We start from the raw sequence: 144,179 nt of genomic DNA, 5'->3' as shown, positions 1-144,179 counted from the left end.
TTGGGTGGTGCTCATTTCTTCTGGTGCTCAATTTTATTGGCAAAATTGTCTTTGAAGACTATAAATGAACTACAACCTGGATATATGACATGCTTCATATTGCAGCTTTGCATTAATGGATTAGTCTACTTTTAACGTGGATTTCCTCTAAATTTAGTTTTCTTCACTACATTCAACCTCACAATATTTTCGTTCCTGAATCAATACAGAATTTAATGAAAGAAAAACATTAACAAACTTTCTTCTATCACTTAAAGTATTTTATTTTCTTCATACTTGTCCATAGGAATGCCATTCTTTTCTCACCCCTAAGTTTATAAACATCAACTACAGCAATATTGTACAACATAAGAAAAATGCAGATCTAGAATGAGTCACTTTTAAGAACAAACAATTTCAAGTGAGTTACTTATTGGAAAATAGTCTGTAAAATCTGGTCCTGGCATTTTTCTCAGGAACCATTTCAGGTCAGTGGTGCTTGACAGAGATCCTGTTTGCTGATAAATTTCCAAGTTTGGTTATTACTAGACTGTGTACTTCTACACCTGCCTTCCTCCAGTGAGGAAGTCAGTCTACTTAAAGAATTACTATCTAAGGCCATGGTTAATTAATTCTGTTTCTCCATGGACTTACAATGTGGTTTGGAATTGTACTAACTTAACAAATCCTACAGAACCAGGTCTTTCAGATCTAAGCTCTGGCTGGAGGTATCCAGCTCTGATAGAGATGAAAACATCTTCAGATGTTGTCTTTTGGCAGGGCTTATTTTGACAGAAACAGGTCTTTGATTATTGGGAACACTTCTTCCAGCACTAAAGTCTGGAGAAAAACAAAACAAAAAAAACACTTGAAAAAGTCCAAGATATTCCAAGACACAAAGAAAATGGGGAAATGAATAAATGCTACTTAAGCATTACTTTGTATTGGGAAGTATTCTGATTTGGGCTGGGATGCAACTACACTTTGGATTAGTCTTGGTGTTGGCAACAGGGATATTTCAGTTACTGCCAAGTATAGAATTGTGGAATCATAGAATTGTTAAGGTTGGAAGGGACCTCAAGGATCATCTAGCTCCAAGCCCCCTGCCATGGGCAGGGACACCTCACACTAGAGCAGGTTGCACAGAGCCACATCCAGCCTGGCCTTAACAACCTCCAGAGATGGGGCTTCCACCACCTCCCTGGGCAACCTGTTCCAGTGTCTCACCACCCTCATGGGGAAGAACTTCTTCCTAACATCCAATCTGAATCTACCCATTTCTGTTTTGTTTTTTTTTTGTATTCTATACACTATCTATCACTACCTGATACCCTAAGAAGTCCCTCACCAGCTTTCTTGTAGGCCCCCTTCAGATACTGGAAGGCCACACTAAGGTCTATGAGCCTTCCCTTCTCCAGACTGAATAGCCCCAACTCCCTCAGACTGTCCTCACATGAGAGGAGCTCCAGCTCTCTGATCATCATTGAGGCCCTTCTCTGGACACATTCCAGCACCTCCATATCTTTCTGGTAATAGAGGCTCCAGAACTGGACACAGTAGTGCTCGGGATTGCCCCAACCCTGATGCAGGACCTTGCACTTGGTCTTGTGGAACCTCATGATGTTGTCATGGGCCCACCTCTCCAGCCTGTCGAGATCCCTCTGGATGGCCTCCCTTCCCTCCAGCATGTCTGCTGCACCACACAGCTTGTTGTCGTCAGCAAACTTGCTGAGGGTGCACTCAATGCCACTGTCCCTGTCACCAACAAAGATATTAAACAAGACTGGACCCAGTACTGATCCCTGAGGTACTCCACTTGTCACTGGCCTCCACTTAGACAGGGACCAATTGACAGCCACCCTTTGGGTGAGCAGTGTTTGCACAGTCAAGAACTTTTCTGCTCCTCATCGTGCCAGTGAGTGGAATGTGGGTACACAAGAAGCTGGGAGGAGACATGACTGGGAAAGGTGACCTCAATTGACCAGAGGAATATTCCATACCATATGATATTGTGTTCAGCGTATAAAGCTGAAGGAAGAAAAAGGAAGGAGGGGACATTTGGAGTCATGAGGTTTGTCTTCCCAAATAACTGTTAAGCATGATGGAGTCTTAGTTCCCTAGAGATGGTTGACCACATGCCTGATAATGTCAAGTGGTGAATTAATTCCTTGTTTTGCTTTGTTTCGTATGCTGCTTTGGCTTTCTGTATTAAATCACTATCTGTACCTCAACCCACAAGTTTTCTCACTTTTTCTTTCCTGATTCTCTCCTCCATGCCATTAGGGAAGAATGAGTAAATGCCTGTGAAGCTTAACTATCAGGTAGGTTTAAACCAGAGCACAGAGTCACAGAAATTTTAGGTGATCTGGCCCAATGTGAGTATCATAGAATCATAGAATAAATAAGGTTGGAAAAGACCTCAAAGGACATCAAGTCCAATCTGTCACCCAAGACCTCATGACTACTAAACCTTGGCAGCAAGTGCCATGTCTAATTTCTTTTTGAATACCTCCAGGGACGGTGACTCCACCAGCACTCTGGGCAGCCCATTCCAATGGCTAACAACTCTCTGTGAAGAACTTTCTCCTCACCTTGAGCCCGGTGCAGCTTGAGACTGTGTCCTCTTGTTCTGGTGCTGGTTGCCTGGGAAAAGAGACCAACCCCTACCTGGCTACAACCTCCCTTCAGGTAGTTGTAGACAGCAATAAGGTCTTCTCTGAACCTCCTCTTCTCCAGGCTAAGCAACCTCAGCTCCCTCAGCCTCTCCTCATAGGGCTTGTGCTTGAGGCCCCTCACCAGCCTTGTTGCCCTTCTCTGGAGACGTTCAAGAGTCTCAGTGTACTTCTTAAATTGAGGGGCCCAGAACTGGACACAGTACTCGAGCTGTGGCCTAACCAGTGATGAGTACATGGCAGAATGACCTCCCTGCTCCTGCTGGCCACACTATTCCTGATACAGGCCAGGATGCCATTGACCTTCTTGGCCACCTGGGCACACTGCTGGCTCATGTTCAGCCAGCTGTCAACCAGTAGCCCCAGGTCCCTTTCTGCCTGGCTGCTCTCCAGCCACTCTGACCCCAGCCTGTAGTTCTGCATGGGGCTGTTGTGATCAAAGTGCAGCACCTGGCACTTGGACTTGTTGAATGCCATCATGTTCAACTCTGCCCATCTGTCCAGCTTGTCAAGGTTCCTCTGCAGAGCCCTTCTACCCTCTAACAGATCAACACCCACTCCCAACTTGGTGTCATCTGCAAATTTACTGATGACACACTCAATACCCTCATCCAGATTATTCAATAAAGATAGTGAACAGGATGTGGCGCAGCACTGATCCCTGGAGGACACTGCTAGTGACTGGCTCCAGCTAGATGTGGCACCATTCACCACCACTCTCTGGGCTTGGCCTTCCAGCCATTTCCTAACCCAGCACAGACTGCTTCTGTCCAAGCCACGAGCTGACAGCTTGGCCAGGATTTTGCTGTGGGGAGCAGTGTCAAAGGCCTTGCTGAAGTCCAGATAGACTACATCCACAGCCTTTCCCACATCCACCAGTCAGGTCACCTCATCATAGCATATCTAAAAATGCTGAAAGCTATAGTGGTAATACTGGTCTATTTAGCATCTATTGGCAAGAAATCTGAAAGAAACTCAGAGGAAGCAAAATAAATGGTAGCAAACTCTTTTCAAGAGAGTTAAGAATCCTGTCTGTTCTGTAAAAACAAATTTTATTCAGTGATGCTGAATAGTACCTGTAAAGTAAAAGACTTGCCAGCAGTGGAGGATGAATATTGCAGTTTCAAGAAGGTATTGATTACTGCAAATATGAGAGAGGTCATGCCAGTGAAACTGTGAAATGTTAATTTTTTTGAATCCAAATAATGAGATTGTGTGTCATGCCTTTGCAAGAGGAACTTGAGCACATGTAACATTCACTAATGGGTGTTTATCATCCTCAAACATGCATGGGATAGATAAATAGCTTCCCTATTCTGTGCATGTAGAATTTAAGAGTAGGCTAAATTAAGAGACTTGCCCAAGGGCGTAAAGGAAGACTAAATCCAACCATTTCTCTTGTCAACTGGCACACCATTTATCAGGTTGCTGATTAAGTGGAGGGTCCTACATTCTATTATTGGTAATGCTGGTCTGACAAGAAGAATGCATTAGTCCTGGTAACATGGCATACAAATGAACCATGTTAATTTAAGTACCATTAGAAACACAAGATAGAAAGAAGAAAATCAATGCTTTGTTTTATAGTAAAGAAAAAATCAATAAGGAAAAATATGGTATTTTCTAAGATCTCAGAAAATGTGTTGAACAATAGGGAATAGTTAGAGGGAATTTAAACTATCTAATATAAGTTTCTGGTGTCTTTTTAGAGTGCAATGGTCTAAAGCTTTCATTCTGTAATAAAAAAACCGAGTAAAATCCCAAAGTACAAAATTGTGAGAAGGAAATAAGACTAAGCAGAGGCTAGTTGTGGTTTTGTTTTTAAATTAAACTGGCAGTCAGTTGCAGCAAATCTGTGAAGATTGCAGAAAAGATGACAACAAATAAAACTTTAAAATAAATATGTACAGAAAATGAGAGGCTACATGTATTATCAAAAAGAACAACAAAAAAACCAAAACAACAAAAAACACAAGGCAGATTTACATAAGGAAACTGCTAGAGGTCCATTATAATGTCTAAAAATGTAGTCTGCATCACCTCTTCTTGTGAAATGTATCCAAATGCTTACCACTAGGAATGAGTTCTTCTATTATTGAGTTTTCTATACTTACAGAATATGTAGTATTTTTCAGCATTATGCTGTCTTTACCACAATCCTGGTTGGGTGGTCATTTACAGCTTACGTAACACATTCAATGTGTACTGATTGCATTTAGGTATGGAATTTAATAATATGTGGCCCAACACTGTAAGCAAACAAACAAACCTAAAGTCATAGAACATGTAAAATGTGACAAGACAGTATCCTGTAGAAAATTGGAGGTGAAGTACTGTTTTGTGCCCAAAGTTGCCTTGAAACTGAAAGTCTCCAACCCCTCTGAACATAAGATTAACTTCAAAGGCACTGTTGGGAAAGAAGTTCAGAACATGCAGAATTACTCCTGAACTAGCACTTCACAGGCCTCCTAGATGAGGTGGAGGATATATGATTCCTTGATAGTGCAGTAGAGGACACAAAATCAGTTGTGTGTTATATTAAAACTCCAAAGTTGAGCATTTTCTCTCTGCAAGGTGTGCTGGGTTACACCCATCCTGAGGTTGGGTTGTGAGAGTCCTGCTTCCCCCAAGGGACAAAAGAAACCTGATCCAGGTGGACGTGGCTTCCCCCTCACAGGAGGACCCCAGGTCTAAGTTGGTCTGTTCCGCTCCCCCTTCCTGTCCAGCAAGACTATAAAGGGGAGGCTGTGGCAGCCATCTTTTCTCTTTTCTCTTTGCTCCTGCCTCGCCTGTTGGAAAGGACCCACAGCTGTTGCTGGCCTCCTGGTTCTGCCACATGGTGGGGCCGGATCTTCTCCCTGCCGTACCCATGCTTCTCTAAAGGGCTGCAATCCACATACATTGAGGGAGATACAAGGCCATCCAAATTTGGTTTTGTGTATTTTCCTATTCATCCTTATTCCTTACCCTTGTAAACCCTTCCTGTTACTGTTATATATATATATATATATATATATATATATATATATATATATATATATATATATAGATATATATAGTTAAAAAATTTACTTCTCCTACTTCCAAACCTACTCCAGATCACTATTTGGTAGATTTACCTCCAGTCTTTTTGGGGGCAGGGGAAGGATTTCTCAGGCTTTTTGCTACCATCTGAGCTCTTAAACTCCAGTTGGGGCTCAAACTACTACACAAGGAAATAGCACTAAATTACAAGGGGAGAGTAGAGCTAGCACACTATATAGTTTTATATCTCTAAGTGAGTGTAACAGGTTAATGTACAGTAAACAGGTTAACCTGCCTGTTCTCCCCAACACAGAAGTAAGGGAAAAGTAACACAAAAAAACCCCTCCAGGCTGAGATACAGAAATGAGATAAGAGTTTATTAAGCAAATCAGATAATAATCATAGGAATGCAAAATTACCTTAGCCTTTTTGCTGAAAAAAACACAGGAGAAAGCAGCAGCAAGCAGAAGCAAGCAAACTAAAAGCTAAATGCCCCATCCCTCCCTGTCCTGCGCCATCTCAGCAGAAAAGAGCCAACACCCCAAAAAACCTGGAACCCAAAAGCAGCAGCCAGAACGAGAAGCCTCTCATGCTGCAATCCAAGCTTCAAGACCTGTAATACTTTGTTCCATCCAGCACTTTCATTTTGAAGCTGCCATGATGGCAGCAAGGTATGAATAACAGCAACAAATATTCAACTTATGACATAAGTCAGTTTCCTGAATGTTCTTCTGTTTGTGAACCCTTTTGACAATCAATTTCATGGAAGGTATGGTGAAAATATGTCTTTATTTGCTTTCTTCTAATTTTGGTACTATGAAAAAGGGTGAATCATCATTCTCTATCTAACTTCTTCCTGTCACTGATGACTATTATGTTTAGGCAGAACCATCTCTTTTTCATGTTGAGTCTTGGTATATGCAGTCATTCCTTGTTATTTGAGTACTTTGTGCTTCTCACATTTTTATGTTCCCATCCTCAGCCAGATGGATTCATTAGGAGATGATGGGGCTCAAAACTGCATGTATGGCAGTTCTCCATACTTTATAAAATAATGTCTAACATCCTAGCTCCTTTTTGATTAGCATCAAGCAGATACTTTCTTAGAGTTAGCATAACTCCAAAATCTCTTTCCTGAGTGGCAGCAGCTACTTCACAGTACATCATTATGGACTAGCTAGATTTTTTTTGTGTTTGTTTTAATGTTTTGCTTTTCTCTACTGATGCAGAATTTCCCCTGCCACTTTAGTGCTGTTTGTTTGTTTGTTTTTAACTATAAGACATCCTCTGCAGTGGCTCTCAGTCAGCTTCCTTTTCACCCTGCAGACCAATTTTTTCGTAGCCAGTCCCTTTTCTAGATTATTTATGAATACAGTAGATTTAGTAGGCCCCAGCAAAAAAAACATATATCCTTCCATTGTGAAGACTAATGCTTTATTCCCACTCTTTTGTCCTGTGCTTTAGTCCATTATTTGTTTTTAAAAATGCCTTCCCTTTTACTCATCTTAGTCAAACTCTTTTGGGAAAGACTTTTGAAAACTTTCTCCCCTACAGATTAATGTTATCAGTGGGATTACAGTCATCTGCACCCTTCCAGGTTTCCTCAAGAGAATGACAATAGAACTATGAGGCATAAATAACTTGCTTGCTTCTCCTATAGTTTATTATTATCCTTACATGGCTACAATTTCAATTGTTTAGCACTGTTTTAGCCAATACATGCCAGATTTTTTTCCCCACAGATTTTCCTATTATGTCAGGTTTTTCTGGTAAATGCGATGTCTGCAATCCCATGAAACTCTTAAACAAGTTCACATTACATTCGTCTGATCACAAGGCTGCAGTGAGAAATTGCATGTTGATGTGTTATGGTTCAGTATTAGGCTAGAACGCTTGTCTGAATCTTGAAAAATGGTTGCATACTTTATATCAACTTCATTCTGAAACCTGCAGTTTGAACTGCAACTTTGGATTGCACTCCTGTAAACAAAGATTCTCCCACAGTGAAAAGATACATAAAATTCATTTACCTTCTCTGTTACAGCCTTGTTTCCTCCAAGAGCTCCTGATGTAGTTTGTTTTAAAGAGATGTCTAGGTTTCTATTTCTTTTGCAAAACTAAAACATTTTATCCTCCCAGGGGAAAAACAATCAAGGAGTAGAATATTCTGGGTCATCTAGTTATGGTCAGTATTAAGAACATACACGTACTGACACCTACCTATACTCTTGGGTTGCACCTACAGTATGGATACTGAGGAGAGGGGTGTATGGCATAAAAGGGACAAGATGGGAATTTTCATTCTATTCTTATTTAACATTCACACAGCAGTAAATCTATTGAAGCAGCTGAATAAAAGTGTAACTAAGCCCAGACCCTCAAAGAAAAACGGTAGAGGAGAAAAGGTCTAATAGGTCTATTTTGAGCTAGCAGTCAAAGCAAGAAACAGAAGCAATTTGTTTCTACTGCAAATGAAAGGCTTACAATAGAGTTCTGCACTCTGCTAGGAGGAAACTTTTTAATGAGAAGTTATTGTCAAACAGTCCTGATTGATTGAATCAGATGGAATACAGCCATGGAAGTGTAGCTCCTTCACTGGGATTTTCATCAGGAGGTATTTGTGTGGCAGTAGAATAACTCTTACCGTTACTCTGGGGTTGGGAAAATTGCACAGGATGCAAGATGACTTAACATTTATGTTTTACTATCCTTGCAAGCTGCTAGTGAGACAGTCTCATGGGGTGCTCTTTGATGTAAGTATTTCTTTCTCCACACTTCTGTAAATAATCCCTGATTTGGAGAGAGATGTTGAGATCTATAAATCATAGATGCAGGGCTGGAAAAATATGAAGATGTAGTACTCAGAGTATTACTGAATTAATTGTGGCTTTTGAAAATGAAAATCAGATATTCTGGGATGTCATTCAGCTCTTCACCACCAAATACAATTTAATATGAATTACTTACTTTGCTCATAATCCAAATTTCTACTTCTTAAAAAAAAAAAAGGGAAAACAACTGATCCAGAAACACTGCATATATATTCTCCCTCCTGAACACATCCTTTCATAATCTGCCTTTCATGGTATGAAGACCTCAAAAAACAAACAAAAAAGCCAAAACATATGGAGACAGTAAAACAGAAGATTGGGCTAGTTTGGTAAACTTTCTAACCATACTTTCCTATGAATTTACATACCTATCAAAAATCAAAGACTTTTATAAATACAGTGTTGATACTGAAGTTCAGGCCAGTTCTTCAAATGAAACCTGGTTGCTGGCCCTCTGTATTGTTATCACTTTCCTGCCTTTCACCTAGGCAGGCCACTTGCTACAGTGGACATTACAGGCAGAGTGGACACATATTTTTCATTCTGGTGAAGTTTTATTGTATGTTGAAGATAAAACATTGAATGAGGAGGAATTTTTGCCTGGTTTGGTTTTGTATGTTTTTTAAATTGTTTTGTGGGGGTTTGTGGTGCTTTGTTTTAATGTTTAAAGTATGCAATTTTGGGATGACATTTTCAGGTCTATTTTCCAAATTCTTCTTAGATGGCTAGAGTTAAAATAATTTGTTATTTCTTTATGCTAGTTCTATTCTGAGCATGAAAAATCCAAGTTGTGATCATAGAATTATGGGATTGTTTTGGTTGGAAAAGGCTTTTAAGATCATCAAGTACAACTATTCTCAAACTCCATGTTCCTTAGCACCATATCTATGCATCTTTTAAGCACCTCCAGGGATGGTGATTCAACCATCACCCTGGAGAACCTGTTCCAGTGTTTGAGAACCCTTTCACTGAAGCGGTTTCTGCTGGTGAAACTTGAGGCCATTTCCTCTTGTCCTGTCACTCTGTTGCTACAGAGAAGAGACTGACACCCACCTCTCTACAACCTCCTTTCAGGTAGTTGCAGAGAGCAGCTAGGTCTCCATTGAGCCTCCTTTCCTCCAGATTAAACAACCCCAGTTCCCTCTGCTCCTCCTTGTAAGACCTCTTCTCCATAGCCTTCATCAGCTTTGTTGATGAAGACACACTCGAGGACCTCAATGTCTTTCTCGAAGTAAGGGCCCTGAAACTGAATACAGTACTGAAATTGTGGCCTCACCAGTGCTGAGTACAAGGGAATAGACACCTCCCTGGTCCTGCTGGCCACACTATACCTGATACAGGCCAGGATGGCTCTTGTCCTTCTTGGCCACCTGGGCATATTGCTGGCACAACAGCTCCATGTCTTTCTCTGATGGGAAGTTTTCTATTCACTTTGCCCTAAACCTGTACTATTGGTTGTTGTGACCAAAGTGCAGGACCCAGAACCTGGTCTTGTTGAACTTCATGCAGCTGGCCTCATCCCATCAATCCAGCCTGTCCAGCCTTCCTCCCCTCAAGCAGATCAACACTCCCTCTCATCTTGGTGTCATCTGGAAACATATTGAGGGTGAACTCAATCCCCATGTCCAGATCATTTCTAAAGATATTTATGTCCTGGGGAACACCACTTGTGACTGGCTGCTGACTAGAGTTAATGCTGTTCACCACCACTCTTTTGGTCTGGCCATCCAGTCAGTTTTTAACTCTGGAAAGCACCCACTTATCCAAACCACAAGCAGCCTGGAGAACTCTGTGGAACACTGTGAAATGCTTTACTAAAGTCAGGTAAATAACATCCACAGCCTTTCCCTCATCCACTAAGTGGGTCACCTTATCACAGAACAGATCAGGTTTGTAAAGCAGGACTTAAACTTCACAAACCCAAGCTGATTGGACCTGATCACCTGTCTGTCCTGCACATGCTTTGTAGAAGCAGTCAAGGTGATCGGCTCCATGACCTTCTCTGACATCAAGGCCACCTGAACATGAGCCAGCAATGTGCCCAGGTGGCCAAGAAGGCCAATGGCATCCTGGCCTGTATCAGGAATAGTATAGCCAGCAGGAGCAGGGAAATCATTGTGCCCCTGTACTCAGCACTGGTTAGGCCACACCTTGAGTACTGTGTCCAGTTCTGGGCCCATCAGTTTAGGAAAGATGTTGACTTGCTGGAACATGTCCAGAGAAGGGCAACAAAGCTGGGGAAGGGTCTGGAGCACAAGCCCTATGAGGAGAGGCTGAGGGAGCTGAGGTTGCTTAGCCTGGAGAAGAGGAGGTTCAGAGAAGACCTTATTGCTGTCTACAACTACCTGAAGGGAGGCTGTAGCCAGGTGGGGGTTGGTCTCTTCTCCCAGGCAACCAGCACCAGAACAAGAGGACACAGTCTCAAGCTGCACCAGGGGACATTTAGGCTGGATGTTAGGAAGAAATTCTTCACAGAAAGAGTGGTTGGCCTTTGGAATGGGCTGCCCAGGGAGGTGGTGGAGTCACCATCACCGGAAGTGTTTAAAATAAGACTGAGTGAGGAAATTAGTGCCATGGTTTAGCTGACCAGATGGTGTTGGGTGATAGGTTGGACTTGATGATCTTTGAGGTCTTTTTCAACCCAGTTAATTCTGTGATTCTGTGAAGGTCAGACTGACAAGTCTGTAGCTCCCCAGTAGCCCTTCTTGTAGATGGGCATCACATTTGCCAATCTCCATTCAGCTGGGACCGCCTCAGATAGCCAGGTCTGCTGGTAAGTGATGGAAAGTGCTCCAGCAAGCACTCCAGCATTACCCTGTGCTCTACTTAATCCTCTCTCTGATGCAGCAACAGTGCATCTGACAAAATATTGCATATATCTGTGCTTAGAAATTTGACCTGACAATTTTGTCATTGAGCACCTGCAGCCTTGATATAATTGGCTGGCTTTGACAGCCTTTTTCAGCAACTGCATCAATTTACCCTGAGGACTGAGGTCTCCTCACACCAGCACAATGCTAAATTTCTCTCCTCTAGACAAGAACTTACTGGATCATCAAAAGTAGATTTCTTCCTGAACCACATGCTGAAACCTTTGCTCAAGATGAGGAAGAACTGTGGGACCAATTTGCCAAACAACCAAATAATAAAACATTTCCAAAGTTTCCTTCAAGTAAAAGGAGTAACATATTTATCCATGCAGCTTTTTTTTTTTTAACCTATGATGTGTTTGGCAATCTTGAGTTGCTAAGAATAGGGGCAAAATGGTATTTTAAAATTTGAATCCTGGCAAATTAATCTCTGTCAAGAACACATCAAAACAGAGTCACTTTTTCTGGTGCAATCTTATCATTGCAACACAAAACAGCACAGAAACTAAATTTCAGTTATGTTTCATGCAATACAAAGAAACCTGTAACACCAAACCTGGAAAGCAAACATATGAACATATGCTGTAAATATATTCTCATTAAATCTTACTTGCATCAAAAACCTGAGTCAAGCTATCAAAGAAATCCCATTAGTACCATAGAAAGAGCCTAGATAACAGACCCTGTGAACTGCTACTGGATTTTTTATGCCTCTGCCTCAAGGATTTTTCTTCCATCTACAATTCACCATGGATTTGCTTAACAGCAGGAACTGTTTGTTTAAAACCTCAGGTGAGCTTGATATTTTCTTTTTCTGAAAGCAGTTATAACTCCTATTTTTCTAAAGAAATATGAATGCCAGCTAAGGTTTTGGGGTTTTTTTTAAAAAAAAAAAAGGCATTGAAAAGGAAGGAGAGTTCCCTGCCCCCCACCTCGATTTCATTCAATTCTATTTAATTGAAAAAGCAGAAAAGTTCTGAGAGCCTGTTTGTAAAAGTTTACTCCTTACTTAAGTCTTCACTAGGAAATTAAAAAAAAAAAAAAAAAAGTTTTAAAATTAACTCCAGGCAAAAAACTTTGACAAGGAGAGTTGGGAGTCTGTGCCATAATCAACCATCTTCTGTGAAAAGCACAGAAGTGTTTTTTCACTAGGTTTTTAGCCAAAGACAGGTAACTTGTATTAATAACATATTCGAAGTCTGGAAGAAATGCAGCCTAGGGGTCTGAGCTATAGAGGCACTGATCACCTGCAGCTCTGATCAACTTCAATGGGAAGCAGATGTCTCTGTAGATCAGAATTTACTGTAACAGAAATTCAGCCTCAAGATAAAATGAGACTTTTAAAAGAAAATGTGACTGCTGAGGGTGGTTGCAAGCTGCCATGTAGGGATCTCTCCTAAGGACATAACCAGTGTTTGATGAAAGAGAGGTAAGGGCATGTGCTATCATGGCTACTCCTCATATCAATTGTTAGTCTCCTCAATTAGGAAAAAAACAAACCCCACAACTGAAGTAACTGATTTCAAACAGATATGGAGGAAAATGAAACTCCAACAGAGTATCAGGAATGAAAGACTGAATAGCATTGTAGCTTTAGCACTAAGCAACAACTTAGGGGATCACCTAACACTTTGATAGAACTTCTAACACAGGTTACAAGTGTACACCTATGCAAGTAACTTAGGCTCCCAATTTTTTGAATGATTGTTATGTAAAAGTTTCTGGTATAAAACAAACCAATACATTATTGAATAGAAGTTTGATAATTCATCCCAACAGTCCACAAAAATGTGCAAATAAACACCTGTTCTATCAGGAAAAATGCATCTAAGTGGAGCCTTGTAATAAAAGGCAGGCAAAGGATAATATGAGGAAAAAAGAATTGTAATTGCCTAGGTTTCATAAATCAATCTGCCAATGAAACAAAGCTAATTTCAATGTCCACATTTAGATTGCATTCTTGACTGATAGCTGTTTTAGAGAAAATAATGATGAGGGCTGAACTGTGGTTAGGAACCATGACAATGAAGGGGACAGTGTTTTTAGGGTGTGCTAAGAGCTAAATTTTCAGAAGTCCTGGACATTTATTTCCACTGTGATACAAATCACCACATTTTTCACAGCAGTTCAGTGCCCAGCAGGCTGAGGTCCTTTGACAAACTGGCTGCTTGTTGCTGTAGTTACTTGCTTGCCTGGCTAGAACTGTGGAAAGGCTTCCTGAGTCTTGAAGGTACTAGATGTATTGATCTTCATTTTCTTCTTCTCTAATACTGCTGCTATTCTTAGGAAGAAGCTGAGGTATTGCTCTATATGATATTACCAGCAGTCTGGATCTGCTTTAGGAGTCAGTAATCATGTTGAAGCTACACTAATTTTAATAATAGTGGAAGGAAAGGAGGATATATTTTGAAAACATTTGAAGGCAGGAGTTTAACACTGCAAGGATTACAAAGTTAGGGCTGGTTGGTTCTGACAAACCAATTTATGGCTTATTCAGTTTAAAATGTCTCCAAAGAGCATTATATTTCTACAGCAAGATGAAATTTTGAAATCTTTTCAGACAGAGTTATTGGAAGTTCTTGGGTTATGACCTCTGTTTTAAAAGTAAGTTGAACAGGCTTTGCAGAAGTAGGGGTTGACACCTTAGAGCACAAGGTTCTGTTCACATGAAAATGTATTTGGGTCAAATTTATGGATTATTTTCCAGTGGGGTAACAGAAACAAGAGAAGAAAACTCATCTTGAATCCAGTCTGTTTCTAAGCTCTGAGCAGAGCTCTAGACCAGTGTTAAAAGAGGTTTGCTTACATTTTCCTGATGGAGTTGTTCTGTCTTGACTGTAGTGATGACTCAGACCTAGTCTCCTCTCCAATATTTTATATGTATGAAGCAGAACAATAAGTGAAAAATTAATTGCCAGTAGCCTGGTGGTTAGAGAAAGTAGGACTATAGGGTTAAATGTCCTCAGGCAGGGGAGGGAAGAAAATTGTAGCTCTCTATGGTGTTTGGTCCCTGATTTAGCAGTGTCACCAGTGTCACAGTGTCTTGCTGAGCATCTAAGCTGTTGCTTTCTTCATTGATTTTGCAAGTACCTAATCCAAAAAGTCAATTATTTATCAGGCCCTGCCTGTAATAACTGTCAAGCAGTACTGTGGGTAGCCAGGGACACTGTGTTTTTTCGTGGTATCTTCTTCCAACGAACAGTAAACTCAACCAGCATGACCAACTTGCATTTGTGCAGTGCCTGCATAGAGGGAACCCAGCTGCATCTGGGGCATATTTGCCTTGTGTGCAAATCCAGAAAAATAATTCTATTTCTCAACTCAAATTCTAGTCCAAAGACTGTTTACTCTGACTCTTTTTGTTCTGTTCTGACAGCTCATAAACTAAATAATGATTCTGAGCCACATTGTCTTTTTTTCACTAGAGAAACAACTGTATCACCAGCCTCTGTGATTGCAGTAAGTCCTGAATGTAATCATCTCCATTGATTAGATTTAAGACAAAACACTGGGGAATCCACAATTTACAAAACTTTCAATATGTTACAAACCATAATTTGCTCTTTTTTTTTTTTTTAATTATGACCTTACCAAATATGTATGAATTAATTGAAAGGCTTCATTGGGCCTTTAATTTAAAAAGAGCAACAAAATAATCCATTGCTAACCTGGTACCATATCAATTGCACTTGATAAGGGACACAGAGAATTCTACAGTAATATAGGGAAAGATAATCAGAGGAAAGCAAAAATGTTTAAACACCAGACTTATCAGAAGTTTGTTATAGATTGATGTCTTTAAATAAGTTAACTCCAGCTTCTAAGGTGTAAGCTCTACACATCTAGCCTAGCCTTGGCATTTGCACAAGTACTGTCTCACGTGGAGCTGCTGGTGTGTAACAAGGCATGAGGCACATCTCTGGTGACAACCAGTATAAAGTTGCTCTTCTCTACCAATCCACCTCTTTTTGTGAAGCTTTAAGAATTCACTTGCTTTGATAGTTTGGTTGAACTTAACCAGAAGGTTCAAAATGTAAGGATGGCAGCAGGATAAGATTTGTATGCATTATGCATGAATTGTCATTGCAAAAGCTTAGTTTTTTACAAACTGGATAGTAACAATGAGAGAAAAGCAAGGCAAAGAATAGGAAAAGTTTGGAGATACGTTCTGCAAAGCATATCATTGAAGGATTTGTACCTACAGCTTTACACTGAATAAGTTTTGGAGAATATCTCCTAAGAGGCATGATGGTTCTCTGAGTCTGCAGACAAGTTATATTGCAGGATAAGATCTTTGGAGAGAATACTTTAATTCTATAAGCCATGGAACAAATGCAGGCTTTTGCATACATACTCTAAATATTCTAAAATATTTTTCTCTCATGCATGTTCAGAATCAGTTTGGATAATGATAGCATTTATTTTTCCTTCTCCTCCTCTCTTCCTGTAAGGTATACAAGAATGTTTGTCTTCATTTCCATTTAGTCATTAAGTTTAGTTCAATGTTTAATACAATAGAATTCAAGAAATTCAGTAAGAATGCAAGAGAAAACAAAGCCAGGATTTAAAAAAAAAAAATTTAGGGGGATTTGTTTTTCCTCTAGAAATATTAAAGAGATGTGAAAGGATGAAATCTATTAACCTAAAATGTGGAATAACAAAGCAACAAATTTTAACGTTTTTAAAATAAACCTTATGATAGCTGATGTTGATTCTACTGAAGAAATCTACTGTGAACACAAATGTATCCAACTAATGTATCTAAACACAGATATGTGTAATATAAATAACAAAGGGAAAGTAATATGATCCATACTTTCATCTTAATTTCAGATTTTATCTAAAGAGAGCTAAACACGAGCTTAAATACTTCATTCAGTTTTCCAGTGCAATGGCAATGTAAAATCAAAAAAATATTCGTAGTGCATTTTCTGACTTTGCAAAAAGAAAGAGCAAGGTTTAGCATTTGTTTATATGAAAGACTGTGTATTCAAATACTTTGTGTTATTTGTACATATCAGTGTGTATGTATATGCAAAGCCATTGTTATCTCTTTTTGAGCAAAAAGGCACAAATATCAAATAACATTATTAGCCAAGATCAACATCCAGTTTCCTTAGGCTACAGAAATTGTGATGAAAATAGGTGCAGCAAAATCCACTTATAATCATTCTTGTGTCCTTTAACTACAAGCACAAAATACTGCACTTTGAATAGACATTTTTGTTCCCTAGAATAAGCCCACAGGCACATGTCCTGAGTTGAATCCTCCTCATTTTCCAGAGGTTTTGCTACACAAGTTTAGATAACCATAATGGTTAAATAACCATTGTGGTAATAACACTTTTCTGAAGTTTACATTGGCAAAACTTCCATTAAAAAAGCAGTAGAATTGTAGAAATCCTATAGAAACGGATCCCATTACAGAAAGAGCTTTTAAAAGTTGTTTTAAACAAAACCAGTCTTCTTTCCCACATTTTGGAACAAGTCTTGCTACGAATACTTTTAATTAGAATATTTTAAGTTTTACAAAATCTTCAATATTTTATTTCCATTTTTCATGGTTTAACCTCAGCCAGCAACTACAGCCACTCACAGCTGCTCACTTACTCCCCCTCAGTAGGATGGAAGAGAGAATTGGTAAAGTAAAAGTGAGAAAACTTGTGGGTTGAGATAAAGACAGTTTAATGGGTAAAGCAAAAACTTTGTACACAAAGCAAAACAAAGAATCTATTCTCCACTTGTCATCAGCAGGCAGGTGTTCAGACATCTCCAGGGAAGCTGGACTTCACCACACTAACACTAAGTTGTGAAGACAAACCTAACCACTCCAAACTTCCCCTGTTCCTCCTCCTCACCTCAGCTTTATAGGTTGAGCGTGGCATCATATGGTATGGAATATCCCTTTCATCAATTGAGGTCACCTGTCCCAGTTGTGCTCCCCCCCAATTTCTTATGCATCTCCAGCCCACTTGCTGGTGGGGTGGTGTGAGGAGCAGAAAAATTCTTGATTTTGTTCAAGCACTGCTCAAAGTAACTAAAAAAAATCCCTGTGCTATCAACACTGGCTTTAGCACAAATCAAAAGATAGCCGTACAACCTACTGTGAAGAAAAATAACTCTACCCTAGCCAACACCATTGTATTTACATTTTTCATAATAATGAGGGAAACTTTAAGCTAAAGGGGGAGTTCTTAAAACATCGACCAGTAGCAGCAAAACATATCTTGTAAAAGATGTTTCATAAACTTCTGACTTCTAAGTCTCAAATTTCACACTGTTCTAGAGAGATTTTTTTTTTTGGGGGGTGGGGGGAAGGGTATTACAAGTAATAAGCAAAATCTAAAACAAAAGAATTTTATTCCCAGCATGCAAATTGGGATTTACAGAAGTGTCAAGAGAGTCCTTGTATTGAAAATCCTCAACTCTAAATGATATAGGGTTTTTTAAAGTTTTATTTTCACCCAAGCGAAGCAGAATAAATAACATTGCAACATATCATAATCTGTGAAAAACTGAATACTTTAAATTGAATTAATGAAAGCAATTGTAAACAGAGCTTGTGTAATACTTCTTCAACAACTATTTACAAGTCAACTAAAGAGACAGACTAGTGAAAAAATGGAGAACTGGAACAGTATGCATTCAGTATCCCTTGACAAGTGGCATAAAGAAAACAGATGAAACAAAAATGAAAAGATAAAAGGTAACCTAGTTTAAAAAGTTATGGAAGATTGGGGTTGGGTTTGTTTTGTTTTGCTTTGTTTAAACAGTTGTTTAAACTGCTTATTTACAATCAAGCCTTTCAATTACAAATGATTTGTTAGAGTAATATGCACATGGGCTTTGTCTCTCCATCTTTGGACTGCTATTTGAGGGCCTTTCTTTATATGGCTGGACTAATACTGTTGCACAAATTGCTGCCTTTTGAAGGCTGTGGTGTGAACCTGCCTGAATACCTGCCACTTTAGCAACACAATAAAAAATACCTTTCATATAACAACTCTTCTCCTTTCTGAAGGAATAATGAAGTGAAGCAAAACAAAAAGACTTGACTATATGTTTTAGAATCATAGAATTGCTAGGGTTGGAAGGGACCTCAAGGATCATCTAGCTCCAACCCCCCTGCCATGGGCAGGGACACCTCACACTAGAGCAGGTTGCACAGAGCCACATCCAGCCTGGCCTTAAAAACCTCCAGGGATGGGGCTTCCACCACCTCCCTGGGCAACCTGTTCCAGTGTCTCACCACCCTGTTCCTAACATCCAGTCTGAATCTACCCATTTGTACATTTTTTTTTCCCATTCCTCCTAGTCCTATCACTACCTGACACCCTAAAATGTCCCTCGCCAACTTTCTTGTAGGCCCCCTTCAGATACTGGAAGGCCACAGTAAGCTCTCCTCCGAGCCCTCTATTGTCCAGACTGAATGGCCCCAAGTCCCTCAGACTGTCCTCACACGAGAGGAGCTCCAGCCTTCTGATCATCCTTGTGGCCCTTCTCTGGACACTCTGCAGCACCTCCGTATCTTTCTGGTAATAGGGGCTCCAGAACTGGACACAGTACTCCAGGTGGGGTCCCACCAGAGTGGAGTAGAGGGGGAGAATCACGTCCCTCGACCTGCTGACTATGCTTTTCTTGATGCAACCCCATATGTGATTTGCCTTCTGGGCTACAAGTGCACATTTGTGGCTGATGCTGAGCTTCTCATCTGCCAGCACCCCCAAGTCCTTTTCTTCAGGGCTGCTCGCAAGCCAGTCACTGCCCAGCCCATATCGTTGCTTGGGATTGCCCCAACCCAGACCTTGCACTTGATCTTGTTGAGCCTCATGAGGTTGTCATGAGCCCACCTCTCCAGCCTGTCGAGGTCCCTCTGGATGGCCTCTCTTCCCTCCAGCGTTTCTGCTGCACCACGCAGCTTGGTGTCATCAGCAAACTTGCTGAGGGTGCTCTCAATGCCACTGTCCATGTCACCAAGGACAGAGGAACTACACAGTGGGGACTTTTTCTCCCCTGTAAACTTGCAGTTTCAGAGCTGTGGAGCTGGGTGCACAAGGTACACAACTGCCGCACTGTTCCCCTGAAACATACCGTGTTCTCTCCAAGGGCCCAGCAAACAACCTTGTCACCAAAGCAAATCTTGCTATTGTGTGGGGTTTCCTAAAAACTACCCCTGCTCCCCAGTTGCACTGGGGCTCCTCTTCTGCCCTTCTACCCTGCCCACCCAGCTCTGGGGGCTATCATGGAGCTTCCTACTCTTTTCTCTCCCTATCTTCTTACTGAAGAAAAGTAAAAGCGGGACACTAGGGGACATTCCTTTTACTAAAATAGGAAAGATGGGGCACACTCCTGTAATGGTTTGAATCAGAACAAAAGGGGTCAAACTGAACCAGCAGGTTAACCTATTTTACCAGCACAGAAGTGAGGGAAAAGTAACACACAAAAACTCACAATTGAGACAAAAAAAAGGTGAGATAAGAAGAGTTTACTGATCCAAATCAAAAAAACATGGTACAAAATGCATAATTACCTTAGACTATTTGCAGAAAAAGCATGGTGCAAAGTAGCAGCAATCAGAAGCAAGCAGAAGCATGCAAGCCAAAAGCCCCAGCCCTCCTTGTCCTGCTGCCATCCCAGTGGAAAAGAATAATATCCAAAGAACCCAGAACCCAAAAGCTGCAATTGGAACAGGAAGCCTCCCATGTTGCTATCTGAATTTCAAGCCCCATAATACTTTGCTCCAGTCAGCACGTTCATTTTTAAAGCTGGCATGACTGCACTATGTTATGAATAACAGCAGCAGGTTCAACTCAATTCATGACAGCTCCCTACAAGATATCATGTGAAGGGATGCATGCCTATGCTGGTGTATTTGCATATCCCTGACTTCACTTTATCCATATATTAGGCTAAAAGTGTCTTTCTTCATTGATTAGATGTCCAGTGAAGTGTCAGCATAGCTGTGTAGATTTAATTTTTACATTGTTATTAACTGAGCAGCCAGCCTATTTTAACTTGGAAAAAATACATCCTATGGTTAGAGTCTTGTCATTCCTACAAAAGACACCCTTGACAAATATTTTTTTCAAAATTGCAGTCCCCCTAAAGTCATGGAGTACATTTTTTAATTATTTTCTTTTCTTGGATCCTAGTCTAATCAAGATGGTCATCACACCATTTTCATGTAAGTTATTCCTTGCCAGCACCATTTTTATTTCAGCTACTGAGTGGCTTTTTTGTTCTCCATCAGATGGCTTACTAGTAAAATTAAACTAAACCCGGTGTAGATCATTTTGTGCATGTGACAGCTCTGATATAGCTAAAGTTCTCATCATGCAGAGAAGACCCAGCGGAAGGGAGAGTGTCTTGATCAGCGTGCAGAATTAGACTGTCATCCAGAGACACAGTTGTCTTTCCCACTGTTGCCTAGGGGGGAAACACAGTGGAAAAAACTGGCCCTGTGGTTTTATGCCATGAGAATAAACAGAAAGGTTTCAATCCCCAGGGCTTTACATGTTATACCAGAAGTATAAAGTCTCACATTAAAGACATTGTTAAAAGTAGCCTTCCTCTACTTGGGAATTCGCACTAAAGAAAACACCAAACATTTCTTACATATCTGCTATTTGACCTTTTTGGGCTATAATATATTACAATTTGATGCTATGACATCAATGAAGCAGTAAAGTGTTGGTAATGCAAGGGTGCTAATGCTAGGTATAATCCATCACTTAATATACCCATGAATATGAACAAGCTGAGGTTGAAGGCAATGAGAAATATTTTAGAAAAAGAAAAGTGGGTATTTACTTCTTCTCCAAGAAGGCTAGAATGAGATGCAGTTTACTGCTACAAAAGTGCTGAGTCTTTGTCTTTCTTGTTACACAACTGCATCTTGCACTTTTAGCCCCAGCTGATGTGTGCCACATAACTAGGTCTGGGAGGGGAAGAGTTCCTACAGAGTGTTGGATACTGATAATCTCACATTTTGTAAAGTTCTACCTGGGAACGTGAAAATGTCAGAAGCATAAATTGTCTTCTTTCTCCTCTTTATCACAGACATTGCTGTCCCCTTTCTCAAAAAAAAACCACCCCAGCTGTTGCTTCCTTGACAGCAAAGCTTTCAGGCTTGTGAACACAATGGAAGGACAGATGCTCAACTTGTTTTTTAGATGCGCACTGGTTTCTCACCCCATGTCAGAGCTTAACCTATATAACGCATAAAGTACTGGGTTTAGAAAAGGCAAAGATTTAATTCTTTATTCAGAAGTAATAAAATTATAATTTAAAGGCAAATACTTCTTAATAGTTATTAGTCAGGTAATGAGCAAGGTCTAGTTTTTGTCTAGAAACCCTATTTTACTAGTGTGACCTATGGAAACATTTGACTTTTTCATATCATTCAAACCTTGAGTCTTGTATGTTAAAGATTCAGAAGATGAAACCATTATTTAGCTGGTGTATATGTGATCGAAGGATATGAAATGGTGTCAATAGAAATAATTTTGTAAACTAGATAGGACTCATATATGTTTATAGCAAGAAGCCAACAGTCAAAAGAGCACCTGCAGCTTCCTGTGAAGGAGTTTAACTGTCTGGGTTTTCACAAATAACAGGCACTCATGAAAGTACTTAGCAGTGAAATGTTGGTATTCAGCAGATTTTTATTGCTCTCCTGAGTACTGATATTGCAGTGCTACCATTTTAATGGGAAAAAAAAGTCTGAAAAATTTACCTAGCCTAAAAATGTGAGTTATAGTGCCAAGTACTTCAGGAAATCCAGCCCTAGCCATGACTGGAGGGTTAGTGCAGCTGGGAATGCTCTGGAACATCTGTAGAGCAAAATTCACAGAAGATTATACTGCCATGTTATCTAAGGCAGCTTAAAAATAAATAAATACACGAATAAATAACATTTGGGGTTCAAACGCTTCCTCAGCTCCAGAACAAAAGCACCTCTACCTTTGCTTTTGCATTTCTGTCCCAACAGATCCTGTTTCAGCCATCATCTTTATAAAAGTTTATAATGTCTCTTTAACAAAAAGCATAAACTAGGAAGATGTAGTTACATTTTGTAAGTACAAAAGCATCCTTTGGCCATTCAAAATACAAGTAAACAAGTTCTTCACAGAGAGAGTTGTTAGCCATTGGAATGGGCTGCCCAGGGAGGTGGTGGAGTCACTGTCCCTGGAGGTGTTCAAAAAGGAATCGGATGTGGCACTTGAAGCCATGGTTTAGTAGTCATGTCTTGTCTTGGGTGACAGGTTGGACTTGATGATCTTTGAGGTCTTCTCCAACCTTAATCATTCTATGATTCTATGATTTCAACTGGTACACCCATTTCAATGGTAGAAAAGGCAGGCTGGAGAGAGGTAATGCAGACTAACCTACTGCTGCTGCTGCATGGACAGAGTCCGTGCTGCCCCAATTAAACATTGCTTAACAGAGTATAGCGTGGGTTTGCAGCTGGGCCCGGCTGTTGAGTGGCACCTTACCCCTGGGACCTGCGCCCCTTTACGGAGCAGCCAGCCACGGTAGCGGTGCGGCGAGAACGCGCCTGACACAAAGAGGAGCGCGCCCATCCCCGCCGCATCGAGCCGCTGGCATTGCGCGGGCAGAGAACGAAACTCACGCTGCAAATTGACGCTCTTATCTCGGCAAAACTTTCAGCCTCTGGTGTGTGGGGCTGGGCCCAAAGGCCCGCTTTGCCCGGTTTTCCTCCTGACAGCCACTTGCACCTAGCTGCGCCAGGCTCCTTCAGCCCCGGCGAGGCCAAGAGAATGGCCCCCGTGGGGCCCGGCGACATTCGTGGGTCTGTCCCTTTCTTCCCACCCTGTACACCCCTACCGACGGCGGGAGGGGCGGTCAGGGGCGACGCACGGCCGCCCCAGGCACCGCCGCCCGCAGGCAACCGGCGACTAGCTGCGCTGTGCGCCCGGCCCGGCGCCGGAGCTACGGGAGGTGCCCAGTCCGCCCCACCGCTGCCGTCTCCGAGGACGGAGGCGTACGGCCGCAATGTGAGAGAAACGGGGGGCCGCGGCGGAGCCCGCCCCCGGGGCGGCGGGGCCAGATCCGCTGGCCGCCGCGCCGCGCTGCAGGCTTTCCCGGTCCGCGCAGGCGGCGGCGGCGGCGGGCGGGCAGCAACAAGCCGACGCCGGCTGCCCGTCCGCGGCCCCACCATGGAAGCCGTGCGGGGGGCGCGGCTGAGCCTGACTCCAGCGCAGGTAGGGAGGCGCCAGGCCGGGGCACGGGGAAGGCTACCCGGCTGAGGAAGGGGCTGGTCCCGGCACACCCTCGATCCCACAGGGAGGGTGTCGGGCGGCGCTGCACGGCCCCGCCGGAAAGTTTGGGCGGGCGGTACGGTGCCTCGGCTTTCCCGCGGCGGGCGGAGCGCACTGCCCCGCGGTGCCGCCGCTGTTGCGGGCCGGGGAAGCGGGCGGGAGGAGAGAGAGGCTTTTAAATGGCTTTGAGGAGCGGTGCCTCGGAGGTGGGCCGTGTGAGAGGCTGGAGCTCCTTCGCTTATGGTAGCCGGAGCAGTGTACGTATTTTGGTTTGCCGTTTGGTTGGTTGGTTTGTTGTTTGGTTTTTGGGGTTGCTTTTTATTTGTTTGTTTGGGGGTTTTTGGGTGGTGGTGTTCTTGTTTTGCTTTGGTTGTGTTTTGGTTTTTTTTGTGGTTTTTTTTAACCGATTTGGTGTGCCGCGTCTTAAGGACGGGAGCCGGGGATGTTGAACTCCTGAAGGATGTGGGTTAAATGACCCGCTGCAGCGGAAACTCTTAACGGTTCTGCTTTGCCTTTAAAACACGGGAGAAAGGCGGTGCGTGCTTGAGGTAGTTCGGAAGAGAAGTAGTTTGCCTCTGCTCGCTTTTACGTGCCTGTTTTTAGGTGCCTTTAACAGAAATGTGCTCACCAGTAGGTATTTTTCAGAGAAAAGAAAAAAACCCCCACACCTCAAAACAACAAGCACACACACACACAAAATCCCAAACAATTAAAGAGCCCCAACGACATATTAAATGAGAGGTTATTGAAAATAAAAGGTAGATGAAAATCAACGTGCATGCAGTCAGTGATTAGGACTCAATTGGGTGATGTCTGTTCCAGACTCTGCTGTGTTTTGGGGAGCTCCATTTAATTGAGTGTGTGCCTGTCCTCTTCACACGTTGTCATTTGATAGGAAACATAACCCCCAAACCTTCTGTGTTTTTTGCATGCATCTGTCTTGCAAATCCCAACTCCCCAGAGTTCTGTGTGGTGCTGTCACAGAGCTGAAGACGCCCAGTCTGTGTCCAGAGCTCTGCTATTTATAAGACTTGGCAGAGCGGGGGAGAAGGAGGAGGGATGCAGTGCCAGGCTGTTGTTTGCCTTTTGCATAAACTACCGAGGCAGGTTGCATATTGTTTGAGATGTTGCATCAGTGGAAGCAAGGGGTGGGGGTAGGGGGGAAGAAGTGCAGAAGCTGAAGTGTTCCTAATGCTTCTTTTCTTAGGAGACTGTGGATCTGTGAATGCAGTGTCCCCTGTGGGATGCAGTAGGGGATGCCCAGCTCTACTGCAATGGCAATTGGAGCTCTCTCTAGTTATCTTCTCGTAACCTGCTGCCTCATGGTTGCCCTCTGTAGTTCCACCATACCTGTGCAAAAACTGGCCAAGGCTCAAGACAAACAGGAGATAAAGGCAAGCCAGGAAAAGAGGGATCACACATCTACAAGGGACAGCCAGACAGGCCCAGGAAAAATGAATGAGATCGGCAGAAGTGGGAGGGAAGAGGGTAGCAGGGACTGGAAGAGCAAAGGAAACAGGAACTACTCGAACAAGGAGTCTTGGACTAAGCAAAAGCAGGCTTGGAACAGTCAGGGGACAAGCAGTAAATTTGGGAGCATTCAAGTGCAAGAGCAAAGGGATGCCACTCCCGAGGAACCTCAGGTGGCTGAAGATTCTCTCCCAGAAGCTGTTGCGAGTGTCACTCCTGAGCCGCCGGAGGAGTACGCCTATCCAGATTATCGTGGGAAAGGCTGCGTGGACGAGAGTGGCTTTGTATATGCCATCGGGGAGAAGTTTGCACCAGGCCCTTCTGCCTGCCCCTGCCTCTGCACAGAGGAGGGCCCGCTGTGCATACAACCCGAGTGCCCTAGGCTCCACCCTCGATGCATCCATGTGGACACCACGCAGTGCTGCCCACAGTGCAAGGAGAGGAAGAACTACTGCGAGTTTCGAGGGAAAACCTACCAGACCCTAGAGGAGTTCATGGTAAGGGCTGAAGCCAAAAGTAATTTTGTGGGTTCTTGTCGTGTTTCAAGTGGCACTGTATTCTTGGGGTGCTTTCTCAGTGGGCATTGTGGCCTCTCGATCCTGTTTTAATTTCTGTGTTAATACTAATTCTGCAGTGCTGTAAAATATTCCCCTTAAATATGACCTTTCTTGCTCTCTGATACTATAACATATTTAAATGAGAGGGTTGACCGTTATTAATTCCTTTGGTATTTACAGTATAACATGCTACTGGAAAAGATGCTACTCAGTGGTGATGTAAGGTTTATGAAAATGTTCAGCAATACATTTCCTTATTTAACTGTTAACTCTGAAATGTCCACTTTGCAGTGACTGAGCATGATTTTGTGGACTGAATTGTATTCCTCGTAATCAGTCTGTGATACTACCTTTTTTGTAACTGCCATTTATCTTTTGCTTTTAACTGCCAAGACTGCATTGCCAAGTCTGTGTAATGTTTGCTTTCTGAGAATTACTTTGGGCCTTCTTGTTAATAAAAGCATGGTTTGCAATCTATATTACAGTGATATCTAAACAGAGGACTTAAAAAGCTTTATGTTTAGGGAAGTCCTTCTAAACAAGGGCCTTTTAGCATCATTGTGCAAGGCCATTATCATTGGAAATGCAACTTATTACAGTTCACTGAAGAGTCTTGGAGTTGGGGGCAATTTCCTGACAGCAGGCTCAAAGCATTTACTTGCAAACGATTGTTAGATGCAGGGCTGATCCAAAACCCATTTCTGAACACACCAGAGATTTTTGAGCTGAATATGTTGAGGGTAGTACAAAATCAAGTTCAGGGTTCTGGAAGCTTGAGCCCCTCTCAGGATGTAGAAAAAAGAGGTATTAGTGAAGCCTGTAAATAAGTTTCCACTGCTGCTCTCTGATATTTACATATTCTTGGAAACAGCTTTGATTCATAGTATCTTTCCATTTTCTTCAACCTAATAAAATACATAAATAACTAAGCAGAATTCCTCTCTAGGGAATAAATCACAATCTCTTTTGGCATTAATGTGCAGAGCACTGGTAGATTTCAGAGTTTGGTGGAAAGCATCATATCATCCTTGCTTTTTACGTGTCACCTTCAAGGATTACATTCAGCTTTGGGGTGGCAGTTTTCTACTCTAAGAGGGAGAAGATATTTTTAACAGTGGCTAGTTGTTGTGTTATTTTCAGATCTGGATTGTGAGGTCCTTTCTTTTCCAGCAAAGTTAATTCTGAGAGAGCCAAAATAGTAGTGCTTCTGCACACATTCTCTGTAGGTCAGTTTTAAAAGCTCTTCACTCCTCATTCACATTCTTCCAGTGACTTGTATTTCTTTGACTTTTTATATAGTGGTGTCACAGTAATGGCTGTAAAGCAAGCCTAAAATATGTTGTTGTGTTAGATATGTAGTGAGAAAATAAAACCGTAGGGCTCCCTATTACATTGGAACATCGTTGGCAGCATTGGTAGAAAGGGAATGCTGAACAGTGACATTTACAGAAATGTTCTAAAAAGACTTTGTCATTCATCTTTCTTTTTAACCCCATTCGGCCTTCAGCCCTTGCATTGCTAAATTGTCTTAGCCGGCTTTGGAAGCACAAGTGAGATGGGACACCTGCTCAGGAAAACTGCCAACAGAATTAGACAGTGGAACTTTTTATTTTGCCATGTGGACCTTGGTTTTTCATTGAGCATTAGTGTTGGTGCCAATAGTGTGAGCACAAAACTGTAAATGCAGCTGTTTGCCCATGTCACTGCAATCACTGAAGATGTCTGTCAAGGTACAGATGTAGTTAGATTGCTGCATCTCAGTGGAAGCTATTACAAATCAAAGTAATTGGACATGGTTTCAAAGCACATTTTACAAGTTTAAAGTTGATGGTCTTGGAGAGACTACTAATATGCAATCTCTTGATTGAGGTCGGGAAGGGAGTTATAAATGGATAGTGATCTGATTTTTCTGTGTCTGCACCTGTAGTTTGTGGCAGAGTACCAGACATCACTAAAGGAATTAAAAAGTGTCCTCCTAACTTTTAAGTGGTATTATGTCCACACATGTTTATGTATAGATGTGTAAATATGCATGCAAGTTTGGGAGTTTGCATATATATAAAATTCCTATGTGGCTTGACATGGCAAAAAATTGCCCTAACAGGAGCCACTGCTAACTCAGAAGCTGAGTGTGCCAGGAAATGGGAGATATGATTCATTTCTTCTTTGATTCACAGTCTTTCCTGCAAGCTTTGCTGGGGTGTGTGTATGCATTTGTTTCTATTTTCAAAGAAGACGTGAATGTTGACACAAAACACAGCATAGGTGTGAGAGAAAGATGAGGTCCTCATAGAGCTCTTCAACACCAGTTTACTTTCCTGTGGGTTTGATGAGGCAGGATGGCAGAAGGATCACAGCATCCTTATGAGTGGAACAGGGAGCAAAAGCCTTAGTTGGTGAAATCCTGTGAGAATACAATTCTTCACTGGAGCTGGAGATTGCTGACTACATGGTCCTGTAGGGGATTTTCAATATTACAGTAATATTTGAAAGTGCAGGCTGACTTATAAATTCGTAACATTACAAGGACCATAAATTATCTTCAGAAGTGTGTAATGTCTGGGAAAGACCTAAATTTTTGAAGTCCTGCTTCGTGTGTCCTTTTTAGAAAAAAAACCAAACAACAACAACCTACCAAAACCTCTTATTTATTTGTGAGCAAGATACTTGGAAATATGGAAGTCAACAATTACAAATGAAATTTGCTACAACCTGATGATATATAAAACCCAACCAACAACCGTTTAGTCCAAAGATGAAGAGATGACATGTGGGTTTTCCCTGAGCGCATCAAGTGGTGTGTTGATCCCGGACCTGCTCATGTCAACAGGGAGAGTGGAAATACAACCGACAGACCAGCTCCGAGGAGGTGACCACTGCTGCGGGGCAGGCAAAGTGACCCAGACCCGTGGAGACAGTGGCTATTTATTGAGACGTGTGTGAAGTTCTGCTTTCCCACAGCCTGCCTTGTTAAACCCACTGATTTATTTTTACTTTCACAGGTGCCCTTCTCCCCAGTTGCCTTCCCATCCATTTCAAAGGTGCAACAATTTGTTATTTTTTACTCCCATCCTTTTCTCACACTGTTTGGAGGTATAACATCTCTTGTCACCTCCAGGGCCTCACAAACATGAAGGCCATCTAAACATTCCATTATTATTCTCTTTTTTGGGTTTCCACAGTTAATGTTGACATTAGTGCCATTATAGCAGCCACTGTGGTTCACTTATATCCCTGAAATGAGCTTTGTAGAAATATGGGTGGCTGCTTTAACTCTGCTTCCATTATTCATAGTGGTGGGCTGTGCAGATGACATTACTTATTAAAGATGTGCTGCATGTATTGAAATCCCATGATCTGTTATGCAGGAAAGGTATTAATGACTGCAATATCACATTACCAGTGTACTCCATTCATGAAAATTTTTGTCTTCAAGTGTATGTGCTGTATAGAATAGAAATGTGTTCTTCTAAATCACCATTATTAAAAATTAGATCAACTCTGTTTCTTATTCAGTAGTATTTTCATCACTTCATTAAATGGTTTCTTGTTCCAAGAATTTTAAGCTTCTGTCAAATTTGGAATTCTAGTAAACAACCTACTTAATTAGAATATGCTTAAATTTTACAGATGAGAGATGTTAGGCATAACATCTGTGTGCTGTCTTGTTTCCTGATTATCATCAGATACTCTAGTTTGCGCATTAGTTCTAGTATTGAAAGGCACAACTACAAAGCGGTGTCCTGGGAGAGGGAATGTCTGTTGTTGTTACTGGTCTCCTTGAGCTGCAATGATTGATTAATTTGTATCTTTTTCAAATCATGGCAAGAAATGTTAAAAGCAATTGAAAGCCATAGGCTTGCTGTGTTGAGCCCGATGCTTGGAATTGAGGTCTGGTAGCTTTGATAAAATAGGATTCCTTAAAAATAATTTTAAAAATAATCTATCCCCTTCAAAAAAACTTCTTTTCATAATTTAGTAAGAATTATTTTGGGATGTAACTCCAGAGGGAAAGGTACTTATTACTGACTTGCAGAGAGGTAGGAACTCAGGTTTGCTAACACTCAAAATGTCATATGTGTGGTTCAACTGGTTATCTAGAACACCTGACCCTCAATACTGAACACTAAATCAAAAACTTCTGTTGATACTCCAGCTCTGCAAGTGAACGTGGCACTTCGTAAACAATTACAGGGCAAAGTTCTTGTCTCAAAGCCTGCAATAAAAATCTTGAGTACTCAGCTGTCAGCGTCCTTGTAGTGTTTTATAAATGTGTAGTGTGGTGTTACCCTTTGTAGAGTGTAAAGCAAAGAAAAAACTGGTAGTAGCTAGCAAAGGAAGCCTAAAATAAACAATAGTAGTAAAATAAGAAAGCAACACAGCATAAGACTCTATTTAGGCTTTCTAAGCAGAGGGGAGAACATGAAAGATATGTGAGTGCATAAGCAAATAACAGACCTGGCAGGTGGGAAGAGAAGTAGCAAAGCATGAATGAGCATTTAGTTGGAGGTGATGCTGTGCAAGCATTGGCACGTTTGAACTTTGGAAGTGAGAAGGATGTGAAAGAGGCAAGCAAGCAAAGAATGGATTTGGCAAAAAAAAATGTGATGAACTGCCTAATAACTAAGGAAAAGAAACAGATGATCTGCAAGTTAGACATCTGGATGTTTCTTCACAGGTTTCTTTTTTTTTAATACATTTGAAGTTGCTCTACATTGGAGAAATGCAACACTTGACTGTTTGCATCATCTGGAAAATAGAATTGTCATGGATTGAGTTGAACCTGCTGCTGTGATTTATACCATGCTGCAGTCATGCCAGCTTCAAAAAATGAAAGTGCTAACTGGAGCAAAGTATTACGGGCTTGAAGTTAAAATTGCAACATGGGAGGCTTCCTGTTCCAGTTGCTGCTTCTGAGTTCTGGATTCTCACGTGTTGGCTCTTTTCTGCAGGCGTGGCGGTGGAACATGTGGGAGTTGGGCAGCACTGGTTTTGGCTTTCTGTTTTATGCTGTGTTTTTGCTGCCTCGGCAAATAGGCTAAGCTAAGGTAATCATGCATTGTATTATTAGATTAATTAGATTATTATCTAAGGTAATTCTGGGTTATGATACCTTCTGTTATTGTTTGCCCTACGAGGAGAGGCTGAGGGAGCTGGGGTTGCTTAGCCTGGAGAAGAGGAGACTGAGGGGTGACCTTATTACTCTCTACAACTACCTGAAAGGAGGTTGTAGACAGACGGATGTTGGTCTCTTCTCCCAGGCAGCCAGTACCAGAACAAGAGGACACAGTCTTAGGCTGCGCCAGGGGAGGTTCAGGCTAGATGTTAGGAAAAAGTTCTATACAGAAGGAGTGATTGCCCATTGGAATGGGCTGCCTGGGGAGGTGGTGGAGTCGCCATCACTGGAGGTTTTCAGGAGGAGACTTGATGGGGTGCTTGGTGCCGTGGGCTAGTTGTTTGGGTGGTGTTTGATTGGTTGATGGGTTGGACACGGTGATCTTGAAGGTCTCTTCCAACCTGGTTTATTCTATGTATTCTATATTAAACTCCTATCTCTTTATCTCAACCCTGAGTTTTGTGTGTTACCTTTCCCTGCACTTTCATGTTGGGGGAGCAGGCAGGTTAGCCCTTGCACCAAACCATTACAGAAATTCAAAAGGGTCCATAAAAAAAACAGCCTCGTCCTTAAGTAAACCAAGAATCTGTACAGATTATAGATTTAGAGGATTACCAATAATAACATTCAACTCTGTTTTCGTTCTGCACTCTGAGAACAGATGCCAGTGTGGTTTTCTGGAGTAGAGCACTGAGATTTACAGTATATCTTCTATTATTCTTCAGCACACTTGCTTCCATCTACCTCCAGTTCTTTGTATGGTATGAGAACAGCGTTGATGCTATGTGCAGTGCCTGATCAGGAATGCTGAAGAGGACAGATGGAATTGTTCACGTGGCAAATGCAGACATTTCAAAGTCCATTTTTTCCTGAATAGGAATTAATTTAAGTGAAGTAGGTCATTCAAGCAATCTTATGGTATGCCTGTTCTGTAGAGTTCTTCAAAACCAGTAACATTTCTCTAGGTAAAAAGGATAACCTGTATTTTGCTTCACTCCTTTCTTTGAATTGCTGTTTCTTTTCAGAAATTTTCAAGTATTACAAGAATAGTCCAAATAAAATTCACCTGTGGGAAATACCTGAATGCAAAAGATTTTTTTTTTCTTGAATGCTCTTTGAAAATTATTCTTTTTCTTCCTTAAGTACCGTATTTTTTGCTAAATTAATTTTCTACCCTCTAATAGAATTAGGATGTATTTAATCTAAATTATGAACTTGATTTACTTGAAGTTCGTTAGAGATGTCATAGGAAAATTTTCGCTTTATTTGTGGTAAGAGTCTAAAGTATTCTTGCTTCCAAGATCCCTTTGGCTTTCCCATTTGGTGCACAGATTCCGAACAGGATCTGTGGGTTTCTTCTGCCATAGTTCTGTACTTTTGCAGGATCCCAGCATCATTCTCTGCATTATTGAGACCCCAAATAGCATTTATTTTAAAGTGGGTAGGAAAAAGAGGTGAAGGAAAGAATAATGTGGGTGTAAAAGTAGGCATTGCACACTTAAGGAGGCCATTAAATAAAAGAGTTAAGAGGTGACTGGTTTTGTGTTTCAGGTATCTCCATGTGAGAAGTGTCGCTGTGAAGCCAATGGTGAAGTGCTGTGCACTGTCTCAGCTTGTCCCCAGACTGAGTGTGTGGATCCAGTGTATGAGCCTGATCAGTGCTGTCCTATCTGCAAGAATGGTAAGTGATGGCCGGCAGAGCTAGAAGGGGGCTTCTGTTGGAGAGATCCGTATTACTCTGCTCTCAGTTTGAAAAATAATTCCAATACTTTTTTTTTTTTTTTTTTTGGCCACATGGAGATTGAAAGGAGTTGTGCATGATTGGTGTCTCTCTCACATGAGGAGTCGGATCTTCCCTTGACTGGGAGGGACTTGGTTCTGACCTACAGGGATTTTTGTTACCCTGGAGACAATTTGGGTGTTAATACGAGATATTCCTGTGGTTCTGGATACAAATATTGCATGAACTCATTATGGGTAAGTTTTACATAGCACCCAAAATGGAACTCAGGCTCTTCATGTTACACACCTTTCAACTTCAAGAGGAAAAGGTGCTCTTATTCTCTTCTTGTTTGTTGCCCTTTCAGAGATTCTTCTCTCTCTTTTTTTTTTCCCTTTCCTAAGGCAAATCAAATGTACCTTATTGAGTTCATTTAATTTTCATAACTAAATGAATTAAACTCCCAAGTTTAATTGAATATTTTTCATAACTAAATTAGACAGAAAGTATCTCTACTCGCAGCAATGGCTTACATTAGATCAAAGTCTTGGTCTATTTAGAGGAAAAGATTACATGACACACTTGCTCATCACTTATAAAGGAAAATGATAACTTATTAATAGAAATGAAAGCTGCGAAATCTCAAATGAAATTATACTTAAAAAGAAAAAAAGTAATTAAAAAATATTCAGATAATTTACAGCCATTTATTATTTCTCTAGAATAGGTAGATTCCATTACATTAGTCAAAACAAACTGATTAAAATTGTGGGAAAGTTAGGGGAGGAGAGGGCCTACAGCATATGCTTTCTACAAGTTCAACAGTAGATGATAGGGGACAATTGATTGCCTTGGAGGAGTTTCATTTGTATGGGTGTAAAAGTAGTTGCTTCACATACCTTAATTGGTTGTTACAATCCTGAAAGAATGTTTCTCTGCTGTACAGCTTGAGGGCACTCTGCTTTTGGAGATTAGGGCAGGCAAAATTGCCTGAAGAGGCAGTTCCTGAGAAAGACTGAATCAGGGGACTAGTGATGTGATAGCGTCTGGAGGATCCTTTAGCGCACACTTAAAGGGAAGAGCCTTCCTGATGTGCTCACGAACTGTGTGTGTGCACCACACTGCTGCAGCTCCCCAGCTTGTAGTGACTCTTACATGTTAAGTGTAAGGCTTAAGTGCACGTTAAGTCTGTGTAGTCTTTCCCACTGAATTTTTCTCAGCAGTGTTAACACTCTTTGGAACTGGACTTACTTTCCATTCGTGCATGTTCAACATAATGCACTGTAGTAGCCATCTCCTCATGGTGGGTTGACTTTGGATTGAGGTGGTACAGCAGTGCAGGTCTTGACTTACCTGAATCCCCCTAGGCATTTGCCAGAAATGGGGCCTTTTTAAAAAACTGTACACAAAACACACCTTAATTCTGAGCAGGCTGAATTACTTGGATCTGCCTGCAAGAAAAGAGTGGTCTTGTCCTCATCATTTGAATCCCCAATATTACTTGGATGTTCCTTGGATACAGCCACAAGCTGGCATCCCTGACCCAGTTTCAGACCAAGGTGACCAGAGCTGTTTCCAGTGAGCTATACTGTCACTTTCTCTGCATGTCAGAGAACCAAGAGTGGCTTTCCTTGTTAGCTTTCAGAAGAGGAAAAAAGCTGTTAACAATAACAACAAAACCAAAGATAGTTCAGAAGCAGCTCAGCTTTTCTGGTTCAGCAGCTTTGGTACAATATCAAAAAGAAATGTCTGAGGAATCCTCTTCATCTGGGATGTGCATTTAGGAAAAAAACCAAACAGGCCATTTTCTTTCAGAGCTTATTTTAAAGCATAGAACACATTCATTTTGCAAGGAACTTTAGTGAATTGCTGAATATTTTTAATTAGATTGGAGTAGAAACCTACTGAGCAGGAAAACCTAGCCTGCTTCGTCCCCTGGTTCTCAAGCCTACTGGAACAAATGTGCTGTGAATGTGAGTCAAGGAAACAGTCATCGCCTTGTGCTTCAGGGTGGATCATTTCAGCAATGACATCAACAAAATCATGTTAGTGATCCGAAAGAGCCTGGGTGATGTACAGGGAGCTCACCTGCATATTCTGAGTGGTGGGACAGGTGGAACCATGGAAAGCACACAAGCAAGGTGGCCACTATCATAACCTGCATCCCACCCTTGGTAGAGCAATAAAGAGTGAGGAGTGAAGTTTGGTTTCTCTACATTTACTAACACTTGTGTGTCAAAAATGCACACAATCCAACGCTGATTTCCCTGCCTTTCCTTTCACTTCATAAACACTTTCCCAACTTGCCTTGCCTGCTGATTACTGGCAGTGAACCAGCAAAGTGAGAGCTGAGAAAATACATCTGTCACTGGGAAGACCACATACAAATGCCTGATTAAGAATTATGGAGGAGATCCAATGAAAGCCTGTGATTATTAGAAATGAATTAATTCAGTCTCTTGACAGATAATGAAACATTATGTTATCCTTTTTGGGAAGGAGGGGTATAGTTGACTTTCCCAACCTGATTCCACAAAAGTGCTGGCAGCACTTTGGATAAGGGACAGATGCGTAGCTGCGTACGAGGCTTAATCAGCTGCATGCATGTATACATACAGATTTACTTTGAATGTAAGAAGCAATGAATGGAGTGTACTTGCAGAGGGAAAAACAGTCTTATGTGTATGATTCCATAATGTTCTACAACTGTCAAGAAGGAGTATAGATGCTTTCATAGCTGAGGATTTTATTTTCTTCTTTGTGGTCAGGGACAGGGAGTACTTTAAAAAAGTGTCTGCTCTGAAAAGTAGCCTCTAAAAGGTGACATCTCACTCAGATAAACTTGGGATGAGGGAAATTTGCTTTGTGTGTTTCAAGTCACTACAGCTAAGGAGTCTGGTTTTGGCTTATCTTATGAACACTGCAAGGAAGCAAGGTGGGAACAGAGGGGAGTGGAACAGAGGCATTCTTCTTGTGCAGGCTTCATGCTTTTGGTAACCAACAGCAGCAGTAACAAAAAAAAAGAACCCAAAATAATCTAGAATGTGAAATCCCATTTCAGAGTTGCATTAAGTATTAGGTGCTCAGTTCATATCTCCTCCTGGTTTAGAGTAGTAGCAACATGCTTACTTCTGTGGAAGCCCTCCCTGTTCACAGATATATCAATAAGCTCAGAATTGGGTGCAGACATTTTTACAGTTCCTGTGGAGTGAAGGGTAAAGATAATAGGCATAAAATTCCCTTCCCATTAGAAAAAGGCTGGGCACTTGTCACTGATTCATTTGGGGCAGTGGGAGTGAATGGAGGGTTAATAGAGAAAGTGAATTATCCTGTTAGATTAAATTACCTTGGTTGTCTCTTCCACTTCTGTCTCCAGTATTAAAGTCCTAATAGGCGTACGCGGCTGAATGCTGCTTTGCATGAAGCCTGCAGCCATGGAGCAGTCAATGGAGTTAAGGGTGGCCCTGCTTGTGCTGGTGTCTTTGTAGGACAATGAGGTTAAACCTGCAGCCCACATGGAGCCCAGAGGGGAAGGCATGGATACTCAACCAAAAAGCAAAAGGTCCCCAAAATATATTTATTTCATTATATAGCTGAAAGATTTCTGTAGACAAGATGAAATTGATCCTAGTGCCTTCCTAGCATTTGTCTGTCTGTGTGTCAGTGTTGTTTCTCTGTCTGCAGCAAAGAGAGCTGCGCTTCGCCTGTCCGTGAAGGCTCATAGCTGCACTGTTGAAAATACAAGTGCTGATGCCCAGGCGTCATGTTCTCAGGGCTGTAACACACACAGGAGATGCCACGTCTGTCCCCCTTGGATGTGCAATAGAGAGGCTTTATTCTGGATGCAGGTGCCTTAGGTGGGGTGACTCAGGACCTAATTTCATATTTGGGCTCATAGTTATGGTTTAATTACATGTGTCATGCGGCTGAAATGGTTGCCTCTAGGAAGGTCGAGGTCTAACATAATGCAGCCAGATAGTGTGAATGGTCATGGGTTTATATACCCATATGGTTGAGTCTGACTCACTGAAACTTGCTATGGTACCTTTATGTACAATTATGATGTTAATACATGAGGTTGAGAATGCTTCAGAATGGCAAGTAGGGCAAAAACCTGATAAAGGCTGGCAAAGCTGCCATCCCTTTTTGTGATTCACCATGGGACTATTAAAAATGTTGCTGGTCAAAAGGTACCATAGCCCATGTAAGCTGTTATCCCTCTAAATTCCAGGTGAATAGAAGGTATGTTGGGCTGAGGGACCTGTTAGGCTTTAACAAGGGAAAGGATGTTTATTTTGGGAGGATAAAGGGAGAGCTACAGCTTGGCAGCTCTCATGTGAGCTGGCTGTTTGTTCTTCCTGTCTTTGCACAAGCACCATGGCAAATCAGACCAGTAAAAGTTAATGTCCTTCTGCAGTGTGTTTAAATAAAATATGATATGCCCTCAACCATATATGCCTTGATCTCAGTGATGAAGAATGTGTCTTAATGCTGTCCAGATAGATGTCAAGGCAGGACTATCACAAACATCAGGAATTTACTTTCTGTGAAATTTAAATAAACAGTGCCTTTTATTGTCATCTCTTCCTCTTTCAATTTTAGTGTTAAATACCTGTTTCAGTCATGCTTTGGCAGCTAATTAATATGTAGCAAAGAAGACCCAGCAGTTTTAAAGCCTGAGAGTGATTCTTCAGTCTACATTAGGTAAGGAATTAAATTAGCTGTTGGGGTCATGGTGGTCTCTTCTAGATGTGAAATGTAGGAATCATAGAATGATTCTAAAGTCTAGTTTATAAGATTGAAACAGTATTTCATTTATTAAAAACAGGATTTACATGAAAAAATAATAACAAATTACTTCAAACTAATACCAGTTCCACCCATACTGTATGTGCCAATGTGATTTTTTCCTTCTGATGTGTTTAATTCAGGCATTTGAATGCCTGTGTATGCAGGGTAGTATTTGTTCCTTGTGCATACAGGAGTCACTTAGCAAAACCTTCTGCGTAAACTTCCAGTTTTAGTAGGTTGCATTTCATAAAACTATTTGTAGTATGGGAGAGTTAACCAGATAATACTAATGTTTCAGGAGAAAAAAAACACCATTTCATGAACAGCTGTATGTGATTAAAATTGCCTAGTCAATATGCAGGTAGATTGAAAAACTGTAGCAGATATTTTGCCAGCTATTTATTGAAAAAAAAAAGAAGCATCAGACTTGCTTCTTATAGGCCACATTGGGTATTTAAAGTGGTTGGCAGGTGAAGCAAGCAAACTATCTGCAGTAGTTTTATTGTTAGTTTCTGCTGCTGATGAAGTTGAGAGGAAGTTTAGTCTGTCTTTCTAATTCAAAGAATTTGTTTAATTCCATTCACTTCTTTGCTCACCTCTTTCATTTTCTCTCTCTACTCTGGGAAGAGCAGTGGCTGCACAAGCTACACATGCTTCCTGTGCAGACATCACAGAATTTTGTTCTTGTGCCATTTTTTTCTACTTAGATCAGAACCTGTTTAAATGTACATGGATTACTGCTGCAAATTGTGCTGATCAAAAGCTTGTGATAAAACCACACAGGCACTGTGTTTTCCAACTCACATACATGTGCATGCATGCACACAGGTATGAGATTCAGTGTTGACTTGGTATTTTCACGTTGATCTGGCTATGAATGTTAGATATTGCTATTTCCTTTAAGAATATTTACTGCACAAGTTACATTGACTTCCAGGGATAGTTTTTTCTTCCCTAATGATAGAAAATTATCAGAGGATGAGAAAGATATTGCTGAAGACATGGCAAAAATATCCTGTTGTACTGCGACAAACTGGTTACCAGATCAAATCTATGTATATAGTGTATATGTATTGCATATAAATAGTGTGTGTATACATTTTTATTCCTTTTTTTTTTCACCAAGAAGCCAAAGTGCTTTCAGCTGGGAGTTCTGCCGTCAAAAGGCAGCAGTAAGTGTCCATGAATGTGTAGCATCCTGCCATTATACTCAGACATGTAAGGACAATCAAAAATTACACTAGTATTCGGTATTTAAAGTAGTACTTCAGTGAAAGGATATGGAAGAACCTAATAAAATTTTAAAGCAGTGTATCCTCTAAGCTTTCCAGAACTTACTTTGCAATATTTTCTCATTACAGGCTGCCACAGTGAGCCTGAGGATCATTTCTTCGGCAGTCATTTTTTATTCCTCTTACCTGATACTGCAGGCTTAACTTATATATCAGAGATAGATTCTGCTGTATCAGTCACTTTGATGACAGCTGCTTTCAGGGGGGGGTCATGTTACTGGGGGTAGAAGCGAAAGTCAGTGATGATGTGCTAAACAATTGCTTAGTGGTGATGATCCAAGGTCCTCATAGTGGAGTCAGAACTTCAGTGTGTTGCAGCTCCTGGGTTTTTAAAAGGCGTTTTGCTTCAGCTCCAGGAGCAGAAAAATGAAAATGCTTTCTGTGCTGATAGAAAAAACAGAAACCCTGAAATCTTTGGATTTGAGTCTGGCAACTTGCATATATTGAAAGAAAACCAAAATAAAACAAAAATCCAAACTAAACCAGGAGAGAATAGAGGTCTAATGTACTGATGCTCACCCTGGAAGTTTCACATACCTGTTGTCCTGGGTAGTCCTGGATGCTGGCTTTGGTTCAGACAGGAAAACACCTTCATGCTAATATCCAACCAGAGTACTGGAGTAAAGAGTCTGCTATTGCTTGATTTGTCTTCCCTGGCAGATTCTCTTTTACTTAGAGATGCAATTGGGGATTTGCATGTTTTCTAGTGAATCAGCTGACCTGTGCTGCTCAAAATGAAGTCATCAGTTGCTTTGTGTTTTTGTTAGCTTGTTCTGTTTTTTAAGTTCTTCATATAAGAATTTTCTGAGTTTGCACTGCTGTTCTATTTATACAAATATGTGAAAATAGGTAAGATGCTTAAAAAATTTCAATCCTGGAGTTCATACTCCTCCTATGGCCCCAGCATTTATTCTTTGCTGTTAAAAGAAAGTTCAGAAAACTAACTTTAAGGGAGCTAAAGTTTTTCTTACATTCAGTCTTATTCTTTATGCTCTTCATTGGAGAAAGTATTACCAGTGTTAATTTTGCTCCCTCAGTCTTCTATTGGATATCTATTTTAATTTTGTATGTGTCAGTAATTGAAATTGTGACAAAGATTTGGGGGCCATGTACTATTCCAAGGTCTGAAGCACTTGTGTGCATCTCACTAAATGCTATATACTTGTAATATTTTCTGTCACTTGAACATTTTACTGTTTGGCTAAATCAGGAGCTTTCTGATTTTTAAACTCTGTCTTGTTTCAGATACAGTTACCATAGGCTAATGCTAGCTGAGCCACTGTCACTGTCTATGTGAGCTCTCAGTTGCATTATATGCAGGAAATCCCATTTGTGTATAGAAACTATGTCCTATCTAGATATTACAGTAGTTAAACTACAGGGCTGATTATTCTTTCGAAGTATGATTAAAAGGAGCAGTGAAAAAAGATACATCACTTGGGTGTTTACTTTATATTCTTTTGGGGTTTTTTATTTTTATTTCATGGTGTTGAATGAGGCATCCAAGAGTGCTTTGCTTTACGAGGAGGCAGAGGTTTATATTAAGGTGTTGTGGTGTGTTAGTATATTGGCAGTGTATCACTCCAATGATAAATTATGTATTCAAAATCCCCTTTTACTTGTAAAATCAATATTTTTCACAGGAAGTTAAGGTTGAGATGTTAAAGAAGAACTGAAATAATCCAGGTAACTTAGTGATTGACAGAAGCAGGGAACTGGCTGATTTTGTTAAACTCCATTTCTTAACAGTTTGCTCTTCTGTGGTTTGTGCTTTGCAACCACAATGGCTTTTCCAGGCAGGATTTCTAATGCAAAGTCTGCCTTAACTCATCATAACTCCTTATTCTCCAGGATAGGTCTTGCATGAGTATAATAGCAATCTTGGAAGTTTTTTTTCCAGTCCTGTCTAAACTGTGTTTGTAAATGAAGTATTGGAAAGCTGACATCAGTTTGACCAGGGGCTGTTTTGTACACCTCTGCCTTTGTTTGGAAAAGGATTCTGAAGGCAGAGTTATGACATGTTCTTAAGGGAGAGGCTAAAAGCTTCTAATATTTATTATTAGTATTTGTAAAATTGAGGTGCTTGATTTTCTTGTTGCTCTAAATAATGTCTTACTGTTTCAAACTGTTGCACTGGGGAATTCCCCTACACCATGTGCTGTGAGAATCTTGAATTAAGTCCCTGACAATTACTTTTGCCCAGCAGGCCAACCATCTTTATCAGCTGGAGACACAAATACTTTCCTAATTTAAAACCTTGATCTTTAAGTTGGAAGCAGCTTTTACTTCATGAACCTTTGGATTGCTTCCATGGGGATAATTATCTGTGCAGTTTTTCTTTCTTGAGCATGTTCAGCTGTAAAGCAGTGATTTAAAGAAATAAAATAAAAAGAAGGAAAAAAAGAGTTTTAAAGTAAATTCTTACCTTCACTTCAGTTACTGTAATTATTAGCATCCCAAATATGATTTGCAACCAAAAACTTTGATTACTATTTTCATTTAGGAAAGCCCTCTAATTTTTTACTTTTTTTCCTGCCTATACTGGTGTTAGTTAAATTTTCAAGAGAAGAGTCACTTCCTATTAGAAAACATTGCTTTGTTCTAAATGCCCTGTTCTTTTGCTGATTCTTCAGCTACTTGTTCTGTTCTGGTAGCCCTTGGATGAGGGTGCCTATTAAGAAAGTTGCACACATAAATCCAATTTACCTCATGGCATCATAGATTATGCGTGTTTTTCTCCTGCATCATTCCTTCTCATGTTACAACACAGTGCTATTGCATGGTGATTGCTGACAACCTTTCTTGGAAGTTCTTGCAAGCAGCAAATCACACACTGTTTATTGCCTGCAGAAATTGTAACTGTACCTTCCAATGGAATTGATCAGATGTGGCAGAAGGAAAAAACAAACAGTGCATTGCAACAACTCTTTAAAAATACTATTTGGTCAATAGTACTGGATAAAGAAGATCTATATCCAAGCAATTACTTTTGGGTCTCCTGTGTTTGAAACATTTGTTCAAAATGTTAGCTCCTCTTTCTCAAAGATAGTTTCACAAGCATGTGATGTTAATTGCTATCTCCAGAAAAAGTGAAGTTGTAGTTTCTGTTCCTGTATGATAGCATGATCTTAAACCCTCTCCAAAATTTTGGAGAGGGTTTAACACTGGTTAAACTGAGTGATTTCTAGGGAGGCAGGCAGTTAATGAATTCTATTTGAAGGTAGAAGGAAGTAGGGACTGTTAATGGTATTGTATGAAGCCAAGTAACAAGACAGCACAATAGTAAATGAAATTCAGTAAATCATATGCCAGGTAGTAAAATAAATTGCTCGCATATATTTTGATGGCCTCTTGTTAAGTTATCTGCCAAGTATTTTTAGTTAAATAGCAATGAGAAATACTCTAAACATCTGCCAGACATCATTAAGAAAGGCTTGTATTTGTTGCAAGTATGCTCTTATATAAAGACTGGTTCCTCTGCACCTGAATTGTGTAATCTTCATGTTTGCTGAGCACTCAGCAAAAAGAGATTGCAGAAGTACAGAGCAGAGCAGCAAAAAAGCTGAATATTCCTCTCTGAGAGTAAATGAGATCTCTAGTAGTGATAGCATATGAATTTAAAATTGCATGACAAAACATGGTAACTCGGGAGATGGATAGTACCAATGGAAGTTTTTTTGTGCTCACAATGCAAAGTCAGGAGCGAAGCAAGAAAATCAAAAGATGTTGTATGTGGTAACATCTTTAATGCACCATGTCTTTAACCCATGAACACACTGCAGAAGATAGTGCTGGTGCTGTTTCCTAGGATTAACATAAAGATCATATCTTTGATAGAAGGAATAAAATACCTTAATCTAGCTACAGTGAAACTGCATGGGATGACATGCTGTGAAGCCTGGTAGAAACCTGCTTGCAGGAGTTCATTGTCATATGAGCCAAAATGTAACATTACTGTGTCCTACTGTCCACATCTTAAAATTACCTTTTTCAACTACCTCTTTTTAAAGAAGTTTGCAGAAAAACAGTTATACTATCTTGGCTTTAGCTCAGCCAAACCCATCCTGGAAGTACATGTACCTTCTCATTAAGGCATACCTAATTAAGAGCTCTTTAAAGCAGCAGCAATTCTTTTCCCACACAACCACTGTACAATCATTGTAGTGTGTGCTGGGACACGACAGCACGTTGCTCAGTAATGCAGGTGATGGAGAAGAGACCTAATGAGAATGCCTTTTGGCATAATCTGTTCTCAGCTATCCTATCCAGTTTTATTTAAATGACCTAAAGGTAGGTCACTCATAAATTGCTTGTGTAACAGCTATTCATACTAAGACTTCAGAGATTGGTTGAAGGACTCTCTGTAGTTTGTGTGTGTTTAATACAATCTGCTGACGGGCTAATTAAGAAAAAATAAAAGGCTCAGAAGCAAATAAATTATAGCAGTTTATGGAGTTATTTGTTATGTCAATGTAATAGAGATTGTGCCACACCACAATGGAAAGCTAATTATTTTCCTGCCTTGGCAGCTTGCTAGCCTGATATATTGCTAATGAACAGATTAGCTGGAGGTTTGGCAGCCACTAACATGAGCAAATTAATGTTTTTAAGACCAGTTCATACTGAGGTCCAAGCCAGGTAATGATTATGACAACTTAAAGGAAATTCTGCATCCATTATTTAGTGTGTATCTCTCTCTCTCTTTTTCCATAGATACTTGAATCTAATTATATGTGTACATCCCTGAGCACTCATAGCTGAAAGAAGTGAGGAAGTCTCATTATGCATTCTGTGATTCTGTGATCAGCTGGTTTGTAGCCTAAACATTAAATCTGCAGGCTCAGTTTTGATTTCAGTATGTTTAAATGAGGTATGTTCTTCCATGTTTGTTGTGTTTTGCTGTGATTGGTAAGCTGATAAAACATGAAAGAATCATCAGGTCTGAGCTTGGGGGAAGCAAGGTCCAGGTGTGTTGCCAAAGGCTGCCTGGTTTAATGGCAAGCAGTTGTTCATTGAGCACACTCTTTATATGCCTATGGTGCTGAAAAATAGCCAGTCCATGTTTTTTCTTGCTGGTAGCTTATTCAGCAGAGTAGTTTTGTCTGCTGCACAGTTTTCATGATAATGTATTTGTCAGTGTGAGAGGACTTCCTAATTTCACATGAATGGAGTGTTTAGTCTTCAGTCTTGGTTAAGTTTGTTCTGACAGCTGATTCTTTACAGTCAAAATGACTGGAGATTCAAGTCAATTATTTTGATATACATGGGTTTGTATTCGTGCATACATATGACTGATTAGGCTTTGACTCTGATGGTCTGTTTTGGTACATGCTCCTTCAGGACCCTGGTGCTCTCCCTGTGGTTCTGCTGCTGTCTGTGCAGTCACGTGGCTATGGCTGTGCATCAGAAGACACTTCCATGGAAATCCCTGTGGTATCACCTAAGTGGAAGAGCAGTCTCGGACCCTTTGCAGTCCTTGAAGCAAGTGTTGGGTAGGGCAGAAGTTTCTGGATTCTGGTTTTGAGGACTGCTAGCAGAAACAAATATTCAGGATGGATTGATAGAAAGTGAAAGTCTTCTCTGATACAAGTCATGTTAGTGTAAATGAAATACATTAATTACAACATCTGGACAGAAAGAGAAGTGCAAAAAGGAAATTTTCAAGATTCAGACAATGTAAAATGTACTCATATTTACCCCAAGCTAGGATAAGCCCCAAAGATAGTTCTCATCCTTTGAGATCCAGTTGTTAGATTTCTAGCCTTCTGACTAAGTGTATTCTTTATACCTGTGTATGCATAAGTATATGCTACAGAGGTCATCAGATACCTTGCTTAACGAACGCATATCCTACTTTTGAAACACCTTCTCAGAATGTTTCCCTGCATTGGGAAATGGCTGTACCCTCTTCACCTCCCAGACATTTGGGACAAACTTTTAGTTTTGAACAGGGCAAGGGATAATGGTTTTAAAGTAAAAGTGTAGATGGAGACTAGATCTAAGAAAGAAATTCTTTTACAATGAGGGTGGTAAAACATTGGAACAGGTTGCCTAGAGAAGTTGTGGATGCCCCACCACTGAAAATGTTGAAGGTCAAGGTCACAGAACCACAAAATTATTGAGGCTGGAATAGACCTCCAAGATCATCAAGTCCAGCCTATAACCTAACACCACCACATCACCCTGACCATGTTACTAAGTGCCACATCCAATCCTTCCTTAAACACCTCTAGGGTCTGCAACTCCACCACCTCCCTGGGCAGTCCATTCCCGTGTCTAATTACCTTTTCTATGAGGAGGTGCTTCCTAACATCCAACCTAAACCTCCCCTGGTGCAGCTTCAGACCATGCCCTCTGGTCTTGTCACAAGTTGCCTGGGAGAAAAGCCTGTTGCCCACCTTACTACAATTTCCCTTCAGGTAGATGTAAAGTGTGATAAAGTTCCCCCGAGTCTCCTCCAGGCTAAACAACCCCAGCTCCCTCAGCCTCTCCAGTCTCATTGCTCTCCTGTGGACCCACTCCAGCACCTCAATATCTTTCTTGAAGTGAGGGGCCCAGAGGTGAGGCCTTACCAGTGCTGAGTACAGGGGCAGAATTACATCCCTAGTCCTGCTGGCCACACTATTCCTGATACAAGCCAAGATGCCATTGGCTTTCCATGCCCTCTGGGCATGCTGTTGGCTCATGTTCAGCTGTTGGCACCCAGCACTCATAGATCCCTCTCCAGCCACTCATCCCCCAGTCTGTAGCGCTGCATGGTGTTACTGTGGCCACTGTAGGACTGTGCACTTGGCCTTGTTACCTCATACTGTTGGCCTCAGCCCATCGACCCAGCTTGTCCAGGTCTCTCTGAAGTGTATTCTTACCCTCCAGGAGATCAACACTCCCCACCAGCTTGGTGTCATCCATGAATGTACTAACAGTAGACTTGATCCCCTCATCCAAGTCATCAGTACAGATGCTGAATAGAACTGGGCCCAGTACTGATCCCTAGGGGACACCACTGGTCACTGGACACCAACTGGATGCTGCACCATTCACAACCACTCTCTGTACCTGGTCATCCAGACAGTTTTTAATCATAGAATTGTTAGGGTTGGAAGGGACCTCAAGGATCCTCTAGTTCATGCAAGAACATCCGGTGCATGGCAAAGTAGAACTGTGTGCCTGTGTTGGGATATGTAATGTATTTGCAGGCTGTGCTTATAGAAAGGTTCTGGAAAAATTACATTTTTGGCTTCCTAAGAAGCCAGGCCGGGGGGTATGGGAAAAGACACTGTCGGTCACTGCAGCTCACTAAGCCAGCCCTCATCTGCATGGAAGTGATGGGACTCTTGAGGAACTGCTGTTATCTTTCGCTTGTGAACTTCCAGAGTTTCTTGTCTTGGGGGTTGCAATAGCTGCTTTATTCATGACAGATTGCACTTTGCAGTAATTGGCACTGGGTGTAATCTTTCCTGGTTTAGTGCGTATTGGCATGGAAGAGAATTATGTGACATGACAATGCCTGGGAAATAACAGAGTAGCCTCATGTGAACGTGATTATTCATCAGTATGGATTTGAGCATTATGATACATATAAAGGAAGGAAAAACAAAGAAGGAAAACCAGACTTGACGGGGAAAGAAAGGAAGCCTTTCCCTGGTTTCAGGGAAAACATGGTATGTTATGTGGCCTTTGTAATTCTAAAATAATTAACTTATTTTCAAACATAAGATTATTTGGCTATATTTATAATTCTAGAAAAGCAATGTTATTGAAATGGGTGTCATACCATTTTATAGAAGGTGCAGTGACATTTCCATTTTATGCTGCCTCAAAGTCTTGACTTCCCCAATACTGTTATAGTATGACAAAGCAGCCCCAGTGATAATTAAACAATAGCTTAACATAAACACATATGTATGTACTTTCATCATTCTTATAGAAAGACAGCTGAATAGTTCCAGCAGTGAGCAATCAGTGCCCTTTTCCATAAGGAAAATTCAAGAAATGCCCAAACACCAATGATTTGATAACTCACAACATGTACCCACAGGAACATCAAGCTTCTGGATGAATCAGTACAGATGAATTGTTTCGGGGTTTGATAACATGACATAGATTTATTCAGTCAGCCTGTTTCTCGCGTATTTTTATGAGGAAGGTCAATGATCTGTCTAAGCCTAATTATTCCATCTGGCAAGGGTGCTTGAGGCACACAAGTTGCTGCAGTTCATGTACACAAAGAAATCTGTGGTTAGTACCTTATTTATTCAGCTTTGACTCCTCAGTTGAATGGAAGGGTATCTCTTGGCAGCTGCACTACCCAGGGTAGCCTTAATAGTCACTCTGGGAAAGGACTGAAGTTCACATCTGCACCTTAAAGGGGAGAACTTCCTCTGCTGCTCTAAGAACTCTTGATTTCATCCTGTTCTGTTTTTTAAATTATTTGACTGTCTTAAGGACAGTTAAAATCTGTGTATTGGTTCAGAATTTATTTTCAAATTTTAGACCTTTTTTCCATTCTACTGATACCAATTAAATGTTAGGTGGACTTTTCAGAAAGACCTCCAGGTCTTCAAGATGCAGCATCATACAGATTACATTGTCTTATTTTACGTCTTTATACAGACAAGCAAAGCCTAACCATCTCCAGTGCATTTCTGTCACATGCTGCCTCTATAATGTACACAAATATTGTGTACAAAGAGCACTAGTGGAGTAAGTACCATGCCAGAGAAGGGACATTACGTCTCTCCACAGCTACTTGGAAGGAGGTTGTAGTGAGGTGTTTGGTCTCTTTTCCCAGGAGATGGCATCAAGTTGCACCAGGGGAGGTTTAGATTGGATATTAAGAAAAATATCTTCACTGGAAGAGTGGTTAAGGATTGAAACAGGCTGCCTTGGCAACTGATGGAATCTCTGTCCCTGGAAGTGTTCAAAAAACATGTAGATGTGGCAGTTAGGGACATAGTTTAGTGGTGGTTTTGGCAGGGCGAGGTTAGTGGTTGCAATGTATGATCTTGGACGTCTTTCCCAGCCTTTTTGATTCTATAATTATATGTTCATAGTCATGCACACACAAGACATGAATAATAAAGGAAATTAACTTGTTTACTCATGGTTATATATTAGCATACAAACTCCTAAAATTCTCCATTCTCTCCTAGGTCATCCATTCACAATGCCAGCCAATATTAATATGGTTTACAGTCAGTGTATTTAAACATTCACCAAGACTGTGCAAAACCTAAATCTTCAGAGACATTGTTGTTAATGAAGCCACTCAGTCATATCCAATAATATAAATATATATTTTAAGGCATCCATGGCCATGCTTTGTAATCCTATTTCAGCTCTGAAAATAATGTAATATATTTCTTGCTACAAAATATCTTAGATAAATCTGTGAATTCAGTCAAAACTGTCTTTTATCTGCTACTAAGCTCTTTCATCAGTGGCTCAACAAAACAGTGCTATGTAAAAGATGATGGTCAGGCAGATAAAAATCCAATTCTCTTTGTTTAACCAGAAACAGGTGTGCAGTCTATGTATTTTCTCCGTGAGCTTTGAGACCACCAGTGGGATTGAAATAGGTCTGTAGATACCAGGTTTGCAGCTTGAATTCTGTCACTGGCCATTTTCCCGCAAGTATGAGCTATACCTGTGGAGGCACAGAGCAAAGCCGTGCTAAGCTGTGATAAAGCAAAATATTGTATTCCAGGATAGTCCTGATTAGCACATTAGCTGTTTAGAGCACCAGTTAGTTAGAGGTTTTGAAAAACTATGATAAAGGAGTGGAAACTCAAAGGAAAAGCTTGCTTTTAGTTGTTTGGTTGTTGGGTTCTTCCCCTGTCTCTGTCTAGAAAAGTTTCATAAATGGGTAAAACAGCATATGCTAGCCCTTGTCATGTCTGTGTTTGTAAACATGCAGACTTGTGGAGAGAATAAACCCATCTCTTCTGGTGATGCAATGAAAATGTGGGTGATTTTTCTAGTGTAACCATTGAAATGTGAAATGTTTCAGCAAAGAGCTTATCGTTCCTTTGTTTGGAAAATAACTCAGAGAAGGGCTGGCATACCTTGGCTATATGAAACAAAGTAACATTGCTTCCTTTCTGTAAAAATTGCAGCTATTTCTTGATCATCTAAGCTGGTCTTTAATTCTACAACATCTTGGTTCAAATAGTGCTTAAGTGATTTAAGGAAAGGAGATGGGAAAGAGTTAAAAATGAGAGAGAAACATGAAGAGAAAGAAGGGTTGGAGAAGAAGTAAAGGAACGTGGGAGAGGGGGAATTAGACCATGGCACACTGAAGAAAAAAGTTGTGTAGCCATAGGGAGGTAGAAAAGAGCTGCTTTTATTTGCAGTCTGATGTATGTTCTTAATTGTGTTTGGGGGACAAGAATGTATGTGGCCACAGGATCACTTTCAAGTGTTTGCAAGTTAAGAACTGGGGAGTGTGAGGCATGGAAAACATAGCCATGGTGACCATATATTCTGCACAAACCCTGCATCTGCTTATCTGGCTATAACTCCGCAAGGCAGAGAGGAGAAAATTGTGTCTTCTCTTGAGTCTTTCCTACACTCCAACGAGCATCAGATTTATTTCATTGTTTTAATCATCCTCAACAAAGTCATCCATCAGCATCTTAAAACTTTCCTCTTAAAGACAGGAGCTAAGCAGCCATTTTATTGATGAGCTTATTGAAATTTTACATGCATCTGACAGTGACTTTCATCACAGCACAGTTCTGTTGCTTTGGCAGGAGATTTTATTTCAAATGTGTGAAACAAAGGAGGGGTTTGGCACAGCTAAATGTGTATTTTAAAAAAAAAGTGATGGTAGTGATATGCAGACAGTAAAGGCGTTCAGGTGTTTGAGAAATAGAACTATTATCTGAAAATTCATAGTTTGGGGGGGCGTTTCTTCTAAGTTTGCTTGGGTTTTTTTAAATTAGATATTGCCTTTAGTCACAATAGATTTTTCATGACCTTGGAATTAATTGTGAACAGCAGAGGAACTTAAGGAAAGATTGAATGGTTTCATTTCTGAGTTGTTTTTGCTAAACAGACATGATATTTTTGATGATGGTAAAAGGTTTCACTGCTGCAGATTGTAAAGATACCATTTTGTCTTTTGCAAGCATGGAAATTGGTTTGGGGTTTTTTTAGACTGGTGGAGTAAAGAGGAGAAGCTGTAAAATGCAGCAGCCCTACATGCAAAGTATCTTTTAAGTTCAACATCTGTGTGATGTACTTGATGGACTCCCAGATTTTCAGTGTCTAGGGCAAGCATCTGGAGTGTGAGAAACTTAGGGAATGGGGATCTGAGGGTGTCTTAACCAGCGTGGTGTTCCTACACCCTGTTGTTTGAGGGAAGACGTGATGCTGAGTTCTCTTTGTCACCATTGGAGCTGATGTTGGCTGAAAAAAAATCGTTGTTAGAGGAATGATTTGCTTTTCCATACTCTTTCATTTTCAGGAGATGTCATCCATTTCAAGGGGGACGTGCTGAAACATGTGGGTCTGATCTGTCTGGTGACACTTGTAGCTCATGCAAAGTTTTTAGCAGTGATAATGGATTTATTGCTTGGATGAAATGACTCATGATTTTGCATAATTTTATGTTTCCTTGTGTAAGTAGCTCAAAAAGAATTTCCAGCATAGACTTCTTGACCAGATCAAGCAGTGTATTGTGGCATCTCAATGCTACCTTCCACAAACCACATGGTCAAAACTGCCTCTTGCTTAGGCTTCCAGTTCTGGGGCAGCTTTCATGACATTTGCGCTTGCCTTGTCCATGTTGGCAATAGAACTCTGAATCCATGAATCAGGACTAGATTAACTAGTAAGTATTATATGAGTGAAAAATAAAACCCAAATCCCTGCTTTAACAAGTTTACAGTCTAAATGCGTATTCGTCATAAGTAGTATGTTGTTATTTTTGTAAATACAATTCTTAGTGCCACAATCCACAAACCATTAAGTCCAAGACTTATAAATTGTCTGTCCTGTACGTGCAGTAGTTTTATCATCCTGACACATCACCCTTTATAGACACAAAACAGGGCATTTGGCTAGCACTGAAGGCTGGGTATCAAGTATGGAAGGACAAATTCTGATCGCTATTATTATTCATGAATGGGATGATTCAGTACAATACATTGGTTACCCTGTGCCAGCATGAAGTTTGAAAGTACTAAAAAAAGTAAAGTGTCAACCATTTATCTGGATGCTTGGCCAGCAGATGAAGCAAGGAACCTTCAGGACAGCTTTAAAAGCAGTTATTCATTGACATGTAGTGTTAGTTTAATGGTTTGACTCAGTCCTAAAGGTCTTTTCCAGCCTAAGCAATTCTATGATTCTACATTTATTCCAGTTTAATAAGCTTGCTTACTTGACCCTGACTTTAGTTTCTGTAATTACTTTCATTAAGACACAAAGAAGGTGTAAATATTTAAGTAAATGAGGAACTTTCCACTTGTTTGTCCAATCTGTTTATCATGTGAACATAGGAATTTATTAGTGCCATCAATATTTCCTTGCTGCCTGGTTTATTCACCAAAAAAATACAAACATGCATTCTTAGATAAGAATTTACATCCAAATGAAGGTGCGCTGTCTCTGAGTTTTTTGTTGTTTAGTATAATTTTAATTGCCTACCTTCTAACTCACTGGTTTGGACTGTAGTCTTCTCAAGACTAAAGAGCCCCAGGGATCTCAGTCACTCTTCATAGGGAGATGCTAAAGTGCCCTAATCATCCTCGTGGCTCTTTGTTGGATTCTTTCTAGCAGTTCTCTGTCTTTCTTGAACTGGGGAGTCCAAAACTGGAGACAGTATTCCAGGTGTGGTCTCACCAGGGCAGAGTAGAGAGGTAGAAGAACTTCCCTAGACCTGCTGGACACACTTTTCTTGATGCACCCCAGGATACCATTGGCTCTCATGGCTGCAAGGGCACATTGCTGTTCCATGGAGAACTTGCTGTCCACCAGCACTCCAAGGTCTTTCTCCATGGAGCTGCTTTACAGCTGGACAGCTCCTAACCTGTACTGGTGCATATTGTTACTGCTCCCCAGATGCAGGACCCTGTACCTGTCCTTATTGAACTTCATGAGATTTGCCTGCACCCAGCTCTCCAGCCTGTCCAGATCTCACTGGGCACTGCACAGCCTGATGGGGTGTCAGCCAACCCCCACAGTTTTATATCATCAGCAAACTTGCTGAGGGTACTCTCAATCCCCTCATCCAGGTCATTGATAAAGATATTGAATAAAATTGAACCCAATACTGATCCCTGGGGACCACCACTGGCCACAGGCCTCCAAGTTGACTCTGTGCCACCAGTCACAACCCTCTGAACTCTGTTGTCGAGCCAGTTTGCAATCCACCTCACCAACCAGCCATCTATGCCACATCTCCTGAGCTTTTCTATGATCTGCAACTGCAGTCTCAGTCTCAGCTTTGATCTGCATACCAAGGCAGGACCAGCACGGATCAGCACACCATGTGGAGTGACAGATCCCCCCTGCCCTGAGCCAGCCTCTCTCGGGAGGGGCAGGCACGGTGTGGGCTGCTGCGGCAGCTAATGCCAACCCCAGCAAGACAAGCCAGGGTAGATCTGCAACTGAGATCTCAGCCTTAGCTTTGTTCTGTGCAGTCAGTGACCTGGATGAGGGCAGAGTGCACTGTCAGCAAGTTTGCTGATGACGCAAAACTGGGTGGAGTGTCTGACACACAAGAGGGTTGTGCTGGCACTCAGTGAGACATAGGCTGGAGAGCAGGGCAGGGAGAAATTTAATGAAATTCAACAAGGGCAAATGTAGAGTCTTGCACCTGGGAAAGAACAACCCCATGTATCAGTATAGACTGGGGACTGAGCTGTTGGAGAGCAGTGAAGGCAAAGGGACCTGGGGGTCCTAATGGATGTAAGGTTGACCATGAGCCAGCAATGTGCGCTTGTGGCCAAGAAGGCCAATGCCATTCTGGGATGGATTAGACGGGGTGTGGCTAGTAGGTTGAGAGGTTCTCCTCCCCCTCTGCTCTGCCCTGGTGAGGCCACATCTGCAATACTGTGTCTTCATGATGCTCATTTCTGTTTTCAGATTGGTTCAGGGTGATTAGGCACTGGAATGGAAAAACTGGAGGCTTCTTTTTTACAAGGATTCACATGGAAAATAAGAGAGGTAACAGGCACAAGTTCCTCCTATGGAGATTCCAGCTGGACACAAGGGGAATATTGTTAAATGACGATCAGCCATTGGAATAATTTCCCCAGGGAAGCGACGAATTCTACAGGCACCTACTGGAGAGAGTCCAGTGGAAAGCTACAAGGATGATGAAGGGACTTGAACATCTCTCCTGTGAAGAAAGACTGAGAGCCCAGTGGCTGTTTAGTCTGGAGAAGAGAAGGCTGAGAGGGGAGCTTATGAATGTCTCAACAGGGGTCTAGACAACCTGATGTAGTGGAAGATGTCCCTGCTGGTTGGACTGGATGAGCTTTGGAGGTCCCTTCCAACCCAGATCTTTCTATGTGTCTATACGCTGCAGGAAAGAAAGACACAAGGAGTGCTAAGCATGGACCTTAACTTCTCATGGACCTGATTAATCTATGAAGGAGAATGCTTAACCAGACCTTCAAAGGGAATTGCAGCCATGGCCTTGCACTGCTCTTATGGCCTAATTGATGAGAAGGAGAGCTGCTATCTGTGCCCTGCAGCAGAGTATTTATTCATGTTGTAATCATGCAGCAAGGTGAGCATCCCTGCTTCACTAGGCTCCCCAAGGGAGAAAATTCACTCCTAGAGAACTTTTTGGGTTTTTGTTAAAACTTCTTTTTTTGATCTGAAATGATCTGGCAAGCAAAATGATAATTGTGGAAAGATTTCATTGTGATAGCCACCATTGTGCTTTCTTTTATGAAGTATTGATGGGTTTGTTCTTTTTGCATGGAGGCAAAGCAAACCATGAACTGCAGTTGTGCATTAGGAAAGATTTATGGAAAACAAAGTAATTTTAAAATCCCCTTCTTTCACCACCACCTCCCCTTTCCCACCATAACTGCCCCTTTACCACTCCACCCGCCCCATTTTCCCCCATTTTTTCCTCAAATCCCAGAGCACCTGGGCTCTGTTGGAGTCTCCTCCCACCCCAGGTGTTGCCACTTTGTCCTCCCCACCCACTCCCCTTTTTAAATCCCCTCAGGAAAGGCAGGAGCCCTAAGCTGAGCCCATTATGGGCTGAGGATCCTCCTCTCATCACTGGTGAGTCCCTATGGTGCACACTGGGTGATGGTGGTGGTGACTACAAAGGCCGGGGGGCCTGGTGGCCCCCCGGCTGTTAGGAATAGGGTTGATGACTACTCCAATATCATCCATGGCTGCTGCCTGGGCCTTCTTACTGGGGCTGAGCTCTTCTGTGTGGTATCTTGGCTGGTTAAGGGTCTTGCCTCTGGTTCTGGGATGGGTACAAAAATGGTGGTGGTGGAGCAGGAGCTGTTGAGGCAGGGTGGAGGATGGTGTAGAAGGAACAGGAGCTGCTTTGGGAAAATGAAAGGGGGGGGGGGGGGAAGCAGGAACTACCTTGGGAAGATGAAGTCTGGTGGTGGTGGAGGCAGGGGGGTGTTAAACTAGATAACCTTTAGATGCTACTTCCAACTCTGGTGATTCTATGGTCTAGTTCCAACCCCCTTGCCATAGGCAGGGATACCTTCCAGTAGACCTAGTCAGCATCTTTAAGGGCATACTTTTTTTTTACTGTACATAGAAATCAAAACCTAATATGATAGGTATGATGAACTGATGGATTTGGGGATTTTAAGCCACCTTATTTTGAAAATAAGGTCATCTGTATATTGATATAAGAAAAGAGTGAATGAAAATTACTGGCATAAGAACCATTTAAAATCGCACAGAACTTGTGGAAAGGGTTTGGCTATTTCAATACTATTGCTCACCAAAAGTTAGCCTTTGTCTGAAGTATAGGTAGTGGAAACACTGAAGTGAACCCATAACTGAAAGACAAGTTGTCTTGAGGTATTAAATTATGTCATTCCAGAAAGAAAATTCTGTAATCCATGCCTAATTTTGCATCCTGACTCAATAAATTTTGATTCAGAAAAAAAGTAGGAAGAATACTCTAGGAGAGTTGGGCTAGATGATCTTCAGAGGTCCTTTCCAACCCTTACCACACCCTGATTCTGTGACAGGCTGTTGTTAATAGCTGGCTTTGCTTCCAAACAAACTGAAATATATGGAAATAAATACTCTTGTGTCTACTGATGTAATTTTTTTCTCCAGAAATATGTTAATTTAAAGGTGATTATGTCAGCAACTAACCTTAATTTTCAGACTTCCTTTACAAGCCTTCATAGTACCTCAAAAATCAAGTTTGGCTTCTGAGCTGGAAAAATGGTAACTGCCTTTGTAAATGAACAACTTGTTGGAATTCTGCTGTGCCTTTGTAAGAAATAAAGGTGAATGTGTAAAAAGGAACAATTACTTAACTTGCCTCCTTTTTAGCAGCTCTTCTCGGTGAGGTCACAATGAAACATGCATTGTGATATAATAAGAACTATTTTATCGCTATAAATTTGTGTTTCAGGCCTTTCTGCAGCTGCAGTTCAGAGTTTGTACCCATGTGGAGGGGTTGGGGGGTTGTATTCTAGCATCTCTTCAAAGTGACAGCTGAGGTTTTCAGTCACAAGTCTCCTTGCAGAGCCCAAGCTGCTCTCTTTTTATTTCAAACATTTTATCAATGCTTCCTGCACAGCTTGGAGATGGATAATTTGGGATGGAACAGTTTGAGTTATGGATATGAACTACAGGACAGGAAGTTCCATCTTAACATGAAAAAGAACTCCTTTACTGTAAGGATCATAGAGCACTGGGACAGGCTCCCCAGAGGGGTTGTGGAATCTCCTTCTCTGGAGACTTTCAAGACTCCTGGATGTATTCCTGTGTGACCTGCACTAGATTCTATGCTCCTGCTCTGGCAGGGAGGTTGGACTCTATCTCCAGAGGTCCCTTCCAACCCCTAACATCCTGTGATCCTGTGGTGAGACAAGAATTAGTTTGGACTTGTTATTATAGAATCATATAATTTGTTTCAGTTGGAAATCTGGCACTTAACTACCAAGTCTGGGGTTGGAGGAGTTACTGGAAATTCAATACTACAAGCAAAAGTAATTTTTTCTATTGTACACCTACTGCTTGTATAAATATTTTTCTTTCTGTTTCAAATAGAATTTGAAATATTCTGTAATGATGGAATTATTGAGGCTGGAAAATACCTCCGAGATCATCAAGTCCAGCCTATGACCTAACACCACAACATCAGCTAAACCATGCCACCAAGTACCACATCCAATCTTTTCTTAAAGACCTCCAGGAACACTGACTCCACCACCTGCCTGGGCAGTCCATTCCAGTGCCTAATCACCTTTACTGTGAGGAAGTGCTTCCTAATATGTAACCTCCAGCAGATTAATGCCTGGCTGCAGGACTGGTGCCAATTGCAGGCTTATCTTGATTTCAGTAAGGCATTTGACATGGTCTTCCACAACATCCTTGCAATTAAACTGAGGCAGTGTGGTCTGGATAATCAGGTAGTGAGGTGGATTGGGAACTGGTTGAAGGAAAGAAATCAGAGTTGTGGTCAATGGGCTGGAGTCTAGTTGGAGGCTTGTGTCTAGTGGACTCCCTCAGGGGTCAGTACTGGTACCGTTAAATATATTTATCAGTGACCTGGCTGAGGGTGCAGAGTGCACTGTCAGCAAGCTTCCTGGTGACACAAAGCTAGGTGGAGCCTCTGACCCACCAGAGGGCTGTGCTGCCATTCAGCGAGATTTGGACAGGCTGGGGTGGGCAGGGAGCAATTTGAAGTTCAACAAGGGTAAGTGCGCCTGAAGTTCAACAAGTGCAAGTCCTGCACCTGGGAAGGAACAACTCCATGCACCAGTATAGATTGGGAACTGATGTGCTGGAGAACAGTCAAGGGGAAAGGGACGTGGGGGTCCTGGTGGATGGATGGATGAATGACCATGAGCCAGCAATGTGCTCTTGTGTCCAAGAAGGCCAATGCCATTCTGGGGTGGATTAGAAGGGTTGTGACTGGTAGGTTGAGAGAGGTCCTCCTCCCCCTCTACTCTGCCCTGGTGAGGCTGCATCTGGAATATTGTGTCCCATTCTAAGCCCCTCTGTTCAGGAAAGACTTGAAAGAGTCTAGCACAGAGCCACAAGGATGATTAAGGGAATGGAGCATCTTCTGTACAAGAGACTGAGGGAGCTGGGGCTTGGACAAGGGGAGACTGAAAGGTGACGTCATTAGTGTTTATAAATATGTGAAGGATGAGCCCCAAGAGGATGGAGCCAGCCGCCTCTTGGTGGTGCCCAGTGACAGGACAAGGGGCAATGGGTGGAAGTTGAGGCATAGGAAGTTTCATGTAAATAGGAGGTAATTTTTTATTTTTTTTTTCACTGTGAGGGTGATGGAACACTGGAACAGGCTGCCCAGGGAGGTTGTGGAGTCTCACTCTGTGGAGATATTCAAAACTCTCCTGGGTGTGTTCCTGTGTAATCTGGTGTAGGTGATCCTGCTCTGGCAGGAGGGTTGGACTAGAAGATCTTTCAGGGTCCCTTCCAGCCCCTGAAATTCTGTGATTCTGTGACTTTAAGCTCCAGTGGAAATGAAGACAAAACCAGCAGCAGAGAGTGGACATGTCAGAGTTTTCATTTGTTTTCTCTGGAATTCATCTTTGGAATACTGCTGACTCGTTTGCCTGTGCTTTGAAGCTAATGATTATTTGAAAAGGAAATAAAAGTCATTCACCCAGCCATAGGTTTAGGACTGCATGTCTTTATTTGCTGCAAGTTTATGGAAATTAAAATAAATCTGAATACTGAAGGATTTGGGACATAACAGGAAAGTGCAATGGAAAACTAGGTGTCACTAAACTGGGAAACCCTCTGTTAGAATGTGTGCAGTCTTTGATGCCTTGGTGGTTTAGATCACAGAGTGTTAAAAATGATGTAAAATATGAATGTTTTACATTTCATCTCCAACATTGAATGCACTTCAAGTTGCAGTCAGGTTAAAGTTTTAATGATAATGACCAATTATTTTAAAGACATGATAGTAAACATGATGTTGATACTTTAAGGGTTTAATGATTTCAGTATTACGACTTCATAAAAGCTACTGTAAGAAAGAAGCCATATGAAGTTCCACTGGCCAGGTACTCTTTAATCACACCCTATTTTTATCATCACAGGAAGCATTAATTAAATACTCATGGGCTTTCAATTTTATTTCCTTACAGTTTTGTTCAAATGGCATTATATTGAAGTCCTGCATGAAGTTTGTGGTTAAGGTGATTACACATCAGTAAATAGTTTTCAGTCTTTCAGAAGCGGGGAACCACAAACTCATATTTCTCTGCACAAGATGCTGTCACAGTTTTGCTATATTTTCTTCAATTTGATTATTAGAGTTTCCTCAAAAGGGGAGGACAGAATTAAAGTGGATGTTTTATAATTAGTATGGGATGATCACAGACTCTGCTAATAGTCTTTTGGGGATGACAACAATTCTGAACAGGTGGTTTTACAGATACCATCTCTGTTATAATTGCTCATAAGCATATGCCAAATAATATTAATATTCTGACATAGTTTGGCTCCTGGCATGGCAGCCCAACAAAGTCTTGAGCCTCAGTGAGACCTGAAAGATACTGCTTTGAACCAGGTAGACTTGCTGCTCCTTGAAAAAGCGGTGGTTTCTCTTTTAGGCAAAGGTTCAAGAGCAGGAACTAAAGAGCTGAGAGCTAATTCATCTAAATTGTTCTCCTGTGTGTGGTTGGTTTTGCTCCGCTGCAACAATGAAGGTACCCAATGTGCTGCAAGTGTGAGGGTGCTGTGCTGGCTACGTGGGGAAACAACTCTGTGTGTGTGTTCATTTATTTTGTGACAGAGGCTGAACTCTTGTTTGAGTATTTCTGGATAGCCTAGTGTTTTTTGAAAAACAAAACTCCCAACTTGCAACTCAAATAATGACAAAGCCTTAAACTTTAAATTTTGGTTTGCAGAAGAAAAGCTTTGTCAGTTGTTTTCTGCCTTCCTTTGCTTTGAGTTTGCATGCCAGATGAACAAAGCCTGTTTACTCACAGAATCAACTATTCAGCTTGCACCGTGGACTGGAGAACACTTAGAGATGAACGCTCTTGCAGTAAGTGCTTTAAAGTGAACCAGGCAGAGAGAACGTCCTTAATGCCCTCCCATGGACTTTGATGTTCCTTTTCTCAGGATGGTTAGCAGACAGCTAGAGCATGTGTATATCCTTGCAACTGGTACACTGCTTTAATGTTAGAAAAAAAAAGGAGAAAAAAAAAAACAAAACCAAACACACACAGTTGTTTCTAGTGGATCATAGCACAGCAAACCCAGATCTTGACAAGTATATAAAAGAAACTACTGTCATTGGCAGCCTTCTGTTTACTATTGTGTTTTAATATTGGAACCATATACATAAAATTTATTCCTGATTAAGAATATTAAGAAAAATACTATTTTTCCTTTTACACTGTCATGTAATGTATAATAATTATCTGTACAATGCATTCTATAACAATATACTACAATACGTACAGTTGTGTGTGTGTGAATACACATACTGCTAATTTTTGAAAACCCTGCTCTTGCAGTGAGTATTGGTGTAATTTCAATATCTCATTGACAAGGATGGGATATAATTTGTGTATAAAATCACCTACTTTTAACAAGCTAATGGCAGGATCACAGCTTAGTCCCATTAGTAATGTTCCCTTATTAGTATTCTGTAATGGCTTTAATTGCTCTGGCTCCTGGCTTTCCTGAGCAGAAAATGCCACTGAAAGGCTGCCATAATACATGGTAAGCATATTTCAATCTATGCTTCTAGATAGGTAGATGTCCTGAGTCTAAGTCATTGAGCTGTAATCAGTAATACAAAGTTGTTACAGCCTGAGGTGGCAAACTTTTGGGTTGCGCCTATTTGTTTCTGGTTTGCCCTTGATGACCGTCTCATGGTAGTACACTAGGAGTGATGAGTACATTCTTAATGATGCCACCCATCAATATATGTGTATGCTTAAGCTTTTTTGTTGTTGTGGGTTATTTTTAATAAAAGTTGTAGGTATCCATAGATTACAGGTTTGAAATATCAGAGGGGAAATAAATAATTCTGTAACTGATTTGGCAAGAAAGATTGCAAATTCACTTCAAAAGCTCTGGGCTGCTTTGGGATCCACTGAATTGCCAGTCTTCCTGTTAGTATTGAATATCCATCCATACTGATTGGTCCTGGCAGTAGGCACTTTCACTGAAGGAGCTGTCTCCAAGTGATAATTTCTTTCTCCAATATTGTCAATGAGTAAAGAGTAAATCAGGTTTTGTTTTGACAAGTGAGAGTTTCTGGCAGTGTTAATTGATAACAGTTGTTGTGCTTTTAGGGATGTCTGGGTGGCACATGAGTTACTGAAATTTCTGCAAGAGATCAGTGAGAGCACTGTGTGCATTCACACAGTGAGAGTATATTCCCCAATAAACATTTGTCCAAATGTGCTGCTGAAATCAGGAGGGGATAAAACTAAGAAATAAATACTGTTGATGTTTTTGGAATAGGCCGAGATGGAAAGATTACAGGTGAAGGCAAATGCTTAAAATGAGAACTTGGAGCTCTTTGTTTACAATAACTTTATGTTATGGAATTGAGGTATTAAAATGTAGAAAAATTGCCCACAAATTTGTCCTTCTTGAAGGTGGGGACTTGGTAAGAAAAATGTACCAAGGCTGGCACTGGGCACCACAATGCACGTAGTTTTGGCAATAGAGTAGATCTGAGAAAACATGTTTAGGTGGGAGGTGCTTATCCTGTGAGAGGTGGAGCAAGAAAGGATGCTCTTAAGTTTGATTTATACTACATGAGCTTTTTTGAAGGCTTTCTGAGGCCTTAGGCCCTGTTTCTTGAACATGCAGACATGCACATTGGTTTATGGGAACCTTACTTGTTTAATTTCTTTACTGTTTTTCCAATTTATTTTACCATTCCCATTCCTCCTCTATTGCTCTTTGGCCTATTTGCTCTATTCTCTAAGTCTCCATTGTTGAACGCCCTGCACAATCTTCCTGCAGTCTTTTCCGAGAGCCCATATTTTAAAACTGGACATGGAGCAGAGTAGCATCTTGAGGGTTAAAAGTAAATGTGGCAAGGGTGGAAGCTTTTGTTAAAATCTTTATTTTAATAGAAAGGAAACAAGCCATAGGAAGTCTGTCCATATTGTAGTCAAGCATGACCTAGCAGGCTAACTCTCTTCTTTAGACTTTTTTTCTGGCTTTAACTAGAAAATTATGTTAGAAATGGTCTTTTAAAAGCAATGTCAAGCGCAGGAAGAACTTGTGATAGATTAAGTATTGGGAAGAATAAGAGACTGAGAGTGGCTCTTAAAAGCTCCACTTCGAAAAGAAGACTGAGAGGAAGTTCCAAAGATAAAAAAAGCATATATATTTGCTACCTTCCATTATATCTGACTCTTTATAGTATTTTAAGAGTTTGCTTCTTTCTGACTCATCAATACCTGTGTTCAATCATTACCTGTCATCATTTTTATGTAATATGAATAATTATGACATAATTAGCTAAAATATGAGTTTCAGAATCACAAGTGTAGAGTTTATTTGCTAAGACTTTGTACCCAGGAAAAATGACATAATATGCCAAGGCTTAAAATCTGAAATATAAATTTATCAGTGTAGCTATTGAACCATGATTAGTTCCAGTATCCTTTGACAGTTCTGGTGTTTGCAGTGTTGTTTACAGTAGTTTTTCTTGCTGGCATTTTCAAGAGCCATTGCTTCTGTTTGCATATGATTCCCTCAGGGAATCTGATCTTTGCAGCTAGATTATTTCACCCTGGTACTGGGATGTTTTTTTACCTGGAGCACTGTTCCTAATACGATAGAAATCAATAGATGCTCATTCTGAGGGAAGGAACGCCTTGATTTATTTTGTTCTTTGGTGTACTTTGCCTGGAATCATACAAATTCTATATACAAGTTCTATTCCAAAGTGCTTTAGTCATTTTAAAGCATTTAAGTGATCTTACTCACAGCATTATGATCAAGATTTCCCTTTAAAATTATTAGGGGGGCATGAATTAATTGCAATTTAGAAATAAAATTCTCTTGTTAGCCCATAAATAGTCATAGTGGAAACATTATTCCTATGTGAATTTTAGAAAGCAAGAGTATTTTAGTGGTTGTTACAAATTGGATAGTGTCTCTGTACTGCAATTTTAGGAAAAAATATCACTTATTTAAATAATTTAGGTGATTTTCCCTTTTTCAAAATATAAATGGGAAAATGTATTAAAAATCATCACTATTACTGTGCTTAAGAAAGTGAACAGAACCTCAAAACATAAATTTGTAGACCTCTGGCTAATCTTATATAAAAGTCCCAAGATGTGGTTTGAAATCCTTGACTGGAAGGCATCATAAAGGAGAAAAATCCTTAGTATCAAGAACTAAAGCTGTTTGTCCTCTGAATAACAGCTCTGCTGTGTCTCACATTAAAAGATCTGGTTTAGCTCAATGAAATTACTAGGTGAAGGCTCAAAGCAAGCAGAGTGATGTAGGTTTGTTTTTTTGTGCACCGCAGAGTGTGGTTCTGGAAGTCATTGCTGCAGTTTCTCCTGTCTGTCAATAGATTGTATGGGTTTGAAAAATGGTTAGATGCACTGAAAGAAAGTCCAATAAAACAAAATGCAAGGAGCATGATGGCCAGGGTGTGCTTGTGTTGATTCCTGTAGGATTCAACAGCTTAATCAGTGAACTGGCAATATGGAGTGTGCACTTGTTTTGGATGGTATAAAGCTCTTTTGGATAGTTCGATGCTGTACCAGAAGCAAATGCCACCAAGAGCTGCTCATGAAATGGAGTGGGTAAAAAGATGAAAGACAAGGGTCAGTGTATGGTGATGCCCACAGGGTAATCTAAATGTTAGGAGGCAGCAGTTGCAGTTTAGGAGTGATCCCTGAGAGGCCTCCAAAATCACCAATTCTTAAAGTATGGTGGCAGGCAACAAATCCAATGAAATATTGCCCATAATCAGGAATGTTGTCTATAATCAAGAGGAATAACGAGAATAAGGTATAGTGCCATTTTACCCATTGTTGGACCCACACATGAGAATGTATGCAGTCCAGGTCGCTAAATCTGAGGAAGGCTGCAGCAAACATAGAAAATGTGAAAAGAACACGAAGTTGGTGAGGGGTTTGGAACACAAGCCCTATGAGGAGAGGCTGAGGGAGCTGGGGTTGCTTAGCCTGGAGAAGAGGAGACTCAGGGGTGACCTTATTACTCTCTACAACTACCTGAAGGGAGGTTGTAGACAGGCAGATGTTGGTCTCTTCTCCCAGGCAGCCAGTACCAGAACAAGTGGACACAGTCTCAGGCTGTGCCAGGGGAGGTTTAGGTTGGATGTTAGGAAGAAGTTCTATACAGAGAGAGTGATTGCCCATTGGAATGGGCTGCCGGGGGAGGTGGTGGAGTCGCCATCATTGAAGGTGTTCAGGAGGAGACTTGATAGGGTGCTTGGTGCCATGGGTTAGTTGTTTAGGTGGGTTGGATTGGTTGATGGGTTGGACGCGATGATCTTGAAGGTCTCTTCCAACCTGGTGTATTCTATATGAAGAGCATCTAGCACAGTGGAGGGAATAGGGCTGACTGCTGAGAAGACACTGAAAAAGCTACCGCTCTTTCTTTTGTCAAGAAGAGGGAGGAGGGACACATAGGCAAGGCTTATGAAGCCACCGAGTCTGTGAAGAAACAAGTATTTGCCAGCTCATACAGCACTACAAGTGGCTTTTTAGTATTTGGTGGATAAAGATATGCGTGCAACTCAAATCACTGCAGAACCACCGTGTTAATTATTGAGCATTAATATGCATGGGTATCTTTGTGTTACTAATGTTAGAGCCTTGAGAGCTCTTCTCACTGTGGTCATTGTTGCTCTCATCTTGTGAGAGAATTTCAGTGGCACATGTGTAAATGACACATTAAGCCTGATGGGATGACAGGAATTAATGACACCTAACTAAAGGGAATGAGTCAGAGATATTTATGGTTTCTTCCTCTTGGGCTGATACTCCTTCTTCATTGATTCTTCTCCAGGATATGTCCTCTTTCCACATCTCTGAATCCCACATATTTTACAACATTTTCATCTATTCTATAATTCAGAGCTCCTCCTTTTAAGTTAGTTTAGTCTTCTAGAGCATGTTTGTAAACTAACATACTCCACACCAGCTTCCTTATGCTTATTCTGTGGCAGGTGAGCAGTTATTGCCATAAAGTGGAAGAATACCCCAAAGAAAAATGAAGCAGGTAACACTGCAATAGTAAATCAAGCACTTACTTGTTGGTTGTAAGATATTTTGTAGTAATAACTTCATTGGAAAAGTAAAATGTAATTTTTTTTTTTTTTATTTTGCTGCTTTCATTTTATTTACTAATCTTTTTCTGTTGCACTGATCCAAGATTTATAAAAGTCAGTTCCAAGTGTCTTGGGAATCATTTACAATTTCATAAGCCTCTGGTTTCGCCTAGGAGAAAACAAACAAAGCTTCAGATAAACATAAAAGCACTAGCTGATTTTCCCCTGGAATTTTTATTTCCATAATGGTTGCCTTTGGAGGTAATTTTACAAGAAGCAGCATATAATATGTGGAAATATTTGTGAGTAGATTTACAATAATTCTATTAATGTAAATACATAGACTGCGTTTCATGCCTCAGTAACTGCTTCAGGGACTTGATTAGTTGCGGGGGTGGGGGGGGGAAGACATCTAGGAAGCAGCACAGCCTCTTAATTCCAGCCATTTTGGGGTCTATTGCCTGGAAACTAGTTTGATTTTTGTTAGGACAGTTTTCTGTGCTGTTAATTGAATGAAAGGCCTGATCTGATTTCTAATTTTTCCCAGAGTATTGTAGCTGGAGCTTGATGGCTTCTGTGAGCAGGAGCTTCAATAATGCTGGTAGTGCCTGCATCCTCATACGCTTTTAGCTTGGAGGTAGGACATTTAAGTAGTTTAGTCGCTGACTGGAAATACCTTGTCTGTCATCTTAGAGGAGCAGACATCTTTGTAACTGCCTTTATGTAAATTTTGGCTGCTTACATTGTGAGCTTGCATTGGCTAAACATACTGGACTCTAAATGAGACCTATTTGTTTTGAAGGTGTCTCTGTATCCTACTGTCCGAGACAAACTGTTGCTTCCTGGCCAAAACAGCCAGCCCTCTGACTTTATGGTTGATGGCTGAAAATGCAAACCAGATCCACTGGTACCTCTTAGAAAGTTTCTGTGGGAATGTTGAAGAAATCATTCAGCTTGTCATCAGCACCTACTGTTTCTTTCTCTAGACTTTGACCCAGCTAACATACATGCACATACATACAAATCTGTCTGCTTTAAGGCTATTGATTCCTTTGCTGTACTCTTCTGAATTTTGCATGCCTGTTTAATAGAAAAAGTGTGATGATGACACCCCAGGAGAAAAGCATTGCAGTATCAAATGATGATCTTAACTTTGCGTCACATGGAAAAATAAATGTAGGAGTCAGACACCAGAAAAGAAAAATGAGTGATATTGTGTGGAAGATTTCTTCTGGAGCATGTATGTCCTTTTATGTCTGCCCCTGTGAGTGACATGCCATGTCTGTGCTGCTGCAGTTGTCTGAGATGAAAGGATTTGAGTCTTACAGAGACAATCTTTGCATTTAACATAATGGTTCTTGTATCTTTCATAATTCTTGTCTCCCACTTCAGATCACCTGTCTTTTTATCTCCATAAAGATGATCCTGTAGAATCATTTTGCCTGTTGCTCTGCTTGTTTTCCTGCCCTTTTCCTTCCTTCTTGCAATCCCTGTAACTTGTTTTTTCCAACACCCTTCTCTCATCTGGTTTCCAAAAGCGTCTCTGCAAGTTAGTTGTTGATTTGTTAGTTGTGTAAGGGTGATGCATATGTAAGCAAGAGGGAATTAGCTTCTCTTAGCCAGCAATTTCCATGTTGCAACTTATATTTAGATTTAATTAGTTCCTGGTTGCATTTCTAAATAGCTGTCTTTAGACATGGTCCCAAGTTGAATATAGGAAGTGTCCTCAGGAATGGGGTCTTAAATTTGCGGCTCTGACTTGTTGACAGATTCTGATCAACAGAATAAAAGCTATTATTTGACACATCCTTTCCTACTCCTATGTCATTTTAGCACCTCTGTGCAGGATCTGGATGAGGTAATAAATCAATATGAGCCCATGTCAGAAACTGTCTGAAAGATGATGGAGTATGTGCTGATGAAAGGGACAACTTGTTATGAATAAAGAGGGATAAGGTGGGGAATTAATAAAAATTACTTATTAATATGGCTCCACCTTCCACGTAACTATGTACAGATGTTATAAAATATAGTACAGGTTTGGTATGTTCAGTGGAGAATGTCTTCAGAATATGGGAGTGGTTACAAATAGTTTGAGAACACTACTGGGAAAAGATAAATCCAAAATCAGTATATTACTCCTACTAACAAAAGGTAAGAATTTTCTAAAAGTGTTCAGGAATATATCAATTTACTGCCTGCCGATTGTGGGAATTTCTCTGGTGTCTTTTTATCAGAAAATCCTCCTGAAACTGCTGCTGCTTATAATCTCTGTGTGTGGTGGGGAAAACCCAAGAGAAAAGAACCTTGTGCTCTGCAGCCCACAGATTTTATACAACTAGCTAATTTTTGTCAAAATTGTCACCACACAAAGGCTAGAACTGATAACCATCAGTTCTCTGCTTAAACATGCCCAGATGTAACCCTGTGCAGGATCTGTGCCTGACAGGATGCATGGCTTGGGGGAAAGGCCCATGTGAAATCTACTGGTCTAAAAGCCTGGGAAGGGGAGGTATCTCTACCTTGGCTCCCTTCATCCCAGTCTCAGTGTTTCCTCTCCATTCCATCTTTGTGGGAGAGGGGGTTTTGGATGTACTGCTACATTTGTACATCAGGCTCCTGACCCATCCTGGCAGCATGTGTCTGAAGGAGTTGTGATGACTTCCCCATGGAGATGACTCCTCCTTTCTCTTCATTTGCAGGGGCTGCAGATAACTGGCTTATACCAGATCCCACTGGTTTAGGTGGCAAGGTTGAGTGCTGAGTGACTTATCCCCAGGGCTGTGACTGTCCAGGAGAGGAGTGTGCTGGAGTAGGGATTGATACCAGACTTTCCCTGAGTCGTATCCTGACCTACCATAGGAGCAGAGCTGCTCAGGGTACCAGGGACAGGAAGGGTTGTAACCAAAAGGAAAAAACCCTGAAGTTATGATAAAAAAAGTCCATAATAACATAAAAGCCAAACCAAGTCATCATAAAAATTTGATAAGGGGACTGTTTAATTGGGAGAGTTGTTACTGCCTGATGTGACGGTCTTTCTGGAATTGAATGAAGCTATGCTAAGTGTGCTGATATAAATCATTTTCAGTAAGAAAGATAACTCCTGATTTAAGTGTTCAGTTTATTCTAAAATTGCGTGGAAAAAAACAACCAAACAGCTGATGCTTGACTGATGTTTTGTTGCTTTGACTGAATAATTCCTTGTATACTATATTCTCACTACCTAGTATTTTATGATGACTGGGAAAATACACTGATTTAGATTCCACTCCATTGTCAAAGCAGCATTGTACTGTACATTAGTATTACTTTAGCTTTCAATTTAGCTAAAGTATTTAGGGATATTTTTTTCATAATAATTCTCTGTGGCAGTTTAGGCTGGGTGCCTCCTGTTACTACCACATAAGTCACACCTCTGGTGTCCCAAGTGCCCAGTCTTGTAGGGTGGACAGAGGAAACAGAGTATTTGATACCTATAAATCCCTCACCCTATAAATCCAGCTGCAAAGTCATTATCTTCCTCTTTCTTCCCTCTCTGCTCCTGTGGGAGATGCTCCCTATCAGGTAACAGTGGGGAGGTATCTCAAGGCCTCTCAGGCCTGGCTAGACCTAATGCCAGGAGAAGTGGAGGGGCCAGTCTCAGACCTGGACAGCCTGAGACTAGCCTAGCAGGTGGGGGGGTGGGGGGGTGGGGGTAGGGGTAGAGGGAAAGAGCCCTGGAGGTTTTGGGCATACCCTCAGGTGGGGAGAATGGAAGCGTTGGGAGGCTTTTGGCTGTGCTATAGGGGACACTGTAGGCTTTGGGGCATCTTTGTCACTATGCTTGTAGCTTCTGTAAAACACTGCTTTTCCATTTAAACTTTCCATCACTCCTGCAATCCATCCATGTGAGTGTCATTCTTTTGCCCTTCTCAGGGGCAAAAGAGGATCTGCCTGGCCTCAAACCAGGACATTCTCAAAATCTTTTCCTTCATTGGCATCCTCCAATTAATATGTTTTGCAGGACATACACAGTCTGTGCATTACTGCAGGAGTTACTGTATGCTTCTCAGCAACCTTACTAACCAACCTGATCAACACTGCAGCCCACTAGTGGTACAGTGTTTTGGCTAATTGAAATGTGCTTTGAGTTCCAGTGTTTGCAGCAGGTCTCTGATGCATTAAATTACTGTCCTGTATCGCATGCTTTTGGAAGTGCAGTGTCTATTTAAATTTGCATTTCACACAGCTTGCTTAGTCTGAAGCTTGTGTTTCCTAGTGCAAAGAATATGACTTGGAGCTGAGCAGGTCTTTCACCAGGCCTCCAGTAGCTCCCCTGAGCCCTGCAAGGTCACAGTTTAAGAAGGGAAAGGATTAGCCCTGTTAATCTTGGCGGCAGAGCTCTTAAGGCCCCATGCTGCAAGTGCTGGGGTGGGCAGCAGCTTATCCCACTGTAACCCACATGGCATCCGACCTCTGTCAGTCCATTTGCCCTGTAGTGCCTGACTGCTTCTGCAGTTTCCGTATCTATCTGAGTGAAAATTTAGTGATGCATTGGTTTTTCTGTGCCTTCTCTGGGCACAAGCAAGCAGTCAGTGCTTTTGCTGGGTGTCTCTGCCCCCATTCAGCTTCTGGGCTCTGCTCTACCACCGTGCTGTGGTGAAGGGCATTTCATAGACTGAAACCACCCTCACCTCTTGTAGGCTAGCTTTAGCCCTGGCTGGTTCATGTCTGGCCTGTCTGGTACATAGGGGAGCAGAGTACTGGGGGAGCCCAGGCAGACAGCTTTGTATGAGAGTCATATCAGTGAAAACCTGATCTCAGCAGGCAGAGGTGGCAGTCAGCTGGGCAGCAGGTGAGAAGTGCCAGCCCCTGAGGGGTTCTCTTGTAGGAGACATCAGATGTGAGTTCTTCCTGATGCGTTCAAGCCTTGTGTCTCAGATTCTCTAATCACTGGGGTGGTGACAGCTGCAAGAAAGATGAGTGCAAAATTGATGCATGGCCTGCTGGCTTCTAAGTGTTTATATAATTTTCTGTAAGATGTACAAAATGTTCAGCTTACTTATAATTGGTGCTGTTTCTGGATGGAACAGAGTATCCTTTTACAAGTCACTTGTAGGACTTCTGAAAATCACTTTAAGCAGAGTATTCAAGCCTTTCTATATTTTCTTCTGTAAAGGAAGTTGTTCGATTTAGTTTATTTTTATGGTGCTCAAGCCTCCTATTTAATTGGGCCCTTTTATGTTCTGAGACTTTCTGTTTGGTTCAAGTGCTATTGGATTGTGTAGTGTTCAATATTCCTTCGGGGTTTTTTTTGTTCAGTACACAAAATGCAGATATCTAAACCTGTGCTCTCTCAACACATAGGAAAATCCCAGGGGACAGTGGCTGTGGCACAATTACGGACTGTTCCCTTCCCCTGCAAGCAGTTTTTATCTGTATGGAAGTAACCATGCAGCCCTGGTTTCAACAGCATTTGGTGTTGTCACTCCAGGGATGCTAACGTCGCCACAAAGTACAAGGCAGTGGAGTTGGGAAGAAGCAGTGGTGGAAGGGATCGGTTCAGTGCCTGTGGTAGCTTTGTTTTGTGTTCTGTGGAAATTTGGACATTCCTCCAATTTCTAGGACTGGGGCTGAAACATTAATCAATAGTGCTGTCACACATGCTAAGTAAAAAAGTAAAACAACAGAACTTAATCATAAACAGGGCTTGAGAGTCACATAAGCAGCCTATTAAAACCGAAGTACGCTTATAGCTTGTTTTATCTTCCAGATTAAAGCATGTGCATACATACCTGCACACATACAGAGTCACTCAAACTACAGCAAATGCTGAAGGTTTGAAACGCACTTTGTCACAGCAGTGCCACTGCAGACATGATCATTCCAGGAGAACTTAACTGAGATTTCTTCTGTCTGTTCACTCATGGCAGATGCTGTTATACCCGTCCTTCTAAATTAGGTGGCAAAATGATATTTTTTTAATTGTTTTGCCCTTGGCAGATTTTCTTCCAATCTGTCAGTTCCCTGTGCATCTAACCAAACTTGATCCTAACAGAGGGAGGGGTTTTGTTATTCCTAAAAGCTCCAAGGCATTATCTGGCATGAACAAAATGTGGCTTTATTGAAAGGTAGCACATTGCACACACTGGGGTTTTTGTCACTTCCTATAGCATCTAGGTAAAATTGAAGAATGGATAAATACCTGGGTTTTGTGTATGTGTATATACACAATTACTGTAAGTCTGCTAGGATATTTGGCATGGTTCTCTGCCTGCCAGTATCTTCATGTATTGCTAAACCAGAGAAATAGTACATGGTCGATTCTTCAGAGTACCAAATTGCTTTTAAAATTGAGTCTACCTGAATCCTCCTTCTATAATCGAAAACTCTCTTTTGGATTTGGTTCAGTAACATCCAAAGGTACTGAGGCACGTAAAAGGTTGTACTGGATTGGGAGCGGTCAGAATTGTGACAGCAGCAGGGGTGATGAACTTATTTTTTGTGAGAGAATGAGAGTCTGCTGTAATCCTACTAACAGAATACTTTTGACAGCTGCTTTTTGTGCTTTATCTTCTGAGCCAACATTTCACAGGAGATAGACATATTATATATGGCCACAAGAGAGGGAAGCAAAATTCAGGGAGATACAGGCCCTTTAGAAGAGATTAGAGATTGGAAGGGCACAAATTAGGTACCAATACTATCTCTGCAGTAAGTGATGAGATTTGAGAGGGATGAGGAAGGTGATGCCTGCATCACAATAATCTTGCTTACAGTGCTCCATGGCAGAGCAGCCTTATTTTGTCTTGCCATGCTATGTTAGCACACTTCAAAGCCCATCTGAAATATATCAGCAGGTGTGTAAGGGACTTTGTGTCCCAGTGTGCTGGGAGGCAGGTGCTGCCACCCTTTATCTGTGTTTTGGTCCTTGGCTGTCCTAGCTCCCCAGTGTAGATTCCAGTTAGGGGTCAGAAGAGACCTTGGGTTTATGTTGTGGCATCTCCAGTCATCTGCAGTGGCAGACAGCTTGAGATGCAGTCAGGGAGCTTGTCTACATCTCTTCTCCTAGATCCATATTTTGTTAGTTTCTCTGGCATCTGCAGTAGTTCCTGGAGGAAGTCCTGAAACATCAGAAAGAACAAAGATCTGAAAGGTGGGAGGGAAGGCTTCACTTTCTCTGGCATGTTGCAGAAATTACTGAACAACAGTTAACACTTGCAGTACATGGAAGACTGTCAGGTAGTATTGCTGTGAAGTGAAACCTTTCCATAACGCAGAAAGGCAGCAGCAGATTTTACTTGAAATGTTTGTTCTACAAACATTTCAAGTAAATGTTTGTGTAGTGAAATGTTTGTTTCTACAAGGTTTCTATCTACTATAAAATTCCTGATGTCATAAAAATGTCAGCTCAACTTTTTCGTCAGTAGTCACAAAAGTAAGGCAAATGTTAGGAAGTATGGGGGAAATAGAAAACAAAACAGGGAATATCACTGTGTACACGGTGGTTCTACAACTTGAGTGTCATGCACAGGTCTGGTCCTTGCATTTCAAAAAGAAGGTAGCAGACCTAGGTCTAGGGAGGTCAGCAGGGGTGGTGGGGGTCCAGAACTGGCCTCATAAGCCTGCAGGTGAGGTGATGAGAGGGAAGGGAAGCATGATACAGGAGACATTTACAAAGTTTCTGATTCAGAAAGTGCTGTAAGCTGGATACATGTACTTGCTCTGTCCTCATGTATTTCCCCATGGCTGATGAAGGTGCACCCAAGATCTCAGGCAGCACAGCTGTTTGTATAATGTCATGATTCTCAAGGCTTCCAGGACAAACTGTAGTATCAGTCTTTTATATTGTAACCATTAGAAATGGCTCCATGGGATTTGGATTTAAAAAAAAGGGTGGGGGGCTAAGCTAAATGCTGAGGTTATGTCATTTACAAGGTGCTCTAATATCACAATGATGAATGCCAACAAATGTTTGGTTAAATAGGACTGATGTCGGGTAGCTTGGAAGTGACCCATTTGACTGCTGCAAGGAGCTATTAAAAGGACAGCAATTAGGGAGTTCAGTGTAAACCTGAGCCCAAAGCAGTTTTACATCAAAGTGGTGCATTACAGAGGTGGTCGCTGCAGTTTTAATTGGCAAAAATTTGCTATGACTTATTCTCCAGGCAGGCACATTAATTTGCTGTTGAACAAATTTTTTGTCCATAATTTGATTTAACACATGATGAAAGCAGTTCTTTAAAACACAGCTTGACAAATGACTCCATCTTAGATTTTTGGACTGATGGGAACACATGCCCATGCAAAAGCAGGGGCAGGCTGACAGGGAAGTAGGTACAACTGTAGTGTACAGTTGTGGTGTTGCAAGAGGAGGAAGAGGAGGAGAAGGTTCAGAAAATCGCTTCAAGATTTTCAGGGTTACAGGTGATATTGCTTCTGTAGGTGAGTGGCTTGGGCATTCTCTGCTGATAATTGGTACTGGCTGTTTTCTTCCAAAATAACAAAATTTGCACTTTAATGAGGTTGTTGTATTTGAAAACACTGAAGCATAACTTAAAAGTCATTTGAAACTTTCCGCAGGATCAGCACAAGAACTTTGAAAAACACCATGATAGCAACACTTACCCCAATGCTATTTTTAAACATTTAAGATGTGAGGATGCAGTTATAAAAGCTCAGTGAATTAACTATGAAATGTTCCTGGTTGCTAACATCCCACTATAAATGTTGCTTTTGGAAGCTAAGATCTACTGTTTCAGATGAAGGGAAGCTAAGAGCTGCATGGCAGTCTGGTGCTCAGTGTGAGAGTGGAGGATTTGCACTGAATTTACTGCTTCAAGACATCACTGAGATGGCAGTAACTGTGCCTCAGCCTTAGGAAAGAAGTCTCTGCTGATACCAGCATGGGGTGGCTCAAGAGGAGTCTGACAGCACTGGTATATACTTGAGGAAAACAAATGATGTCATGGTAGATTTCAGGCTGCACTTGGTATGACATATTGTATGAATTCTAAGCATTCTGCTGGGTTTAAGAGTTCTGTGTCAGTGTCTTCATCTGTCATGAACCTGCACAGCTCTGCTGACTTCGTTAGAGCTCTGTATGTGTATGCAGTCAGGGATGGGACCTAGGAGGTTCATACTATACATCAAACAAACACAAACAAGCCACTGCTTCACTGTACAATTATTTGGTACTAACATCAGCCTAAGTAATGGTGTTACCAAGCAGGAAGGAGCTTGGAAAGCATGTGGCCTGCTTTGTAGACCAAGGAGAAGAAATTCACTTGTCCTTCAACAGCAATATCTGTTCAGAAAGCCCACCACTGCCTTGGGGTTTGAACAACCCCTTTTTACTCGGAAATACTTTCCACGTGCTGAAAACCTTGTTAAATCAATATAAACTGCCCAATTTTAAGTAAAGTAGTAGTTCCAGTAAATGCCATATCTGTGGGGCAGCTTATTCACTCTCAATGTGGAGGACACACTGACTTCTGCCTCTCTGTGAAGGGAGAGTGAGGAAAATGGCACTCTGGAGGCTAACAGCCTTTCTGTGCCTGTCCTTCCTTCTTTCCTTGCTGTGCTTTGGATCTTCAATTCCTCAGTTTCCTCACTGTCCTTTTAGGCAAACAAATAATCAGGATACTAACTGCTTCATCAGCACTGTCTATCCAACTGTCAAGAGCTGAGGAAGGGCTGCCAGATGTGCAGGTGCAGCTGAGGCAGCCCTGCACCAAGCATCCCATAGCTGCCACCCCTCATTCCATCAGCCTCTGGCCAGTCCAGCCATGTAAGTCTGGTTTCTGTGTCTGCTCATCAGGGGAGAAGGAAAGAGACGAGCATTGCCTGTTGGTGGGAAAGGAGCCACAGGACACCAGTAGCAGGACCAGCTCATACAGCTGCAAAGTTGAATGAGGTTTAGGCTGAAGCTTAGGGTTTTTTTCCTCTAGAAGAGGTCTGAAGGTTTGGAGAAATGATAAAAGGAGAGCTGTGGAATTAATTTCCCATGTTTGGACACTGTACTATATTGACATTTAAGTGCATGGTGCTGCAGTAATACAGTCAGTTCAGCCTTTTCATCTATGACCTTTTCTGTGACATTAACCACAATATTGTGGGCATGCAATATTACAAAGAAAAAGATGAGGCAAGGATGCCAGTTGACTAGTGCTAGTCTAAGTACTCTGTAGGATTTGCAGTTGCAGTAATGAGTGCAAATGCAGAAACAGAAGATAGCCAATTTTCTGTAGAAAAGTTGCATGATAAAATATTTTTTTGCTGCCATTTCTTTTGTAGGGTCTCTCTCTCAAGTAGATGATTATTGCTCATCTCTAGATTTACCAATATTCACCTATATTAAACAATCTAAATGTAAAGACACAGCAAGATAGTCTTAACTGATGTAAGAAGGACTTGTCACACATGGTATTAAGGTGCTGCTAATTGTGGATGGAAGCATTTATATTCTGAGTCCTAGTGAATTATTTTACCTGCATGGCACCATTTTAATCTCACTCCCTGGTTGTTTTTTATAACCAAGTACAGCCTGTAACATTTACTTTACCAGAATGAAATAAATCCTGAACAGTGGACTGACATCACTTTTGTTTTTCTTGTGCCTTTTACACAGTATTTAAATTTCAAGTGGTCTTGCAGGTTTCTTACAAATTCTCCATGGAAAGTCAGTTCAGTTTTTACTATATTAAATCTTTGTCATATAGCTTTATGAATCATGGGGCTATCGCAGGCCAACATGCAAAACATTCAGGTATCTTTACCTAATGTGTGCATGAATCCATCTTGGAATAGAAGTTTATTAGGTGCAAGAAATAGTGTATTTAATTGAAACAGAATTATGTAGATGAGAGATGAAATCTTTCAAAGTTCCACCAAAGACAGCCTAGTTAATAATGCTGCTTTATCTCAGTTAAAAGCTAGGTGCCGCACCTGCCAGTGTGCAGTGGGACCCTGGAACATGTCTTCCACCCCAAGTCCTCCTTCCTGTGTTGTCCAGCCCAGTGATACTTTTCATGGACGGACTGAGGGGGCTGCAAACACAAAAGTTTCACAGTTAACATTAGGTTAGTAAAGCAGGTAATTTTACATAAGATGTCCTGTATTTTGCTATCCGTTCTGCATCCAAAGCCTTCAATGGGCAAGAAGCCACACAGTACTATGGAAGAAGCCATGTATTAGTGACACTTGATAACAGTCAGTGCTAAACCAAAGTTCTGGCTTAAGTATTCTGAAGATTGAGTACAGTTTGGTGAAGGAAACTTCTGCAAGTCTTACAAGTCTTTTGTAGAGGTAGCTCTTCATTGAGGAAAGTCTTTCATAATTGTCAGTTTGGCATCTAATTCTCGGGCTGCTCTGTCATTGCACAGACACAACCTGATCCAAAGAGATGACTATTAAAATTGTTTTGTGAACCATTTGATTTATGCATTAAAATGTGCAACATGCCCCTACTTTTGGTTTTCAGAGGAAGCACTTAAACATAAATGCATTTCTTTAGAAGAAGAAGCCATACTGTTTGGCTTAGGTCTTAGAGTAGTTCTTTGGCAGTGAAAGACTGAGCCTCATCTGTGATTTTATGTATATATATATTTATTTTTTTTTGGTGGGGGGTGGCAAAAAGGTTGGCAGTGGAGAAGCATTTGGCATACTCATCTTCTTTCAAGAGTTTCAGCCGTATCAGATCAATATATGGTGGCCCCTACTGTACATCCTACCCTGATGGATAGTGATATCAAAGCACTGTTGAGTGGCCAGGCCCTGCCTGAACAGCTGTTATGTGTGTTTAGTGAATGGAAGGGCCAAGTTCCCCTGAAGACACAACAGTATATAGATAGGAGATGTTTAGTGGGGTTTAGTTCTGCTTTACAAATGCATGTGGATTTGCAACAAAGAAGGAGACCTTATATTTTAAAAGAAATGTAAATAAGACAACACTCACAGCCTTCTCTGGCACAGCCTTTTAAAGAACCAGATTTGTCTTGTTAGCTTTGTGATGGTGAATTGTTGCCTCATCCTTGGAAATGGAGATTTCTTTTGGTGTACAATGAAAGTATGTGTTTATAGACTTGCTGACTGACATAAAATGAAATATTTGATTTTATACATTAAAACAAGGTCTTAATTCAGAAGAGGCTGGAGCTATTCCATTCTATTGGAAAAGGACTATTTTCTTATTAAATGAAAAAACCCCACTTAATCCAATCCTTTAATTGCTCCACAAAATACAATGCTTATTTCCAACAGGGGGAAAAAAAGTACTAATGTTTATGATCAGCTTTCTAGTAACCTGCAGTAGCGCTACTGCATTATCAGTAGCTGACTTTAGCTTAAGTCTGTGTTAATCTGTATTGTCAGTTTGTGCCCAAGTCTCTGTCACAGTTGCATGTTTCACAGAAAGGCTTTATTGCACCTTCCCTTGCGGAGGGCAAGACAGTCCGTACTGAACACTCAGCCACATTGGAGAGCAGGGTCCTTGCTCTCTTGGCTGACTATGCCTTGTGTGTGATGCTCATGTTTGTTTAATGTGCATAGTGTTACTTTGTGTTAGGTTTTCTGTGCTGGACACTAAAGCTGAACTATGCTGGATTACAGTGTGCTATGAGTATCACATAATAAACTTTTTCCTCTTTTTAGGCCCAAACTGCTTTGCAGAAACCACTGTCATTCCAGCAGGCCGGGAGGTGAAAACTGATGAATGCACTATATGTCACTGTACTTACGAAGAAGGCACTTGGAGAATTGAACGGCAAGCTATGTGCACTAGACATGAGTGCAAACAAATATAGGAAATCCAGAAACCTAAGTACTCTTCGTGGTTTTTATAAAATATCTCACAGCAGTGAGCACCCTAGATGACCCAGGGAAATCTGAATGAGAAGATTCTGGTGAGGAGCAAAGAATAAAACACCGATATTTTCTTTTTTAAGTAACATTAAACTGCAAGGCAAAGAAGTGCATATATTTAAAACATTTAGACATAAGAATACCTGTCTTAAATGTGTTATTTTCACAGTGAGTACACTAAAATACACTCTATAAAATATTCTATGTATTTCTATAATACTATTATAGAGCTTAAAAATAAATGTTTTATATAGACAATACAAATTAAAGTACTGTATCATTGCCTGTCCTGTTGTATACATGCATCATGGCTAAAATATTATATTTCTGTTCTAGTTTAATCATGTGAGGGTTTTCTTAGCCTTTTTTGTTTGTTTACTTCCACTTTATTTGGGCCAGAAAAGAGCCAGCATATGAAAAAAGAACTTTGACATTCTTACTTTTGAAAAAAAAGGTGCAGAATATGCTTTCAGAGAACATGCACTCATTAATATTTCTGTACTGTAGAAGTGGGTCAGCTCCTTCTCTTGGTTGGTGCTTATGTAGTGGTTGATGGCCAACATAAATTAGGACAGTGGGTAATACAAAACGGGTCTCTCATAGCTGTTATAAAATTATAATCAGACTAAATTCATTTCTGATACTCAGTTCAAACATAACACATTTCATCAAGACCTGTTCTCTGTGATGTAAACAATATCATATCACCTATCTGGTGGAAATGATGGTAAGGAAACACATGGTGTTGTTAATGTAATACATAACAGATGTAGAGACATGCTGCTTGGAAGAAAGAGCTGGAGTAGCCAAACAAGGCTTCACTGATTTAGTTCTATGTTGTTAATCCAGGGGTAGGAGAGCTGGTTTGTAGCTGTGCTATTCCCTAGGCCATGTTCTTGCTGGTTAGAGATTTTGGTTCTTTCTGGCGGTCTCTGCAGGGTTTGTGACATTGTGTCAAGGAAAAGTGTTTTGAACCAGCTCTTTGAATCAAAGGATTTCTAGCACAGAATCTGGCTTTGACTACATGTGAGGTAAATCGCATCTCCCTGGTTCAGCCACTGACAGCCTTTGCTTAGATTCATTTTGCTTGGATATCCTCAACTACTACTTTATTCCTGGTCTGAATACCTGTTAAAGCAATGACTCAAGAAAACATTTTAAACATAGGCTTACCTTTAAGCTTTTGCTAGAGGGAAGACAATGTGTCAAAATCCAAAATCAGAAGGCAATTGCTTGAATTCTTACCTACCCTTTGCCACTTACTCTGGTGTTGTAACCTAATTACCATCTACAAGATTTTCTGGTACTTCTGAATACTATGGGACTTTTGACAGTGACTTCAGTGGATCCCAGTTATCACCTGACATCTCTATTTTAAGCATGTGTCTGTCTATCACTAGGCATTATTTTTCCCTGTGATGGTACAGAAGAGAAATCACAGAATCAGAAATCTTGCACAGGCAGTCTTGTGGCAGTGCCATGCATAGTATTAGTCTAGTCACAAAAATGGGAGAAACACAGATTACTGAATTCAAATAATTATCAATCATAGAAATATCAACTGAATAACTTTCCCTGAAGTGAGTGTGCACACTTGTAAACATTTTAGTAGAAATACTGATTCACAGTTGCTGCAATTCCTAGCAGAGATACAGGAAACACCTGGGCTGTCATTCACTCTGCTGATGGCAGTGAAGGTTGACATAGAGTATAGGTATTTCTTTGTCTTGAGAGAGAGGAAGACGTGTTTCACATCTGGTTGTGTACCTAGACCATAAGTACACTTCCAGATACAAACATAAGAACTTAATTGAACACTTGAATGTAAAAACAGTACCTTATTCACCTATTATTAACACATAAGGATGGTGCTTATTTGGGAGTAAAGAAGGTATTATTTGGCTAAAAATGGTATTTTTTAACTATCCCTATCCATTTCACAAGATTCAGTATTCACGTGACAGAAAGCTAGTTCCTAAATCAGCAGGACCCATGCCTCATGGCTGTGTAGGCTTCTGCTTATTGAAATTAATTATCTGCACAGCTCTGAGAGAGTGCTATGAGTGCCAATGGTCTTCTGTGTATGTCGTCTTGAGACAAGTGGAAGTATTAACGTAGGAAGCTGCTGGGTAGCACAATTAAAAGGAAAAAAAAAGGTGGACTTGCAACATAGTGTGGAATTGCCTTTCCAGTTCAGCTGCTTAGTGTCTCATTAAGAGATACATGTTTTCAGCAACATTATGAGACTCAGAATTTGTGTCTTTCAATGTCTGGCTGTAATGTTTGAGTTTTTGGAAATCTCATTTTAGACTAGTCACCCTTTGCTTTTCCTTCACTGGAGGTTCTTGTGAAGCCTCACACTGTTTCCCAAAGCTTGAATTTCTGCTCTTTTGGGAAGTTCTGTCTTTATTGAAGTAGTGAGTGCAAAGTTAAGGATATTTTAGTGTGTGTTTCTAGTGTAGCTTTTATAAATACTTTCTGTTGAACATTTTTTCAAAAATGTTTTCTTGTCTTTCAGTCTTGGCACCAACATATTAATGTCATTTTTACTGTAGTAATAAATTGGTCCTTTCCTATTTACATAGAATTTCTTTGGATAACTCATCTTTACACTCAGCTCTGTGTCATTTCTTAAAATTACTATATTTGGAGACATAATTATCTTCTGAGAAAATATATATATATAGAGTGAATGAAGTCAAAATGAACTCTTTTATACTGAGATGTAGCCACATCTAGCTTTGACTTGTAGTATTATTAACCACAAGAGAGCAATTTGTTTACCCTTGAGATGGAGAAATGGGCTGCATGACTCTTCTTGGGCAGGTCTCACTGGCCTTGCCCAATTGTTGAACCATAGTTGGCACACAGCATGCCGTGGGCTTACCCTGGAAAGTAGCTGAGCACCATGCACCTGCTCAATTACTCCCCCACTGCCCACCCTTAGTGGGGCTGGGGAAAAGAAAGGAAGAGTGAAAACAAGAAAACTCAGGGGTCAAGATGATTATAATTCAATAAGCAGAGAAATTGAAGCAAAACCAAAAGAACTGATGCAATGGCAATCAGTCGCCATCTCCCATGGGCAGACCAGTGGATAACCGGTTCCCAAGCAAAAGATAGGCAATGTTCACTGATCACAGAAACAAACCTTGCTTCTCTTCAGTTTACTCTGGAGCAGAACATTATATACCATGGAATTTTTTTTTTTTGGTTAGTTTGGGAGGGTGACCAGGCACAGTGACCCAAGTTGTTGTGCATCCCTGGTCTTTTTGTTGGGGATGGAAGACCCTGAGCATATGCACTCACTGTTCAGCAATAGCCAAAGTATTGTAGTAGGTGGTGATGCTGTCAGCAGCTGAGGCAACAGAGGCAAACATACCAAAAGACTCTGAACGCCAAATGCCCAACTGGTGACTGCACCAAGCAGCATGCGAGCCCTCAGCAATAAAGCTGGGGAGCCAAGATTGAAGCCTGCTGTATAATGTAGCTTTACACAGACAGAGGCTTAAAAGAGTAGTTTTCCTTTCCTTAAACATTAGGCATTATGAAATGCGGTAAGAAGCCATTCACCTTTAAACTGATTTCAGTTAAAAAAAAAAAACCAAACACAAAAAAACAACAAACAAACAAACAAAAACCCAGAAACACTGGGGTAGCCACATGTAGTTACCTAACTGTTATGATTTGGTCAAGTAATATACCTGTTCATGTTTACTATTAAAAATAAGATAAAACGCGTCTGCATCATTTCCAGTGAACCAAACTCCAGCGAATATTGGCTTTCATACTGAAGTCTAGGTACTCAGCTGGGTTTTGCTTCAGTGTAAACAGTATTACGCATCCTGCATATGAGATCTTCAGCCTTGCAGGTGGGTTGTGTCTTATTTCTGGACTCAGTGATGGCTCATGAATAATTTTGTATTTAAAGGTTTGTTGTTTGGATAATTAATATTCTTCTTGGATGATCATATGCAGCTGCTTCTAATTCACTTGCTTCTGCTTATTTCTGAGTTGAAATGAAGACAAATTAATTCTTGGTTTGGCCTCATCCGTTTTTGTAGGAGTGCACTATGCAGTCAGTAATTTGGCTTCAAATCTGTTTAAGTAGGTGCCTGAAGAGATGATGGCTTCAGGTAATTATCAAATTGTACAGTTAATATGCAATAGGATTCTTTATGCTACTCAAAGCACAAAAAATGGAAGTGCTGATACTCATTGAAATACTTAACTTGAGATTTAGGAGGGAAAAGGGGGAAAAAATGAAAGGTATGAGAGAGAGGAATGTTCAAAAAAAAGAGCATAGCTCAATATCATGTGGGTATTTCATAGGGAGATTTTGAAAGAGTATCATACAAAAGTAAATGAGAAATGTATTTAGGCACAAATTGAGATACAGGAAATTCTGGTTGGAGATGGGGAGGAAAAAAAAAATAATGCTGTAAAGGTGATTGAATACTGGAGGATGATGACCAGAGATGTTGTGGAGTCTCTGTCCTTCAGGAAGGAGATGAGAGCAGCCTGTAACAGCTGAAACTATATTCAGCAATGTATTGATGATAGTAAAGGTTATGTCCAGTGGTTTAAAATTTAAAGCCACTTTTAAATTACATTGAATTAAAGACTTAGTAGAATTCAACAATAAAGAAAAGCTGTGATGAAAGATTCCCTCCCTTGGAAAACAATCTTTTATTCTCATGTGGTGTAACTATACTATCATTGAATCATCAAATCATACAATTGTTTTGGTTGGAAAAGGCCAAAGATCAACAAATCCAACCATTATCTAACTCTACCAAGTCTGGTGCCAAACTGTGTCCCTTAGCAGCATATCTATGTGTTTTAAGCTCCTCCAGGGATGGTTATTCAACCATGTCCCTGGGGAGCCTATATCAGTTAAGAAGTTTCTTCTAACATTCAATCTACACTGCCCATGATGCAACTTGAGGCCATTTCCTCTCGTCCTGTTGCTTGTTACTGGGAGAAGAAACCACCTTGCTCCAACTTCTGTATAGAGTCATAAGGTCTCCCCTCAGCCTGCAGACTAATAACTCCAGTCTCAGCTTCTCTTCATAAGACCTGCTCTTCAGGCCTTTCACCAGCTTTGTTGCCATTCTCTAGACCTGTTTCAGCACCTCAATGGCTTTCTTGTAGTGAGAGCCCCAAAACTGAACACAGTACTCAAGGTATGGCCTCAACAGTACTGAGTACAGGGGGACAATCACTTCCCTGTTGGTCATGCTATACCTGATACAGGCTAAGATGCTGTTGGCTGCTTTACCCATCTGGTCACACTGCTGGCTCATGTGCAGCCATCTATCAGTCAACACCCCCAGGCCTTTCTCTGTCTGGCAGCTTTCCAACCACTCTGGCCTATGCCTGTAGCTTTGCATGGTGTCATTGTGGTCCAGATGCAGGACTCTGTACTTATCCTTGTTGCATCTCCTTGTTGAGCCTTCCTAATCTCTAGCAGATCAATGTTGCCTCCCGTCTTGGTGTCATCTGCAAACTTACTGAGGATGCATTCAATCCCCTTGTCCAGACCATTGATAAAGATAATGAAGAGAATAGGTAAAGTATTTGATTATACTTTTGATGGTAGCTGTAATACCTAAGGGCATGTATTATTTAAGAATCTAATGCAACTCAACACTCCATTTATTCCCCTTATCAGGCAATGAATTTTCTTCACAGCCCGTGTTTTCTGTCTGCAAAAGTACACCTTCTGCTCTGTATTCCTGCTGCATTAAAAACAAAAATACAAACCAAGGGGACAGTATTTATGTATCAAGTTTTTCTGGCTATCCAAGAATTCAAAAGTTTCATCAGTTTTTGATAAAAGTAAGTACTACTTCAGAAAATTTGTAACTTTTTGAGTTTTGAGAAGAGAGCCATGCCATCCCACAATCCTCTTTCATCTTAAAAAATACTTCTGCTCAACCACACTGAAAATGTAAATTTTCAGTCCTTTGAAATGTCATATTAAACAACTCCCAAAGCAGAGCAAAAATAAATGTAGTATGTTTTTCCTGTTACTCATATATAATATGTGCCTTATTCATTGTATACACTTTTAATGCAATTACAGGAAAACTCAAAAATGTTATATCAATTATCAGTTACAGGAAGTATAAAAATTTATTGTTTACCTGTTCACACACAATGTGGAAAAACAGCAAACGCCCAGCAGATGTAACATCAAGAAATGAAAACAAGTTCAACGTGTAATTATTTGGGGGAAGAGATAAACAAGCGAAACCTATTTCCATGGTTTTTTTATGCAAGTCAATGTGTTTCTTCTTGCTCCAGCCACTCAAGAAAGCAAACCTAAAATACTTTAGCAATGGGAGAAGTATATTTGTATATATGTACAGCGTGTATGCATTGACAAATGAGAATTCTTTTCTTGGATAAACCAGCATAAACCGAGAGCAATTTGGAAGCCCAAATTCATAATGTTAACTGAGGTCAGGATTTCTTCCACAGATTGAACCTATAATAAAGCATCTGTTTTTTACTGCAATCAGTGAGTATGAGAAGCTATTCACAAATATATGTGCTTGTGTTCATAGCAGGCGGAATTAAAGACAAGCCTTCTTAACCACTTACTTTACTTTTTTTCAGTAAGCCTTACAGGGCATGCGAACTTTGTGAATTAAGGTGAATTTCACCTATCAGGAGGACCAAAACATGTCATTTCTAAATTCTGATAGAATCCATGGATGTATGGATGGAGAAGAAAGTCTGTGCTAGTGTTTATAATACCTCAGTGAACACTACATCAGTTTTTTTATTCTCCCACAAAGTATAGATACAATTCTGTAAATGCCTTGAATTGCTGAAATGTTCTGCCAAACAGCTTTCTGTTTCTGATGTATGAGAGGAATTTAAATATATTACAGTGCCATAATGCTGCTTAATGTATGTTGCTGTTGCCTTGAAAAGGCTGCATTTCAGAGAGCAATTCCAAAATTAATTTGAAAACTATACTGTAAGAATTTCCATGTGCTGATATCACTTAGTATGGTGGGGTTTTTTAACAAAGTCTGTATGTTCACAAAGACAATACTGCACACTATGCTCTCTCTTTACCCGTTAATAATTCAAACTCATGCTAACTACTGTAGTGCTGTTGTAAAGGGGAAATTGGGGAGTTAACGTGTGGATGAGCAGTGCCTCGGCCTAATGTAACGACACAGTGGTTTGTTAATGTCTAATTGCCACACAAAAATAAGGAATAGGGTGCCTTTAGTAAGTCTATGAATTAAAGAGTTTAATTTCTTAACTGCAAAGCATTTTTTTCACGTGCTGTTTCCCAACTATTTTCAAATAATATTTGATAAAAAGAGCTACTTTATATATTCTGCTAGTTTTGCTGTTTATATTAGTGCTTGAGCAATAAACAGTGTCACTCTGTAGAATCTTAATAATGCTTGTTTTCCTTTTTTTTCCAATCGCCTTAGTTGCATATGTTTTATTAAAGCTACTTTAGTTCATTCAAACCAGAAAAATGAATCATGCAGTCTTGCTAGTTACTTTTGATTGTACTGCTTCCATTTCTTATGTCCTGCACATCAAAATATAATATATTTGGAGCTTCAGGCTCTGTCACATAAACAATATATTAGTGGGATGCTTATAATATAGTACTGTAGGATAATTCATCATGCTGACAAAAAATTCTTTGATGTGGCATAGTATTCATTCCTTTTTCTCAGAGTACAGTTCCTAAAGACATGCAGATTTAAACCTGTAGTTCTTTTTTGTGTTTGACAAAACACACAGCTTCAAATCCCATTTTCCAGATACAACAGAACTAAAAATGGCCTTCATATCTAGCTCACTTTTATATAAGACCTAGACAGGAAAAAGGGCTAAGGGTAAACAGAGTATAAACTCTATAATGGTCTGATCCACAAATACAAAACCAATAGGATTTTAAACAACATTCTGTTGCTGAATACAACTTAAATGAGGCTGTTATTGAATGACAACAAAAAAGAATGCATTGAACCAACCATTTGGTAATTGTCAACAGTCTTAGAAAGGTAAAGAAATTAATATCATAAAAAGTACCTTGGTTATTTTATGTTACTGTTTGTTTTCTTCAGGTAGGAACAAAAATATTATGTTCAACATGGACTCTTTAAAGATGGAACAGATGACTGACCCAAGTGGAATTTTAAATTCTTTGGAAAGAAGTTACTAACTGATCAGTAGTGAGACTATAATTCATCATGAAAGAAAGTTTTTAGGATGCTTTTGCAGTTGAGGCTACATTGCACCTTTCAGTACTGGATATACACCATGAGCTGTCCACTGTTAATCCTGTTAATGAGCAACTGGATGGACAGGTAGATGAAAACTACAAAGTGGACTTCTTACACCAGTCCGTGTCAAGAAGTGCTGAGGTCTATCAGCAAAGGACAAAGTATGCAAAATACCTCTATTTTTCGTATTTTCTTCTTCTAATTGAAATAGTTCGCTATCTCTATTGGTATTAACCTATGAGATGTTCTAAAGACCTTAGACATGTAGTTTTAAGTGGTATGACCTAAAACATTTTAGCAGTATGATGATGAATCATTATTTGTTAAAACCAAGTAAATTGTATTGAATAACCAAACCAATGTATACACATCTAGAAGGTAATTGTTAATATTACAATGTTAAAATACATAAGAGCTACTGCAAGGGTGAAATCCCTCAGGCATTGGCACGTTGTTGCTTTGTCACATGGAAGACAATTCTGTTACTAGGAGTGTATGATCCTGGGATGCCTATGGACAAAAATGCATGGAATTTCATAGGATCATAGAATGCATTAGGTTGGAAAGGAAATTAAAGATCATCTAGTTCCAACCTCCCTGTCATGGTTGGCAAGACCTTTCACTAGACCAGGTTTCTCAAGGCTCTGTCCACCCAGCCTTGAACACTCCCAATGATGGGGCACCCACACCTTCCCTGGGCAACCTGTTGCAGTGTCTCACCACCCTCACTGTAAATTTAATCAATATTAATGGAAAAAAAAAATCATTATATTTTAAATATTTAAAATGTGTCTGTATCTATTTGAAGAAAGATCAGATTATTTTTTGCCAGCATTCTGCTAGCTGATACTGAAAACATTGTATGTATTTTATACATCATCTATTTACTACGTTGTATTTTTCTCTGTGACTTTTCACACCATCTGCTTTCAGGGAGTGCGTCCATCAATTACATTTCAATATGGCCTATATCCAATAATGTTTTTAAATGGCTATAAATGCTTGTATATGTAATAGAGTACAAAGCTGAAATCTAAGTTTTGAGAATTATTTTTAAATAGTGTAAAAATAATACATCAAATCAGTGTATGATGCAGAATGTTCCAAATGAAACCTTTTTTTTTCCTATTTTATCTTGTCATTTGATGAGTTCTTCACAGTCTGTCTGCAGAATGGCTTCATCACAAATGACTAACTTAGAATTATGCTCTTTGCAGAAAAAAGGCAGAATCTGAGCTATTCAATTATGACTATCCTGAATCATACTCAAATTTGGCAATGCTAGCCCTTCTCTTAGGATAGATCTTTAATTAACAGCATTAGTATTCCATATGCAGAGGTAATTAAGACTGACCTTCCTTTTGCAGAGTTGGTGGTTTTACCTCACTTAATAATAACTTCTTAGCCACTGCTGCACAAAACTTCTGCAGGATTTTAAGTACTTGGTTTGCTTTATCTTCATTTGTTGAAGCTGGCAAGATTCACTTGAATCCCCAGTGCCTGTTACTAGCTTGCCACTTCTATTGACTGAAGAGAGTTTTAGAGGTCGTAATGAAATGTAAGAGTTACAGAAGTCTCTCAGATGATGTCAAAACCTTGCCTATTTTGTACATTTTAGGCAGACAAAGATAGCTTTATGGGAAAGAGAAAACTTTGCAAATACATGTAACTAAAGGGATTTTCCAGTCTTTCTGTCTGGAAGTCTAATCATCTTGTATACCCAAGGAGTAATTCTACTCTTTTATTGAAGAATACAGGCACACTTCTACTTAATCCTTCAGAATTTTCAATTTATTTAACTGGAGCAAGTTAGACTTCTTTTACAATGGGATAAAAAAATTTAGTTCTCAGAAGTGCCATCTGTTTGCAGTCCATCAGAAAGCATGAAAGTGAAAAAGGAACCTGAAGCAGGGACCTGCAGCTTATTTAGCCAGCTGCTGGAAAGTTTATTTAACCAGTAAACTTGATAATCTTTTTACTAATGGAAAACTGCTATTGGTATACTTTCACAATGAAAGAATAAACATCTTAACGAAATACTCTCTTTAGAGCCTATTTTGTGTACTTGCTACTTCACACCTTACAAACTGAAGACATGCAACATCTTAATTTTTTCCTATACCCTATAAGCAAACTAGTATTTTGCATTCCTCTGATTTTTAGGACTATATCAGTATTCTCTTGAATAATGTATTTCTGTTGAACTTTCAACTTACTATATTTCAGCAATACAAATAATCACCATACTGTTGAAAGAACTGAAGAAAACCATATTAGAACTGGCTAATCATGATCTAGTTATTAAAAATACCACAAGCTCTACAGAATAATTGTACAGGACACATAAAAAAAATCCATAAAGCCAGTGTAGCATATGATACCAAATTGTCTCTCCAGAGAAGCCCTAAGACACAGGATATTTTGTACTGTATTAGCCTCACAGCTCCATCTGATCTTAAGAAAAAACAAACTCAAACAAAAAAAAAAGTTCATAAATCAGGAAAAATATATTTAGAATTTTTGATGACATGAAAGCAACTCAATTGCCTATATCAAGTAAAATGTAGATGTAGTGGTGGATCATACCGCATGTAGCTATTATCAAAGTATTTAATCAATTTATCTTGGAATAACATGCTTTATTTAACATAAAATGGCACCTTAAAACAGAAAAACATTAGCATTAAGACTAAATAATTTGTGATAATTTCTAAAATGTTGGTACTCATCAATTCTGTTTATTCAAGATTGCTTTACAGAGGCATAAGACTAAGTGGAGTTATTAATCACTAGTAACTCCATGTCTTTAAGTCATTGCCACACTCAGTAAAGGCTTCTGCCTGAGGCTTATCTAGTAACTGATGTAATTTTCACATGTCTTAATATGTTTTCCCACCAGTATTTTCTACCAAAAAGATTTCTCTATAGATAGATAGATCACAGAGTGACTAGTCAGATTAGCATGTTTAATTGAAAGAGAATTAAAACAAAATGGAGTAGGGGTGTGAATACGTCAATGCCATTTTAATATAAAAGCAGAGGTGGGCAAAAACAAATGAGCATATATTATGTTATAAAAGAGCATGAGACTGAAGTATGAGGATGAAAATGAATGCAAGTTCTAATACAGGGAATTTAGATTAGTAGATGTTGCAGTGAGTGAAAGTGTTGCAGCCACTGTTCTGAGGGCAGCTGCTGGACACATGCAGAGTGCATGATTCCTTAGCTGACCAATTCCTTAGCATGCTGCGTAGAGCAAAGCAGTGACTCCATGTGTGCCAAGAATGACATCCTCACATTGGCACCCCTTGATTGGAACATGCTGCAGAAGCCACCTCCTTGACACCTCTTATTAAGAAAAAGTTTTATCTTGCATATGTGGTTGGATTTTACTGGTTAAGGGATTGCTAACAAAGAGTATACAAACAGCCACTCTGAGCAATAGTTACTTTGGTTAAGGACTTGAGCTAGGGACTTAGGTTAGGAATGGCTTGCAGGGTTAGGACTGCTAGGGACTTCTGTTAGCTGCTACTTTTGGCAAGGGCTTTGGTGGAGGGCTGCTGCTAGGGATATACTCAGGACTTCTGTTAACTGCTTCATCTGTTAAGGGCTTCCTGGAGTTCTGCTGTTAAGGACACTATGAGACTCTCTAATGTAAGGGATTCTACAATACAGCAATAAAGGACTTCTGGGAGGACTTCTGAGATTCTCCGCCTTCTGCATTTCTGGAATCTTATTGCTGAAGGGGTTTGTGCCTTCGTTGGTCACTCAATGGCTCCCAGATCAGGGGAAGAACAACATGAAAGGGTTATGCTTAGTGCACAAATTGTATGATGTCAGTGTGAAATAAATGATGCACTGGTCGCAGAGCAATGGACAACACCAAGAAGGAACCAGAACTACTAGAACCCTACATGAAACTACATATTCTAAAAATTATAATAGAGGAAAGAGAACAGGTGTGACTGAGCATCCAGCTGTGTTGCTGGATGAGGAGTAGGTTTGTTTATGAAACCCATATGGGATATGCATTGGGTTTGGGTTTTGTTTGTTTGTTTCTCCATGTTCTTGGCCCTACTCCATAACCTTTTCCATTCTGTCATATCCTTATCAAGACCTAAAGACTAGGAACATTCTCTCTATTCAAAGTTTAATGTACTTAAATTAGAAAGTCTGATTACTGTCTGTTTCCATGTTCTAAAATAGAACTGGTCCATGAAAGGGTAACAGATGGTAATCTGTTTACAGTGCTTTACAGTGTATCTTTACAGTGTATTTTGCAGTGATACCCTGTGACTGATGCTAACATATGACTGGACATTTTTCAGAAAAGGGGGGAAAAATAACATCCAAGAAATCACAAAACAACAAATTTCATGAATGAATGCTGAAATACATGCAGATAAGCAGAAAGTAGTACAATTTAATGTTGGTTTATCAACAAGGTAAAGAACCTACTCAATTTGTAGCAGTTCTAGGGATTTTAGCAAATCACAACTAATTCTGCCATGTTAGCATGGTCTCCCAAGAACTACTGCATGAAGTTTGAGGCATGGAAAACAAATGTAAAGAACTTATAGTAGACAGTTGAACAGAGGTCTATTAAATGTGACCAAAAAAGACTGAATTTGAGGTGGTTTAGTTCAGTGAAGCCAATATTAGAGTGAGAGAATGGTCAGTCTCCTAGGATATACAAAAGGTATTTCACAGATAAAAGTTAACAGAATCATTTCCAGATTCAGTGAGACAGAACAAGAAGTAGCAGATGCAAACTAGATCCAGTGGTGAGCATGTGCAGTGCTTGAGACTCTATGTAGTCTTCTGAGATTTTAAAGATTATGCAGGATACATCAGTCAGGAATAACTGAAACTCATATCTTGAGGTAAAATGATAAGTAGAGCACCCTTTTAGTTTTAATGGTGTTGTGGATACTGAGAAAGGAAATTACTAATTTTACCAACAGGTCAACTAAAGAAAAAAGTGTGTTTGAGAATGCTGATAGAACACATTCTCAACAATATAGGAAGTTTCAGAATGGATTGTTTCAGATTCTTGGGTACCTCAAATATGAAAGACTGCCCTTGTCTCTGCCAAAGAGGTCTCTGTTATGATCCCAGCTGAACAGGGATCAGTTTCTTGCATTGACACTGGTGTAGAGCTACATAGTGTTTGTCTGGTGCAGGTAATAAAGGAGTATGGCATCTAGGAAAATACTATTGGTTTTTACTTGAAATGCTAAAACTGCCACCAGAGCGAAGATGAAAGTTGTGTTTTGAAGAGAAAGGGAATATAAATTATTTTAGAACGGAGTAAGATATCTTGGGAGAAAGGCCAGATCAAAACTCCTGTCTGTATCAAATGAATAATCCTAAAGGAGACATGCTTTTCTAAACAGCAATATTCTGTATTGTAATCATTTTGCTATTTCTGTATATCCCTTCCAGAAATTTGTTATTTTTTGATGGAAGACATGTACTAAAATAAATAAGTTCTTTCTGATGAAGACAACAAATTTGAAAAAACTATCACATATGGAAACATTTAACATGCTGTCTCTATTTTCTTCCATATTATTTCTTTTAGAAGTGTATTCCATTCTGCAAACTGTCATTCAATATACAATCCAGTGTTTTCTTTAACCTTTTCTATGTCTGCAGGGAATCATCTCTGTCAAAGATTGCCTACAGATTTTTTTTTCTCTCTGTCTTTTCCATTGCTCCCTCAAGACTTCAGACTCAATATTTGGCAATCAAAAGAACCTTTTCCTGGGCAAAATGCAATCTAGAAAAGCCACTCTTTAAAACATGGACCCACTCCATAGCATCTAAGGGGTGTAATATCACTCGTTTTAATATGAGAATTGACAAAATACCATAATTTGTTCCTCACACCCCACTCCCCCTTCCTTATTCTTCCAAATGGGTCACAGATATTTACAAATTCAACTTAATTTTGCAAAGCTGTACAGAGGGATCGCTTTATCTGTTATCCATGCTTTACTCAGATCTAGAAGGTAGAATTTAAGTTTGTAATAGCCCAAAACAGTAGAGCATAACAATTTTAGAAGTTAAATAGCAGAGTAATTAGTTCAATCAGAGCAAAGAAACTTGCACCAGTATGTTATACTTCATAGAACAAATGAATTTAATACATAGCATAACACTTCGTACAGCCTGGATGTTTCAGAGTATGTATTCTGTACCCTGGATAGCAGTGATCCCCCCATACATTTGTAGAGTACTTTCAACGCAGCATGTACAAAGCAGTGGCTCTGAACTTTCCTGCTAACTTTCAGTTTGTGCTTGAAAATATCTCTACGTTGCTTTGCCTAGATGGAAACAATATTTTTTCAGAATCTCTCATGGAAAGATGTCAGAATACAAGAAAAGTCAAAAGAATAGGAGTTAGGTCTAAGATACAAAGGATGAACCACTAAATCTCTTGGTTGCAACTGAATGGAAACAGGACAGTCCGATAATTGCTGGGTATGTTGGTTTTGATGTAGGTAAACCTTCATGAGTTTATGCAGTGCCTTTGAAAGTGTTGAGGATTATACAAATAGAACTTTTAAAGTTAATCCTTGGCAATTTGCTTGAATTACATCTGCAGCCCAACATCAATAGAACTGCAGCTTTTCCATCTACATACTATTATTTAGGTCCACTTAAATTTCAGACATACTTTCCATCTTTATTAGCTATTCCTGTTAGATCAAATAAAATTACAAACATGTCCTGAAACCAAGTTCAATAAGGGGATGGGGATGATGATGATGATGATTTTAATATCAATAAAATACAGACTTGGAAGACCTCTTACTTAAAAAGATTTGCACAAATACAATCCTAGATAGGAAGAGCATTCCTTTCAATCAATGCATAACTAGGAGCACAGAATTGCTGATATGTTAAGGCACAAGGGAGCTCTATTCCATTTAATCTACTACATTTTGTTAGCCAAAGGCAATGTTTATTTTTTAAATCTGGAATTTTGGATCCTTTTTTACAAAGTGTCTTCCACTGGAATATACTAAAGATTTTAAGCCATAGAAGTTAAAATTTAAAATGTGACTTTTAAATGGCTAAAATATGTTAAATATGTAACCATGAAGTCTAACAGTAGAAAGTGTCCTCATTTCATATCCAGACAGTGCTTTGTTTATATACAGGGACTAATTATATGCATACAAAGCTAAAAAGGAAACAAAACCAAGGTCCTGTGCCCACCCATATTAGCAAACCCAAATTCATTCATGGTCTGGTAATGTGATCTTCCTGTCTATAATAAAAAGATGAACTTTGATCATGAGCTTTCCCCACAAATTTATGGGGTTTTTCAGTGGACATAATGGAATCTGCTTAATGCATGCAATGTTACTTTAGACTTCCTCAGCCCTCTGCTGGAATCCCAAAACATACCTATTACTTCTTGGTACTCCTCCCGTGTTTCCAATCTGCTGTCTCATTTCTCCTTTAAGAACCTCTGAATTAACAGTTAACCTAGTAAGCAATACTCCAGCTTCTGCTTCTCTCCTGTAAAAGCCAAACATGTTCAAGCAGCTAAAATTGTGGTGAATTGGTAATAAAATCACTTTGAAGTAATGGAAAGGCACTCCTATTACAAAGCAGCATGTTTGGTATTTATAAGATAGCACATGTTCAGAATTTCCCGATTGTCTTTCCACTTTACATACTCAATATACTGTCTTTAAGTTAGACTAGTAGTGTCATCAAGTGATTCAACAAGATTAAGTGTCAAGTGCTGCACTTCAGCCACAACAACTCCATGCAACATTACAGACTGGGGAATAGTAGGTGGAGAGTTGCCCGTCAGAGAAGGACCTGAGGATGTTGGTGAACGCCCAGCTGAATATGAGTCCACGTGCAACAAGTGACAGGACAAGAATAAACAGCCTCAAGTTTTTCCAGAGGAGGTTCAGGTTCAATATTAGGAAGAATTTCTTCACAGAAGGGGTTATCAAGCATTGGAAAAGGCTGCCCAGGGAAGCAGTACCATCCCTGGAGGTATTTAAAAGATGCATGGATGTGGCAGTTAGGGACATGGTTTAGTAATAGTGTCTTAGCAGTAGTTAAGGGATTGTGAGCTCTAAGTGAGCAGTTGGACTTTATAATCCCAAAGATATCTTCCAGCATCAACAGTTCCATGGTTCTATCTGCTTTATCCATAAAGGCAACAGAATATTATGAATTTTAAGTGATACAAATTTGATATCCACTAAAATGTATGTATTGATTTATTCATTTGCTAAAGTATGTTTGGTTTATGTTGTTATACTTCATTGTGAAAAGAGCTCATTATGCTAGTTGCCTTTTTCTTCTTCCTTCTTGTTTAGTCCACAAGATGCATCACAAGCACTTTGCTGATACAGTCTGTTGTGTTCTCCAAGGAAGCAGCTAAAACAAACCCCAGTCTGTTTATAGAAGAAGAGTCAGTGAAATTTTATTTTTTTTCTTATATTCTGTTTTAAGATTCTAGTCAGTTCTGATGCAAGTATTTAGGACTTCTTACCATATTTTGGGTGTCTATCTTGCAATGTTTTTAGGAAATCACAGAGCTTGTTCTCTTACAGGTACCACACGTCTGTGTCTACATTTTAGTATAAAATATTTTATGAGAACTGTCATTTATTTGTAAATTCTAATGGTGTTAAGGAGAAAGCCTGCAATATATTTTAATAAGCTTCTGGACTGCTTCCAGGACTGACATTAGAGTAAGCTGCCATATTAAGAATAAAATTATCTGTTAACATGTGACTTTAAATTATAGGCTTCACTTAAATTCCTTAAATTATAAGATTTACTTACCTTTGTCACATAAGCAATTCTGAAACACTAAATGCTACTTAGAAAACAAAGAGTACAAGGACTTCAAGACACTTGAGAACATGGAGGTCCTATCAAAGTTTACATCCACCTAAATCTGTAACTGGAAAATTTATTCTCCTAGTGCTCAAATATTCTGTATAGCCTGCACACTGGATAAATCTCAGTAACTTCAACAAACTACAACATCAGTAAGGAGACTCTTCAGATACATCAGTGCCATCCACTACAAATACAGTTTTCAGAGAAACACATCTAATAGTATTTTAATTGGTTTTACAAGCAACTGTATTTAATGTAATTAATTGATGCATAGCTGATATAAAAACAAGATATGTCTCACATGTTTTCTAGGATATTTCTTTATCAAAGACAGACAATTATTGATAATGAGTTCTTTACTTAATAATTTTGACAACTTTAAGGAAGGTCATCTTGCCCTAAACATATGATGTCCATATTTGTCTCTTCCTTTATATGTGCTAATAGCTATCAGACAAATTAATTAAATTCGTAAGCAGTATTTCACACATCTTTAACACTTTCTTTGTTTGCCTTAGTTGATAATACCATCTAATTATTTGTTTTAAAACATGCCAACTCAATTTTTTTGGCAACTGAGTTTTATACAGTTCTCCTTTAGAGTCCTTTTGTTTTAAAGAAATGGAGAATTATGACATCTCCCTGTGGTGGTGAGAGAAAGTTCAGTTCTCCCACATACACAAAGAAACCACAGCTAACTCAGTTGGAGAAGCAAAAAGAAAATGGATAAGCTATATTTACAAGCAGGATGAGATGCAGTGAATATATAAACAATATACAGTATTTACAATATATACAGAAATATACAGCAAAGAATGTAACACAGAAAACCTTTCCCTCCTCCAAGGAGAGGGGTCCCCCCCACAACTATACCCCCTTCTATTCCTTCCTCCCTTTTTTCCCAAAAAGGGTTAGAGAGAGAAAAGGTAATTATTAAGGAGGAAATTCTGTTAGCTCAAAGCGTATGCAAGAATTAGTTTCTTATCTGGTTAGCTCGGTTAGTTCAAGGTCAACTCCATCCAGCACAGAGGAAAGACAGCAGTTGCTCAAATAGACTGAAAAAGACAGACTGGACTGAACTGAGAGTCAAACTGAACTAAAGCTAAAATTTAAAGTTGCATTCTACCAATCTACCAATGAAATTCATTTAGACTTATCTTTGTTTTCATTTTCACACCAAAACATTCAGCCAGAGTGTTCCAGTAACTGTCCCTTTCTTAAAGGCACAGCCTAAAGTGGTCACACTCCCTCTTTTACTGTTGACACTTAAGGAAGGAAAAGTATTGAGATTCACCTAATTTTATCTTTAGTTCTTAAAAATGAGACATCCAGCCTTAGTCTGTCATTTGGAAGCTGTTTTTAAAGACTAACGACACATCCGTGGGATGATTTATACATCTAAGTGGCTAGATGAAGGTCATCTGGGGAGTTACAGAATGCACTATATTACATTTCATCCTATATTAGTGTGCAACAATGACACAATAATGTTTTATGATACAAAATTAAAAATTTATTTACCTGTCCACAGCTATAGAATGTCCTAAAGCTCTTCTGAAATAATGTAAAATACTCACTTTTTTGTAGATCAGCTATCTTTTTGCTATGACATGAATTTCATATGCAATACTTTGAAGCATTTTTACAATCAAGAAACTATTATTAAAACATTACAATACTTTCTGCATATAAACAGTAAATATACTCCATTAACTATAAAAATACTAATGATTCTTTAAAAGCAAGTTGCACCATCCCTTGAAGAGCTGATCCTTTCTGGTTTGTATCAGCAGGGAACCAGAATAGCAGCCAGGAAAGCCAAGGGGCCTGACTGAGATGAGAGGAGGAACTTGCAGTCAGATTCACAGTTGAGCATGGGCTTGTTATTACAGAAGTGGCAAAGCAACACTTCCTCTCTGCAGCCCTCATGGTAGGTGACAGATGGTAGCCCTTTCCTCCATTGTTTTTGCACCACCAAACTGCAGTCACACAGCTGAGGAGGAAAACTAAGTGAAAGCTGATGTCTCAGCTTTCCTATTTGAGATAGAGGCCTTTCAAAAGTGGACCAGTCCTTCATGTTTTCTTGTAAGAAGAGGCACTCTGAAGATGAGAGAGAAAACTTGGGGGGACAGGTGGGGAAGATGTACTTTCCATGTGTATAAAAACCTGGGAGGGAATGAAGATGAAGGAGCCAGGTTCTTCTTGAGAGTGTACACTTAGAGGACTAAAATTAACAAGCACAAATTAAAGCACATGATAATCCTGTTTGTCAATGATTGGGGCTGGGCTGGCCCCTAGACAAATAACAGACACTCTTTATTCACTCTTCTCCCTTCCCAAAGGGGAAGAAAAAGGGCATAAGGGAGAGAGACTTATGAATTGATAAAGAAAATTAAACCAGCTTTAATGAAAATAGTAACAACAATGAAAGGAAACGTTCATATGTATATAAAACATACCAAACTTGACCCCCCAAAAACAGTTATGTCACTGTCACCACTAATGCTGTGGGCAGGCATTGGGGAAGTCCCAGATTAGACTCAGCAGCAGACAAGCATCAGATTCAAAAACTGGATTCAGGAATGCACAGCTCAGGATGGAAGGCGGAACAGAGACTCTGACAGTGGTCACTGAAGAAGCTTGACCCTCAAACTTTATATTGAATACAGCCCTCAGGCTTTACATTGAATACAATGTATACACAATGGAACACTTTGTTAGTAAGTTTAGGATCACGTATAATGTCTGCTCTTCCCCACAGGTGTGGCCTCTAACCTTCTGCACCCACAATGTGATTGGCAAGATTTAGCAGTGACCTTGGTCTCCATAGGAGCAAGTATAAGCAAGAACCCTTCTGCACACCAATCCTTAGTAATAAGTATAAACATGAAGCATTATCCCTTCTAGAAGCAGACACTGCATGCAAAATGTCGTTAACTTCACAAAGTGCAGTTACTTAGAAGAGGCTTAGCTGGGAAGTAAAATCACTGAACAGAAATAGTTATGTTGTAACTCAAAGCAGGACACAACTAAGAGCAAACAAATTCTTACTGTTGAGGGGGAAAAAAGCTGACACAGTCTCCATACTCTTCAAAACCCAAAAAGACAGAGTCCTGGACAACCAGCTCTAAGTGAGCCTGCTTGAGCAGAGGGGTTGGACAAGTCAACCTCCACAGATACCTCCCAGTCTCAGCTGTTTTGTGTGTTTCTGTGCTTTGGATTCACTCCTAAAGCCTCTGAACTCTGCCCTGATGCTTGCTGGAAAGGACTGTGGGACAAGGAATGATCTCAATCTCTTCCAGTATGATTGATCACAAAACAACATCTACTTAGGCCAGAATATCATGCAGCAGACAGAGTCAGAAGAGAGAAAATATCCATGTATTTTGGACATTAAGTGTGACAGCCTGGAAGTCAGTGTTTCTGTTTTCCTAAATCTTTGGTTTGTTACATGGTTTCAGGGACCAACTCACAGACTCAGTCACAATATCAGCTTTATTCCAGTTCTGCACAGAAAAAGGTGCTGGGCGCTAACTCACAAAGCTAGCATCCCACTTGAAAGTTGCAGCAAATATTTATACCACAAAGTATGTTAGCTACACCTTATGGTAACACCTATTAACTAGCCACTGGTTATTTTCCTTCTTGCTTCATCATAAAGATACAGCTCCTTTTAAATTTACTACACAGGGCCTTATATGGGTCAGGGGTTTCTCTGCTAGGAGGTGTGGGCTTTCATATGAATAATGATACTATATTCAGCTTAAGGCAACTGAAAGTTGTTTGGTTTTATAATCTATCAGTATGTCTGTGATCACTCTTGCATCGTTACAGTTTCTACCCAGACCTCTTAAGAACAATGCCCACAGTTGATGCCACCAGTAGTTCAGTCTAATTACAGTACTCTGTTCTCAGGGACCCTGCATCCTGGTTGTCTTGATTTCAGAACAGATTAGGGAGCCAGGCTGTTCACAAGAATGTGTACCTGAAAATTTAAAGATCTCTTTCTGTAGGCCTTCCTGGCATTTTTACATGATGACATTCTGAATCAGTGTAACTTTGCAAGAGGCTTCAGCAACAACTTTCCTTAGTATATGAAGCAATGCCTTCACAAAAGAAGTGTTAGGAGACCTCTTGCAGGCAGAGTCCTGTGTAATACTGAGCTGTGAACTCTGAGTAATTTTTAGGATCAGAATAAGCTACAGGAAAAAGAAGGAAAAAAAACGTGGAAGAGTATGAGGAAGAAAAGTAATTTGTGTATTTGGAATTAAAATTGCCAGCTTAAATCCTTAATTTGTGAACAAAACCTATTTTGCACCCCCAGAGAATTTTTAACAATAAAATAGTCTATGATGGGACAGTTGCTTAATTTTTAACCCAACATATTTGAATAAAAGGATGAGGAATACAAATGCTAAGGTTAAGAAGCACACAAAATGCTCTTTAGTATGTGGCACAATATTTTGTCTCGCATATTATGGCCATTTATAGTAGTATGTTACATATATTTTAGTCATCTATCACAAAAGTATTTTAAAGGGCTTGAAAACTGAATCCTCTTCCCCAGAGATCAGTAGAAGATGAACCAGTAAGATGAACAGGAATTCCTTCTCTGTGAGCAGAAATAACTGGAAGAGCTTCCATACAGGTATGATATTTACTTTTGTTGACAGATCAACTTTTTTACCTGCGAAGCTAAATGCACACATAGGCATCTTTTACAAATAAGCAAATGTACCCTGACATGCCTGTTTCCAATTATTTCACAATAACTGCTCTACTTACTTAAAGCTGAAGATCAACCAAGGGCAACATTAAATAGTAAATAGAAATAAAAGAATGAAGAAGAGGGGTCATGGTGTGGGTATAATCACTGAAAGGAGAAGGGGGGAGCAGGAAAGAATGAACAAAGGAATAGACACTAGTAGCCCAACTGAAAGAAGAAGCAGAGCATAAAGATTATGACATCCAATTAGGACAGCTCTTCAGAGCCTCTCCCTTGCTTTTGCCTCCCCTGTTTCCTTTCCCTTGCTACTGGATGTTCCAGGGTTTTTTTGTTTATATGTGTGAAATGTGAATTTTCTATGCTAACATTCAGATGCAATCCTTACTGAAGGATGTAAGTTTGCATTACTGAAAACTGTAACTTTGTCCATCAAAACTGTTTCACAGAATCTTCTTGCTTTCCAGTTCTGTCAAGCAAGCTAGCTGTTAAAAACCATGGCTATTCCGAAGCCTATTGTGCCAAAGTAAGGTTAATTTACATCAGAAGTTAATTTAGGTTATTGTCTGTACCATGTTTCTAAATGAGCATCAGTGCACATTTTGAATTCAAAGATTAGACATAGTTCCTGCTGAAGGCAATACAATCTCTTGCCTACATCTCCACAAGAATGTAAAGAAGAAGAGGAGAGGTAGTAATGAATAAATGGCATTGCCTTTACAATCTTTCACTTTATCAGACTTTTTACCTGCTTACAGAAGGAAATGTAAACAGAAGAGGAAAGAATAAGCTACAAACATTACATCATTAAATGGCATGTACTTACAATCAGGTAATAATTAAGGCATGAATATATGAAATAAATCTGTATGTTTGTGTTAAAATTAATCTCATAAATAATATTTTGCTTTAAAATATGCTAATTTCATGTTACTAAGCATTAGTGCCTATTGATTTTGTTACAGTATAGTTTATTTCTTTAAAAAGGACCGTATTCATAAGTTTCTGGGTGAGCTCAATTTAAGGTTCTGTAAATTACATTAAATGCACTCCCTGGTAGTAACTATTATTAAAAACAATTTCCCAGAGAAACACAATGAAATTCTAAATAAGCTACTTATTTAAAAAATTAAACTTTTTCAAGGCAACAGCACACCTGAATTGATAACTTACCAGGAATAAGAGGTTTTATCAGGGTGGATTCCTGTTGTTGGAATGAGTTTAAAACTGACTGAAGTGTTTCTTTATTAAAGTTTCTGTTGGTGATATTTGCATGCTGTTATTTTCTAGCATGATAATGAAATAAATTTATTTGTCATCATGAGAAAATGCAGAAAGGATTCAAATGATTATTTTCTGGTAAGCTGCACACAATATAATAATACTATGGGTTCGGCTGAAGCCACAGGATGCAGGAACTGAAGCTGATCGATTGGGAGTCAGCATTACACAAATATGCTGCTGTGGTTTTAAGTAGTGGTTGACAACGCAGTCCCAGCAAACGTTGTATTTAATCTCAGATGTCTATTGCTGTCTCTAGCAACAATTTCCAAGAACAAAATCCTCCCAGAAAACAAAGGACAAGGTGGGGCAAATAATCTCTTTTTACGGCCACAGGTATCTGTATATGCCAAAATGAGAATCATGTATGTTTAAGATTGCAATATAATCCTTCTGTATTGAAAAATATGCATTTTTATAGGAGCCAAAGTCTTAACAGAATTCCTTAGTTCAAGGCAGGGAGGAAGAAGGATACTAGTTCAAAGGACAAGTTGTGAGAATTGCCCTTCAACTAGATTTTTAAAGAGAAAAGAAAGCACTGTTTAAAGTCAGATTTGGGTGCTGATAATGAGCCCTACACTTGTCTCTTGTAGTCTGCACATGGTTACCTGATGACAGCTGATGTATCCTTTCCTGACTTGAAAAGACCCCAGGCCATAAGGATATAGATACACACTTCTCAAACAGTAATATGCAGCTTAGATTGCTGTCAGAAATTTCAGGAACCACTAGATTGGAGCTGATTATAAATCATTTCAAGGTAAAATACTCACTGTGATAACTATTTTGAGAATAGATTTTTGGTTTTGTTTTCACATATAAAAGAAATTCTTTATATTAAATAATTTAGACTCTTTATGTAGATGATGAAAGCTTATACGAAAGCAGCATAGTTTTAGACTGAAAAAATATCAGTGCTAAGGATGTGAGATGTATGCTACACCCATCTTAGGGTTTTATTTCAGTCAAGTCCTAATCTGGTTTTACAGATTGAGCACACATTATTTCTTGAAACAAATCTTTTCAATTGGTTTCATCCAAAAAGGAATCCAGTTTGTGCACTCAAAGATTAGACAGTGATCCAAACAAAATGTGTTGATACAATCAAGTGTGGTAGTTTTAAGCTGTGCCTTTAAAATTTTTTCACAGATCTTGAACAGAAACCCACCACATCAAGTATTTAATGTCACAGATACACTCTATTCAAACTAACATATTACTGTAGATGCACACTGGTTTTCATGGTGTATGATTTTAAGAAAGCTACTGGAAAAAATAAAATACATCTTTTTATGTATTTGGCAGGAAGGTGTAGAACAACTTTGTTCCTCAAGAAACCATTTAAGATTTTAATTAGTTAATTTTGTCACATATATTTCACTGTGTTAAAAAAAAATGGTAAAAAGTCCTAAAAAACCCTGAAAGTCCAAATTTGACAAGAATGGTTTTGTGATTCCATATCACTTTAGGCTCTCACGTTAATGGCACGCTGTCTTTTGCTTTTTAGATAACAAGTAAGTTTTTAATCTGAAGATGAACTATTCGGGATTCTATGTCTATAAACTAGAATGTCATTTGCTTCTGTATGCTGGAAGAGCTGTCAGATGAATATTGTTAGAAAAACACAGTATGGATTTAAGAACTATCATTCTGATCTTTGGGGTACAACTGCCCTGTATGAGCCAAAAAAGCAGTAACACTGTTAAATTGACTGGATAGCCAAAACAGCTTTAAGATATATCACAGGCAGCTTAGCCATACTTATAAAATGAATTGCTGAAGTGTAAAGATGACAAGAAGTCTGCAAAAGACACAGCCTGGAAAGCCAGTGAAGGGATCTGGTCAGAAATGTTTTTTGAAAATATATCAGCAGAAATGGAAAAGCAAAGTGTTCTGATGGACTGAGTCACTGACTGTATCATAGAATTGTATTCTACCTTGAACAATGGATGTTTCATGTACCAGAAAAGATCAGAAATTTTAGACAGTAACAATTATTTTAATGCTATATCTGTGTAAAAAGAATCCTGTTTCTGGGTCATGAAATCAAGAGCCTGTTATGTTAGGTTTTGGGGATTTTCCCCCGAGTTTTATAAAAGAAACCACACTTAAAATGCCTTGCTCCATGGGATTATCCTGCTGAATGCTGCCTACTCAGATAAGCTTGGGTTCACAAAACAGACTGTTGGTTTTAAAACAAAGTTTTGAAGATGATTAAGATATCCATTGTTTTCTTCAATCTAATATTTCCCATGTTATTCTGATGCAGCAGGTTCAGCAAGACAGGTGAGCAGGATTTCACATCACATTTTGTGATGGGAATTACTTTATATGGTCATAGAATCATACAATTGCTTTGGTTGCAAAAGACCTTTAGGATCATCAAGTCCAATCATTTTCTAATTTATCTGATTTATCTAATGTATCTGATTTAATGAGCCTTTATTACACAGGAGGCATTTCACATGCATGATGTTAAAAAAGCAATGTGATCAAGTTCAGAGATTCCCTGGAGTCAACGAAAACTACCATTATTTAAAACAGAAGTTCTGTTTTAATTCATGCTAAAGAGGAAGCTAGACCATTTTCCAGGATCCTCAGGAACTGGAAGGATGCAAAACAGAATTACTCCTGTGAGAATTATACTATGGAGATTAACCCCCTTAACTTTCTGTATCTTTATATAATTATTTTTAAAGCTAATTATTCCTGTGGTTTAGTTTCTCTCTTTGCTAAACTTAAAACCAGTTCTCCTTCCATTTCTTCCAGTGCAAAACCTTGAGTTTACCTGGGAAGCTGCTTAGGAGTGAAACATACTGCTTTTTGTGGTCCAGACAGGGCTCAGACAGTCTTTCAGGAAACATCTATAGGTCAGTTATAAGGATAGCATAAGTCTACACGTAGACACATCTACTAAAAGCAGCTTAATAATTCTTCTGATTCTCTTTTGTCCCCTTTGCATGGAAGAACTCTTTGATATATGAATAGTATGTTTTAGAATATTTGGGATTTAGCTTGTAACTGTGGTGTTGATTATAGGTATTTAATTTGTCAGGTGCTTTGCTTTACAAAAATGTAGCATACAGGGTTTTTTAGTCCTATGAAAAGATAGTCACAATCTTCCATACAGATGTACCTTCTATGCTTATGAGTGGCAGTGTGTATGAAAATGAGTAACTTGTCTGGAAATGAGTAACTTGACTGTAAATTCAGATTCCTAGGTTCATTTTCACCAACATAGAACAGGCCCACTCCAATGTTTTAATCTGGAAATAAATACCAAAATGCTTTCACTTTTCTTTCTACTTAACTGTTGAGAATACCATTTAAAAAAAAAAGATTTATGCTGAAAACATTAAGATCCAGAGCATAAGAAGCAATTATATTGAAATTTTTGTTCCTCCATATAAAGTATGTTTTGGAAACCTCTTACTCCCAACTAGCCCAACAGCTGTTTAAAACCTTTGAAGTACAAGTTCCAGATCTTAGAACAAAAGAGGCACTATTGCTAAGTGTCTTGGCCCAGAGAAGGAAAGAGACTCTGCTCTTTTGAATATTCCTGTGTTATGAAATTAGAGGCACAAATGAGGCCAAAATATCAACAGTGAGGCTATTTATTACACAAATAAAGTGGATGGATCAGAAGCAGAGAGAGAGAGAATAGAGAGTGAGAGAGGGAAGAGGGAGAGAGAAGAGGAAAGGAATTATATTACCACACCCCTCACACCCCAAGACACTGAGTCTGTAGAGGAAGAGTGCTGCAGCTTTGGCTGTTGTCCTCTGAGCAGCCTCTTCAGTTCCATGAGTTGCAGCAGGCGGAACTTAAAACATGGAGAGAGGGTTCTTCCAGGCTCCATGGTGATGTCACAGTCCTGGTATTCTCTCCATTTTTCTTCATAGCCCCGGTCTTTTCCTTCTCTCATGTTTTCCTTCTCAGCAGCATTGTCCAGGTCTTTTCCTTCCATGTTTTCCTTTTCCTGTGTTTTCCTTGTCTTGAGCCTGTAGTTGCTCAGATATTTTATGCAGTTTTTAGGTATGTATATTCCAGAGAGTATCGATTGGCCTCTGCCCATTTCCAGGACAGCTGCAGTCTCATGAGCAATCCTTATCTATGCACCTTCCAAGAGTCCTTCCAGTGGCTCTGCCCAATACACATCAGCTATTGTCTGGGCAAGCAGCAAAGGTGATTTTATCTTTGTTGAGTCACATCAGGAGAGACAAGATTTAGGCTCTCACACTAAGCAAAGAAAAATGACTTGCTAATTTTAAAGTCATGATGGTTTTAAATTACATTTTGTGCAGTATTTAATGTTTCATTACTCTTTCAACTGCACACAAGAGGACTGGAACTGTCTGTGAACAAAGCTGCTTATTCAAGAAACAGTTTTATTTGCTACAGAAAGAAAAGTATTCACTGCTCTGTGATCTTTTCCTCTAGTCATGATGTCTGATGTATATAGCTGGACATATTTGTAGGGTACAAAACACCTTCTTAAGGTGTGTGTCAAGGGGCTGGCATGGCTGAAACAGAATCCAGGTTTTCTAACTATGACAGATTCTTACTGCAGATTTTACGCTTAACTAATTGCATTCATGTAGAAGCATTCCAAGAAGAAGTATTTTGGTAGTCTTTCCAAAAACTAGATTCATAATTCTACATTTCTAATGAAAGGATTCTTCTTTCCTAGAACCATACTGGAAAAGTATGAAATAATGCAACAGGCATGAATCCTAACTTCCCACTCTTAGAGAGATTAGCTATGCTAGGTATTAGAACACTAAGTAGTCACACCAAAACCCAAACACTTTTCACCACTTAGAGGGGATTATACTCATTCTAGAAGGAGGCCAAGCAATAAATTCTTTTATATAGCAAATATTTCATAAGCTATGAAATTCAAATAGTTTCTTCTCTGTTTACACTTTCTTTGACTGGTAATTAAAAAAAAAAAAAAAAAAAAAAAAGGAACAGTCCTAGGAGACTAAGAAGTAACTTTGTGATGTTTACCCAAAATTGTGGTGGCTGAAGCCAAAGTACTTCAATTACCACTTTCTAAAAGTAATTTTTCTAGAACCTCTCCTATCCCTGTAGAATATTATATAAGGAAAACATATGTTTTCTTCTCTTACTGAAATGTTTTCTGCCTACCTGCTGCTAATTCTAGTACACCTGAAGATGCCACATTGCCAAGAACCCCTGCTGCCAAGATTAGCATAGCAACCTGGGATACTACTGAAGCAATCTGCAATCCTGTCAACGGGAAGAAGCCTGAGGTCTCCATGGTTTTCTGTTCTATGCTGTTGAAACTGTAGTTTGAGTAAACAGAAGAGAGAGGAGTGTAATGGGTAATTTTCATTAATTGTGAATCAGGAGGTTGTCTTCTGTCTGATCAGATTAAGCTCAGTACTGAAATGTATGTGTCATGGGTTAGGGCTCTGCCAGCCAGATGAGTGACAGATGGTCTCTATTAATTGCTCTCCCTTCCCAAAGAGGGAGAGAAAGGAAATAAGAGAGATTAGAAATGAAAACTAAACCTCTCTAATGAAAATAATAACAATAAAGTGAAGTATATACAAAACCAATAGGTAACTCAGCTTCCCTGATGACAGTGTCACCATTGTCACTGATGCTGTGAGCAGACACTGGGCCCCAGTCTGGACTCAGCAGCAGATGGGAGCCAAATTCAGGAGCTGGATTCAGAACTGGATTTAGAACTGGATTCTGACTTTACAACACTCCAATATGGGACACAAGATTTAGCAGTGACCTTTGTTTCTACAGGTGCAAGTCTAAGCAAGAACCCTTCTGCATAGCCATCCTTAGTAGTACCTATAAACATGAAGCAGCACCACTTCTAGAAGCAGACACTGTCTGCAAAAATAAGCCATTAACTTCACAAAGTGTAGTTACTAAGAAGACCCTTATCTGAGAAGTAAAATCAGGATTACTTCTGGCCTAGCTCAGACCAGGACAACATAACATAGCCAATACTGTGTCTGTCATACATCACAGACTGGACACCAAAATATGCTGGTTTACAAAGCAGAACACTCAGCTGTCCAGAATGTACCCCTCCAAAAGGAAATTAGCAGTCTCATGTAAAACAACATAGCCTTAAGTACTAGCAGAACCACCTGTACCACTTTGAGGCAAAGAATGCTGTGTAGTGTTAGCATAGAAATGTGAAATGGCATCCTCTTTCTGCCTGCCTGAGCATGGTAACTTAGTGTGTGAGGAGCAATGGTAACAAGTCCCATGCCCAGTGCAGCAGGTGCAGTACATCTGTCATCATCTGTTGTCCCCATCCCTTACTCATTGCCCTTGCAAAACAGGTACAGTGCTCTGCAAGGGGACACCAACAGCAAAAATGTGCAACACATTAAAGCCACTCTCACAAAGAACGAAAGACAGGTCTTAGTCATAGGTGACTCACTTTTGCAGGGAGTGGAAAGGGCAATATGTCAACTGGAAGCCTGCTGCCTCCCCAGGGCCTAGATCAAAGCTGTAAAAAGGAGGCTTCCTAATGTAGTACAGCCCTATGATTACTATCTGCTATGGATCTTTCAGGTGGGAAGTGATGGGGTAACCATGAGAAGCTCAAGGTTAATGAAGAGGGACTTCAGGGACTTGGGGTGGCTGGTGAAGGGATCAGAAGTACAAGTAATATTCTCCTCTATTCCCTCCAGTTGCAGGGAATGATGAGGGAAGAATCAGGAACAGCCAGCAGATTAGTGCCTGGCTCTGAGACTGGTGGAGCTGACAGGGCTTTGGATTCTTTAACCACTTTACATATTACCATGAGAGACCCATTCAGTAGCAGAGACACAAGGATTATTAATTGGTTAGTAACCATGGGAACGCCTGAGAATGGACAGGTAGCAATTACGTCTTCTGCCTGCAAAAAAGTGGCAGGATCAATAGCTCAGCTGAAGTGCATATACACCAATGCACACATCATGGGCAACAAACAAGAGGAGCTGGAAGTCATCACGCAGCAAGAAAACTGTGATAGAGTTGCCATCACAGAAATGTTGTGGGACAGATCTCATAAGTGCTGTCATGGATAGCTACAGGCTCTTCAGACAGGATAAGCAAAGAAGGAGAGTGATGGGGTGGCCCTGTATGTTAGGGAGTGTTTAGATTGGCTTGATCTCTGTGATGGTGATGATGCATTTGAGTGCTTATGGGTAAGAAGGAAGAAGGTCAACAAGGCAGACATGAATTATTCTATAAGCAACTGGGAGAAATCTCACGATCGCTAGCCTTTGTTCTCATGGGGCACTTCAAATTCCCAGGCATCTGCTGGAAATACAACACAGCAGAGAGGAAACAGTCTAGCAAGTTCCTGAGGTCTCTGAAGATAATTTCCTGCCACATCTGGTGAGTGAGCCAACTAGGGAGGTGCCCCACTGGACCTGATCTTTGTGAACAGAGAAGGTCTGCTGGGTGATGTGATGGTTGGGAGCACCTGAGGCATAGCAATCATAGAGGTCTCCATTCTTGGAGAAGTAAGGAGGATGGTCAGCAGGACCAGAGGTCAGACCTTGGCCTGCTTAGAAGCCAGTTTTGGAGGGCAAAGGAACCCACAAATATTGGACAGTCTTCAAGAAGGAAATCCTGGAGGTGCAAGAACAGACTCTCCCCATGTGTCAGAAAAGATAAGCCAGTGGGAAAGAAAACTGGGCTGGCTGAACAGACAACTTTGGTTGGATCTCAAGAAAAAGAGGAAAGTCTATGGGCTTTGGAAGAAGGGGCAGGCAACATGGGAGAGCTACAAGGAAGAAGAGAGGTCATGCAGGGATAAAATTAAAAGGGCTAAAGCCCAATTGGAACTTAATTTGGCCAATTCTCTGAGGTAATAAAAAATGTTTCTATAAATATGTCAACAACCAAAGGAGGGCCAAGGAGAACCTCCACCCTTTACTGGACACTGGGGGAATCATAGTGACAGAGGATGAGGATAAGGCTCAGCTTCTTAACATTTTCTTTGCCTCAGTCTTTAATAGTAAGATCAGCTGTTCGCTGGGTACCCAGCCCCCTGTGGCAGAAGACAGAGGTGGGGAGCAGAACAAAGCTCCCAGGATCCAAGAGGAAATGGTTAGGAACCTGCTTTGCCACTCATACACACACAGGTGTATGGGGCCAGACAGGATCTACCCAAGGGTGCTGAGGGAGCTGAGTGATCTCCAAGCCCCTTTCTATGATTTTTTAGCAGTCCTGGCTGACTGGGGAAGTTCCATTTGACTGAAGGTCGGTGAATGTGATACCCATTTATAAGAAAGGCCATAGAGAGGATCCAAGGAACTACAGACCTCGGTGACGGAGGTGGTCATGGAGCAGATCATCTTGATGGCTATTCTGCAGCACATCTGGGGCAACCAGGGAATGAGACCCAGTCAGCATGGGTTTATGAAAGGCAGGTCTTGCTTGATGAACCTGTCTGGACACGCACGCACTTTGCTTGGCAGCATCAATTTGCTATTGGCAAAATATGGCTGACCAGCCTGAGTGCCTTCTGGAATTGAATGACTACCTCCAAAGATGAAAGGAAAGAAACACACATCATATACACTGAAAGCCTTTTGCAAGGATTTCAATATGGTCCTCTTGCACATCCTTCTAGCTCAGCTATGGACATACAGAGTAGATGAGTGCAGTACAAGATGGGTGGAAAATTGTCTGCATCATAATCTTGAAAATTGGTTTACATAGCAGACAGTTGTGAAGGGCTTTCCTCAGGGCTGATGCAAACACACAACTGCTTACCAGTGACCTACACCACAGGACTGAGTGCCTTCTTGTCCAGTATGGTAAAGACATCGAATTGGCGAGTGGGCTGATACACAGGACATTGCTGCCGTTCAGCTGGACCTTGCACAACTGGAGAGACAGTCTGTCAGAAATTTCATGAAGCTCAGCAGTGACAAATGCAGAGTTCTGGGACAGAATAAGAGCAGCAACATGTGCTGCTTGGGAGCAGCCCTGCAAAAAAAGTATCTGGGAGTCCTGGTGGATTTGAAACACAATCAGAATCACACTATTGCAGCAGTGAAGGCTAACTGTATACTGGCTGCATTAGCACCAGTACATTCAACAGGATGTACTGGATCACTGAAATGATTTTTCTTTCCCTGCTTGGCACTCATACTGGCACTCTGAACACTGTGCCCGGTTTTGACTCCTCATTACAAGACAGATACCAATAAAATGGAGCAAGTCAAGAAGGTTTCTGAGATAATTAGGGAATTGGAGCATAGGATGAAACAAAGGAAACTAGAGGGAACTGCAATCCTTCATTACCTAAGAGGAGATACAGAGAATAATAACCCATACTTTGTACGTGGTGCATCACAAAAGGACAAGCAGCAATGATAACATGTTACATTAAGGGAAATTATGATTGAAAAGAAGAAAAAGAAGAAAAAAAGTAACAGGTTGCACAGAAAAGACAATAAACCTCCAAGGATAGTGATACTCCACACTCAAATGGTCAAGGAAGGCCCTGAGCAACTTCATACCTGAAGGTACTTTGTGACTGAGCAGGCAGTTGGGCTACATCACATCACTCGTCACCCTATTATTCTGTCCTCGCAGAATGCTCCCACTTCCCTCTGAGTGTCACAAAGAATGTCAGCCTCAGCCTCTGTTGTGTCTGACATGCCCTGCTCTATCTAACACTCTTTAGAGACAGCACTATTCTACAGAAACCTACAAATGTGGTTTTAGTTTGGTTATCCCACATGTTTCTTTCTGGAAAGTGAAGGTTAATTTACATGATATATGTACAAACAATCACAATGTATCCTCAGTTACTTCTCCATTTACATTTCTACCTTTCTAGCCTTCATGCTTCTTTGGGGGTAGCAGGAGAGAAGGGGAGAGAGCAGAGAGGGACATGTAAGAAAATAAATCCTTACCTGAAGAAAAGACCACCACCTGGTTCATTCCACTCCACTGGAATATTGAATCAATCAGTTCTAAGTTCATGTCAGACAAAATATGTCAACTGCAGTGATTCAGCTTCACATAAACTTTCAACAGAAAGAAAATTAGATCATTAGCATCAAGTATTTATCAATGGTATCCTAGCAGTGATCTATATAAATTTCAGGACAGTAGTTCAACAATGATCTTGCATGGAGTTCTAATTCTGGGACTGGTTCCGTTACCTCTATTATCAAAATGGTAGGTTTGTTTTCTCCAGAAAATAAAATCAATCCTTTGTAGTTCTAGGCTTGTCTGGTTGTGTAAACAAGAACTGCAGTGCACTGTAACAGCTGGATTGGATTATTTCAATTAGTGGGTTCTCACAAGCATAACCTTCTACAGTGTTCTGTCTCAACTGGTGTTTGACACACACATGGAGAGAGAGAAGGTGCAGTATGTTGGTCAAGGACATTCAGACTTGAAATCTTGCTGCTTCTGTTCTATTAGCAGTTGCCTTTTACAGTGCACAATGTATTTGCTTAAGAAGGGTTTAGTGGTGTAGCTCACTAAATGGTGAGCTGTGTGTTTTTTAATTCAGAGATAATAAGACAAGAAGCTGTTTCCATCTGCACCTGTGGAGGAGGAGGTTCTTTTATGGACCCAATGAATGAAACCAAGGAGGAACTGAGCAGTTGGTTGAGAAAAACATTTGAATTTTGTTTCACTTACATGTGCAGGGGAGGAAAGATAGAGATATAGAAAGGAGGAAAAAGCAAGAAACAGCAAAAGCATATCCAAGTGACATCTCACAGGTCCTGGTGGCCTTGATCCGTGGAGAAGCTTCAAACTTTCCTGTTATTTCAAGGTTTTATACCTTTTCCAGTCTGATATATGGCCACAGTTCTTCATTCAGTTGCCATGGTTACAGCACATTTGACTGTGTCCCACAGTTAGTTACATGTGTCAGCCCTGTCCCACAGTTAAGTGGCTGTAAACTGGTGTGTTAGTCATCTGTGAGGGTTCTCTCTGTCAGAAGACCCATAAAACTGCCACAGTGATCCCCAGCTTGCATCCCAGCATTCTTGAATATGGAAACTGTGGCCTTGTCTAGTTATCAGCTGTTGCAATCACAGAGCTTATGGTTTTGTAGCTAAGCAGCCATCTTCATAGGACAATGGTGAGAAAGCATCTCAGGGCAAACAGTGTTGAGGCAAACATAAGACAAACTTAACCCTTCACAGAAGCAAATTGTGTAAGGTAAGGATTACTTAGCCTTTCCCCACAGTAAAGCCGGTGTGCATGTCTTGCATGTGATTTGTTGCATACAAGGTCTTCAGTTATTTCTCAACACTACAATTGGTGTAGTCAGAATCACTTGGTTTATTTCCCTTGTACTTACACTCTACAAAGCATTTGTCCTCTTCAGAAGTATGGAATGCTATATATCTGCATTCCAGTGAGGACTCAACTTGTATATACCATGCTTTGTATCAAGCTACTCTAATTCTAATGAAAAGCTACAGCTAGTATAAAACATTACAGCTACTACAACATTTGTAAACTCGAGAATCTAACTAGTAATTAAAACTGAATAAAATAAGCAAATCACCACAATGTTACTGACTACTTCAGACTCCCTGCAAGTGGAAAATAGATTAAATATGTGTTGCTGGAAAGGATTAATGCTTAGGAAATGTTTTCATTTTTCCATTATGGCAACTGGCAGTAATGCCACCACAGTTTTTTTTCTCCTCTCCAAGTATGATTGTTCACTTTCATGAAAAAATTAAAAGCCAGTTACATTCACTTTACAGTATTAAGTTGTTTAAATAAAGACAGATACATTTAATACAGAATTTTGATAGTCTTAAGATCAGCAGGTATGTCCATCACAGCTAATAATATTTTCTTTTCCTTTTTTTTCCCCAGTAGTTTATGCAGCAGAAAACAGCAAACTATATCATTTCAAATGTACAATAGTATATCATGAAATAACTGTAATTTACAGGTAGTGTTTCAGGTTTTGACCCTGAAAGCATGAAAATTAATATGAATTCTGCATGTTAATTCAGATGGCAATATGATTAGTCTTTTTCCTTTGCAAATCCTTAATCCCTTTTCTCTTATTTACTAAGGGGTTGGGGAGGGATAATTTTTTACATTTCATATCTCTTTCACTTCATAGTTTGTTCTTTATTTCCTCAAGGTCACTTTCATATAGCATTATGGAAAAAAAAAAACCACACCTGCATATCCACAATAAAAGTAACAAAATTATGGTGTCATAATTATCATAACCTGCCAAGATGATAACTTCTGTCCCAACACTGTAAATTTCCAGGACAGTTTCGTAAATATGTATCATAGGATACAGAAGAACATCTGATCGAAAATAATGGCTGAAAATATATCTTCTGGGTATAACCTTATTCTTCTTGCTTTCAAAATAAAGTCTTACTGTTTTAATTAATGTTATTTGCTATTGTTCTTCTTTTTAATTATTATTCTTTCCATTATAAGCATATTTACATTAGATGGTGATCCAAAAAAATAACATTTTTGTTATATATTTTAAGACTGCAGCATTTCAAAAGTGCAGGATTGTATTTAACCCAACTTCTAGTGGGAAAAAAAAATCAAAATAGAGATCCTGTCCAACATCACAGAAGAACACTCTGCAGTAAGCAGGAGCATCCTCAACTAAATCAGGTTGCCCAGAACCCTGTCAAGCCTCACCCTTAATATCTCCAGGGATGGGTCCTCAACCACCTCCCCAGCCAACCTGCTTCAGTGTTCCACTACCCTCTTGGTAAAGAACTTGTTCCTGACATCCAATCTAAATCTACTTTTCTCTAGTTTGAAGTAATTGTCCCTCATCCTATCACTCCAGACCTTTATAAACAGTCTCTATCCATCCATCTTGTAGGCCCCCTTCAGGTACTGGAAGGTCATTATTAGGTCTCCCTGGAGCCTTTTCTTTTCTAGGCTGAACTATCCTAGCTCCCTCAGCTTGTCTCTGTAGCAGAGGTGCTCCAACTCGCTGATCATTTTCATGGCCCTCCTATTGGATCCACTTCATCAGGTCCGTGTACTTCCTGTACTGAGGGCTCCAGATCTGGTCACAGTACTTAAAAGTACAGTCTCACCAGAGCAAAGTGGCAGAATCACCTCTCTCAATCTGCTGGCCACACTTCTTTTGAAGCAAGTGCACACTGCCTTCTCATGTCCAGCCTCTTGACCATCACCACCCGCACGTCCTTTTCCTCAGGGCTGCTTTCTACCACCTCTGTATTGAGAGTCAGGATTTTTCCAGCCCAGGGGCAGAACCCTGCACTTGCTCTTGTTCACAGTATCACAGTCTAACTAAGGTTGGAAGAGACCCCAAGGATCATCAAGTCCAACCTGTCCCAACAGACCTCACGACTAGACCATGGCACCAAGTGCCACGTCCAATCTCCCCTTGAACACCTCCAGGGATGGTGTGTCCCCTAACCTCATGAGCCTCATGAGGTCCACCTGGGTCTACCTCCCTAGCTAATAGTATATTCTGGGGTAAGATGGGTATAACTTTGAAAGCAATTAATTTTTTTAATCGTTTTTGTTGTAGAATATACCATAAACTTCAAGCTTCGTGTTCTGTGTACATAACCAGTAGGATGGAGTTGGAATACCTTCAGTGGAAGAAACCAATATTTTGGAGCAGGAGTCCTACAGCCAGGTGGAAGAGTACACAGAATATTGTTATTGTTCTAACAGTTACAGAAACTAATAACCTTGGTTTCATAAAAATAATAATTTTAAAACAATGTAGAAACTAATTCTACATTCTAATTCTAATGACAAACACATTCTGTGGTATGCCCTGTTAAATATAGGTAAGTCAGTACAGAATTGTAGTCAAGCCAATTAAAGCCATCAAAACAATTGAAAACCAAGGATACGATAGAGAAGGGCCTTTTCTAGGCAAGAACAGTATTTTCACTAAAAAAATTGTATTTGAAGAAAAATACCTGGAAATATCACAGACCCTACTGTTTTTAAGCTATTGTGTCTTGGCCCTCCACTTAAAAATATCTCTGAAGACTGAACTTACAGAAGATAAACAATGACTTTAAAAAGCAAGTAGCATACTTTCAATTATTTGACACTCTTTAACCGACTTCTTTAATGGATATTAGTATCTGCTTAATATTTATAAAATACAGACTCCTCAATACAGCAACAAAAAAAAAAATGGTGACAAAGGGCTGAAACCAGGAAAATCATCTTTATTCTAAATGGCACTTAACTTTAGATTAAGATTTTACTATATTTGTTTTTCACGGAAGAACTGTCGTATTCTAAATGTAGATTGTCCATAATGAGGAAATGGGAATAGGCACTGTCCAAAATGAAGATAAAATCTAGCTGCGTTGTTCTGATACCTTCTGTCAGGATTGTCAATCAAAGTGTACATTCACTGTTAATAAAGCTGTGAATTTCGGTTCTGTCATTGTTATCATTTTCTTTAGTTTCTCATGAAATTAAATCTAAGGAATTTTACAGCAAATTTAATTTGCATTTCCTCTATATAAAATAGAAACTAAAGACATGCTCATAAAGATACACAAGGCTTCTCTAAGAAAACTGGAGTATCTTACAGGTGGGTATACTAGTACCAGTAAGATCTGAGTTTCTTTTACAGTTTCCGGAGATACAGAAGTGAAGCCAGCAGAAAGGTAACTGGCTAGCAGACATCTAAGCATTTTGTATTCTTTGTCTCCACCTCCTGGTTGGAAAGAACATGGGTTACTGGGAGTTAAAGGTATGTTTAGTGATTTCTAATTCTTTTGCAGAACCTGGAGATGTAAGTAAATAACAAAGGACTATAAAGTCTTGAATATAAAAACCCAGCAATAAAATACTGACTACATCACCAGCAACAACTATTTTATGAAGATGGGCTAAATAATTATGTGGCACCTGCTCAGTGCTTTTCACTAACTTAGGTTCAATATTAAAAAAACTAAAAGCAAAAATAAATACTCTGCTAAACTGGTTATAGATTAAAGCATTTTTGGAGGCAATGAGACAGATGGTGTCAAGTCTCAGATTTGTTTTGATGTATGGTTTTAAGCAATAATGTGAGATAATCAATTATGGCAATTGTACTTCTCTACAGTATTGTTATGGAAAACAGACGCAAGGCAGATTCTCTAGCTATCAGGACAAGATAATCAAGGTAAGTTAAAAGAATTTCCTGTACTTGTCATTTCAGGATGCAAGCAGAGTACAGCACTGAAAATATTTAGAAAGTAGACTAGACAGACTAGACTACAATAGAATACAATAGAATTAACCAGGTTGGAAGAGACCTTTGAGATCATTGAGTCCAACCTATCATCCAACACTATCAAATCAACTAAACCATGGCACCAAGCGCCCCATCCAGTCTCTTCTTAAACACCTCCAGTGATGGTGACTCCACCACCTCCCCGGGCAGCCCATTCCAATGGGCTATCACTCTTTCTGTGAAGAACTTCCTAACACCCAGCCTAAACCACCCCTGGCACAGCTTGAGACTGTGTCCTCTTGTTCTGGTGCTGGTTGCCTGGGAGAAAAGACCAACTCTCACCTGACCGGAACCTCCCTTCTGGTAGTTGTAGACAGCAAGAAGGTCTCCTCTGAGCTTCCTCTTCTCCCGGCTAAGCAACCCCAGCTCCCTCAGCCTCTCCTCACACTTCCACACCCCTTGCTTGTGAGATCAGAAACAAACAAACAAACAAACAAACAAACAAAAACAGAGAGAAGATAATTATAACAGCAGTTTCATATAGGATGGATTTCTATGATTAACAGTTAAATTTACTTTGCAGTATTTCTTCACTGTGTACCACTTCCACAATTTTAAGGAGAAAGATTTTTCAAATAGCTCCGTTTTCCCCAAAGACCTTGTGGAAGGATTAGAGAGGTTTCACAGAAAACAAAATGGATTAGCATTTGCTCAGTGAAATGCATACCATATGAAGTATTTAAGAATTCTGCTATACTGGCAGAAACAAAACTAGTTTTTCAACTCCCAAACCCCACAGTCAGATCCTACACTGAAAAAAAATCAGTGTATGCTTTGATTTTTAAAAAGGCATACCCATTTATAGCAAATTATAAGTCTTACCTGAAAAGAATCCAGTTTTTAAATTCTTTCTTCCCCTGTTATCTGTCCACATGGTCCATATCTATTTTATGAACAGCCAGGTTGATTTATGTATCATGATGGGAAAGAAAAAATATAATCCACCAAAAAAACCCCACCAAAACTCAAAATAACAATCTTACAAAGAAAATGCTCAAAGTTTATTAAAAAGCAACTGAACAAATGTACCTAGAGAAGCTAAGCACTGCAAACTCACAAGATATGTGCAGTTATATATAATCTTATTAAATGGGTAGGCACTATTTAATCAATGCAAAAGGAAAGTAATTTTTTGAACTTCTTTTACAGTAATAACTTAAACCCAAAGATGGAGCTCTTGAACTGTTTATTAAAAATAGAAAAAGTGGAAGCAAATGTTAGTAAAGCAAGATAATATAAAACTTCTGGAATATGTTTTTGTCTGGGGAGGGTGGTGGCTCTGGTTTTGGTTTGGGTGTGGGGTTTTGTGTGGGTTTTCTTTTTGTGGTGTTTTTGGTTTTTTGGTGGGGTTTTGTGTGTGTGTGTCTTCAATGACTTTTCATTCTAGATTTTGAGCAAATCAGTTTAAATGCTCTTTCGTGTGTATACACTTGTATAATTACCAGTAAATATTTATGTCTACATATGAATCTCAGCTTTCATACAGTCTTTCTCTTTCTGTACTGCCTTTTACATTTTTTTCAAACCTTTTTCCAAGTTTTCTACTTGAATTCCTTTGTTGTCCTCCTAATCACCTGGCACTACCTACAGCAATCGCTAGCAGAAATTATCTTCACATTCTCACTATTTTAAGGGTGCATGTGACCAGGCTAAATAGATGTTTTTCATAGGGAAGAACACTTCAAAAAGTATCAAGAGGTCACTAAGTCCTACAGAAAGTGCAACAACAACAACAGAGCACAAGAACTTTTAATCTGAACCTGCAATTAGCAAGCAGTACAAAATGCAGTTTCACTCGGTTTTGAGAAAAAATAAATGTCTCAATTCCTCAAATTAAGTTTTTTAGCAGCTCAATGCACTAGAAATATATAGATTTTCCTTTCTCCTTGCCTGGTACTTCTTACAGGTGTACTACAAGGCATGAGCAACAGTTTCTTTTCCAGGAAAACACAAATGAAGAAAAATAGCTTTACGCCACTATCGGACACATGGAAGTTTGGGGTTATTCACCCCCAAGTCCAACATGATTCAAGCTTCCCTGTTGCTGAAAAACCATTCCTGAAGACTGGAATTCCATGGTACATACATGCATTTAAAGCATCTATGTTGCATGAGGATACATTGGACAACTTCAAAATCTGATGGGAGTTAAATTCAACAGCTTTACTACTAATTTATGCCACCAAAACAGGCCAAAGATCCTGCAGTGAGTTAATTGTAAAATGCTAACACCTTGTTTGATGAAGGGAGGTTGTAGACAGATGGATGTTGGTCTCTTCTCCCAGGCGGCCAGTACCAGAACAAGAGGACACAGTCTCAGGCTGCACCAGGGGAGGTTCAGGCTGGATGTTAGGAAAAAGTTCTATACAGAAAGAGTGATTGCACATTGGAATGGGCTGCCTGGGGAGGTGGTGGAGTCGCCATCACTGGAGGTTTTCAGGAGAAGACTTGATGGGGTGCTTGGTGCCATGGGTTAGTTGTTTGGGTGGTGTTGGATTGGTTGATGGGTTGGACGCGATGATCTTGAAGGTCTCTTCCAACCTGGTTTATTCTATGTATTCTATGTATTTGGCGGATATAAAAATTCTACCCGAACTCAGAGAAACAGAGCTCATGCATTTCTAAAGGATTCTGCCTGGAAGAGTCTTAATTTGAGATCAGAATTAGCAGGTGGGTTGTACCTATGCAGATAAACAGCCACTCCTGTTCCTCCCTGCTCAGAGTGAGTTACAACAGCGTCAGGTAAAGAGCGGTCCCTTTCCACCTCCTGCTCAAAAGAGGAATCTGGGTAGGTTGGTAGGGATCATTCATTCCTATGCCTGTTGAGTTGAAAGGGAATGTCATTCACTTTTGAAAACTGCACATCAAGTATATTCTACTATTTCATAAAATATTTTATTCTGAATCTTTTATTCTTAAAATGAGCACTGCAGTTGCAAAATAAATCATCTTCACAATAATTCATCAGAAAATTAAAATGTCTTCAAAAATTGTGGTGTCAGGAAAAGTTTAAAATGAGCCTTCAATAATTACAGAATCAATTTGAGTCAATTTATTAAGTAATAAAATACTGTACTACTAGAATGTTAATTAGCATAGTTTCAATTCATTTATTTAGGAATTAACATTCTATGAAGCGATAGGAAAAGATCTAAGTTATGGTAATTGCTAAAAGATTTTTTAGAGATTATTTTTGTAAAGATATTTCTGCACCAAAAGAGTATATTATATAAATAGAAGTGCTACTTACTTTTTTTTTCACTTAATCATGCTAGTAGTAAAGTGTTTTTCTATATCCAGCTGGCATTTCTAAGTTGCCTATTGATGGTAAGTGCTCTGCAGAAATATTACCATTTCTATTAATAGTCATATGAAAGTCATATGGGTGAAAACAAACTTCAGTTTCTCAGCTATCTCAGTCAAGTTTAACGCTCTTGACAAAAAGCTGCAAGATATCAACTATATTGTGTCCTTCAAAAAGGCCTTTGCATTTCCTTTCTGACAATTACACCACTAACACATTTCATAAGATAAAAAGTAGACCTTTTTTCCTTATCATATAGCAAGCTAAAGTTAAAAATGTTCTAGCTTTTTGGTAAGATAAAAACTTTTTTCAGATAGCTCAGAAATGTCAAATGAAGACATTCTAAGAAATGTACTTCACATAATGGTCAAAAACGTTAATTATTCACCTCAGTGAAACATGTAAGTCAAAACTGTCAGAATTCTTAAAGAAAATAAAAAGAAAATCCTTAAAGGGAAAGGGCTCATATTCTTTACCTCAGTCTGAACTCAGGCTATATTAATACCACTCCAGTGCAATAAAATTGAAATGGGTCTTTTTTGGGGCTATATGCTTATGTGGTTAACCCTTCTAGCTAAAGCAAAATTACTTCCCTTATCTCTTTTTATCACACATATGATCCTGAACTCCACCACCTCGAGGTCACTACAGCCAACACTGCACCCTACCTTCACATCCTTGACCAGTCCCTCCATGTTTATCAGTACCAGCCTGCATCAAGACGTTATTGTCAATGCACTGGAGGAACCGTGATTCTGCATTATGGAACACTATTTTTTATTAGTATAAATTTGTACTGTAATAAATGTTAGGCCTATTTCTGATTTCGTGTTACTCAAGAGCAAATCAGGAATTTAGGGAAGTTACATCTCTGTGTGACATAACATAAATGAATGATGATACTCTATGCCCCAGTACTCCTGACAATGCCACAAAACAAAGCCCCCCCAGATGAACTGAGCTGTCCAAATAAACATAGTTTGATTTTTCCAAAGTGCCAGATGTTTGCAGATGGTGCTGAATTCATGCAAGAGAGGGCCACTATAAATCAGACTGCTTCTGTTTAGATTGCTAAATGAAAATTCTCTATCTTGGGATTAGGAAATGAGTGCTGCATGTTCTTAAATGAGACATTAATGGATTTGCCAACCTGATAGAACAAATGTTGAAACTATGGAGCAAATTAAGGTGCATGAAAAACTGATGTCCATGTGATTTACTTGTTCTAAGTAATAACTGTAAATTTTCTGGATTTGCATTCGTTTTTGTTAAAGCTGTGTTTCAATGTAAACTATATTAAAATACTTCAGTGAAAACACCATATAATTCATAAGGCTGAAAACTTAATTTTACCTCTGCTAGATGACTAGATAACTTCTAGCACCATTTCAAGTTGCTATGTATGTCACCTTGAAGGACTACATTACTGTGGTGTGCGTGAACCCTCTTTCACACCAGGAGGCAATTGTGTGGTTTCCATTGTTACCAAGCAACAAAAACCTCCCTGCTCATTCAGTAACTCTGTTCTTTTTGTGCCATACTTGATAAATCTCTTTTTTAGGAAAAGAAATCACTACTTAAACCACTGCCTTGCTCTCCATGGTTTTTGTGCACTGATCTATTGGAGGATGACCTCTAGTTTTGCTGTGATTTGTTGGCTAGGGCTTCAGAAACTTGGAGAAAAAGGAACCTTTTAAGGATGATAAGATGGTGTATGCCACAAAAGTGTGACAGAAGAGAATGACTGTGGAGCTGAATGATATGAAGCTGAAGGACAGGCGAGTGCCTTTTAAAAGTCCACCTTGTCAGTTGAATTGGTTCACAAGATGGATCACTAACAGTTTCAAAGTCTCTTAAAGAACAGGTGCATGACTATTGTGAGAGATCCTGAGAATAGATATGGCTTTGCTATCCATGAAGAGAAACCCAGTAATTTTTCCTTAAGTTAAATCCATTTGCTCCTCCAGTAGAACTGAATTATCTTTTATTCCCACACCAAGCTAATGTGCCTTTAGCAGATCCCTGCTAAGGTTCTGTGAGTGCAAGAGCAGATGCTGACCTGCAGCCCTGTGCTGGAATAACAACTGAATCCTGCACTGATGTAAAACCTTACCAGCAGGTTCTCAGCACAAGAGAGGCCAGCCTGGCCAAAGGAGGCAGATGATCTTTGTGGAGGAAATTGGTCACAATGGAAAATGGAACCCCAGGGCTGTGTCAGCTGCTGCTGTCGGGGAAGAACTCAGAGGTAAAGCAAACTACGATTTTTATTCCTTAATCACCAAAGACACTGATGATACTTAGCAAACAAAGAAAGTTATTTTCTTAACTCTGTTCTCCAAGGTCCAGAAGGAAGAACCTTATAAAATATATCTACCCTGGGTATTTGAACTGAATGTAACAACTCTTTGGTTATGTGTATGTGTTTGTATGATTCATTCTCCATGCTGTAGCAAAGGGGTACCAGTCAGCAAATTCTAATGAGCATTCTAATGCTAAAAAACAAAAATAACATTTAAAAAATAAACAGTATTTTTAAAAAATCTATTTTTGTAAATTGTGAAGTTATATGCAATAGTTATAATAAGTACTTATTTGAATGAAAAGCAAAATTGTAATTCACTCCAATATCAGGAAATACCTGGGAAATTTCTTTGTCTTTTAGTATCTCATGAAAAATTGCAGTGCAATGCATTTAAAGACCCTACTGCAGTATCCAATTGCTCAGAGGACGGAAGTTCTTTAGGACTGTCATCCTATATTGGTCAAAGTATATATTACCTTCTCATTTCTTAACAGTGTGTTACATGTAAATTTGGGTCTGATTTTTTTTTTTTTTTTATTGATTACCTCATCACTATTAGCTTATTTAAAGGTAAACCACCTCTTTCAGCTAATGAGACAGTGTGAAGGAAGATAAGTCAGTGAAACAGTACCGTAACTACTTGTTCCCCAAGAAGCAACATAAAATTCTAGGGTTTTCACTTTTATTCAAGGTAAAAATGCAGACCTTCATTTTTTTCTACATCCTTCTTTGTCACATAATTCCTTATTATCTATCTACCAGTGTAATTCACTGATGATTATATGGAAATGTTTTTCTCTTCTGTTTTATTCTTGATCTAGAATTTATGAAGAAGTTCTCTGGGTTGCTACCTTCCAAAACCTTGCCTCCAGAATTAAGTGGAAGTGGTGGCTGCTCCTGTTTTCCAGTGTCTTACAAAAAAGTGATATAATCCTTAACCTGCAAAAGCAAGTCAGTGAACAATTTCTTGTCAATTAGTTCTATGCTTTGCTATTGAAATGTAGCCCAAATTATGCATAGGTCACACACATAAACCCACAGCAATGTCTTCAAATGCAAACAGTCCCAAATGATCATTTAAGGTCATGCACACTCTAGCAATTGTTTCTAACTATCTCATATTTTTTCCCTCCCCTTCCCTAGAACTGGTACAGAAGATATGCATGCACAGTATCAAAAGAGAGGACAAGGGTATTGATGAAAACTGGTTAATAGGAATGATGCTATCCCATAACAAATATCACTTGAAGTTACTTGGGCTTACTGACTGTAGTAATTATTTTCTCTAAACTAAATTTTAGTCCTGTAATTGGTTATGACTTCATGACAACGTGTTAAGCCAAATTAATTAGCATTAATTTATGACTTCAGGTTGTTAGAGGCTTCTGGGACAGGTTGCAAAGAAGATCTTTTGCCTCTCCACAAAAACCTGTACATTTGTGTGTGTGTATGTGAATATCAGGATCTTCTGAACACTTCCTTTTTGAGCTCTGCATACAGTTAATTTCAGAAGATTAAATTCAGCAGCATTCAATAGAGAAGATAATAACTATATGAAAAGTATAGTTTAACATGCTTCTTCTGTGACCCAATTAAATATAGAGACCAGAAGAAATCTGCAAGGTGAATGATTGTCATGACTTTATGTATTTGGTGTTTTCAGTAAGACATGACATTTATGAAAAAAACACAGTAATCATACATGTACAAACTCAAGATTTTATCTGTTGTCATAGAATTCAAAACAGTTACTTGTGCACTGATGTGTTTCACCTATTCTATTCTGTGTCAGAGTGGAGCATTTTAGATGAGTCCCATAAAGGGTGAAGGTGGTTCAGAGGGCTCAGATAAAAGCCACATAGAGAAGACAAAGGAAAGGTTGGTCAAAGCAAGACAGGAGTACTAGAACTTCTTTCCAGGCCTTGAGTCAGCAGGTTTGCTCAGGCAAACTCAATGGACAGGTGTGGTACTGGACATAGTCAGGTTTATGGTGGGACAGAGAGGCATCACTGGGAGGAAGATAGAAAACGCTATCATTAGTGTGTCTTGAATGTTGCTTGTTCAAAGGAATACAGATGTGAACAGTGAGAACAGTTTTCAGAGATACAGCTAGAGAGAAATTCAGACCTGATGTTACATTTTCTCATGGTCACAAGGACTGAAAGAGAGAGGTGCTACAAGTACAGAAGCAGCACACTTTTAAAGAAAACTTGCTGAAACTATTCTAGGAAATTGACTAAAATCTTGGTGTCAGAGGAAGAAGATTAAAAGACAAGACTGCCTGCCAAACTGGGTCATTTAGCATATATGCCAACCTAATCATTTACCATGGTCTTTTACCAAATTCAAATGAGCATTGCATCATTCCAGGAGCAAAACTTTGACTTGTCATCACCTCTCTTTTGGGACCTCATAAATATTCTATCAGAATATTCTGTCTGGAGAAAAAAGAAAAAAAAAAAAGGTGAATGATCTATTCTGTCTTTCACAGTGCAAGCCAAAGCTCCTGAACCTGTCATATCCCTTTATGCAGGTAAGTACAATGTCCCTGGTTTGTTTATACTTTCTACATTTCCAATTAAGCCCAAGAAATCCAGCTCTCATTTTTCTGAAGCAACAGTTGTGTTGGACTATGTCATCTAAAGTGGATTTTGGTGCCATGAGAAAGCATGTTCTGAGTGTCCTCTGCTTGCAGGTGACTCCAGCCTTTTACCAATAAAGTAGAAATCAGGATCCATTATGTCCTCTTTGGAAGAATAACCCAATATGATAACAGACATAGCCAAAAAGACGTGAGATAACACATTTCTATCTTACCACCATTCTTCCCAAGCCTCCTCTCTGCACTTAGGTACTGGAGCTGTCATTTTTTATGTGCTGCAAGTTCAGCAGATGATTGTTTTCATCTTGGGACATGCCAGGCACATAGGGCAATTCGTCTGCATTTTAATAAATAAGTAGAATTTTGGAGCTTGTACATGTTTCAGCTGCCTCCACCAGCTGTTGTATGAATAATGTACATATCTTTGATTTCCTTTCTATCCAGACAGTAGCTGTGTTGATGCAGTAAATTTTGAAGACATTGACAGTGGTGCTGGAGACTTAATCCCACTTAACTGTGTATAAACTTTAAAGCCTTGTTACACTGCATAGTATGGTTCTCTTATTAGCACGATTTTGATACTGCCTTTTGATTTCTTGTTACCTGGGAAAGGGGAGAGGGGGAGGGGAAACAGTTGAATGCCTGGTCAAAGGCCAAAATAATAAAAAATGGGCGTTAGGGAATGCTTATTAATTTGAATAACTCGAGTGAGGTCTGTTAACAGAGGAAACACAATGGGCGTTCAGATTCAAGACTGAACTTCAAGAGTCCTTTTTAATATTTGGTTCAGCAGTATACACCCTGCAGTGCTAATGGCCTACACTGCCTGTTCTTGAGTACTAATGAATAGGTCTGTTGGATAGAAGTACATGTGCCATTGTTTAATGGGTAGTATTACTTAATATTGCTCTGTTAAAAATGTGTGGTTTTTAACTTTAGTCACTAGATGGCCTTTGAGTTTGCAAAAGCTCCCTGAATGCCATACCTTACATTTATCTAGATAATGAAATAAGCTTACAAGACAGCCAAATTTGACCAATATTACTGCAACCAAACATATTAATACCAAACTTGTGTGTACATAATGCATTATTCTGATTGTTTCATTTCATCTCCTGCATGTCATCTGATTTCTCATATCCTTCATCTTCTAACTTCTACTCAAATTAGAATATAAAATAGTACAAAAGTATTACTGAGAAATGTACTTTAAAAGTACAGTACACAGCATACAACATGGTGCTGAACAGAGATTCTGAGTTTGTAGGGAAGTTAGCAGAGCTATTAACCCCTGGTTCTGCCACGCTTACTGCTGTTGCTGTAGAGCTTTGAAGGATAGAAGCTGGTGTATACGCTGCACTGCAAGCAGGTATCTTGTCTAAAGATATTTGCAGCATATAGTACCATGGTAGATTTATAAGTTTGAGCAGCAGGTTATGTGTTACTTTCTCCAGTATTCTCCATGTAATTTTCCTGGGGTTTACTGAGTGAGACTATGGGTTTCATTAATTTCTGGCAACCAGGAGACCAAGGTTTTGACATTTGAAAGCTGTGAACAACTCTGAAAAGCTGTGAAAAACAGAACTCTGAAAAGTTCTGTTCAGTTTTTCATATTGATTCTCTGTCTATCATCAATATTGCTATGATTTTAAGGAGAAGAAAGTCAGAAAGAAGACATAGAAGTGATCCTCCTAATTATTTTTTAGTTTGTTTTGTTGTTTTTTTTCTCTTTGTGAGTTTGCTAATAGTTCTGGAAAGATGTGTAACAGTATTAAGACTGCTAGACTCCTACCAAAATCCTTGAGAAGTCAGATATATGCTCTAGATTTAGAAGCCTAAATCTGTTTTGTAAGGCTGTAGAATGTTAACATCTCTTTGTAAGACAGTCACTTTCACTCTTTCATGGACTAGCAGTTGCACTTCCTGCCTCTCGCACTCAGGCACCAGCATTGGCTCTCAGGCATTAATCCAGTGTGAGACACTATTCTACCACAAGCCATGCAAGAAAGTAGTTGCCATTCAAATTATTAGCAAAGCTGAAACTAGCTAAGAACCATCTATCATAATTTTTCAGAGACAAACAGGAAGAGTGGTAAACCTGGGCATGTTTTGTATGTTACTCTTGTGCCCACCCTCTCTTCCTTTTGGCAGAACAGGAAACCATCTTCTGTTTTTCTTCTTTTTTTTCTTTTTCTTAAGGAATTAGAAAAAAAAAACAATAAATTCCTCACTTATGCTGTAGTTGAGGCTAAAAGCCCTAGGATGAGGTCAGTGTTGTGAAAAGCTGCTGAACATATACCCAGCACTACAGATAATATTCTGAAATCTTTATCATGCAGTTTGGAAGTTTTACAGATGGGAATCCAGGTGCAGGGTGAATAAATGGTTTGCCAAATCCTCCTGGGAATCTGTAACGTATGAATTAAACTTCCTGTGTCCTGAGCACTAGCCTGGGCCTATTTTTTGACCAAACTCTGAGCTTTCATCCTAGTAGTGTTTTGCTGAAATTTTGCTTTAAAAAATAATAATTTGCACAAAATAATGTCTTCTTAAAGGTTGGGCTGAGGCACAAATGAAGACTTAGGAATGTAAGTCATTTTTTATCCAGTATTTCCGTGTGTTTCAGACATGGAATAGCTGTGAAAGCCTTCACCACACCTAAAAAAAGCTGTGTCATAGGTTATTTAGAAGCACTAAATTCATTATTCTGAACTTATTAATCAAAATTATGTTTAAGACCTGGTGGCAGTCTAGGATCACCAGTGGGCATTTTCCTGAGAGAGCTGTGGGAGTGTTTTTCTCAGATCAAACTCTTAATCTTTGCACTTGACCAAAGATCCCAGGTGGTAATTCATTTCCTCTCATTCTCTCCTGGGCTTTCACTAAAGCATATCTCTTGAGGTCTGTCCAAGCTCTGAAATGTAGCAGCATTCTTAATATTCTCAGCGCTCCTAAATTTTGCTTTAGAATTAACTTGTTCCTCTCTTCCATCCTTGGTTATGTTGCAGTGTATGCCTAAATGCTGGAATCTTCCACCAATTTTTGCAAGGGCAACACAGAAATCCTTTGAGGGTTTTTTTGGGGTTTGGGGTGTTTTTTTTAAGAGACAGTACAAAAATTAGGAAATCCTTATGTAAGAACATTTTGAAAATCTCTTTCCAATGCAGTCCTTCTTCACTTTTCCTGCTTTTTTCACTTGTCTGCTACTTCAAGCTCTCTTTTTGTATTTTCTTTCTCCTGGCCTGTATCAGGAACAGTGTGACCAGCAGGAGCAGGGAGGTCATTCTGCCCCTGTACACCACACTGGTTAGGCCACACCGTGAGTCCTGTGTCCAGTTCTGGGCTCCTCAGTTTAGGAAAGAAGTTGAGTTGCTGGAACGTGTCTAGAGAAGGGGCAACAAAGCTGGTGAGGGGTTTGGAGCACAAGCCCTATGAGGAGAGGCTGAGGAGGCTCAGGGGAGACCTTATTGCTCTCTGCAACTACCTGAAGGGAGGTTGTAGACAGGTGGGGGCTGGTCTCTTCTCTCATGCAACCAGGACCAGAACAAGAGGACACAATGCCGAGCTGCACCAGGGGAGGTTTAGACTGGATGTTAGGAAAAAATTCTTCAGCCATTGGAATGGGCTGCCTGGGGAGGTGGTGGAGTCACCATCATTGGAGGTGTTTAGAAGGAGACTTGATGGGGTTCTTGGTGCCATGGTTTAGTTGATTAGATGGTGGTGGGTGATGGGTTGGACACGATGATCTCAAAGGTCTCTTGCAACCTGGTCTATTCTATTCTATTCTATTCTATTCTATTCTATTCTATTCTATTCTATTCTATTCTATTCTATTCTATTCTATTCAAACCTATGAAGTGTAAGCTCCTTTGGAATCACTGAGTTAAAGGTATCTGCTTAGCAGGATCTTCTGAACAGGGATACAGTTGAGTATCTGTTCATTTATTTTGCAGAGCTGAGATTTTGAACTCTGAATTGATTATGTCTCTTTTCCTTAGTTCTTTTTTCTTTGTTTCTTACTGATTCATTAATTTATTTATTTGTGTGTGTGTGTGTGTGTAAGATAAATGTTGAATTTGGGTTTGTATGTCACACAGATAACCACATACTAGGTAGGGAAGCAACTGAAAACTAAAGAATATGTTTTGTGCAGCCAGCCAGGCTTTCAAAAATAGCTCAGCAACCACACATGAAAACCAGAATTCTGAAAGAGCTCCCATTCTGGGTGCATGTTGATTGCTAAGCTCCTGTGAAAGTCTGGCCACAAACACCACAATGAAACTTTTAGGTGCTGAACACTTTTAGAAATATGGAGCAGTGTGTAACTGCTGCTCCAACCCAAATGTATATTAAGAGGAGGATGGTTCAAATTCTGAAGAAATGCTGTATTCTCTTCTCCCTTGGGCAAGTTACACACAGGAAGAAATTTTGCAGTGCAGCTACAGTGACTTCCAGAAAAACTAAATTCTCCAGGTATTTTTGAGAGGCTTCATGTTACTAATAAATTAAAATGATTAACGGCCTAATTCGTTCTTTCTTGTTAAAATAGAAGAATCGAACAGAACAGAACAGAACAGAACAGAACAGAATAGAATAGAATAGAATAGAATAGAATAGAACAGGTTGGAAGAGACCTTCAAGATCATCACGTCCAACCTATCAACCAATCCAACACCACCTAATCAAGTAAACCATGGCACCAAGCACCCCATCAAGTCTCCTCCTGAACATCTCCAATGATGGTGACTCCACCACCTCCCTGGGCAGCTCATTCCAATGGCAAATCTCTCTCTTTGTATAAAACTTCTTCCTAACATCCAGCCTAAACCTCCCCTGGTGCAGCCTGAGACTGTGTCCTCTTGTTCTGGTGCTGGCTGCCTGGGAGAAGAGACCAACCTCCGCCTGTCTACAACCTCCCTTCAGGTAGTTGTAGAGAGTAATAAGGTCACTCCTGAGTCTCCTCTTCTCCAGGCTAAGCAACCCCAGCTCCCTCAGCCTCTCCTCATAGGGCTTGTGTTCCAAACCCCTCACCAACTTCATTGCCCTTCTCTGGACACGCTCCAGCAAGTCAACATCCTTCCTAAACTGAGGGGCCCAGAACTGGACCACTTTGAAAAAAATCTCTTTCTTATACAGAAGTGCATTTTAAACCTCAATACATTTGAAAACCATAGGGAAACTACTTTTACTGTATCATGAGGACTCCCCACATAACAATATGTTGTTCTGTTTTTTCTTAAATATCTTAATAGCTATGTAACATTGCATAATTATTCTCCACCACTAGTCACCACCTTTGTCATTTGTTGACCTCTTCCCCAGTCAGCTGCTCAAACAAGGCTATGCTTTATGTGGTATTTTAGTTCTGCAGGTGTTTTAAGGGTCAATGGAAAAAAACCTCCCACACTGGTGATGGGGATTTCCTCTGCAGCATTCACGGGCAGGGCTCTGGCAAGTGCTCGGTCTGACAGACATAAATAACTCTCCTTCTTGACAGTGTTACACCTCCTTTACACCCTCAATGAGTTAGCAGTACTTAGTGCATCAATACTGTAGTGCACTCAGTGTATTCCTGCACATACAGCAACAGTTCATATCAATCAGGTGTGATATCTGACTTACACTTTCCTATTTTGCATGTATTTTGCAAATATATAGCATTATATAGCAGAGCAACTTCTGACTTTCACTATGGTACTTAATGGAACCTACCTTTTAAAATTTGACAGCAGCAGTTAAGGCAGAGACTGTGTGTTCTTGTTCCACATTAAAAGCCTCTGTGTCCAGAATTAACTACAAATCTGGCAGTCCTTAACATTTTAAAATCTGCTACTCAAAATAGCTCTCATAATACACGATAGAGGGCAGACAATACATACGCATTCTAACAAAGTGTAATTTACTTTGCAGCACTTTTGAAGCATCAGCTAATTCATTACCATAACACTGTTAAAGTAGGTTATAGTATGAGTTTTAGAAAGCTGAAGACTGAACATGCTGAAGTGACTTGTCCAAGGCCACGGAGGATGTCTGTGCCAGGGGCAGGACAGGATCTGACCAAAATCCATTTCTTGAAGCAATTGATTGAAATGAGAACCTGATACCTCCAGTTTCTAGGAAGACAAAGTGCTGTGTTTCAAGTCCCGCAGTTCTTGCACAAAGCTGTTCTCTGAAACTACCCTTTAGTCTTGGTTTCTCAAGCATGTTGGGCAAAATGCTACTATCACATCGGTGTATCTGTAGTGACTTCAGTCATGTTTCTTCAGTGTAAGCAGCTTCCAACTGACTCTGCACATGCATCCCTTAACATTTTAAGTTACCACAGAAACCTCACGGGCCACAATTAGCTGAGAACAAGACCCTCTGCTGCATTGCACTTTGTATAGTCATTTTAGGGCTGCCTGATGAGCTTTCCCACAATGTATCTTTTCTTCAGAAACTGACAGCTTGTCCACCATGTCTGCCTGTTTGAGTCATTTGTGGGTTTGAGGGCGAGGGATGCTGAAATATCCTACTTTAACATTTTCCAAATGAGATTTTATTGCTGCCTTTGAAAAAGCTTTCTTATTTCTGATAATTATTACCCTGTACTTAAAGGGGAGGACTGAAAAAGCTGAAAGCAGGATAAAACTTTTAAATTGTAGAAACAAAAATTTCTGGTTCAACGCGATGAAAAATATTTCTGGGGAATTACCATTTTTACAGTTTTATAACCCCAAATCCATTTGTAAATAGCTATTCCCTGCCCTGCTTTGATGGCTGAGGAAGAAGTGTATGAAATGCAACCCAGAATGCTCTGGGTTCAAAAATTCTCTCAGTTCCATGTGTTGCTGTTCAAGGAGCACCTTGTTTTGAGTTCACAAGTCCTCTCAGATATATTCTTCCCCAACACAAAAGACTGTATGCACTGAGTTTCCTGACATAGGATCATGTGTGAAGTATTTTTACAACTGGTTATTCTGCTTGACAAATAGGATCCAGGAGTCAAAGAAGGACCACAAACATGTCAAATGCATCTTCTTGGAGGGGAATTTGAAGTCTTAGACGTGGTAAGTGATACCTGAGAGGCCTATTTTACAATTGCAGTAACTAGAATAGCTAGTTAATGATTTCATCTGGTGATTTAACTCTGTAAGAGTTATGCAATGGTGTTTCTAAGAAAGAATAAGATGTTATGAACTCTTTCTTCCTAAGTACAAGGGAGGAATTTACTGGACTGATTTCACCACACATAATTTTTGCACAAGAACTTGGATGCTAGATCTAGGGGTTTTAAGAATTACACCTTATTTGGGGCAATCTTGATTGTGCTGCCGTAGAAACAGCTGACATGGGAATTACATGGCAAACCTGTGCATCCAATGGCCTGGAAACACCCTAGACTGTAAATTCCATCCGCCGCATCAAAACAATATGGATTTCCTGTGGGTCCTGTGCTATAGCTGGTTATCTCAGATACCTTAAGGCATCTCAAATAGCTCTAAATGTCTGTATGGATGGCCAGATAAATTAAGTCCACACTGTTTTTTCCTGAACACTACCAGGAAATAAAAATTGTCAAAGACACTCTCAGATGGATGTATGAAACAGGCAAACCAAGGCATGCAGAATCACTACATTCCACTTGAAAAATTTTAGCACTTGTACAGGTTCAACTGTCAACACTATATGTTTCTTACTGTTGGGACTAAGAGCTGCTAGCATGATAACAAGGAAGTGTATGAACAAAAGAGATGTCATGGTTACAAGAGGAGTTGTGCATATTGCTCAGGGGTAACTTGGCATTTAGTTGTTTTCTTTAGCAGCAGTAACCTGGGTTAGAAGCTCATCAGAGAAAACACACAAGAGCTAGACTTCATGAGCCAAAAGCAAAAAAACAAAGGGGTATCTTTTAACCTCAGTTTCTTCTGCTTCATGATATACAGCACATTTTTGCATCTTCTTTGCAGGTTCCCAGGAGAGCAGCTGCTTTACTACAGTGTAAGCTTTCTTACTATCCTCATACTTTTAGCTTCTCTCTGCTCATCTCTTTTCTCTTCCAGAGCTACATTCTTCCCACATGTTATGAATATTCCAACTTCTGTCAACCCATCCTAACAGTCTAGAATAAGTCTTCATCAGGATTGATTTTTGGGTCATATTTGGCCATTAATGATGCTTTTCCCTTTTCTTCTAGTTTTTCAGGGTTTACACATCAGAAGATTGTAATGATCAGATGCCTCAGAGTACATAATCTATATCTCCACAGTTTTAGAGTTATTATGTGAGATAACTGCAAATACACTTGCAAAATGTTGCAAACTGGGGCTTCTTGTGATGTCCTTCTCATATCCACGATGCTCAGAGCAAAGAGCAGATCTGTTACTTGCTCAGACAACTACTTGGCAATTCTTGAATGCAAGAATAACTTTATGTTCCAAAAAACTGTCACATTGGGAGTTTACATTGTTTTGGTTTTAATCTTCATGAATTGTCCCTCTGAGTTCATATTAGTATCTTTTTTCCCTTTAATTTTGTCCATCTCTGCTCCATCATGCAGCAATTACTATCAAAACTGTCTGTTGTGTTACCTCAGATAAGGAGATTCTTTCCTCCATCTCTTTAAGGAACTTTCTGATTTTCACATAAAAACTTATGATCAGAATTAACAAAAAGCTTTAGTTTTCTAAGATGTGGCATGTGTCAGCTATGTCCACTGGTGCACTCAAGCTAAAATTTAGGTTGATATGTCTAACAACTTTTAATAATATCATACATACATGTAAATACATTCTTAATGTATTGGAGGGAGACCTGGGGGTACTGGTTGATAGTCAACTGAACATGAGTCCAGGTGACCAAAAAGCCAATTGCATCCTGGCTTGTATGAGAAACACTGTGGCTGGCAGGAATAGGGAGGTGATCACCCCCCTGTACTAAGCAGTGGGGAGGCCACACCTCAAGTTCACTTCTGGGCCACTCACTATAGGAAGGATATTGAGGTGCTGGAGAGTGTCCAGAGAAGGGCAACAAGGCTCGTGAAAGGCCTGGTGCATATGACCTATGAGGAGTGTCTGAGGGAGCTGGGAGACCTCATCAATCTCTACAACTACCTGAAGGGAGATTGGAGCAAAGAGGGGGGGCTGCCTCTCTCCTTGGTGACAAGCAACAAGATTAGAAGAAATGGTTACAAGCTGTGTCATGGGAGGTTTAGGCCAGATATCAGGAAATACTTCTTCACTGAAAGGTTTGTCAAACATTGTAAAGGTCTGCCCAGAGCAGTGGTGGAATCACCATCCCTAGGACTGCTCAAGAGGTGTTTGGACCTGAAGCTTAGAGACATGGTTTAGTGTTGACCCTTCAATACTGGGTCAAGGGTTGGCCTGGATAATCTTTGAGGTCTCTTTTAACTATATATATTCTGTGATGCTGTGATTAATTAGAGAATGTTAGAATCATATAGGAAATCATTTGGTTTAGGCCTTGATAAATCACAACTGTTGACCTAAATCCTGCTTCCTAAATTCCATATTTGGAGCTGGAACCTGAATATGAGGTAAATCTGTATCATATTTTTAAAGAATATTTCCTTGCTTATTGTGTTCAGGGGGAACCCTCTGATCCCATTTAAAGACCTTAAAGAAGCTATGCCAGTTCATATGTTCTAATGACTACTTGTATTATGAAGAGTTTTTACACTATATATCTTTGATAAACACTAGCTATTTCAGAACTGATCCGTAAGTCATATTACAAGACTATAGTCATTTAATTTACCCTTTCTCCACCTCCCATTCTCCCTTTAACTTTTTCCTTTAGCACTCCAAATATGCCTGGATACGCTGGCAAGGTTCATTGGTCAGCAACTCACCCAGCAAATTCTAATCTTCCATCAACAACCTCAACAATAATTGCACGAATGCATGGGAAGGTATGAGGTATATTTCTCAACTTGTTCAGAAAGGTTATAGGTAAAATCCTAATTGAATTTAGTTAGTTCAAGAGCAATTAAATGTTAAGCATGACATTACATTGGCATAAAAAATACAGAATGGTTTGGTTTGGATCCCAGCAGATTACTGTCATACTAATCTGAAATCCTTTTGAAGCTTTAGAATTTCTGAGGAACATTGTAAGGTATGTAGTGAGCAGGTACCTTAACACTGAGGTAAATCATGCTTTCTCAATGTGAATTATTTCTACACTGAGAATTTTTTCTTCAGCTATCGTTGCTAAGTCATGGTTTAAGGAACTATTTTGATTTGATTGATTGATCTGTGTGTGTTTTGAAGAATGCTCATGAATGTCAGAGTTAAAAATTCCCAAAAGAAAACTGTGTATCGGTGTGTTTCCAAATCAGTGTTGACAGACTTATGAAATGGGTATTTGCTATACAAAAATAGTTGTTAAAAATGGGTAGATTTACTTAAAAGGCCATGAGAGGCAAAATCATGCCATGTTCTTACGCTGGTGCAGACCAGGACCCTGTAACTGTCAAGTCTTCATTGCCGCACATCACTATTGTGGCTAACTCATGAACGGCTGGAAAAAGCCTTTTCCTTTTGCTAGCACAAAGAATTTTTGACATTGGCAAAGGGACAACCCAGCCTTTCTCTTACTATTTGTTTCCCCTGTCTCCTTTGTGAATTTGTGATATACATACATGCTGGTTTCTTGTTTTCCATAATGATCTAGGACATGATGACACTATCCCAAGTTTTCACATTTTCCTGAGAAATCTGTTTCCCATTAAGCAGTTTATTTGCCTTAGTGTTTTGTTCACAACACATCACACTTCTTTTTCATCACTGCTAGTGGGAAGTATCCAATAAAGGCTTGAAGAGCTTTAGGAAGCTGTCTAGCTTTTAAAGAATTCACCTTGTCAAGTGCTTCATCACTGTGCAAAATGCACTGGCATCCATTTCTGCTGCCCTCCATTCATTCACCTCTTTTTCGCTTGTGGTTATACTTAGTAAAATAGGCAGTCATCTGGAGTCACATTTTGCTGTTGATGGGGAATGAACAGGCTCCTCCATCTCTATAGGCTAATAAAGCTGAGCTTGGAGCAGCCTGATTCAAGACCAACATACTTGTAAGCGTCACAGACAAATAAAAAGGCAAATGCATCTTAGCAAGGATCATTGACAGACTTCAGATCAGACACCAGATTTCAAGAGTGTCAGGCATTACTGTGATACAAGAAAGGAAAAGACATTGATTACCTCCTGTTACTGTGGTTGTAGTCCATAGTGAAGGAGTTTTCTTATTTGTTGGTGGATAACAAGAATGAGGTTCTCATTCTGTGCTAATGGATACTTTCCAGAAATAGGATAGAATCCTCTAACCTTTTTGAAGAAGACTGAGTGGGAAACAGATTTCAAGCATAATCATACTCAGACACAGTAGACAAGGTTTTACCACCCTTTTTCTGAGCTGTGTGGTACATTCCCCTGAGACTAGTACCCTACCTGCAAAATTGTAACAATCCTATTTTACTTTCTCTGGGCCTGCTTGTGGAGTAAAATTGCGTTCACTGACTTAAAATTGGAGGCTTATAGACCTCTATGAAACTGCTATATAAAACTACTAGGAATGCTGTGAGTGATGCTCAGAAAAGAGAGATGCTTAACATTTGATTCTTTCCCTTTGTAAAATAAATTATAAAATGTCCTGCTGATTTCAGTCCTCACAGGTCAAGCTAGACTCTAGTGGAGAGGTGAAGAGAGATTGTTCCTGTAATTTGGGGTCAGACTACCCCAATTTACCACCACATTCTTTTGATGTAGGATGTGATCTTGGATCTTTCTGTTTTTCAAATGATGAGCATTTTTATTTCTCTCTTTGATAATTCTTAATTCATGTCTGTAATGATTTCTCACAAAATAACAAGTGATTACATGTGGTGGATGTTTGACATATCTGCAGTATCCAGTCTTCTGAAGACAATTATGGGCATCAGAGGGAGTCTCTTGTCTACTGCTAACATGGTCTAATAAATGTTCCTGTCAAAAGTATCAGCAATGTCAGATAGACCAGGCAGTATGCAGCTACTTCTGCATTCTATTTCTGTTGTATGGGGCTTCCACAGTGTGTTGGACAAAATCCTTTATACCTGTTTACAGCATTCTGAACTCAACAGGATTTTACATCGTATAGAACAGAAGAAATATGTTTTCTTTATCTTTGAATATTAATAGTAATTATTGATGTATTTTTACTTCCAGATAATCCTGAGGTGAACCTAGAAAATCAGGTATCAATGTCCTTTATTTAGCTTTTGCATAGGAAGGAGTGTTTTATGTGTGTTTTTTGTTTTGTGTTTAAATGAGCTGTCAATTGTGCCCAGAAAACACAAATTCACTTATACCAGGAGGTGTATGGAAACCCATTGGCCTCATCATACTTAATATAAGATAGTGCTAGATTTAATTTGATTTTTGAGAGAAGGGTTGCACATTTTCAGCAAGTTGCTTTGGAGATTTCAAAAGAGATGTTTGAGTCAATTTTTTTATTTGGAGAGAGAGAGAATGTAATATTCTGTGGCCAGTTCTGTCAGCCCCGATTTTCATTGGGTGTTTTGCAGCAGAGGGACTACACTAACTTAGGTTGTAGGAGTAAGATTAGTTATAGTGCCTCTTCCTGTAAAAAATTAGAAGAGTATCAAGAGTCTAAGTATAAACTATTCCCTCCTAGACTGCCTCCAGCATATTTTCTAATGACCATCCCGCTATTTGGAACTACAAAAATTGGACATCTAAAGCAGGCACACCATGGGGCCAGCAAAGTGTGTTTTCTAGGCTGAAAGCCATACCTTCATCATCACCTGCAAGCACCACAAGGTCTTTATGTGCTTGAATGCATTCTGTATGCCCATGGCAGTTATCCACAGACAATGTTCAGGTTAGTTGTGAAGCAGCTGTGTGTGTCTAGGAAAGGCTGAAAAGAGGCAAGTGGCAGAAAATACCTCTCACAGCTGCTGTAGGGATCTGGTTTTCATCATGTTTTATATATGCAGAAAGTAAGATTTAAAATAATATTTAAAACTCATAGGAAGATTTGCCACCACTGATCTTAAGGAGACCAATTTTAATGCTATGGAATATTGTAAACTGTTGATATTCTCTGAGGCCAATAGGCATAACTATTTCTGTAGAAGGCAGTGAGAAAGAAGAGGGAATGTTTTTCAATACAAGAACACATTATAGAAGAGGGTTTTTCTCAGTCTTTCTGTGACTATGGATGCATAGCAAAATGTTGAAGCTCATCTCAGTATAATCACCAGGGACATTTTTCTCAAGTGGTGACTCCAGTTAATCCTCAGAATTCTTTCCACAACACAGAACAAGAAACTATTACAGTTTAGAAGTGTCAATTCGTTGTACCTGCATGAAGTGGACACCAGGAGGCTCAGCATCTGACAGTGAGAAGGAAAGAAATGCATGAAGATGTGTGGATAGTTTAAACATGGAATACAAAATAACATAAAATCGGGTGTTTGTAGTAGTCATCATTACATTACTCTCATATTTATTACTTACAAGCATTGACAGTGAAAAACACATTAAAAACAAGAGGAATTGTAACTTAAAGGCTTGAAACAACAAGTCCCTCCCACTGTAAATGAAGACAAGGTGTGTGACCATCTGAGGAACCTGAAGTCATACAAGTCCATGGCACCTGATGAGATGCATCCCAGAGGCCTGAGGGAATTGGCTGATGTGGTCACCAAGCCACTCTCCTGAAAAGTCCTGGCAATCAGGTGAAGTCCCTGGTGACTGGAAAAAGGGACACATTACATCCATTTTTAAGAAGGGTAGAAAGGAGCAACCAACCTGTCTACTTCACTTCCATGCCTGGAAAGATCATGGAACAGATCCTCCTAGATGCCATGCTAAGGCACATGGAGGACAGGGAGGTGATTCAAGGCAGCCAACATGGCTTTACTAGGGGCAAATCCTGCCTGGCCAACCTAATAGCTTTCTATGATAAAATGACTGTGTCAGTGGACAAGGGACAACCTATGGATGTGATCTATTTGGACTTCTGCAAGGCCTTTAACACAGTCCCCCACACCATCTTACTCACTAAGTTGGAAATGGATGGGTGGACTGTTCAGTGGATAAGGAATTGGCTGGATTGTTCCATCCAAAGGGTAATGCTCAATGTCTTGAAGTCCAGATGGAGAGCAGTAACAAGCAGTGTCCCTCAGGGGTCTCTACTGGGATCTATACTGTTTAATATTTTTATCAACAATATAGACAGTGGGATTGAGTGCACCATCAGCAAGTTTGCAGATGACACCAAGCTGAGGGGTGTTGTCGATATGCCAGAGGGACAGGACATCATCCAGAGGGACCTGGACAAGCTGGAGAGGTGGGCCAAGATGAACCTCATGAGGTTCAACAAGAGCAAGTGCAGGGTTCTGCACCAGGGGTGGAACAATCTTATCAATACAGACTGAGGGATGAGTGATAAAAAGCAGCCCTGTGGAAAAGGACTTGGGGCTGCTGGTGGACAAGAAGCTGAACATGAGCAGGCAGTATGCACTTGCAGCCCAGAAGGCCAACGGCAGCCTGGGCTGAGTCAAAAGTAGCATGGCCAGCAGATAGAGAGAGGTGATTCTGCCACTTTGCTCTGGTGAGATTTTACTTTTAAGTACCGCATCTAGGTTTGGAACCTCTAATACAGGAAGGACATGGACCTGATGGAGTGGGTACAGAGGAGGGCCATGGAAATGATCAGGGGATTGGAGCACCTCTGCTACGAAGACAGGCTGAGGGAGCTGGGATAGTTCAGCCTGCAGAAGAGAAGGCTTCAGGAAGACCTAGTAACAACCTTCCAGTACCTGTAGGGGTCCTACAAGATGGATGGAAAGAGACTGTTTACAAAGGCCTGGAGTAATAAGATGAGAGGCAATGGCTTCAAACTAGAGAAGAGTAGAATTAGATTGGATGTTAGGAACAAATTCTTTACCATGGCTATAGTGGAACACTGAAACAGATTGCCCAGGGAGGTGGCTGGGGTCCCATCCCTGGAGATCTTCAAAGTGAGGCTTGACAGGGCTCTGGGCTACCTGATCTAGTTGAGGATGCTCCTGCTTATTGCAGAGTGTGCTGGACTAGATGACCTTTGGAGGTTCCTTCCAACCCAGACCATTCTGTGATTCTGTGACTCTTCTCTGTACTGAATTGTCTTGTTAACTAAGAATACATAGAATTACATAGAATACATAGAATAAACCAGGTTGGAAGAGACCTTCAAGATCATCGCGTCCAACCCATCAACCAATCCAACACCGCCCAAGCAACTAACCCACGGCACCAAGCACCCCGTCAAGTCTTCTCCTAAAAGTTGAAAATGATGCTGTAGCTGTTCCATCCATTGACATCATTTTGTGTATGTGTGTGTGTGTACCTCGAGTACTGTGTCCAGTTCTGGGCCCTTCAGTTTAGGAAGGATGTTGACTTGCTGGAACGAGTCCAGAGAAGAGCAACAAAGTTGGTGAGGGGTTTGGAACATAAGCCCTACAAGGAGAGGCTGAGGGAGCTGAGGTTGCTTAGCCTGGAGGAGACTCAGGGGTGACCTTATTACTCTCTACAACTACCTGAAGGGAGGTTGTAGACAGATGGATGTTGGTCTCTTCTCCCAGGCGGCCAGTACCAGAACAAGAGGACACAGTCTCAGGCTGCACCAGGGGAGGTTCAGGCTGGATGTTAGAAAAAAGTTCTATACAGAAAGAGTGATTGCCCATTGGAATGGGCTGCCTGGGGAGGTGGTGGAGTCGCCATCACTGGAGGTTTTTAGGAGAAGACTTGACGGGGTGCTTGGTGCCGTGGGTTAGTTGTTTGGGTGGTGTTGGATTGGTTGATGGGTTGGACGCGATGATCTTGAAGGTCTCTTCCAACCTGGTTTATTCTATGTATTCTATGTATTCTATTCTATATATACACACACACACATGTATACACACACACAGACACACACACATAGACGAGTGGGCACACACATGTAAATGTACTATTCACTAAGAAACCACTACAGAGCAGCAGCCCTTCTCACCAGCTGTCATAAGTGCACCTTGCAAGGATGGTTAAATGTCACAGTGAGATTTGAATCTTTGCTCATACTGGATCTGTGTGTATAGTGAATAAAAGGAGCTAGGTTTGTTTAAATGAGGCTCTGTGGCTTGCATCCAAGCTTAAATTCTTTTCTGCTTAAACTGCAAATGGTTAAATAGGGACAGTCCTTAAGCCTTTGTCTTCACACTGTTTTATTTGCTGATCTTCGTGTAGCAAATATAAGTTCCACACCTGAGAAAGAGAATACCAATGCAAATTTGTAGGGCAAGGAGGTCTACCATTCTCCAGGGGTCAGAATAGTCCAAATAGTTTATTCTAATTTGGACAGACTGGCAACTTGCTCAGAAGTTTCTGTCCTGAGATTGCTAGTATTATCCAAATAATCTGTATTCCTGCTCTGTTACTTCTACTGCTTGCTTTTCTCCAGGCTTTTGAGGTACATATGGGTATATATTTGTAAGAAATAGCTTCTCATAGCCAGTTAGGGGCTTTCTGTGAAGGATTTTAAAGCCTGGTGATAAGCCTTTTTAAGAGCAGACTGAGGATTCATTTGAAATACTGAAAACTAGGGAACAAACCACAAAGCCAGAAGACAGCAAATCTGCAGAAAGAACTAACATCTCTTAACAAAGGGGCTAGATCCTCAGCAACAATAATAGGAACTGTGCATCCAAATTCCTGACATTGCTGTGCAAATCTCAGTCACAGATGATATACAAACTCTAAGGGAATATGAGATGACAGCTAAGCAAGACAAGCGCTGACACTGTTATATTTCTCCTAATAAGACTGTAGCAGACTGTTTATCCTAAAGTAGAGCAAAAAGATTTCAATTCTTGAAATGTGTGACATAGCCCAGAAACTATATCATTTCTAGCTTTCTGTATTTTCATCATGCACTAATTTTGAATGAGATGCTCTCATCTAATCCATTTCTACATATGCATTAAATTAGAATTTACATGTACACATTCCAAATTAAACCATATGTAGAAGAGCAAATGGAAGTGCTTGTATCCGCTTATTTCACTTAAAATAAACAAATCAACAACAAGCATATTTTCAAACTCTTTTCCCCATTAAGTTCTTATGATTTTAACAAACCTCTATTTTAATACCCCAAAATTATAAGATAGGTTCCTTGAAACCTCAAGGAGAGAAAATTTTCATGTATTGAAACAGGGCAACTTACAAAAGTTCCAGTTAAAAAATGGATATCTGACACATTCAATGTTAAGGCCTATTCTTCTTTCTACTGGCTTCAATAGCAAGCTCTTGGTAGTAAAACTAGAAGGGGGATTCTTGCCATCATGTCAATCCTATAAATAGCATCACTTGATTTAATTTGAACCTTTCTACATTCATGTGATTCAATTTTAGAATTTTCCAAATCTTCTACATTGTCTTAAAGAGAAATAACACCTCTCCCCTAGAATATCCCTTCACTTGATACTGTGGAATATATTGCAAACTATATGATATAAAGCATATGGAAGAGGGCTGCTGTTAAAGAATCTCAGCTTTGCCTCCAGATGGAAACTGGTGAATGAATATTTTAGTTCATGAGTCAGCTGCTTTCCATGTTTTAAATACCTTGCTGAATCATAGATGTTGCTAATCTATATACAGTGTTCATAAAGCAGTCAAATTTCAAATCACTAAAAATCATTACTGGATCTGTTCCTTTGACTTATGGCATCAACACCTAGATGAACAGGAACAGAGTTGGCTTCCGGTGTGTAGTAAAACCACTGAAAAACAGTGCTGCTGTGACAGAAATGGTTTCCTGGGTAGAATTTGGTTGGGTTTCTTTCTACAGTCTTCCAAAGGCTTCAGAAAGTATAGCCTTCTAAAGCAGAGCATTTACACCACACCAAAAGTCACTACATTTGCAGCTCATTACACAGAATTTTTCTTCATAACCAGCAGACTTTGGAAGTTTTGTGTTAAGTAGTTGTTAGCATAGTGACCATGCTTTAAATACAATCACTTCAATGTACAGAGTAAATAAGCATGTCTTAAATTGTTCTATTTATTTCTAAATATCTCTACATGATATTTATATGATTTTTGTATGCATAGCTGCTAAACCCCTTCAAGTACATTTTTGCATTGTTGGATGGATTGATCATAAAGGTTATTTTGACATGGAAAAATAGGCTACAATAGAAGAGTTATCATAACTCTAGATAAAGTGGGTTTTTCTTAGACTAGATTCTTTTCCCTCCTGCTCCTCTCAGAAATACATATTTTTTTAAATTGGTTTCTTTTGGTTTGTTTGTTATTTTATTCCTAATGCTTCTCATCTGCCATCTAGTAAAGGTCATAGAAATATTAATGTACTTCCAAAGCAAGAGGACCAAAAAGCTTTGCTTTCAACACAGTTTAGAGTATAGGGATGCAAATTGCACAAAATCAGTGGCCTGTATCTTCTCACAGAATTATTTAGTTATGAATATACCAAGTGAAAGAGAAATTTCTGTTGGGTAAACAATACACATAAACAACTTCATGGTAAGAAAATTATATAAGAGGCTGTGATGACTCTAGCCTGAAAATGACTGGAGAAAAGGTACTTACAGAGGAGACAGAGACAAAAAGCGTATAATAACTGGAAACTTAGTTTTGTTTCACTGTATATGGAAGCATTTCTTATTTAATAAAGTACAATCAAAACCAGAAAAGCATCATCACCAAACAGAGAATCTGTGTTGCATCAAAAATTATTTGAGAGATAAAGTGTGATTTACTTGGACAAGTTTGGCAGAGCACAAGAGAAAACCAAATTTAAGTGTCCTGTTCTCCTCCACTGGTGGCTAAAGGCTCCCAGTTTTGGATCTCAGCATCTCTTGGCTACTGTTTTCTTTTCTGTCCCTGCCATCAATGAGAGATTCAAGAGGCTTTACTTACACTTTAGTACAGAACTCCATGCTTTCCCCAGTGTGAAATACAAGGTAGCTCTGCAAAGTGCATATTGAGGCATCTCTGAGGAAACTCCTCCCAGAATACTGACCAGTACTGTGCTGAGGCAGGACAGCTGTGTATCATCTCATCCATGGCCCATTTGTACTTAGGAAATGTAATTGCAGGTTTTGTAGTAAGGAGTGAGGACATGTCTTCCCTTGCAAATACTGTTGTGTGACATTGAATGATGGTAACACATCAAGACTGTGCCTCATATCTTCTCTGAAAAGGGGCTGCTCTGACATCAGCCTGAAGAAATGTTTCTCAGTAAAGGAAGCAAAATAACCACCCAAATCATCCTCTTATTTACTAAATTGGATTTGGATTGGGTGGATCTCAGAGAAATAGGAATCATGCCTGACTGCAGCTGCTTATGGGACCAAATCCATTGCTGTGTGTTCATTGATAGATGTTCTGAGTTAACACAGTCTGCTCCCATAAACCCCTCCCCTCCCCTCCTTCCCCCCATAGATGGTAGGGGAAGTAACACAGAAAAAATGAATCTAGATCAGGATTTTAATGAGATGATACAATGCACAATTACCTTAGCTGATTCCTTTAAAAAAAAAAAAAAGGCAAAACCAGAAGCAGAAGCCAGGGACCCCACCCCCAAACCTGCAGCCAGGCCTTCAGAAAAGATGAACACCCCAAAACCAGAAACTGGAAACAGCAGCCAGAAACAGGAAGCCTCTCAAGTTACAATCTGAACTTCAAGCACCGTAAATGGGTAGATTCAGGTTGGATGTTAGGAAGAAGTTCTTCACCATGAGGGTGGTGAGACACTGGAACAGGTTACTCAGGGAGGTGGTTGAAGCCTCCTATCACTCACTCAGCACCACAGACTAGTTAAATTTCCAGTTGTAGCCAGTAATAAGACAAAAGGCAATGGGTACAAACTAGAACACAGGAAGTTTCACTTAAGGAGAAACTTCTTTACTGTGTAGATGACAGAGCACTGGAACAGACTACCCAGAGAGGTTACGGACTTTCCTTTTCTGGAGACTTTTAAAGCCCAACTGGATATGTTCGTTTGCAACCTGAGCTAGGTGAACCAGTGCTAGCAGTGAGGTTGGACTGGATGATCTCCAGAGGTCCCTTCCAACCCCTACCATACTACGATTCTATGATTCTAACTGTTTCATTGCCAGTAGAAAGCAATGAAATTGCAAATATTGCAGTTACTCGGTGAAGGAAAGGTGCATCTATTAAGTTAGACATTTCTTTTAACAAGAAGATGTAAGTACTCTGTGAGTCCATTACTTGTAGTTAAAAAGAAGTAATAAATTCTTAGATTCTCCTTTAAAAGTAGGTTTCTTACAGGATCTCTATGCTTTTTGAAGAAAGAATGTCCAATGTGTTTTGCACAGGGTGAAAGTAAACTTCTCGGTTGATAAAAATTGTAGCCTTCTGTCATGTTCAGTTCACCAGTGACAGCCAGTCTATTCAGGATAAAAAAAAACTACCCGAGATCAGAAGGAAGTCCAGCCCAGTTAACTAGTCACAGATCTGAGAGTCAGGGATTTCCATCTTATCTACATCATGCTCTCAGTTCTCCTAATCTTCATCTCATACACACACATGCTCTTTTAGTATGGGGATGAGGGCACCTTACTTTGTAAAGAAATAAGAAAATCAATGA

At 39.8% G+C, this 144,179-nt stretch overlaps 2 protein-coding genes across 7 annotated transcripts; both read left to right on the top strand.

Annotated features, from left to right (window-relative positions):
• The first annotated feature begins 23,493 nt into the window (after positions 1–23,493).
• Positions 23,494–98,721, top strand: VWC2 (von Willebrand factor C domain containing 2). Of its 6 annotated transcripts, XM_054164107.1 has the most exons (5): positions 23,753–23,914; positions 24,865–25,624; positions 32,352–32,481; positions 43,944–44,095; positions 76,684–76,785. In XM_054164107.1, the coding sequence occupies exons 2-4, from the start codon at positions 24,914–24,916 to the stop codon at positions 44,045–44,047; spliced, it is 945 nt and encodes a 314-aa protein (XP_054020082.1). In that variant the 5' UTR covers positions 23,753–23,914; positions 24,865–24,913; the 3' UTR covers positions 44,048–44,095; positions 76,684–76,785. The 6 variants fall into 6 exon arrangements, with proteins under 6 accessions (XP_054020081.1, XP_054020082.1, XP_054020083.1 ...); XM_054164106.1 differs by lacking the exons at positions 23,753–23,914; positions 43,944–44,095 and adding an exon at positions 23,494–23,600 and having other exon boundaries at positions 76,684–77,306; XM_054164108.1 differs by lacking the exons at positions 43,944–44,095; positions 76,684–76,785 and adding an exon at positions 53,704–53,812 and having other exon boundaries at positions 23,754–23,914.
• An 8,028-nt stretch (positions 98,722–106,749) lies between these two features.
• SPATA48 (spermatogenesis associated 48) lies at positions 106,750–136,860 on the top strand. Its single transcript, XM_054164422.1, is given in 12 exon segments — positions 106,750–106,926; positions 113,209–113,305; positions 120,388–120,546; positions 120,549–120,734; positions 120,737–120,859; positions 121,065–121,071; positions 121,738–121,758; positions 121,760–121,792; positions 121,794–121,852; positions 123,963–124,068; positions 133,317–133,435; positions 136,745–136,860. Coding segments are annotated over 12 exon segments (1,203 nt in total).
• The last annotated feature ends 7,319 nt before the right edge of the window (positions 136,861–144,179 follow it).

The sequence above is a fragment of the Dryobates pubescens genome, chromosome 9 (genome assembly GCF_014839835.1).
Source record: "Dryobates pubescens isolate bDryPub1 chromosome 9, bDryPub1.pri, whole genome shotgun sequence".
NCBI lineage: Eukaryota > Metazoa > Chordata > Aves > Piciformes > Picidae > Dryobates > Dryobates pubescens.
This window is presented reverse-complemented; position numbering and strand designations above follow the sequence as displayed.

Coding starts and splice junctions, on each gene's coding strand:
- VWC2 (XM_054164106.1), top strand. CDS start 24,914: ATGCCCAGCTCTACTGCAATGGCAATTGGAGCTCTCTCTAGTTATCTT. Junction 25,625..32,351: donor AGACCCTAGAGGAGTTCATG/GTAAGGGCTGAA, acceptor TTTGTGTTTCAG/GTATCTCCATGTGAGAAGTG. Junction 32,482..76,683: donor CTGTCCTATCTGCAAGAATG/GTAAGTGATGGC, acceptor TCCTCTTTTTAG/GCCCAAACTGCTTTGCAGAA.